This window comes from Podarcis tiliguerta, assembly GCF_965153285.1.
Source record: "Podarcis tiliguerta genome assembly, chromosome: 5".
Taxonomy (NCBI): Eukaryota; Metazoa; Chordata; class Lepidosauria; order Squamata; family Lacertidae; genus Podarcis; species Podarcis tiliguerta.
The window spans coordinates 721,407-862,117 of NC_139538.1; the positions used below are offsets into that span (position 1 = coordinate 721,407).

General features: G+C 50.5%; 5 protein-coding genes across 9 annotated transcripts in view; 2 read left to right on the forward strand and 3 right to left on the reverse strand.

The window, feature by feature from the left end:
• Positions 1-2,007, forward strand: part of LOC310678260 (putative cation-transporting ATPase 13A4) — a 52,175-nt gene extending 50,168 nt beyond the window's left edge. For both annotated transcript variants that reach the window (XM_083441947.1, XM_083441948.1), the window contains exon 30: positions 1,243-2,007. In XM_083441947.1, the coding sequence (XP_083298073.1) occupies positions 1,243-1,479 (237 nt within the window). In that variant the 3' untranslated portion in view covers positions 1,480-2,007. The remainder of the gene's footprint in view (positions 1-1,242) is intronic.
• A 10,039-nt stretch (positions 2,008-12,046) lies between these two features.
• LOC310678257 (putative cation-transporting ATPase 13A5) lies at positions 12,047-64,627 on the forward strand. Of its 4 annotated transcripts, none has more exons than XM_083441940.1 (31): positions 12,047-12,304; positions 22,504-22,677; positions 24,659-24,802; positions 30,156-30,226; positions 30,321-30,401; positions 32,238-32,307; positions 33,603-33,737; positions 34,623-34,695; positions 36,500-36,631; positions 38,393-38,563; positions 42,242-42,399; positions 42,715-42,903; positions 43,992-44,053; positions 45,643-45,793; positions 47,941-48,015; positions 51,262-51,351; positions 51,912-52,068; positions 52,642-52,759; positions 53,817-53,941; positions 55,228-55,388; positions 55,535-55,654; positions 56,781-56,860; positions 57,291-57,333; positions 57,522-57,631; positions 58,721-58,817; positions 59,849-59,921; positions 60,428-60,602; positions 61,814-62,001; positions 63,106-63,194; positions 63,439-63,519; positions 64,059-64,627. In XM_083441940.1, the coding sequence occupies exons 1-31, from the start codon at positions 12,242-12,244 to the stop codon at positions 64,353-64,355; spliced, it is 3,753 nt and encodes a 1,250-aa protein (XP_083298066.1). In that variant the 5' UTR covers positions 12,047-12,241; the 3' UTR covers positions 64,356-64,627. The 4 variants fall into 4 exon arrangements, with proteins under 4 accessions (XP_083298066.1, XP_083298067.1, XP_083298068.1 ...); XM_083441942.1 differs by lacking the exon at positions 12,047-12,304 and adding an exon at positions 18,570-18,858; XM_083441941.1 differs by lacking the exon at positions 51,262-51,351 and having other exon boundaries at positions 12,049-12,304.
• Positions 64,628-66,944: 2,317 nt separating this feature from the next.
• LOC310678418 (MAM and LDL-receptor class A domain-containing protein 1-like) lies at positions 66,945-72,824 on the reverse strand. Its single transcript, XM_083442372.1, has 9 exons — positions 72,749-72,824; positions 72,578-72,662; positions 71,657-71,806; positions 70,707-70,966; positions 70,541-70,625; positions 69,576-69,725; positions 68,690-68,949; positions 68,505-68,589; positions 66,945-67,409 (listed from the first exon to the last, which is right to left on the reverse strand). The coding sequence occupies exons 1-9, from the start codon at positions 72,770-72,772 to the stop codon at positions 67,360-67,362; spliced, it is 1,149 nt and encodes a 382-aa protein (XP_083298498.1). The 5' UTR covers positions 72,773-72,824; the 3' UTR covers positions 66,945-67,359.
• An 827-nt stretch (positions 72,825-73,651) lies between these two features.
• Positions 73,652-75,535, reverse strand: LOC310677856 (MAM domain-containing protein 2-like; the record flags this gene model as incomplete). Its single annotated transcript, XM_083441038.1, has 5 exons — positions 73,652-73,686; positions 74,045-74,116; positions 74,591-74,675; positions 74,762-75,021; positions 75,322-75,535. The coding sequence occupies 5 exons, from the start codon at positions 75,533-75,535 to the stop codon at positions 73,652-73,654; spliced, it is 666 nt and encodes a 221-aa protein (XP_083297164.1).
• Positions 75,536-76,224: 689 nt separating this feature from the next.
• LOC310679134 (MAM and LDL-receptor class A domain-containing protein 1-like) lies at positions 76,225-120,520 on the reverse strand (the record flags this gene model as incomplete). Its single annotated transcript, XM_083443921.1, has 30 exons — positions 120,405-120,520; positions 116,959-117,147; positions 114,960-115,015; positions 114,047-114,196; positions 111,805-112,067; positions 110,083-110,164; positions 101,073-101,117; positions 98,382-98,432; positions 97,779-97,928; positions 96,275-96,534; positions 96,090-96,174; positions 95,088-95,147; positions 93,728-93,799; positions 93,010-93,159; positions 92,451-92,710; positions 92,280-92,364; positions 91,757-91,828; positions 91,021-91,170; positions 90,462-90,721; positions 90,291-90,375; positions 87,592-87,753; positions 82,399-82,470; positions 81,103-81,362; positions 80,932-81,016; positions 78,324-78,395; positions 77,588-77,737; positions 77,036-77,295; positions 76,865-76,949; positions 76,319-76,390; positions 76,225-76,235 (listed from the first exon to the last, which is right to left on the reverse strand). The coding sequence occupies exons 2-30, from the start codon at positions 117,024-117,026 to the stop codon at positions 76,225-76,227; spliced, it is 3,633 nt and encodes a 1,210-aa protein (XP_083300047.1). The 5' UTR covers positions 117,027-117,147; positions 120,405-120,520.
• Positions 120,521-140,711: the final 20,191 nt, after the last annotated feature.

Genomic DNA, 140,711 nt, shown 5'->3' on the forward strand with positions numbered 1-140,711 from the left:
AAGCATCCCCTTGCACGTCCACTCTAGGAATGTTGTACTTCACTGCTACCTGTGTTTCGCATCCCACAATACAGGGCTTGTCCCGGCTGCACCCCAAGAATGGCAAGGAGGTTCTTCCCAACTGCAGTTATCGTGGCTGCCTGTGTTTTGAATGGATCGCTTTGAAATCCATACAGTGGTACCTTGGTTCTAGAACTTAATCCATTCTGTGAGTCCGTTCGACTCACGAAACCGTTCGGAAACCAAGGCACGGCTTCCGATTGGCTTCAGGAGCTTCCGGCACTCAATCAGAAGCCACGTCAGCCGTGCCGGACATTTGGCTTCTGAAAAACGTTTGCAAACCGGAACACTTACTTCCGGGTTTGCGGCGCTCAGGAGCCAATTTGTTTGGGAGCCAAGTCATTTGAGTACTAAGGTACCACTGTATTTTAATTCTGGTCGTGTTCAGTTACATTTTCATGATCATCTCAGTTTTTGGCACTTTCTGTTTTATCTGCAGAAGCTGCCCTTGATTCCTGGGCTGGGGAAAAAGCAGGCTATGGATAAATATTATCTATCTATCTATCTATCTATCTATCTATCTATCTATCTATCTATCATCTATCTATCTACAGTGGTGCCTCGCAAGAAGAATCCATTCCGCAAGTCTCTTCGTCTAGTGGTTTTTTTGTCTTGCGAAGCAAGCCCATTAGCGGATTAGCGCTATTAGCGGTTTAGCGGCTATTAAAGGCTTAAGGGATTAGCGGATTAGCTGCTAAAAGGCTATTAGCAGCTTAGTGCCTTAGAAAAAGGGGGTGGGGAGCGAAAAAAACCCCCCAGGAATCGCAAGACATTTTCGTCTTGCGAAGCAAGGCCATAGGAAGCGAAGCACCTCCAAAATGGAAAACCCTTTCGTCTAGCGGGTTTTCCGTCTTGCGAGGCATTCGTCTTGCGGGGCACCACTGTATCTATCTATATCATCTATCTATCTATATCAGCTTTATGCCAACAGCCATTCGTCCGAAGGACACAGGATAAAAATGCAAGATGAAAACACAAAACACATGACTCAATAACAAAAGCAATCACTCCATTCCCACACACAAATTATTATTATTATTGTTACTACTACTACTACTACTACTACTATTATTATTATTATTATTATTATTATTATATGAATATGGGGCCTCCTGAGGCTTCAGTTCTGCTTGCTCTGCCTTTTCCCCACGCAAGGGCCTGATCCTCCCTTCTCTCTTGCAGGAGGCCGTCATTGAGAACAGAGCCCTGTGGGCGCTTCTGAAGAGAGCCTCTGGGTACCAGTCCGGGAGCCGATACAAGAAGCTGCGGAGGGCCCTGGAGAGGGACCCCTCTTGGCCACCCCTCAACCGAACGGACTCCGCAAGCCCCGACGCGGTTCACGTGGCTGGCTTTGGAGCGGCTTACGGCAACCCGGCGTTTGTGAGCCACGAAGAGCCCATCTGCGGACCGAGCGTCTGAAGCGAGGTTGCCGTGTCTGCTCCTCCTTGCTCCCTGGTCAAAAGTGGGTGCCATTAGCAGCGGCAAGGGACAGCCCTGAGGGCAGGATTCCTCCGCCGACAGAGAGGCACAGGCCATGGCTGTTTGGACAAAGCTTGGGAGGCCAGAGCTGGCTCTGCCACTAGATGCCATTAGAAGCCCTCAAGATGGCAGCCCTGTGCGTGGCCAGCTGGCCAGCCTGCCACCTCCACCACCAGCACAGAAGCGGTGCCAGAATCGAGTCTGAAACGGCACGAGATCCTGCGGAGCCTGTGGGTTCTCTCGCGATCTTGCCCCAAATGACCACTGATGCCAGCTCTGCTTCTCTGCCCGTGGTGGAGGTGGCAAAGCAGGCAGAGTAGCAGGTTCTGCATGCGAGGAGTTTATCCTACGTCACTTCACGCTGTTACCCTGCCCTGCTCCAGAGCAATCTCCTGTCACCCCTAAGAAACCTTGATTTTTCTAAAAAATAAAAAAGTGAGTTTGTTGCAGAAGCACACCAGATGCAGTTTATTGGCACAGCCTGAAGTTCTTCCTTTTCGGCTCCATCTCACTCTCGATATGACGACTGTCTGGAAGCAGCCTTGGAATCAGACCATAGTTTGTGGCAGTGGGGCGGGGGGGGGGGGAGAGGGGCAAGGAGAGCCGTGGGGACTCATGGACAAGTCTCTGAATAAAGCTTCTTCCTGGGACCTGCAGGTGGGGAGATCTGCTTGCAAGTCCCTTTGGGGCTCCTGGTTGTCTACGGAGAGAAGAGGTTGCTGGACCACCTGAGCCATGGACCTGATCCAGTGGAACTCTGTGTACAGAGATAGACCGAGACAGCAGAACCTCTGTGGCAGGAGCAGCCTACCTCTGAATCCCTGTTGCTGCAAGGACAGGATCCTGCACCGGATGGGATCCCCGCTTGGGCCTGGCCCAGCTGCTGCAAAGCTCTCTGAAATAAACTCGGAGTCGAGAGTGGATTTCATGCTCTTTGTTCAGCTCATAGTGGTGAGGAGGAATGGAAGGTCCCCCACAATATCTGCTTTATATACATTATTTACACAATGGGCTGCACGTGATTGGCTAATTCTGGGATTCTCCTGTAGGCCAATCAGGTTGTGGATTCACTTCCACCTGGAGCTGGATTGGGTGGCTCCTGCGGAGCAATCATACTGCTGCATTGTTCTAGGACCAATCAGACTGCTGCCTTTTGGATCCTATTCATCTCAGTACATAACACTCTCCTTTGGGCCTCACGAAGTGAAGGGGGTGCTAGTAAGGGGGTGCAGAGCCCACAAGAGGCAGGAAAGCCTCTTGCAGCAATGCAGGGAAGCCACTCAGCCTGAGCAAGAACCACCTTCCTTTTATTATATATAATATAACAAAAATAACAGAAAGAAAAGACAAACAACAACAAACGTAACAACTACAGCAAACAATCCTATGACTTCTCTCCACCCCGGTTCCTTTATTTTTTCTCTCAACTGCATATCATTTCCAGGAACCGCCTTCCTGAGCCAGGAACACCCGGCTGCTCTGTCTCTGCTGTGTCTACTCGAGAGCAACCAGGAGGGCTGCTGGAGGCCAAACGGGTGGAATTTTCCTTGCTCTGTGCTGCTATATAGCCTAGGCCTGAAGAGGGTTCGGATGCCTGATGATCGTCTTCCAAAGCAACTACTCTGTTCCAGACTTAAAAATGGAAAGTGTAATGCTGGTGGTCAACAAAGGAGGTTTAAAGACTCTCTCAAGGCAAATCTTTAAAAAAGTAGTATAAACACCAGCAATTGGGAAACACTGGCCTGCGAGCGCTCCAGTTGGAGAACAGCCTTTACTAAAGGTGTCCTGGGCTTTGAAGACACTCAAACTCAGGACGCAAGGGAGAAATGTGCTAAGAGGAAGGCACGCTTGGCAAATCCACATCGTGATCAACTCCTGCCCAGGAACCAATGTCCCCACTGTGGAAGACGTGTGGATCCAGAATTGGCCTCTACAGTCACTTATGGACTCACTGTTAAAACCGTGTTCATGGAAGACAGTATTACTCGGCTACGAGGAATCGCCAAAGAAGAAGAAGAAGACTCCCTGTTTTTAGAAGCACAAGGGGCTGCAGCAGAGGTAGGGGGCAGAGGGGGTGGGCGGGGGGAGAGAACCTAGAGGAGCAACGCGCAGGTGTCTCACTTCTGCTCAGTTGCCCAAGAAGGAGAGGAAGAAGGAGCAGCTCCTCTCTGCCGGCTTTGAGGTTGAGATCCAAAGCTATGGGAAAGTGCAGCTGGAAAACACAACCCTGGTAATTAGGCCAGTTAATCGGCTTGTGCATTTCACATCCTGATTGGCAGGCAAGCGTGGAGGAAAAGAGAGGATTTGCATAGAGGAAATCAACTGGGCACGGGACGCCCTTTTCTTCCCTTGAAGAGCCGGGGAGAGAAAGCAAAGGGCTCTTGCCAGGCGGCAGGCCGTTCAAGGCAATCTCCACCAGCCCAACCAGTTTGACCAATCTGGCATAGTCCCTCCTACACTCAAGCGCCTCAGGGCAGGGAGGGAGCAGGTCATCCTCTCAAGCCCCTAATCCTATCAGGGGCAGCAAGCGGAATATTCCTGCCAGGGATGGACTCCAGCTTTCCCTCTGCCGGCTGGCAGGAAAGAGGCGCACGGCTACCCAGAGGGCAAACAGGGTTGCCAGTCCCTGATTCACACACCTGTGCAAAGCAGGCAGTTGCTTGCCAGCCTGGGAGTCACCTGGGCTGTCGGTGGAGGGGCGGGTGTGACCTCACGCGATGACAAAGAGCCGGATCAGGAAAGAGGAGACCGGGACAGGGGCTGCCCCAGCTTCTCCTTTGGGTCCCATCTTGCCACACAGGGGCTTGTAGGGCTCAGAGGATCTGAATGTATATGAACCTGCTTCCTTCCATGACGGGATGCAGCACAAGTCATGAGTTCACAGCAGGAGGAAGAAGGAGTGCCATGCAAACTCTTCCCCAAAGCCACCCCCTTTCTTGCGCTGGCGGGCAGGACTCGAACCCGTGACTTCAAGGTACAAGAAAGGAGATTCCAACTGAACATCGGGAAGAACTTTCTGACAGTAAGAGCTGTTTGGCAGTGGAACAGACACCCACAAGAAGTGGTGGACTCCCCTTCCTTTGAGATTTTAAGCAGATTTTAAGCGGGCCTCCTGCCAGGAATTCTGTAGCTACCGTATTTTCTCGAGTGTAATATACACCTTTTTTGGCCAAATTATGTCGCAAACATTAGGGTGCAGGTTAGATTTGATGGTGCATATACATTCCTCAGCAGATTCTTCCTTGGTCTCAAGGTTTAGAAAATAGAGGTGCACATTCGATTCAATGGTGCATTCAATTAGTGTAAATGCGGTATGTTTCTTGCAGAGCAGGGGGGTGGACTAGATGACCCTGGGGTCCCTTCCAACACTTCTATGATTCCTCACAGGGGAGTCACTCCGCCCCCAGAGCCAGCTTCCTCAGATATACCATTGTTCCATGAGCAACTGGGCCACACCTCAGGGAATGTCTTCTTCAGCAAAACTGCGTTCAGCAGGCACAGGGAAATCCCCATTTACGCAGGAGTTCTGTTCCTGGCGCCGCCCGTGTCACCGGGAGCATGTGAGCGGGGATTCCCAAGCTCTGTGCCCCACCTGCCCTGCCCCCACCTGCTTCCAGCGCTGAAAACAGCGGTCAGAGGACTGAATTTTCATGGCGGCACGAGGACCCTTGTCCCATTTCTTTTTTTAAAAAAAATATTTTGTATTAAATTTTCCAACATACATTTATAATATCTAATCTAAATTTGTCACGTATTTTCCCTTTTTGACTTCCTTCAACCTCTCTAACAATCATCCATTATTCAAATTTTTTAAAATGCATTTCCTAATTTTATATTGCATTTTATAAACCTTCACCTCTAGGTTTTCATCAATACAATAACGTTCACAGAGCTTCTTGATTCTATGATATCCCGCTAGCGTTATTTGCTCATCACATACACATTTCAGATAATCTGTAAATTTTCCCCAGTCTTCGATGAACTTTTGATATTGTATATATCTGATCTTTCCTGTTAGTTTATCCAGTTCTGCATAATCCATCAATTTCATTCTCCATTCTTCGAGCGTCGGCAATTGTTCCTGTTTCCATTTTTGGGCCAGTAGTATTCTCGCTGCTGTTACTGCATATTGAAAAAGTTTACAATCCTTTCTATTTATTTCATTTCCTAGTATACCTAAAAGAAGAGCCTCTGGTTTCTTAACAAACGTATATTTCAACATCTTTTTCATCTCATTGTATATCATTTCCCAGAAGCCCTTGTCCCATTTCGGCTGGTGATTGAATCCAGAGGGCTTGAACTGCAGCACTAAAAGCCCAGTCACAAGCTAAGACTGTAGTAGTAATTTGCTTTTCCTGGTAATCACTATATTTCTTCCAATCTTTTTGAAATGTTTGTTTGCTATAACCTCTGATCGCATCTGTCCATCTTGCCAATTCAACATAACTAAATAATCTATCTTGCCATTCTTGTTTTGTTGGAATTCCCCCCCCCCCCAATTTTTCGCTTTGTCATTTCGGGCAAATGTCAAATGGCCCCCTGAGGAACACCACCTGGGAGAACCTAGGGGGCCAAAACGATTCCCCACGTGAGCTGTCGCTCGCTGACACTTCTGTTAAATCACAGAATCAGGCTTCTTGCTTTACAAAAGCAATGTATGCAAGTTAATACATTAGCAGGGTTTTTTTGGGGGGGGGGGGAAACACTTGTAATGTGATAGACAATGTTTAAATTTGGAGGGAATTAGAGATAAAGATTCTATAGACATGTATGAATGAAGTTAATACAATGGAACCAAGGGAAGGAATAGAGGGAAGTTGGGGGGTTCAAGAAACCCCACAATGTTAATATTGATTGAGTATACAGTTGCTATGTTTTATTTTGTGTTTTTATTTTTCCTTTAATGTAAGGATTTTGTGTGTGTGTGTGTGGAAACTAATAAAAATATGTTAAAATAAAAAATAAATAAACATGGAACCATGGAATTGGAGTTGGGAGAGACCCCAGGGGCCGTGCAGTCCACCCCCCCCCCCGCCGTGCAAGATTCCCGGCTAGTGGATCCCTAGCTGGGACAGCCAGGAGTGGCTCTCAGCCGCAAGGACAGAGCCAGTCACACATCTCCCAAGCGCCTTGCCTGGCTTGGCTCCTCGAAGCTCAGGTGAACTTCCTTTCGGACAGGAATACTCACCTAACCTGTCTAGAAACAAAACTACATCCAGCAGCACCTGTGGAAAGCATGGCAGACAGAGGTTGGACTCTGGCGGCACAAGTTTAAGAGAGATGTAATTCTTGTTTATCAGTGTACGTTTGTGTAAATATTTTTTTCTTTTTTCTTTTTAAATAATCTTTATTAATTTAAATTACACACATATACAAAGAATTTACAATCTCATACTACAAAAAGGAAATTACAATGAAGAAGAAAGAAAAGAAGAAAATACAGAAAAAAGAAAGAAGGAAAAGCAGATTTACGTGCATATAAACTTAATTAATACTTAAATAAACACTTAAATAAAAAAGACTTCTGACAAAACGAGTCTTCCAAACATTCTCATTGTACTGCTTATACTGTCGTTTTTTCGCACAGTTTTATATTCTTTAATATTATTCCCGTCTACTCCACAAAGTAAGTAAAATGTTTTTTCCTCCAAGGAGTGGGGGGAGAAATGCACAATTTAAAAGGCTACAGCCCACATAGACTCATAGAACCAGACAGCTGGAAGGGAACCCAAAGGTCCTCTAGCCCACCCCTCGGCCGTGCGGAAATAGCAGCTACAGCAGCTGACGGATTGGCCGTGCCCAGAAGGTGGGCTGCCCTGGTCCCGGCTGCTGCCTTGCACAGCTGCTTTGGGATACAGATTCTGGCACAGCGTGGGCAGGATCCAGCCCAAGACCTCTTTCTCAGGAAGAGCCTGCGCTGCTGCTTTGGGAGTCTGTCTGTGTCAGCAGCGCTGCCCGGTTCCTGGGAAGGGAAGCAGCGCTGAGTCAGACCAATAAATCTTCTGCGAAATGCACAACAACATTTGAAGAGGCTGATGGCACCAGCCCCTGCGGCCCCATCCAGGCCAGGAGCCTTTGCTCACAGGGGGCCCCCGGGGAACCCTGCAAGCAGGATTGGGCCTCTCCTGTGGATTCCAGCCACTGGCATTCCGGAGCAGGGCTTCCTTCGGCTATGGAGGCAGAGCGCGGCCTTCCCGGCTAGGAGCCACCCAGGAATTGGTCCAGTCTTCTTTGAAGGCCATCTAGGGTAGTGGTCATCTCTGCCACCGGTGGGAGGGAGTTCCACAGCTGAACTCTGCGCTGAGTTAAGAAGCCCTTCCTTTCGTCTGTCCTGAACCTTCCAGCGCTCAGCAATGGAGGAAGCAGCTCTGGGCTTGATAAAGCAATGCCCTTACTAGCCTTAAAAGGTAAAGGGACCCCGGCCGACTCCGGGATTGCGGCCCTCATCTCACTTTATTGGCCGAGGAAGCCGGCGTACAGCTTCTGGGTCATGTGGCCAGCATGACTAAGGCGCTTCTGGCGAACCAGAGCAGCACACGGAAACGCCGTTTACCTTCCCGCCAGAGCGGTACCTATTTATCTACTTGCACTTTTACGTGCTTTCGAACTGCTAGGTTGACAGGAGCAGGGACCGAGCAACGGGAGCTCACCCCGTCGCGGGGATTCGAACCGCCAACCTTCTGATCAGCAAGTCCTAGGCTCTGTGGTTTAACCCACAGCGTCACCCACGTCCCTTATTAATTAATTAACTACAGTCATACCTCGGGTCGCGAACGTGATCCATGTGGGGGGCACATTCGCAACCCGCAGCACTGCGTCTGTGCACACGTGTGACACGATTAGGCACTTCTGCGCATGCACATGACGTCATTTTGCACTTCTGTGCATGCATGAGCGCTGAAAGTCTTGGAGCCTCAGCTTCAGGATCTGTCCTTCCAGTGAGCACTCAGGGCTGATTTCCTTCCGAATGGAGAGGTTTGATCTTCTTGCAGTCCAAGGGACTCTCAAGAGTCTCCTCCAGCACCAGAATTCAAAAGCATCAATTCTTCGGCGATCAGCCTTCTTTATGGTCCAGCTCTTTATGGTCCAGCTCTCACTTCCGTACATCACTACAGGGAAAACCAGAGCTTTAACTATTCGGACCTTTGTTGGCAAGGTGATGTCTCTGCTTTTTAAGATGCTGTCTAGGTTTGCCATCGCCTTTCTCCCAAGGAGCAGGCGTCTTTTAATTTTGTGACTGCTGTCACCATCTGCAGTGATCATGGAGCCCAAGAAAGTAAAATCTCTCACTGCCTCCATTTCTTCCCCTTCTATTTGCCAGGAGGTGATGGGACCAGTGGCCATGATCTTCGTTTTTTTGATGTTGAGCTTCAAACCATATTTTGCGCTCTCCTCTTTTACCCTCATTAAAGGGTTCTTTAATTCCTCCTCACTTTCTGCCATCACGGTTGTGTCATCTGCATAGCTGAGGTTGTTGATATTTCTTCCGGCAATCTTAATTCCGGTTTGGGATTCATCCAGCCCCGCCTTTCGCATGATGAATTCTGCACATAAGTTGAATAAACGGGGAGACAATATACATCCTTGTCGTACTTTATAGCATTACAGGATGGCAAAATCCCAAAGAAGGGTCGTTCACAACTAGAGGATTTCTGTGATTGTAAGTCGTTTCAAACTTCTTGTTTTTGTTGTTGTGTTTTATTGTTGCAACCTGCCCCGAGTGGTTTAGGGTGAATGGTGGGCAATTCATGCTGGCACCAGACCTGTTTTCTCTACCCGCTCAGGTGAGGCCCAGGTGAGTCACAGGGGATGAGTGCCAATTGCCCAATCTGCACTTCGCTCCTAATTCCTCACCCTCAACATTCCCAGGTGTCGACATCTCTCTCCCACAGCCCAGACCTGCTTGGCAGTCCTGCCTTGCCACCCTTGATGATTCCTGGCCCACGACCTTTGCTGGCCCTCGCCGAAAGGAAACCGATCCTCACGGGGGAGATCAGATCCTCACAGGGAGATCAAATCTCAGGTGCTCAAAGGGATTAGCAGCGGCGAGGGCAGCTCCTCCCTTCAGGCTGGCACCACCTTGGCCTCCGTTTTCTTGAGCACACAGATCTTAAAAGGAGACAAGGAGGCAGAGAGTGAGGTGGGCGGGCGGGATGGGCACCCTGGCAGGGAAGGGCAAGGGATGGGAGTCGTGTGGAACTGGGTGCTGGCTCATTTGGCAGAAAGCAGGAAAAGCGTTTGTGTCCAATCCTGGCCACCTCGCCTCAAAAAGGACATTGGGGAGATGGAAGAAGCTTCCTGAAAAGGGCAACAGAAATGCTAAAAGGAAGGGCTTCTCCATGCAGCACATACCGTATTTTTTGCTCCATAAGACGTACCTGACCATAAGACGCACCTAGTTTTTAGAGGAGGAAAACAAGAGAAAAAATATTCTAAATGAAACAGTGGATGTATGATTTTTGTGGTTCATGCTGTGGCCACAGACATGTGATTTGACGGTGAGTTTGGGGTAGCCCCAATGACAAAATCCTGAGGATCCGTGTGGATCTGTGCTTTGTAACCACATTTTTGCACCATTGCGGCCCCAGGAAACAGTGGGTGTGTGATTTTCTTGTAGGCTGTAGCCATGGACATGCTATGTGATGGTGAATTTGGGGTGACTCAATGTAAAAATCCTGAGGATCCATGGGCTTTTACCTCCCCCCTCCCAGGCAGCCTCCTTTATCCCTAGCGTCCCTTATCTCTCTCCCGATCCCACCGATCAGCTGCATCCCTTCAACACCCCCTTCCCTCTTGTTTGCCTTAGTGTCTTCTCCTTAGCTGGAGCAGTTTTTTGCTCCTCCTTTTCTTCTAATTTCTCTCCTCATTGATTTAGTCTTCCTGTCTCCTCTCCTTGCAAGTTCGCTTCTCTTTACCTCCCCCCTCCCAGGCAGCCTCCTTTATCGCTAGCGTCCCTTATCTCCCTCCCCGATCGCTTGCCAATTAGTGGCTTTGTTTCAACACCCCTCTTTCAAAAAAAAAGAAAAAAGGATGTTCTGCTTTTTGCCCCAGGGACACGCATTCGCTCCATAAGACACACAGACAATTCCCCTTTCTTTTTAGGAAGGAAAAAGTGTGTCTTATGGAGCGAAAAATACAGTAGTTAAACTATGGAACTCCCTGCTGCAGGAGGAAGTGACAGCCACCGACTTGGATGGCTTGAAAAGAAGATGAGACAAATTCATGATGGCTCTGCTCTGAATCCCAGTTGCTAGAGACCACAGGAGTTGGTCCTGGGCCCGAATCCTGCTTGCAGGTTTCCCTGTGAGAGCAGCAGACTGGACTAGGTGGTCCCCTGGCCTGATCCTGCAGGGCTCTCTGGATGTTCTTTGTCCCTCCTATGGAGTCCTGGAAGAGCCCCCACTCCAAGGGAGGTCCTTGAGGAAGGCTGCCTCCAAGTCACCTGAGCCAAAGGCTGAGGGCAGGGAATCTCGGCCTGGAATTTCTCCCAACCTTTCACCACTTCCCTGACTATTAGCCAAGCTGGAGGAGAGCTTTGCAAAGGCAGGAAGGAGCGGGGGGGGGGGGGGGGCTTTGGATGCCAGAGAGTTGAGCATCTTTTCCAGCTCTTTTATCAAATAAAATGGGTGTCTATTATCAGCCAACCCTTTTCTGCGATGTCTTGTCTCTGCAGTTCAGTCTGTCACACCACATCCTGCTTTCCAGGCCGGGATGACCACCTAGAGTTCTTGGGTAACATATTATGGTCTGTCAGGGTCCATAACAGCCTCCCCTTTTTTTGCAAACTCCATGGAACTGGAAATATGAAGCTTCCGTCGATCGCACACCATACATTCAGAGCACATTTTCTCCCTTATTTATTCAATTTATATCCCTCCCAGGGGTTGTGCTTATTGTTATACTGGAAAAATTAATAAAAACATTTACAAAATTATTATTATTATTAAAATTTGTATACCGTTCTTTACTCATAGATGTCAGGGAGGTTCACAACATAAAGATACCAGCTAAAAACACAAAATACGTAATAAAAACAAGAAAAGAACAAACCAATAATCCCCCACAACACGTTTAAAAGGATGTCAAATGTCGATCATAAGCAATATTTAAAATATTATATCCCTCCCTCTCAAAAGACCCTCCCCCCCCAAGAATCCTGTGAAGTGTAGTTTGTTAAGGGTGTTGGGAGTTGTAGCTCTGGTAAACCACCGTTCCCTGAATTTTCTTTTTTTTTTGGGGGGGGGTGCTTCAAATGCACAGCGCCTACACATCTCTCCGCTCTTCTCCTTCCAAGATGGGGCTCTGAGATGCTTCAGCTGGAAGGGCTGAGGGTGAGGCAGCAAAGAGCTGAGCGACAGGAGTCCAGTGAACAGGCTGGAATTTCTGTCTGGGGCAGAGGTGGTGAAGGGTCAAAGGGCACCCGGGCACCTGGACAGGGCATCCCTCCTCAGGTGTCTCCTGCAGGGTCTTGCATAACACCAGAGGGAGAGAGAGAGAGAAAGGCTGGAAGGCTCCAGAGGCTGGAACAGGTTTTTCCCCACTGCAGGTTGGGCTAAAAGAAGGCGTGTGCTCTGAAAGGCAGGCGGCAACACCATGGAGACAGTGACTGCTCTGCCCCGAGTTCAGATCAGCCGGAGCATCGGTTGCTGCTGCCATCCTTGGGGGAGAGGACGCCTGGACTGCTTGACAGCCGCCAAGTTTGATGGGGGAAGACCTTCTGAAGGACCACCGCCACCTCCTCAACCAGGGAAAGGAGGATGAGCTGGTAAGAGGCAGCGGAGAACTGAGCTTTCTGGCTTCCCAAATCAGCTGTGCTTCCAGGAATCTCAGGAATTCTTTCCTGCTCTTGGCTCCAGAAGGCTTGCTCCCTGGGTGCCCCTGGAAAGCGCCCCTGAGCAACAACCGAGGGGCTGGGGCTGGGAGGGGACGGGACGACACTGGACGGCTTGCTTTTTTCTCCCTGTGCATTTCAAGGCTTTGGCAGGAATCCACAGGTGGATGTGTCCCCTTTAAAAAGGGTGGGTTCAGGCCAGGCGAGTCAGCCGAGAATGAAAAGGGGGACTGCAGCAAAAGGTTGCAGCATGCAATGCTTCTGCTTAGGAGACTATCCAGGTGGGCTGAGCAGGAAGCGGGTCCTCAGCTCCAGGGGGTTCTGGATGAAATGCAGGACTGTAAGGTCCATTTTGATCTGGGCCCTGCCTGGGTCACCTTCCTGGGATCTATACCAGGAGGCGTGTGTTGGTTTTCCTAGACCTCTCAGTAGCTTTCATACCATTCATCACAGTGTCCTTCTGGGTATGGAGTGGGGTGTGGGGTGTGGGGAGACTCCGCATTGCAGCGGTCCCACTCCTACCTTGCAGGGAGGGCGTAGAAGGAGGTTCTGGGCGACGCCTCCTCTGCCCTGCGGGTCTTGTCTTGACTTCCTCACTCCATTCTTTAAGAGCCACCACAGAGACTGTGCTGGGGTGCTGGTGACAGGGCACGCTCTGTGTGAGACATCCAGCTCAGGTTGGACGGATGCCTGTCAGGGATGCTTCAGCTGAGATTCCTGCACTGAAGGGGGTTGGACTTGATGACCCCTGGGGTCCCTTCTGATGCTACAGTTCTGTGATTCTTCCTGCCTCGGTAGACAGGAGACCGTCTTGGGCAACTTCTTAACCTCAGTGCTGGACTGGATGAGGGAGAATGAATTTAATCTTGATCCAGAGAAGATGCAGGCGCCTTAGGCAGATTGTTTGGCCGACTTTAATTTTGGACAAATGTTTCCTGGGGGTTTAGGGTAAACGCCTTTGATGGGGTCACATAGAATCACAGAACTGCAGACTTATGGGCCCCCTAGCCTGACTCCCTGCAATGGAGAAATGCCAGCTAAAGAATCCCAGACAGATGGGCACCCAACGTCTGCTTCTAACTCCCCAGTGAAGGACAGCCCCCCTCCTGGCTCCCAATTAAAGAGCAGGCTTGCATTTTGGGAGAGTTCCTGAACCTCTAATTGTTATTTTTGGATGTTTGGGGGGCACGTTGAGGATATCATCTGCGCCCAAGGCTTTTGCCATGGTTGCGCATGCTGTGGCTGCTTCTTGACTAGACTACTGTAATGCCCGTCATGTGGGGCTGCCCTTGGATGCGTTCTGGAAACTTTAGCTGGTCCAGAAAGTGCCAGCACTATTTCTGTCTGGTGCCAGGAGCTGGGGGCAGGCGGGTCTCATCCTTCATGGATTCCACGGTTTGGCACTTTCTGAGCTAAATTCCTGACGCGGCTGCTGATCAAAGCCAGCTGTTACTGCCTGAGCCTGGGGTCCTCTAGGGAGCTCCAGGTCCACAAGGTGACCACCACCAGGTCCACCACTGTGAGTTGAGGGCACCAGAGAAGGTCTTCCTCAGGTGCCTCCAGCCTCTGGGGTGAGACTCTCGCCACCAGAGTGAGGCCTTTTGGATTGCAGAAGACCAGTGAATGTGGTGCATCTTACGGAATGAGATATAAACACCGTAACATCCAAGACGAGTCATCAGCATATTATACAGGAGTGAGTCTTGGGGAAGGGAAAAGCAAGGAACAGGATATGCAAATAGCAGACGATGATCCGACATAACTCTTAGAGGAACGGTATGCAACTTAACTCAGAACTGTACCCCCACAGCCAAAGCCCTTGCCCGCATTTCTGCTTCTTACGGTCTGGATGGAAAAACACGTCTGTCCTCCAGAGATTCAGAGGTGCTCCTGTCAGGAGCCAGAGTTTCCGGGCCAACGTTTTCTTCAGTTCCACAGCTTCTGGGGTGATCAGCCTCACCGTTTTGGCAGTTCCCCCCAGTCCCCCAAACTGAGCTCAGTAACACCCTGTTGAGATGGGAAACGGCCTGTAAGTTTAACTACAGTAGTGAAATCGTAGAATTGGAGGGGGCCCAAGGGCCATCTAGTCCAGCCCCCTGCCATGCTTGAACCATACCTTAAAAAAGACCCTGGCAGATGCCCACCCAACCTCTGCCTCAAAACCTCCGAGGGAGGAGAGTGGACCACTTTCGGAGGGAGTCGGATGGCTCTTGCCGCCAGTGCTGAGTCAGAATCTCGTTTCTTGCAGTTTGAATCCACTGGGTCAGGTGGATTCTGAACCAGCAGAAAACAAGCTTGCTCTATCTTCCCTGTGAGGGACAGAGAGAAGCATATGAACTCTTTCCACCCCCCCTGCCCAGTGGAAGGATGGAGACAGCTTCCCCACACATCCTGGAGGTGGGGAAAGGGCTCCGTCCACACCTTCATTTTTTGGGAGTCATCCGAAGGCCTTGGCTGCTCTCTAATGAAGTTGGAGTTCTTGTTATTAAACATACCAAGAAAAAAGCAGACCAAGAACTCTGGCCAATAGAAGTTTCATTAGTGGGAAAAGCTCAAGACACACGTTGATCTACCACACTTAGTTGTTATCTCTGAGAAACGTTGCAAATAACAGGATATATTTATACGAATTCTTCAACTTACATGACCCCTTAAAAATTAGCTGATGAAGGTGAATACATTGAAACAGGGCCCCGTCCTGGTTTCTGATCCATAACTGACTTCTGCTCAATGATTGAAACTAAGATCTTCACGTCAAATCTGACTATGGACTAACATGAATTTATCTCTACTCATAAACTCTTATCTCTAATACTGTAACAAATTATTGTGTTATACATATCCTTATGAGTCTGTAATCTCTGTTTGAGTTTGTAACCTCTATTTGACTTTGTAATCCTTGTCAGAATACATACTTTTGAATGGATTAGTTTTTGTTACAATTGACTATTGATTTGGGAGTAGGGACCACTCCCACTACTGAAACTTATATTGGCCAGAGTTCTTGGTGTGCTTTTTTCATGGCTGCTCTCTCACCTGGGAGCATCACCCGGTGCCTTGATGGCCGTGCCAGGGCTGTGCCACGCAGGCCGGATGTTCCCCTGGGGCAGCAGCGCCGCTGCTGGCTTCCTCCACCAGGCTTTCCTCCGCCTTGCCTGCATGCTGCATCAGTCGCTTTTTGAAATGGGCTCATTCCCCGCCCCCTTCCAGCTGGAGGAATCTGTCCTGCAGCCCCGGACGGTGGAAGCTAAGTGTGAAGAGCTTACCTACAAAACAATCCCCACCACTTGGCTCTTGGGTGGAATCTACACACATATAAAAAACACTGTGAAAATGCTTTTGAAAAAAAAGTTTTGAAAAACATTGAATTTGACATAGCTCACCATCGCCATCTAGTGTCACATTTGTGTATTGCACTTTGCAACACACTTAAACGTTTTACAGTGGTATCTCGGTTTTCAAACATTTCCGTTGACTAACATTTCGGTTTTTGAACGCCACAAACCCCGAAATAGATGCTTCTGTTTTTGAACGCGTCTCGGAAGTCGAAAATGCCACGCAGCTTCCGCTGAGCACAAGATCCTGAGGCGGTCAGCTATTGAGTTTTCGGTTTCCGAACGTTTCAGAACTCGAATGGTCTTCTGGAACAGATTACGTTCAAAAACCAAGGTACCACTGTATTTGCAGGCGTATAGCTGAGTCCTTACTTTGATTCATCTGGGAGCCCTTTTTGCCGTCTTTAAACTTGTTACAATAAATGTTGCAAATACAAGCCAACCCATTGCTCTTAAACAACTAGCAATGCAGTCGAGTTTTCTTAGGTTCTTACTTGTTGGTCCAGTCCAGAACTATTCTCTGTTTGGTCCCAGCGAGAGAGAGACAGACAGCGGCAAGTCCCTTCCCCAACCTGCTGGTGGCTTCTGAGACAGACCCAGGCACTCAGGGATGAGTTGTCCATTAACCCCAGACTCCATCTTAACAAAGACTCCACCTTCTCCCCACTCCCAGCTTCTGCAGCTGCTCCTGTTCTCTGCAAAAATCACAAGACAGAGCAGCCAGTAGGAGAACACTTCAAACTCCCAGGACATTCAATACAGGATATCAGAGCACCTGTCTTGTTGCAAAAGAATTTCAGAAACTGACTTGAAAGGCAAGTTGTTGCATTACAACTTATCACTAAACTGAAAACTATGGAGATACCTGGTCTGAATAGAGATATTGGATTCTTGTCTCATTACACATGCTAATCTGCATACTAGGTAAAGGGACCCCTGACCATTAGGTCCAGTCAGAACCGACTCTGGGGTTTACTGGCCAAGGGAGCTGGCGAACAGTTTCTGGGTCATGTGGCCAGCATGACTAAGCCGCTTCTGGCGAACCAGAACAGCGCACGGAAACGTCGTTTACCTTCCCGCCAGAGCGGTACCTATTAATCTACTTGCACTTTGACGTCCTTTCGAACTGCTAGGTTGGCAGGAGCAGGGACTGAGCAATGGGAGCTCACCCCGTCGCAGGGATTTGAACCGCCAACCTTCTGATTGGCAAACCTAGGCTCTGTGGTTTAGCCCACAGCGCCACCCGCGTCCCAATCTGCATACTATCCCTTGCTTTTTCCTGTAGTACTAATTGCAGTCCTCTACAGGTTTACCATACCCATTGAGTTAATCACCCATCTTCTACTACCCTCCTCAGAAAAACCCCACCCTCCCACTATATACAGTCACACCTCGATTGCAGATGCTTCAGGTTGCGTTTTTTTGGGTTACACACCAGCCGAAACCCGGAAGTACCGGAACAGGCGACTTCCAGGTTTTGGCAGTTGCGCTTGCGCGGAAGCGCTAAATCACACTTTGCACATGCACAGAAGACCAAATCACGACCCACACGTGCGCAGATGCACTGCTGCGGGTTGTGGACGCTGCAAGTTGCGAACGTGCATCCCACACAGATGACCTTTGCAACCCCAGTGTCCACTGTATATAGGTCTGGTGACTTCTATTTCAGTGTATCTGAAGAAGTGTGCACGAAAGCTTAGACCCAGAACCTTCTTAGTTGGCCTCTAAGTTGCTACGGGACAATTTTTTAATTTAATTTTTTAAATTTATTTCGTCTGCAAACAAAGCCATTCTGCAAATGCAAACCTCCAGACAAGGTTTTGTGCACATTAAGCATAGCTTTTGCAGAGAGGCCTTATCCCCTGAACCATGTGGAACCATTGCTGGAATAAAATAGCCATTTCGTTTTTTGAAGTGGAGAGGGCTGAACCCGCAGGTGCTCCCCGCCAGGGCAGGCGATGGCAAGAGATAAAGATCCTGCCACAGAGCCAGGCGAAAGCTGTCAGCAAAATGCAACCATACCAGCCTAGCTTGCTCCTGGCATTTAACGGGAGCTTGGTATGCAGGAACCAGGAAGGGATTAATTTATTTTAGCAGCTCGAGGTAAGCATTTAATCACCTGCTGATATCTGAAGGCAGAGGAATGTAAACAGAATCTGCTCCTTTTCCCTTATGGGGTATCCAAGAGTGGGGACCCTGTTGCAACAGTTTAATAAAGATCAGACTTACCAGCCGCTTTACTTCTCAATATTTTCTGGTTGGCCTCTGTTATTTTCTCCTACCCATAGGGAACCCACTTAAGGACTCTAGACGGGCTCTTGGGTACCCCATAAGGCAGGGGTGGGCAGCCTAAGGTCTGTGGGCCGGATGCGGCCCAAACGCCTTCTAAATCCGTCCCGCGGACGGTCCGGGAATCAGCGTGTTTTTACATGAGTAGAATGTGTCCTTTTATTTAAAATACATCTCTGGGTTATTTGTGCGGCATAGGAATTCGTTCATCCCCCCCCCCCAAAAAAATATAGTCCGGCCCCCCACAAGGTCTGAGGGACAGTGGACCGGCCCCCAGCTGAAAAAGGTTACTGACCCCTGCCATAGGGAACCCACTTCAGGACTCTATATGGCTCTTGGATACCCCATAAGGCAGGGGTAGGCAACCTTCGGCCAGTGGGCCGGATCCGGCCCAATCACCTTCTCCGTCCGGCCTGTGGGCGGTCCAGGAATTACGCTGCGCGTCAGAATCAGCGTGTTTTCACATGAGTAGAATCTCCCCTTTTATTTCTTTATTTGTGGGGCCTGCCTTAAGGGATAAAGGAGCAGTGCCGATATAAGAAGCCCAAGTCGTCATGGCGATGGGGATGCGGGCGATGGAGACGGATGGGCCGGTCCTCGCTCTGAGCATCCTTCCCTGGGCCCCCCGGCCTCCCTGCCTGGCTCGGATTCTGCCCTGGCGGCTCCTCCTGGCTGTGGGGCCCGGCCGCTGGCACCGTGGAGCCCAGGCCAAGGGGGCTCCGCTGGTTGCTGCCCTGGCCCTGGGGGGCCAAACGGTCGCCGTCGGTGGCCACCGCCTGCTCCCGGGGCCGCCTCTTCAGCATCAGCTTCATCAACAGCGGAGCGGCCCCCTCGACCCCCGAGAGACTGCCCAGATGCCCCCAAGTGCGTGCCAGCATGGGGGGGGGCAGGGGGGACCCCCCAGGGGACAGGGAGACACGGGGGGCAGAGGCTGGGATTGAGGAGCCAACAGGCCTGGGAAGCAGGAGGGGGCCGGGGGGGGGGCTTTGGCAGTGGCTGCATGGGGTGGGCAGGAAATAATAATAATAATAATAATAATAATAATAATAATAATAATAATAATGTCATTTATTTGCCGCCCATCTGACTGGGTTGCTGCGGCCGGCAAGCACATGGCTTCGCGCCTCCAGTTATTTTTAAATCAGTTTTTTAAATTGGATTCATCCAGAGCCCTAAACCCAGAGGTCCCAGGGCGGTTCACAGAATAAAATCAAAATAGAAAACCACAAAACACACAATCAAAATAGAAAACAATCTCCCAGTAGCAACCCCTCCTCCCAAAAACCCCACACATTTTAAAAGGGCTCTCTGATTTCTTTTTCTTTCTTCCCTGTTTTTAATGTTTGAAGTTTTCTTCTGTTTAATATTCTGTTGGGAGCTGCCCAGAGTAGCTGGGGAAACCCAGCCTGATGGGTGGCTATAAATATATTATTATTATTATTATTATTATTATTACAGTATTATTACTACAGTATTATTATTATTACAGTATCATCATCATCATTATTCCCCCCCTTTTTTGCAGAAGGGGGATTTTTGGTGCCTCTGTAAACGCAAAGACAGCATGAAATATAGAAAGCATAACTGGAAACAAATTCAAAATCAGCCAAATGCTGGCTAGTCAGACAGAATTTCTTGCCTATACGTGGAACCCTCTTCAGATCTGAACTGGGCACATTATCCTACACTGGTTTTCCTATGATTGCAGCTAATTGTTGTGCCAGTTATTGTCTTTAATTTCGAATTTCCACTCCTGGTGGGTCGCTGACTCGTTTTATTTGTCTCTGTTTTGAGTTTGGGGAGCGCCAGGAATACAAATGCAGGCATCTCTGCAGCGGTTTCTCTGTTTTAATATTCTCAACACCCCCCCCTCCATTTTTACACCCCTTTAAGACTTCTGTCAGTGTAAGCGGGAGAGAAATATTAGCAAATAAATAAATGCTGTGTTGGGGACACTCAGAAGCGGCCAAAGGAATCCCTTCTGACATTTACAAGACATCTGTATTGGGAGGTTTTTAATGACTGATGTTTTTATTTTTTTTAATCTTTTGTTGTAAGTCGCCCAGAGTGGGATAGAAATACATGGGCGGGGTAGAAACAACAACAACAACAACAACAACAACAACAACTTATCATCATCACATTGGTACCTTGGTTTGCATACGTTTTGGATTACAGACACGTCAAACCCAGAAGTGCGTGTCCCGGTTTGCAACCTTTTTTTGGATTACAACCCCCCCTTTTTTTTGGATTACGAACAAATTTTTTTTGGAAGCCCCATTGGTGAAAGCGCGCCTTGAGTTACAACCTGTTTTGGTTTACGAATGGACCTCCGGGACAGATTCTGGTAGTAAACCAAGGCACCACTGTATAATTATCCCAGGGGCAGCCGGAGGAGGTGGTTCCTCAGGTTGGGGCGTATTTCCCTTGAACGCTCCCACCCTGAATGACCTGCCGTGTGTGATCTTCTGATGAAGGGAGGCATACAAGTTTAATAAATAATAATAATGATAGGAATAAGTGCATTTTCTTTGAAATCCTATTGTTTTGATGGATGTGATTTTCAAGGAAGCCTGTTAAGACGGACACCTTATTTTAAATTTCCCCGGTTTGGGATTCAGTTACAATTTGCGTGTGAATAATGTCTTTCCTTTGTGTTGCCAAAAGGGCCCAGAAATTCAGAAGGGAGAAGGAAGGAAGGGGGGGGGGAAACCTTTGTAAAGGATTGTAAAGGAGTGTCTTTCTCCACATAAACTGTTGTAGGAATAGGACAACGTTTGAAAGTGTGATTAAACACTCATATATTTGTGTGTGTGTGTGTGTGTGTGTGTGTGTGTGTGTAAATATATATGGAGCCATTCCCTCCATAACACGCACAGACATTTCCCCTTACTTTTTAGGAGGGAAAAAGTGAGTGTTATGGTGCAAAAAATACAGTATATATAAATATATATTTGTGTGTAAGGGAATTGCTTTCAGTGGAGTGACACATCAACTCCCTCCCCACCAAAAAAAAAAAAAAAAACCATTCTCAGAAAGAAGACCATTATCATTATTATTATTTATTAAATGTGTATGGCGCCCTTCGTGTGTAGCTCTCAGGGCAGTCCGCAGCATAAAAATACAGGATGAAAACACAAAATGCAAATAAAAACCAATTTGCCTAACAGCTTCATGTGCTCATTGGCATGCCCTGATAGATGCACATTTAGAAATAGTTTCTGCAATTGGAACGGAATAGAGAGAGGCTTTGACGAAAGCAGAGGCCAGGTGACCGGTGTGCCTGCTCTCGAGGTGCAAAGGGTGGATCAGGGCCCTTCCAGTCCTGAGAGAGAGAGAGAACAAGTGTGCTACTCTCTTTTCTCTGTGGTTGGCGCTTCTCCTCACTCCTGCTTGCTTTGCGCCAAAGCGCATGGCTCCCAGCACTTTCCCGCTTGTCCTGTGCTTTCAAGACACGTGTCTGAGCGGGTTCCCTCACCCCCCCCCAAATATAATTTTTAAGAAGTTTCCAAAACTCCTCAAATTAGCTTCAAATTAGATAGCAACTTTGTTTCCCAGACTGACTTCCCGCAGAGTTTTTATTCAAACCCTTACCTATTACAAAAACCCATTATTTTATCACCTTTTCTTCCGGTGAGCAGTTTTGCCTTTGGCCCACCGCTTTGCCCCAGAAAGCTCACTCTTTAGCAATAAATCGGAAGGGGCTCGACTAGTATTATGCACAGGGCCGGATTGAGGTTTGATGTGGCCCTCAGCTCCTGAAGCTAATGGGGCCCTTTCTATGTTCAGCTGTCCTTTGTCCACAACAAATGGTCGCTGTTTTTTGTGCTGAATATATCCTATATGGTAATTGATGGACCTGATAGGTATCTCAAGCCATTTGCACATGTTGCCCTGCAACCAGGCCATGCAGAATGTAGGCACCCTATACATAGAAAGGAGCAAACCAGGGATATTTGAGGGAGCAGGCGGGGGCCATTACTTACATCAGGGGCGGCCAACTCCCTAGAGACTGCGATCTACTCACAGAGTTAAAAACTGGCAGTGATCTACCCCCTTTTTGGGGGTTCAGGTCCAAGTTGTTGAGTTTTTTCAGGGAGGAGGTAAATGTTGAGCTTTTTTTAGGGGAGCCACGGTTGTTCAGCTCCTTTTGGGGGAGCCAATGATCTAACAGTGATTTACCCCAGACGTCCAGTGATCTACCGGTAGATCACGATCCACCTGTTGGACATGCCTGACTTACATCATAGGAGCCTACGCAACACAAAACACGGTTGCTGCGTGTAGGTTTTATTGTATTTGTTTTTTATCTTCTATTTTGGAAATGTCCATCCATTTTGGGGGCCCCCAAAGAGAGTGGGGCCCTGAACTATACCTTGTTTAGCTCATATGTATATCTGGCACTGATTATGCAAGAGGAAGAAAGACTCCTCTCTGTCTTTTTCCTCCACCTGCAGCTCTGATGATGCAGGGACTTTGATACTGATATACACCGATCTTTCCCCCCAGGATATATTTGGCTACAAGACTAAAGGGTGCCGGAGGGCCCTGTGCCTTGCTGGATGCGTCCTGTCCTGCGGAGTCCTCCTCCTCCTCTTCTACTGGAAGCCCGAGTGGGACGTGTGGGCCAACTGCGTGCCCTGTGACTTGGAAGAGGCCGACGTCGTGCTCTTGCGGACAACGGTGGGCGCCTTTTGCATCTCCCAGGCAGCTTCCCCAAGTTCTCATCCCCAGAGGTTGCAGCCAGGCGGGGAATCGCGGAGCTTCCTGCAGGCCGAGTCTCCCACATCTCACTGGGCAGTAACCCGGGAATTGGTGAACCTGCGGAACTCACTCCCACAGGAGGCAGTGATGCCACCAATTCAGAGGGCTTTAAAAGAGGATAAACTTAGGGAGGTTTTCTTTCTTTCTTTGTCAATCCCTCGAAGCCGAGTAAGAGTGTCTTCCATAAACACGGTTTTAAAATGAGTCCGTAAGTGACTGTGGAAGCCAATTCTGGATCCACACGTCCTTCCACACAGTGGCGTAGCGTGGGGGATGCAGGGGGGGCCAACCGCACCGGGCGCAACATCTGGGGGTTAGGGTTAGGGGGTGCAAATCCACAGGTTAGGGGGCGCAAATCCATGGGTTAGGGGGCGCAAATTACCTGCCTTGCCCCGGGTGCTGACAACCCACGCTACGCCACTGCTTCCACAGTGGGGACATTGGTTTCAGGGTGGGAGCTATTCACGGTGTGGATTTGCCAAGCGTGCCTTCCTCTAAGCACATTTCTCCCCTGCGTCCTGAGTTCGAGCGTCTTCAAAACCCAGGACACCTTTGGTAAAGGCTGTTCTCCAACTAGAGCATTCGCAGGCCAGTGTTTCCCAATTGCTGGTGTTTATACTACATTTTTAAAGATTTGCCTTGAGAGAGTCTTTAAACCTCTTTTGTTGACCACCAGCATTACACTTTCCATTTTAAAGTTGGGAATAGAGTAGTTACTTTGGAAGACAATAATCAGACATCTGCACAACATGACCAGTCCAACGAAGATGATGTTGAAGAACCCTTATATTTATTAACTTGTTGCAACAGTTTCCTCACTCATCACACGCAGGAGGCAGGAGGAACCCAGAACAAAGGTGTGCAAGGCCTTATATAGACTTTTGAAATTGCCCACCCTGTAGCTCAAGGCAAAGGGACCCCTGACCGTTAGGTCCAATCGCAGACGACTCTGGGGTTGTGGCACTCATCTCGCTTTACAGGCTGAGGGAGCTGGCATTTGTCCGCAGACAGCTTCTTGGTCATGTGGCCAGCATGACTAAGCCACTTCTGGCGAAACCAGAGCAGCGCATGGAAACACCATTTATCTTCCCGCCAGAGTGGTACCTATTTACCTACTTCACTTGACATTCTTTTGAACTACTGGGTGGGGAGGAGCAGGGACCGAGCAACGGGAGCTCACCCCGTTGCGGGGATTCGAACTGCTGACCTTCTGATCGGCAAGCCCTAGGCTCTGTGGTTTAACCCACAGCGCCACCTGCATCCCTCTGTAGCTCAGGACCACCCCCAAAAAACATCATACATACATCACAGAAGGGGCAGTCTACAGCAGAATCCTGTCTGGCAGGAACCTGTTGATGGCTTTACCTGGAGAGCCTGGCCATTCTTAATTCTTAATTAATTACTTAATTCCTGAGTCCAGGTCACAGGCTCACCCTATTCATATACCTGGAGAAGCTTCCAGTTTGGAAGAATCGTGGAATTTTAGAGTAGGAAAGAAACCCCCTGGGGTCATCTAGTCCAGCCACCTGCCATTCAGGATCAAAAAGCTCGCGGTGTAGTTTTTTAGGCCATCATCATTACGTCTGAAATTCATGGAAGTGGACAGTCCGGTACAGTCTGCAATTTAAAGTTCTGTGTCCAAGCAGCAGCTCTTTAAAGCTCAATCAGAGCAAACATTAAGCTGAGGAAAACTCGAATGGACATTTGAATCCGATTCAGCTTTGAAGCCTCCATGCCTGGACACAGAATGCTAAAGTGCGGCCCTCAGCCTGGAAGAGCAGGGCAGAAGTTGAGTGTGGGAAAGCAACGGGAGGCTTGTATGAATAGCTGCATGATTTGTCCTGCTTTAACCGGATTGTGAATTGCCAACGGGATTCACACTGTGCTTTCCCTCCCCTAGGATGAGTTTCAGAAATACACCAGGAAGAAGGTGAACCACCTTGATTTGCAGAGTGTCTTGGACAGTGAAAAGCTGGACCACCTCCTTTTCGGGGCTGACCAGGATTCCGTCATCAGCAGGGCCATCATGAAGCCTGGAATGACGGTGAGCTTTCCTTGGCACAAGCTGGCAAATGAGTGATGGGCACCAAAAAGAGGCTTCTTTCGATCCTTTCTAGATCAGAGGAATTTGTTTTCTTCTTCTTTGGTGATCCCTCGTAGCCCAGTAAGACGGTTTTAACAGTGAGTTTTAACAGTGAGTTTAAACACGGTTTTAACAGTGAGTCCGTAAGTGACTGTGGAGGCCAATTCTGGATCCACATGTCCTTCTACAGTGTGGACATTGGTTGGTGGGAGTTGATCATGGTGTGGGTTTGCCAAGCATGCCTTCCTCTTAGCACGTTTCTCCCTTGCGTCCTGAGTTTGAGTGTCTTCAAAGCCCATGACACCTTTGGTCAAGGCTGTGCTACCGACTTCCTTTCGTCCGCCCTGAATCTTCCAGCAAAAACCTTCCCTTTGCCTCCGTCCCAAAGAAGCCCAGGGTAGCAGATGCGGAAATGAAGCTACAAGGCTCCTTTGCCCCAGAAGCTCTTTCGCTGAGCGGATGCTGTGATGCCAGCCGCCCCCTGCCTTGCTTGCTCCCCCAGGATGCTCCGCCAGGGCGGGGGCCGCTCAGGGGCAGGTGCAGCACTTACCTGGGCGGCGTTGCTGTCTGGCTTGACAATGGTGAGGCTGCCTTTGCTCCCGTCCGAGCTGGACTCCTCCATTTTCTGTAAGAAGGAAGGAGGAGAACACACATTGAGAGTGGGAGAGTCTCAAGGAACAGATTAGAGGGTGGAAGCCAAGTCCTAAGAGGAGTCCTTGAGGGGGCTGGAGATGTTTAGCCTGGCCACCTGTCTTGACACGCTTTGGCTGAGATTCCTGCCTTGCACGGGGTTAGACTAGAGGACCTCTGGGGGTCCCTTCCAACTCTACAATTCTCTGAGTCTTTGAGAAGAGAAGACTGAGAGGAGGTCCGTGTTTGTGGAAGACAATCTTACTCGGCCACGAGTGATCACCGAAGAAGAAGAAGAAGAAGAAGAAGAAGAAGAAGAAAGAGGATGAGTCCTGCTAGATGAGGCCAATGGGGGCCTATCAAGGGCAGTATCCAGTTCTCACCGCGGCCAACCAGATGCCTGGAGGAAATCTGCCATCAGGATTCGAACCCGAGATCCATGTTGTTGGGATCTGAACAAGCCCCTGGGGCCTGGGAGAGGGGCCGGCCTCTCTCTCCCGAGGGGGCTAGTTTTCCAACACATGTTCTCCCCTCTTGTGGCTTCCAGAAGCATCGCTGCCTCTCCACCCCCTCCCCAAATCCTGCCGGCCCTTGTGGGGAACAGGGGGAGGCAACTGTCCTCTGCCCACAATCTTGGGCTGCCACTCTTTCCGCGTTGCCCCGCTGTGGGCTCCCTCCAGGGCGTTTGCCATGCAGCAGCGGAAGGACGGACACACCGGTGGCACGAGATGCAAAAGCAGGTTCAGCTGATACTGGAGCAGATTGACAGATTGTGTTGCAAACAGACAGGAAAAACCATGTCCTGGAGCGAAGCCAGGGGGCCCGAGTTTTGCTCTGCCTGTTAGCAGAGGGATGGAGCCGAGGGGAGGGGACCTCTGGGCAACGTTCCCACGCTCCTCCCTGCTGGAGGTGGCATGAGGACTAGGCCTTCAGCCCCGTGAACGTGCCGCGGAGCGGGTCCCCGGTGCCAGCCACGTGACCGCAAGGGTCAAGAGCCGGGAGGGGGAGCCTCCAAAATCAAGGCAGAGGGTGACACAATGTTTATGCCAGATTTCCTCCGACAATGGAGCAGCCGCTGTGTCCCTGTGCATTCAGGCAACGGCAGAGGAGCTTTGGCATGCCCCAGACTCCTTTCTGAGGAAGCCCCGGGCTTTGCACTGCAAACCACAATGGCTCTGCTCAGTGGAGTGTCTTTGCAAACCACTTGTGTCCCCAGGGCCTCCCTCCATCGCTCAGTCACACCGTCCCAGGGTCCTGGCAGGCCCCCCAGTGAGGGTGGCCTTGAATTTCGCGAAGCATGGAAGCAGGAAGTGGGCCAGGAGGGGCAGCCAAACACAGGGCGGCTTTCCCCACACTTTGCTAGGCTGGCAAACAGGAGACCCTGGGAGAAACCCAGGATGAACAAGGGCTGCAGATTCTTGGATGTTTCCGGTCACTGCAGTCAACTCTTCCTCCTGGAAGCTGTCCCTCCCGGGTGACCGTCGGAGGATAAGAGCCAAAGGCCCCCCTGAGCCATCATCCTGTATCCCAGTGGCCATTCAGATGCCTCTGCAAGCTTCCTCTTCTTCTGCGATCCCTCTTAGCCGAGTAAGATTGTCTTCCATAAACACGGTTTTAACAATGAGTCTGTAAGTGACTGTGGAGGCCAATTCTGGATCCACACTTCCTTCCACAGTGGGGACAGAGGTTTCCGGGCGGGAGTTGATCATGGTGAGGGTTTGCCAAGCGTGCCTTCCTCTTAGCGCGTTTCTCCCTTGCGTCCTGAGTTCGAGTGTCTTCAAACTGTTACCGGAAAAATCCGAGGGCTCCCTTGGACAAAACAAAGACACCAACCAGGATAACTTGGAGCAAAACAGCAGCCTGTAGGCTTGGCCTTTATTGTACTGTTGCAGCAGGGTGTTCCCCTCACTCGCAGGAGAGAGGAAAAACACAGAAAAATGGTGTGCAAGACCTTATAAAAACTTTTGAAATTCCCATCCTCTAGGTCATAGGTCAAGCCCACCCTCAGAAACATCATGCATACATTACAGAAAGGAGGGGTTGAGGGAGGAGTTGTGGTGGTAACCTGAGTGTCCTGTCACCTGGCTGGTTCCCTTCTACCCCTCCCCATGAGTCATTTTCTGAAGACAAAAGGTAGTCGCAGTTTCCTGCCCCGAGGGAAGATCTGATCATTGTCCTTTGTTCCAGTCTGTGCTGAATCCACTCCCATATGCAAGTTCTTTGTGATCTTGATTGACTTCTGTCTGGGATCATCAGGGTTGGCATAGCAACTGGGCAGGGCTCCTGTGGATGTGCTGGTATGCTCAAGGGATTATGGCGCCCTGTATCAAACCTTCCCCATTTTGTAGTCTTTCCTTCATGGAGTAAAATAAAAGTGGAACAGTGCAAATCCGATGTATGGTTGATTTTCTATGAATTTATAACAGAAGTGTAGCGTATGTAGTGTGTGAGTGAGAGTGTGTGTGAAGTTTGTACAAACTGAATGATGGGGGGGGGGGGGTTCCTGCTACAAAACCCATGATACCTTTGGTCAAGGCTGTTCTCCAATTGGAGCACTCGCAGGCCAGTGTTTCCCAATTATCAGTGTTTATACTACATTTTTTTAGTTTTTCCTTGAGACTGTCTTTAAACCTCTTTTGTTGACCACCAACATTATGCTTTCCATTTTTAATTTGGGAATAGAGTAATTGCTTTGGAAGACGATAATCAGGCCTCCAAAAAACATGACCAGTCCAACGAAGTTGATGTTGAAGAATCATTGCTTCAACACTGGTGATCTTTGCTTCTTCCGGTACACTGTCATTCGTTCGCCTGTCTTCCCAAGTGATGTGTAAAATTGTATACTGTGTCTCGCAGAGGCTAGAGATGCCAACTGGTCCTCTGGACCCCAAAAGGATTTTCTGAAAATTCTTCCCTGGGGCAAATTTCCTGACTTCTAGTCTCCCAGCCCTTGTCATGCCAACGTCACTGTCAGAGCACACCGGACTTTGACAAAGATGACAAGCTTGCGTAGCGGGGCAAAGGCACCATCCTTGCCCCCTGCTGACACGGCAGAGTTATCTGGGGCAGAGCAGAGAGCTCCATATCTGCTTATGGGCTGGGATGCTTCAGTGGGCAAGCAGGACTGTAATGGCTTGGCTCTCCCGCAGAAGCGAGACACCGGCAGTAATTATCTCATGTTTATTGCTCAAACACATAAATCACTCCGGAGCTCCTTCACTCCGTGTCTGACTCCAAGTTTGCAGTTGCCGAGTCTAAACTCTGCCCCTTCCTCTTCTTCCAACAGGGGAATAAACCCCTTCGCTTCCACTCTTTCCCCCTCCTCTCCCTGACCTTTTCGCGCCTTCGAGTTTTGGGGACAGAGCTATCTGCTGCTTGCTCTCTGACGTTTTCTGAAGCCATGCCACTCGGCTTCCCCGCCTCCCTCTCACATTCCAGTTCACATTCCAGTGTCCTTGTCTCCCTCGGCTTGCTTAGATTCCCAGCCTCTGTCAGCTCCGGAACAAGGGCACATTCAGAGCCATTGAGCATCGTGGGAGCTGCTTGGAAACTCCACGGGAGGATCAGGGATCCCTTCCCCCCCAAAAAACCACCTCCCTGTTTACATGGGGAAGGTGGGGGAACAAATAATAATAATAATAATAATAATAATAATAATAATAATTTATTTGTACCCCACCCATCTGGCTGGGTTTCCTCAGCCACTCTGGGCAGCTTCCAACAAGGATTAAAAATACATCAAAATGTCACACATTAAAAATTTCCCTGAACAGGGCTGCCTTCAGATGTCTTTCACGTTTGTGTACATAAGCATGGGGTTTCAAATGTTCCTGCTTCTTTTTTACTTAATTACAATGGTAACTAAGGAAATGCTGTTCCTCCTGATCTAACCAACCCTCCTTCACAGCTACCACCCCCTCTCACTCTTCACTCCATCCTCCATCAGTCTCTCCTGAAGAGGCCAAAAACCATCTTGGTTGCGAGTCCTGGGAGACCGGCTCCCTTTTCCCACCTACCCTGGGAGAGGAGGGCCCAGTGAGATGGATGGAAGGAGAGACTCCAGCTACAAAAGCTGAGGCTGCTGAACAGACTCTTTGGCTTAGGATAATTTTTTTTAGGGAGGAGGGTGTTATTGTAAGGTTTTGTATATTTATTTTAGATCTTGTGATTTATGTGGTTATTCTTCTTCAATTTGGATGTGTATTCTACTCTTTTATTGTTTATGACTGCTTTGCTATTTATTACATTTGTGGGATGACTTTCGCCAAAGATCTCAAAGGCTGGGTGGCCATCTGTTAGGAATTCTTTCACTGAATATCCTGCAGGAGGTTGGAGAAGATGACTCCCACCATCCAGTCCAATGCAAAAATTCAAGCATTGAAGCTACAGCTTTTTAATTTTTAATTTTGGATTCAGTAAAGTAAACCAAAGAAATATTCATAAAGGCAGCAAAGGGCAGCACATTATCATGAAACTTATCATTCCGAAACATGATGAAAAATACCCCAAATTTCCTAAGAAATCTGATGATTTATATGATTTATATGTATTTGTACATATTAATTTATAGGTATTTATAGGTATCATTTCACAATAAGTTAATTTAATCATTGTTCCCATCCACTCATTTTATAGATGCTTCTAGATAAATAACCGTAACCGTAACCATGCATTGTTCTAACAGGTGAGATACATCCATGTACAAAAAATCCGTTATGTCTGGGACCTCACGGAAAAGCAGTTCCTGAGAGTCGGGTGAGTTTTTAACCTGACGGCTGGAGACTCTGAGGGGTTGGGGGGGGGCCCTGGCTGAAATCCCCTCTCACTTTTCTGCCTTGTCTCCTCCTAGGTCGCTGGAGGACTCCAACACTTGCTACGAAATCCATCACAAGTTTGGAGACGGGCTGACAAGGAATGAGAGGGCGCTCAGGTGTGGTCATAGAATCATAGAATCATAGAATCAACGAGTTGGAATAGACCACAAGGGCCATCGAGTCCAACCCCCTGCCAAGCAGGAAACACCATCAGAGCACTCCTGACATATGGTTGTCAAGCCTCTGCTTAAAGACCTCCAAAGAAGGAGACTCCACCACACTCCTTGGCAGCAAATTCCACTGTCGAACAGCTCTTACTGGTCCACGGGGCAGAGCTGCTCCTCATCAATTTAATCCCTCTTTCTTTTTGTAATACATTTTTATTCCATTTTACAATTTAATAGTCAACACGTTTATCATATGAAAGAAAACAGAACAAAACAAAACTCTCCCCACTCTGCGACTTCCCTCAACTTCCCCTTCTGGTTCTTTAACTTCTGCTTAATTTTTTCCTTATTTTCCCTCTTTTAGCCGAATGCTCTTACATTCTTATTATTTTCATACCAAATTTTCTTCCAGTTACTGCTTACATTTAATTAATTTCCGTATTGTTGTTTCTTGACCTTTACTCTTGCTTTCTTAATTGTCAGTGTTTTACTCAAACCCTGCTAGTGAGTCCATTTCTTTACAATATTTCTGTAAATACAGCATGAACGATTCCCCGTCTTCTTTAAAATCTCTGTTGTCTTTGTCTCTGACTCTTCCTGTCAGTTTCGCCATTTCTGCATATTCCATAATTTAAACTTGCCATTCTTCTTTCATTGGTATCTTGTCTTATCTTGTCTTTCCTTTCCTTTTTCCTTTCTTTTTTCCTTCCCCTTCTCCTTTTTCCTTTCCTTTCCTTTCCTTTCCTTTCCTTTCCTTTCCCTTCCCTTCCCTTCCTTTCCTTTCCTTTCCCTTTCCCTTTCCCTTTCCCTTTCCCTTTCCCTTTCCCTTTCCCTTTCCCCTTTCCTTTTCACCGTTCCCTTTCCCTTTCCCCTTTTTCCTTTCCTTTCCCTTTCCCTCCCCCTTTCCCTTTTCCCCTTTCCCTTTCCTTTCTATCGCTTCTTAAATACCATATTTTCGCCCCATAGGACGCACTTTTCCCCCTCCAAAAATGAAGGGGAAATGTGTGTGCATCCTATGGGGCGAATGCAGGCTTTCGCTGAAGCCTGGAGAGTGAGAGGGGTCAGTGCGCACCGACCCCTCTCGCTCTCCAGGCTTCGTGCAGCTCTCCGCAAGCTGTGGGAGCCTGCGCTGGGCTCCCACGCCTTGCGGAGAGTTGCCTGTTCTGGGGGCTGGGGGCGGGGGAAGCTCGGGCTTCCCCTGCCCCAGCCCTGCGCCTAGGGGGGGAAAATAATTTCCCACCCCTTTATTCCCCCCCCCCCAAAAAAACCTAGGTGCGCCTTATGGGACGGTGCGTCCTATACGGCGAAAAATACGGTATGTCTCCACGCCTCTGGCACTATCCAGCGGGGAAGGAGCTTAGGAGATAATTTTCTGTGGGGGAACAACAACTTGGATGGCTGTAAAAGAGGATTAGACGAATTCATGAAGAGAGGACTCTGGATGGGCTCCCAGCCAGGACGGCTCTGCTCTGCCTCCACAGACAGAGGCAGCAATGTTCCTGAATCCCAGTTGCTGGAAACCTCAGGAGGGGAGAGAGTTGCTCTTGGGCTCGGATCCTGCTTTGGCTGGTTTCCCTTTGGTGCATCTGGTCAGCCCCTGTGAGAACAGGATGCTGGACTAGATGGGCCCCTGGCCTGATCCAGCAGAGTTCTTCTTATGTTCCTGAGATTGGACAGAAGGAGCAACACACATGCCCTGCCAAATCCCTGCCTTGCCCTGGAGGTCTGGGCTGCTTGTTCCTCAGGTCTTAAGGGGGGTCTCCTCATCTCTCCTCTCTTTCTCAGGAAGTTGGTTTGCGGCCCCAATGCCATTGAAATCGAAGTCCGCCCCATCTGGAAATTGCTCTTTAAAGAGGTAACGGGGGTCCCTTTATTTTGGTTATTTGTTAAAGTTACCTTATTTTTTGCTCCATAGGGCGCACCAGCCCCAAAGAGCAGCATACAGGCTGTGCACAACCTCTCCCTTCCGGAGGGGTTGCGCGCGACTATGGCACAAGCCAATAAAGCCAGTGGGATGGATCCCGCTCGCTCTTTTGGCTTCCTCTTTATGCCCGCGCAACCTCTCCCTGCCGGGAGAGGCTGCGTGAGGCTAAAGGGGAAGCCATAGCCATGTGCAGCCTCTCCCTGCCGGAGGGGCTGTGCACGGCTACCCTGAAGCCTGGAGAGCGAGAGGGGTCGGTGCGCACCGACGCCTCTCGCTCTCCAGGCTCCAGCGAAAGAAACACGAAGCCTTTGGAGCGCGGAGGGAGCACTCCCTCTACGCTTCGGAGGCTTAGCATTGCTAGCGCTGAAGCCGAGGAACCTGCATTTGCTCCATAGGACGCACACACATTTCCCATCAATTTTTGGAGGGGGAAAAGTGTGTCCTATAGAGCAAAAAATATATACCACTCTTCCTCCGAAGATTGCAGGGAAAGAGGCAGCAGCCATCGCAGTGGCAGGGTGGGTGGGTGGGAAGGTTGTGCTAAGGCTCCTGGAAAGACCTATTTATTTGTTGCACCTTTTCCTCTGAGGAGCTCATGGTGGTGCGCATGGCTCTTGGGCCCCCACAACAACCCCGTGAGGTAGGCTAGGCTTAGAGAAGGCAGCGACTGGTCCCCAAGGTCACGCCCAGGGAGGAGCATCATCATTTATTATTTCTACCCTGCCCGTTTGGCTGGGTTTCCCCAGCCACTCTGGGCGGCTTCCAACAAAAGATTAAAATTACATTAAAACATCAGGCATTAAAAACCTCCCTAAACAGGGCTGCCTTCAGATGTCGTCTAAAAGTCAGAGAGTTGCTTATTTCCTTGACATCTGGTGGAAGGGCATTCCACAGGGAGGGTGCCACCACCGAGAAGGCCCTCTGCCTGGTTCCCTGTAACTTGGCTTCTCGCAGCAAGGGAACCGCCAGAAGGCCCTCGGAGCTGGACCTCAGTGTCCGGGCAGAACGATGGGGGGGGGGGAGACGCTCCTTCAGGTATACTGGGCCAAGGCCGTTTAGCGGGGATTCGAACCCTGGTCTCTCCTAGGTCCTAGTCCAGCAGTCTAACCCCTGCGCCACACTGCCTCTCTAGTTGGCAAGAGGCCCAGCATGGAGTCCTGGGATGCTCGTCGGTCAGAGACAGGCAGACAGGCAGACTGATGTTCTCTGCCCCATGTTCTCTGCAGATCCTCAACCCTTTTTACATCTTCCAAACCTTCACGCTGACCCTCTGGCTGGTCCAGGGATACATCGAGTACTCCATTGCCATCATCATCCTGTCCGTCATCTCTATCGCCCTCACGGTGTACGACCTCCGACAGGTGAGTCTGCCACTCCTTTTGCCCTGGTCAGGGCTTCTCCTAACGTAGCTTTCCTCCACTCTTTCCTGGCACGGTTAAAGCTTCATGTCCAAATGCTCTTTTTGTGCTTGGTTGTGTTTTTTTTGCTCTGGAGATTTCCCAGCAAAAAGCTGCTCTTTAAAGCCAAATTGGAGCAAACAGCAGTCTGCGGAAAACCCCAATGGCCATTTGTTGAGCTTCAGTTTTAAAGAGTGAGTTTTCGCAGGGAAAGCTCTGGGGCCAAAAGGGGGGGGGGGCACTCAGACACAGAACCTGAAAGCCTGGAACTGCTGCCTTTAATCCGTCCGATTTGTATAGAGCTTTAATTCTAAGCAAAGGATGGGAGTGCCTTAAGCCTCCTGCAAGACCTCGCCCTCTCTCACGCCACAGGGCACCACCCTCTCAGAGGCACCTCTTCCACTCAGCCTTTGGTTTATTTGACCAGCTTTTCTGCCTGGCTTTTCCCATCCCGCTGACCCCCTTAGCCATATTGTGCCAGGGCTGATGGAAGTTGCATGAGAGAAAGTGGAAAGAGAAAAGTTTTCCTCCCTCTCTCCTAACACTAGAATGCATGGGGATGTTGGAAGACATGTTTCTAAAAAAAATAATAAAAAAATTCTGCTTCACACAGCATATGGTTAAACTGTGGAACTCCCTGCCATAAGGTTTCCCACAGTCACCTGGTTGGCCCCTGTGAGAACAAGATGCTGGACTAGATGGGCCCCCTTTAGCCTGGTCCAGCAGGCTCTCCTTTTGCATGTGATTGGATTTTACTCCCTAGAGAGGAGCCGACTGGAAGCCCCCCCCCCCCCAGACCAGCCTTCCCTGCTCAGACATGCTCAGTGCCTAAGTCTCTTCTTTCCGCAGCAATCAATCAAGTTGCACAACCTGGTTAAGGAGCACAACAAGGTGGAAGTCCTGGCCTGGACCAAGAATGAAGGTGTGTGGGTGGGTGTTTGTATTGGGGTCCTGAGACAGCTGCCTTCTTCTCCTGCCCCACAGCTTCCCCTCCCTCTCCCAGCACCATCCTGCTTCCCCATCTCCCCATACGGGGAGCCTCAAGGCCTTTAAAGGAAGGAGTATAGCATCTAGATCAAGGGAAGTTATAGTGCCACTGTATTCTGCTCTGGTCAGACCTCACCTGGAGTACTGTGTCCAGTTCTGGGCACCACAGTTCAAGAAGGACACTGACAAACTGGAACGTGTCCAGAGGAGGGCAACCAAAATGGTCAAAGGCCTGGAAACGATGCCTTATGAGGAACGGCTAAGGGAGCTGGGCATGTTTAGCCTGGAGAAGAGGAGGTTAAGGGGTGATATGATAGCCATGTTCAAATATATAAAAGGATGTCACATAGAGGAGGGAGAAAGGTTGTTTTCTGCTGCTCCAGAGAAGCGGACACGGAGCAATGGATCCAAACTACAAGAAAGAAGATTCCACCTAAACTTGAGGAAGAACTTCCTGACAGTAAGAGCTGTTTGACAGTGGAATTTGCTGCTAAGGAGTGTGGTGGAGTCTCCTTCTTTGGAGGTCTTTAAGCAGAGGCCATATATCAGGAGTGCTCTGATGGTGTTTCCTGCTTGGCAGGGGGTTGGACTCGATGGCCCTTGTGGTCTCTTCCAACTCTATGATTCTATGATGGGTTCCCAAACTCTTCTGGGCCACCCGGGGCCGGATTTACGTATAAACTAAACAAGCTGTGGCTTAGGGCCCCACTCTCTTGGGCCCCCCAAAAAATTTAAAGGGGGAAAAAACTGGATGTACAGTTCCAAAATAAAAGATAAAAAGCAAATACAGTGGTACCTGTATTGTTCCGGAGGCCCGTTTGCAACATGAAAAGAGTGCAACCTGAAGTGCTGTATCTGCGCAGCTGCACAGAGCAATTTAGCGCTTGTGTGCATGCGCGAGTGGCGAAACCTGGAAGTAACCCTTTCCAGTACTTTCGGGTCGCCGTGGGATGTAACCTGTAAGAATATAATATGAAGCAAACGTAACATTGAGGTATGACTGTACAGTGGTCCCTCGGTATATGAACTTAATCTGTTCCGGAAGTCTGTTCTTAAATCAAAACCGTTCTTAAACCGAGGCACTCTTTCCCGAATGAGGCCTCCCGCCGCCAGTGCCCTTCTACCATTCAGATTCCGTTCTTAAACCAAGGTAAAGTTTGCAAACCAGGACACTACTTCCAGTTTTGCTGAGTTTGTAAACCGAATCGTTCGTAAACAGGACTTTTCTTAAACCAAAGTACCACAGTAAAATAAAGCCTACATACAGCAACAGTGTTTTGTGTTGTGTAGGCTCCTATTTATTATGTGCAAATGGCTTTAGATACCTATTAGGTCCATAAATTAATATATAGCACATATTCAACATAAAAAACAGCGGCAATTTGTTGTTGACAAAGGACAGCTGGACATAGAAATGGCCCCATTACCTTCAGTAGCTCAGGACCTTATTAAACCTAAATCCGGCCCTGGGGCCACCCCCCCTTGGTTCCATTAAATCCAAAAACAGATTGGAAAACTGGGCCCAAACCAGGAAATAATAATAATAATAATAATAATAATAATAATAATAATAATAATGACACCCTGTCTTTTCCCCTGAAATGAATTTCAATAGGGACAAGCATAAGGTTCTATCCAGACTTTTAGGCCCAGCTCTGCGCCTGAGCAGTTGCTGTTGTTGTTTGTTCCGGCACTTTTCCTGGGAAGCCTGCGCTTTAACAGAGCCCCTTTTCCTGCAGGGAGCTGCAAGGTGGAATCCTGCCAGCTGGTCCCAGGAGATGTCGTTCTCTTGGAAAGCCAGAAGTTTTCTCTGCCCTGCGATGCCATCCTTATCGAAGGGAGCTGCGTGGTCAACGAGGGGATGCTCACAGGTACACAGAACTGTCCTGGCCGCCCTTTGCCCCTCGCCCACGCCCTCCTTCTGCCCACTCTCCTTTCTTTCTCACGCAGATGATTTGGAGGGAGGCAGCCTGAAAGGTGAATTTAAAAGGGGGCAGGTAAATTAGCCTGTGGCACTCTCTCCAGCAGGAGACAGTGATTTGGCCGCCAAATGGAACGGCTTTAGAAGAGGATGGTGCAAACTCATGGCGGGGGAGAGGGCTGTCAGTGGTTCTACTCTGCCCCCACAGTCAGAGGCAGCGATGCTTCTGGATTTCAGTTGCCAGAGGAAAGAGGGTGATTGTGCTCAGATCCCGCTTGCCCGTTTCCCATTGGGGCATTTGAGACCTTCGGGTGTAGGGCAGTGTAGAAATAAAAAATATATATAAGCATTTGGGTGGCCCCTGTGAAAACAGGAGGCTGAACTGGGTGGGGATATTTTCACCCCCTCCCATTGCAAGAATCTCCTGATGTTTTCAGAAAGGAGGGGGCGGAAACTGCTTTTCGCTTCTTCCACTCCTGCCTGACTCTGTGGGAGCCTCTGTGTTATCTATGTAGAGATGAGACAGTTGTGGGTCCAGGGCACTTAGACCTGCTTTCCAGGAGTGGAAGGTCTCTGGAAGTGCTCCAGGTCGCCTAGTCCAGTTGGGGCAGATCCAGATATGGAGCCAAGTCATTGGCATCGGCTCAAAGGCGGACTGACACTTCTTGCCTTCTTATGTGCCATATTTTTTGCTCTATAGGACGCACCCGACCATAGGACGCACCTTGTTTTAGAGGGGGGGAACAAGAAAAAAAATTCTCCCGCTCTCTGCACAGCGCCCCTTCAGCGAAGCGGCAGGAGAAACGGAGCCCCTTCCATTTCTCCTCCTGCTTAGCTGAAGGGGCGCTGCGCAGCTCTCCCTCTCCCACATTGCCTTCTCCTTCAGCGAAGGCAACCCGAAGCCTCCAGAGCGCAGCGGGAGTTCCATTGGGTTCCTTTCACTATCTTTGAAGCCTGGACCCCTCTCGCTCTCCAGGCTTCAGCAAAAGCAACGCGAAGCCTCCGGAGCGCGGCAGGAGCGCTCCCTCTGCGCTTCGGAGGCTTTGCGTTGCTATCGCTGAAGCCAAGGAGCCTGCATTTGCTCCATAAGACGCACACACATTCCCCCTTAATTTTTGGAGGGGAAAACGTGCGTCTTATAGAGCGAAAAATACGGTACAGCCTTTTCGGCCGAGGGGAACACAACATTCATGGGCACCATCCCCTTGGCAGCTCCTTCCGCTCTCTGCAGTGCCACCTCAGTGCGTGCCATTGCAATGAAGACAACGCTCTTCCCTTGCCTGGCCCCACCTTGCTTTTCTTCCCCTTGTATCTCATTGCCATTTGTAAGCTCCTTGGGGCAGGGCCTCCTTTGAAGCGCTGTGCATGTTGATGGTTCTGTGCAAAGTAATCACCATCATTAGTAATAATCCATGCATACTGATTCAAGCTGCAAGAAAGGCAGTTTTGCGTAGACATTAGGAAGAACCTATTCTGGTTCTTCAAGATCCTGTTTGATGGCAGAATGGTCTCCTTCGGGAGGTGGTGGACTCTCCTTCCTTGGAGGTTTCTAAGCAGAGGTTGGGTGGCCATCTGTCTTGGATGTTCTAGCCAAGATTTCAGCCTTGCCGGGGGTTGGACTGGATGACTCTGGGGGTCCCTTCCAACTCCACGATGCCGTGATTCTGTGGTGATGTCCACTGAGCGGGTGGGATTTGGGCTGCGTTTGCAGGTGAAAGCGTTCCCGTGATGAAGACCCCCTTGCCCCAGACGGACAACACCAAGCCCTGGAAAGTTCACAGCGTGGAAGACTACCGCCGACACGTTCTCTTCTGCGGCACAGAGGTCATCCAGACCAAGCGAGCCGGAAAAGGCCCCGTCAGGGCCGTCGTGCTGCAGACAGGTGAGTCAAGCAGCTGTTGTGTGAAAAAAACTGCCCCCTTTCCCTTATGGGGTACCCAAAAGCCCATATAGAGTCCTTTGTAGTTTCTGTATCGATAGGAGAAAATAAGAGGCCAACCAGAAAATATTGAGAAGCAAAGCAGCTAGTAAGCCTGATCATTTTTTAACTGTTGCAACAGTTTCCCCACTCACCCCACGCAGGAGGGAGGAGGAACCCAGAACATTGGTGTGCAAGCCCTTATATAGACTTTTGAAATTGACCACCATGGAGCCCAAGACCACCCCCCAAAACATCATACATGCCTCACAGAAAGAGATGGTCTCCAGCAGAAACTGGCGTGTGCTGCTTCTCTCCTGTCTGCCAGGATACCTGATCCTGCCTCATCTGATTGCCTTTTCTGGGTAGCCTGGCCATTCCTTGGAGGTGGTAAATCCTTAGTTTCTGAATCTCTTACGCATATTGAGAGTGTGCTCAGCTTCACAGATACTTGCCAGACTGTATTTACAGGGAGGTGAAGGCAGCCCCTACAATAGGAAAGCTTTCCCCATTTCCTTCTTCCTTGCAAACCCTGTTTGTACTGTTTCAGGCACTATACTTATGCATGTGTGTTTGCCTTGTACATTTATGTATTTTTATATATACTGTATTTTTTGCTCTATAAGACGCACCCGACCCCAAGACGCACTTAGTTTTTAGAGGAGGAAAACAAGAAAGAAAAGATTCTGAATCAAATGTTGTTGAAGAGGCTTTGTGCGGCTATCGCTGAAGCCAGAACAGCAAGAGGGATTGCTGCGCAGCAATCCCTCTTGCTGTTCTGGCTTCAGCAATAGCTGCGCAGCCTGCATTCGCTCCATAAGACGCATACGCATTTCCACTTACTTTTTAGGAGGGAAAAAGAGCGTCTTATAGAGCAAAAAATACGGTGTGTGTGTGTATTTGTGTATATGACTTTAGAATTCCTATAACACAGCTTTGTGATTTACACCTCTTTAAGGTAGGGAGATGGGTGACCCTGAGTGCGGGGGAGGGGGGGAGAGGAGAGAAAAATCAAAGCGATTTTTGCAATTAGGACTCTTGCCTGTTGGTCCCTGGGAAGGTCATGGCCTCCCTTTTCCCTTCTTTCATGCCCTTCTCCCCCCCCCCCCCGGTTTCTTTCTCATGCAGATGAAGGAATTTGGAGGGAGGCAGTTTTGCAGGTGACAGGGGTGTGGTGGGTGGTGGGGGTGGAAAGTTAAACTATGGAACTCTTCCTGAAGTGAAGCGTGACTCTCCTTTCTTAAAAGTTGACGGCGCATGTGATGAATGCATGCAAAATCCTAAATTGAGCTTGACTCACCTGGTGCCAAAAGGAAGCGCTTTGCTTTTGAATACTAACAAGAGCGTCCAGGGAGGCAGGAGAATGTGGACCTGCAGGTTGTGCCAAAGAGCCTCTTCTCCAGGCCTGATTCTGGTGCCCCAAAAAGGGTAACCATGTCTTGGGCAGCTCAGTGATAAGCGAAACCTTTATCAGGAGTATTCAATCCACTGTGTGGAGCAGGAAGGGGGAAGGAGAGATGGGGAATGAGAAAGGAATCCAAGGGCCTTCTGGCGGTTCCTTCAGTGCGAGAAGTGAGCTTACAGGGAACCAGGCAGAGGGCCTTCTCAGTGGTGGCACCCGCTCTGTTTTAACCCTCCCATCAGATGTCAAGGAAATAAACAACTATCTAACTTTTAGAAGACATCTGAAGGCAGCCCTGTTTAGAGAAGTTTTTAATGTTTGATGTTTTTATTGTTTTTAGATATGCTGTTTGTTGCCCAGGGTGGTTGGGGAAACCCAGCCAGGTGGGCGGGGTATAAATAAATTATTATTATTATTATTATTATTATTATTATTATTATGGCAGGAGATGCATGTCTGCCCCCCACAGCCCACTCTGTGGGCTCTCCCTACCTGCCTCCCTGTGACTGGTTATCACGCAAGAGGATTAGCACTCTCTTCCAATATCTGGAGAGGGACGCGGGTGGAGCTGTGGGTTAAATCACAGAGCCTAGGACTTGCCGATCAGAAGGTCGGCGGTTCAAATCCCCACGACGGGGTGAGCGCCCATTGCTCGGTCCCTGCTCCTGCCAACCTAGCAGTTCGAAAGCACGTCAAAGTGCTTCTCAGATTCATATCCTGCCCAGAGACGTTGTGTGCCAGGAGGACTGAAACTGACCCACCTTCTCACCAAGTCAGTTCTCAGATGCAAAGAGATGCCTTTCAAAGTGACTTCTCTCCCGGCCTCCTTCTCTTGACGCAGCCTGGGGTTAGCTCTGCCTCGTCCTGCTTCTCTTTGAGGTTTCCTAAGCAATGTTCTAGGGACGCGGGTGGCGCTGTGGTCTAAACCACAGTGCCTAGGGCTTGCCGATCAGAAGGTCGGTGGTTCGAATCCCTGCGATGGGATGAGCTCCCGTTGCTCGGTCCCTGCTCCTGCCCACCTAGCAGGTCAAAAGCACACCAACACAAGTAGATAAATAGGTACCACTTTGGCGGGAAGGTAAACGGCGTTTCCGTGCGCTGCTCTGGTTCGCCAGAAGCGGCTTAGTCCTGCTGGCCACATGACCCGGAAGCTGTACGCCGGCTCCCTTAGCCAATAAAGCGAGATGAGCACTGAAACCTTAGAGTCAGCCATGACTGGACCTATTGGTCAGCGGTCCCTTTACCTTTTGTTGTTGTTCAGTCATTTAGTCGTGTCCGCCTCTTTGTGACCCCCTGGACCAGAGCACGCCAGACACTCCTGTCTTCCACTGCCTCCCGCAGTTTGGTCAAACTCATGCTGGTACCTTCCAGAACACTGTCCCACCATCTCGTCCTCTGCCGTCCCCTTCTCCTTGTGCCCTCCATCTTTCCCAACATCAGGGTCTTTTCCAGGGAGTCTTCTCTTCTCCTGAGGTGGCCAAAGTCTTGGAGCCTCAGCTTCACGATCTGTCCTTCCAGTGAGCCCCTTTACCTTACCAATATCTGGAAGGAGGAGCAAACCTTCTTTCTGCTGCTCCAGAGAATAGAAGCTGAACCAAAGGATTTAGGCTGCAAGAAAGGGGCTCCTGGCTCAACCACAGAAAGAACTTTTGGAGGGTGAGAGCTGTTCCACAGTGGAAGGGTCTCCCTTGGAAGGTGGGGGACTCTCCTTCCCTGGAGGGTTTGAAGCAGAGCTTGGATGGCCGTCTCTCAGGGATGCTTTAGCCGAGATTCCTGCATTGCAGGGGGCTGGACTGGATGACCCTTGGGGTCCCCTCCACCTCTATGATTCTATTGCTGGGAAAGTGCGCCTGCCCTCTGGGTTCCTTCCAAGTCATTGTTCTTAGAGCTAGTTTCATAGGAGGCTGTTTCTGGGACCGCAGGCGCATGCCGTCTTACACACTCCAAAGCCATAAGAAATCCAGTCATAGACACCTTCATTAGAATCACTGAACTGCAGAGGGTCGTCTGGTCCTAGCCCCTGACAGACGGCCGGCTGCATTTGGGCTCCATGGAGCTTCCTCCCAAGTAAGCACGCAGAGGATCGCAGCCTGAATCCGAGCGCAAGAAGGATGGAATGTGGGGCTCTTACCTTGAATGCCAAGTTCTCTGGGAAGCCAAAGGACAAGGCGTGGGGATAACTCCTTGGGCCGAGTCTGTGTCCTGCGTTTGAGTGTCGCCCATGCCACGTTTTGCTGCAGGTTTCAACACCGCCAAGGGAGACCTGGTGAGGTCCATCCTTTACCCGAAGCCCCTGAACTTCCGCCTCTACCGAGAAGCCTTCCGCTTCATCGTGGGCCTGGCTCTGATCGGCATCCTGGGGCTGGTCTACACCATCGGGGTGTACGTGAGCCGCAAGGTGAGTCTCGGAGAGACAGCACGGTCTAGTGGTTAGAGTTCTGGGCTAGGACCCAAATCCCCATTGGGCCGTGACACCCACTGGGGTTGGGACCTTTTCTCTGCCCCTCCTACTTCACAGGGCTGTTGTGGGGATGGAAAGGGGAGGCGGAGGGTCACGAGGGGCTCCTTGAGTAGCCTGGAGGAAAAGGTGGGTTTGAATGCAATGAATTAATAGATGGGGCTGGGCGGGGGGCTTGGATCGAGCCCCTTAAGGCAGAAGTGCATGGCCGACCCGCTGACCACATCTGTCCGGTGTGTGTTTGTGTCCTCCCAGCAACCCGTCTCGGACACGGTGACCATGGCGCTCCTCCTCATGACGGTCGCGGTCCCTCCGGCCATTCCGGCCGCCTTGACCACCGGCATCGTCTACGCCCAGAGGAGGCTGAAGAAGAAGAAGATCTTCTGCATCAGCCCTCAGAGGATCAACATCTGTGGGCAGATCAACCTGGTCTGCTTCGACAAGGTGCCGTCTCTGGAGAATTCGCTTGGGGTTTCAAAGTCCAAATCGGCCAGACTTTGTCATAAAACGGGAGGGTTGGAAGGGATCCTAAGCGCCATCTGCCGCAATCCCTGATGGAGGGACACCCCAAGTCTGCTTGAAACCCCCCAAGGAAGGAGAGACTTGGAATCTCTTTTCTTGTAGTTTGAATCCTTTGGTTCTGGTAATGCGGTAATTTGGGTTTCAGGCACTGAACTTTCGCCAATGAATTGCAGGGTAGAGCCCAGAGAGTACACTTTGCCCTAGGACACAAACTTTATAGGAAAAATATACATCATTTTGGCTCTTTCATCCTCTTCCCAACCGCTGTCTGCCACCCCATCATCTCTCATCCAACCAGTTCTTGGAAACACTTTCTCAATCCCGTTTTTTAAAAAATGTACATGCAGAGCCACTCCCAGTCAACTAATCCAGTCTAGCCGCTGCATTCTGGATTAGTTGTAGTTTCCGGGTCACCTTCAAAGGTAGCCCCACGTAGAGCGCATAGCAGTAGTCCAAGCGGGAGATAACCAGAGCATGCACCACTCTGGCAAGACAGTCTGCGGGCAGGGAGGGTCTCATCCTGCGTACCAGATGGAGCTGATAGACAGCTGCCCTGGACACAGAATTGGCCTGCACCTCCATGGACAACGGTGAGTCCAAAATGACTCCCAGGCTGCGCACCTGGTTCTTCCGGGGCACAGTTGCCCCATTCAGGGGTAACTGCCTTGAAGCCTTTGGAAACCCCCAGAGGCACCCTGTGGGTGCCAAGGATGCTTCACGCCTCCAGCGCTTTCATTCCTGGGAGGTTTCTAGTCCTCAGGAGTTCTTTCCTCAAGGCTCAGCGGCACCCAGGGGCTGGGCTTCCACTGGGCAAGGGAGAAGGAAGCTTGCGCCCCACGGAGAGCTTCCCGGTTCCCCCAGGGGCCTTCCCGTCTCTCTCTGCCCCCCTCCCTCGCCTTCACCCACCCACAAGGAGATCTGTGCCTGAGCTGCCCTGCGGCACTTGAGCTGAGCACTGGGGCCTCTGCCTTCTGACCAGGGATGCCCTGTGTCTGTTTCCCCCCACCTAGACTGGCACGCTGACAGAGGATGGCCTGGATCTGTGGGGCGCCGTCCCCTGTGAAAAGAGGAGGTAAGCCCCCTAGAATGGTAGCATTGGAAGGGAAGTTGTGGTTGTGGTATCCCAGTGATCATCTGGTCCAACTCCCCAGGGTGGCCAGAAAATTCCTTTTAAGTAAACCTGAATACGGAGAGATTAATGAAGAAGCGCTGCCCAGCCAAGGGGGCTGCAAAGCCTCAGCCACAAGGTGCAGCCTCTGCTTGGCTCCAGCCCCAGAAGGAGAGGGAGGGGGGGTTGCTGCTATCCAGCTTCCTGCTGCCATGGAGAGGCTTCGGGGAAACCTAGCAAGCCAGCCCTGCTCCTTTGCAGATTCCGGCAGCAGAGAACAGAGGAAGGTTTAGTCCTCTTGGCAGCGCCTGCTTTGGGGACGGCAGCAGATTCATTTCAGAAGTCTTTCACTTCTTAAATACAAAAGGTTAAGGTGCCAACGGCCCATCTAGTCCAGCAGCACAATAATCTTCCTTCCTTCCTTCCTTCCTTCCTTCCTTCCTTCCTTCCTTCCTTCCTTCCTTCCTTCCTTCCTTCCTTCCTCCCTCCCTCCCTCCCTCCCTCCCTCCCTCCGTCCCTCCGTCCCTCCTCTTCCTTCCTCTCCTTCCTCCTCCTTCTTCCTCCTCCTCCTCCTCCTCCTCCTTCTACACCCCTTTGGCTCAGCGCCCTGTTCAAGGGAAGCCCTAAATCTTGTTCTGAAGGAGCCACTGTGTGTTTAGCCTCTGGAACGAAAGGATTAAGGAGGTTATGTTGACAGTTTCCAACAAGGGCCGATTGTTTGTGGAGTAAAGAGGGGTGTGGAGGGGGTGAGCAGTGACTGGAAGGCGGATTTAGGCGCTCCAAGAGCCTTCCTCCTGACTTACCTCCCCCTAACTTGGACCTCCTTCCTGGGAGACCAGCGAGAAAGAGAGAGATGGAAAGGTTTCTGGTGGGGTAGCACAGCTGGAGGGGAAGGGACTCCTGGGTTGGACTAGATGATCCATGAAAACAAGAAAACCAAGAAAAAATTACAATACTTCAAAACATTGCAAAACGTTAAAATGCTGAAAGAACAAGCAACAAGCACCTCAGCATTTCTGAGCCTCTGATTCAGGGAAATCTCTCCACCGGGGAAAGCAGACATTTTGCATCCTTCCTTGGCCTGTGGGCGGACTAAACTTCATCTTTACTGCTCCCTTTTCCTCGCCCCTGACCTCCAGTCTTATCTTTTCATAGACCACTCTGAGGCTTTGCTGTTCTTGGTTTTTCTGCAATAAAACAATGCACAAATTTTATGAAACAAATCAATTAACAAATGGATTGGATTATCCCCAGATTGGGCAGCCTGCATTTTCAAGGGGGGAGACCAGCGGAAGGGCAGACAAGGCCAATGAAATAGGCTTTCAAAGATCTGCAGCTGCGCAGTCACCTCTGCTGTGGGGCAGCCCTTCGCCTTAGACCCAAAGACGGGCTTCTTCTTTCATCCCTGGCAGCCTTGCTGCTCCAGACAACCCTTTGAGGCTCCTCTTGTCCACTTGGGCTGCAGATCCTGGAGCCCAAGCAACATCTGCTGTGTTTGAGGAAAGAGTTGGGAAAGAGGGACCCTGGGGCTCATGCTCTGCTTTCCCTCCCAGCTTCCAGGCTGTGCACAGCTTCTCCAGCGGCTGCCCGCTGCCGTGGGGGCCCATCTGCAGAGCCATGGCCACCTGCCACTCGCTGCTGGTCTTGGACGGGAAGATCCAAGGGGATCCCCTGGACGTCAAGATGTTTGAGGGCACCAACTGGGTGAGTCGACTTTCGCACTCAGGGCTGCCAAGGAGGAAAGAGCTGGGAAGCCAGGGCATACTACTACTACTACTACTACTACTACTAATAATAATAATAATTTTTGTTTAGTCATGTCCGCCTCTTCGTGACCCCCTGGACCAGAGAATGCCAGGCACTTCTGTCTTCCACTGCCACCCGCAGTTTGGTCAGATTCATGTTTGTAGCTTCGAGAACACTGTCTAACCATCTTGTCCTCTGTTGTCCCCTTCTCCTTGCGCCCTCCATCTTTCCCAACATCAGGGTCTTTTCCAGTGAGTCTTCTCTTCTCATGAGGGGGCCAAAGTATTGGAGTCTCAGCTTCAGGATCTGTCCTTCCAGTAAGCACTCAAGCGAGAGACGTGCTTGGCAAATCCTCACCGTGATCAACTCCTGCCCAGAAACGTATGTCCCCACTGTGGAAGGACGTGTGGATCCAGAATTGGCCTCCACAGTCACTTACAGACTCACTGTTAAAACCGTGTTTATGGGAGACAATCTTACTCGGCTATGAGAGACCGCAGAAGAAGAGGAATCTTGCAGAGGCATCTGAAGGGCCACTGGGATACAGGATGATGGCTCAGGGGGGGCCTTTGGCTCTTATCCTCTGACGGTCACCCGGGAGGGACAGCTTCCAAGAGGAAGAGTTGACTGCAGTGACCGGAAACATCCAAGAATCTGCAGCCCTTGTTCATCCTGGGTCTCCTGTTTGCCAGCCTAGCAAAGTGTGGGGACAGTCGCCCTATGTTTGGCTGCTCCTCCTGGCCCACTTCCTGCTTCCACGCCTCGCGAAATTCAAGGCCACCCTCACCGGGGGCCTGCCAGGACCCTGGGACGGTGTGGCTGAGCGATGGAGGGAGGCCCTGGGGACACAAGTGGTTTGCAAAGACACTCCGCTGAGCAGAGCGCTTGTGGTTTGCAGTGCAAAGCCCGGGGCTTCCTCAGAAAGGAGTCTGGGGCATGCCAAAGCTCCTCTGCCGTTGCCTGAATGCACAGGGACACAGCGGCTGCTCCATTGTCAGAGGAAATCTGGCATAAACATTGTGTCACCCTCCGCCTTGATTTTGGAGGCTCCCCTTCCCGGCTCCTGACCCTTGCGGTCACGCGGCTGGCACCGGGGACCCGCTCCTTGGCACGTTCACGGGGCTGAAAGCCTTGTCCTCATGCCACCTCCAGCAGGGAGGAGCGTGGGAACGTTGCCCCACAGGTCCCCTCCCCTCGGCTCCATCCCTCTGCTAACAGGCAGAGCAAAACTCGGGCCCTCTGGCTTCGCTCCAGGACGCGGTTTTTCCTGTCTGTTTGCAACACAATCTGTCAATCTGCTCCAGTATCAGCTGAACCTGCTTTTGCATCTCGTGCCGCTGGTGTGTCCCTCCTTCCGCTGCTGCGTGGCAAATGCCCCCGGAGGGAGCCCACAGCGGGGCAACACGGAAAGAGTTGCAGCCCAAGATTGTGGGCAGAGGACCGTTGCCTTCCCCTGTTCCCCACAAGGGCCGGCAGATTTGGGGAGGGGGCGGGGAGGCAGCGATGCTTCTGGAAGCCACAAGAGGGGAGAAGATGTGTTGGAAAACTAGCCCCCTCGGGAGAGAGAGGCTGGCCCCTCTCCCAGGCTCCAGGGGCTTGCTCATATCCCAACAACATGGATCTCGGGTTCGAATCCTGATGGCAGATTTCCTCCAGGCATCTGGTTGGCCACGGTGAGAACTGGATACTGCCCTTGATAGGCCCCCATTGGCCTCATCCAGCAGGACTCGTCCTCTTTCTTCTTCTTCTTCTTCTTCTTCTTCTTCTTCTTCTTCTTCTTCTTCGGTGATCACTCGTGGCCGAGTAAGATTGTCTTCCACAAACACGGACCTCCTCTCAGTCTCCTCTTCTCAAAGACTCAGAGAATTGTAGAGTTGGAAGGGACCCCCAGAGGTCCTCTAGTCTAACCCCGTGCAAGGCAGGAATCTCAGCCAAAGCTGAGCCAAAGCGTGTCAAGACAGGTGGCCAGGCTAAACATCTCCAGGTCTCTCAAGGACTCCTCCTAAGACTTGGCTTCCAGACCCTTCACCATCTTTGCCACCCGCTAATCTGGTCCTTGAGACTCTCCCACTCTCAGTGTGTGTTCTCCTCCTTCCTTCTTACAGAAAATGGAGGAGTCCAGCTCGGACGGGAGCAAAGGCAGCCTCACCATTGTCAAGCCAGACAGCAACGCCGCCCAGGTAAGTGCTGCACCTGCCCCTGAGCGGCCCCCGCCCTGGCGGAGCATCCTGGGGGAGCAAGCAAGGCAGGGGGCGGCTGGCATCACAGCATCCGCTCAGCGAAAGAGCTTCTGGGGCAAAGGAGCCTTGTAGCTTCATTTGGGCATCTGCTACCCCGGGCTTCTTTGGGATGGAGGCAAAGGGAAGGTTTTTGCTGGAAGATTCAGGGCAGACGAAAGGAAGTAGTAGCACATAGTTAAACGATGGGACTCCCTCCCACAGGAGGCAGTGATGGCTGCCAGAAGATAGGACCGATTTATGGAGGAGGAGGAGGAAGAGAGGGCTAGCGATTCTGCTGTGCCTCCACAATTGGAATCAGTGATGCTTCTGAATCCCCATTGCTGGGAACCACAGAAGGGGAGATTTGCTCTTGTATTTGAATCCTGATTTCTGGTTTCCCATTGGGGCATCTGGTCGACCCCTGTGAGAACAGGATTCTGGGATCAATGGGCCATTGGCTCTTCCTATGCTCTTAAGAAATACATGAAAGCCAGCAGGGATCTTCTGTTGCCATTCTGACCTGGGAGGCATGGAAGGAGGCAGTTTAGAAACAGGACCAAGCCAGAAAGAACTTTCTGTGGGTAGTTTTGAACAAGGAAAAGTCAAACGCACGACTGCAGGGGGAACAGTGGACCGCCAGCAGCTGCTGGCGGTTGTTCTCTTTTAGGGCAGACTGAGAGCCACACGCCTTCGCATCCTGGCCCCGCAGGGCTCAGGCAGTTGTCCCAAAGCCTGAAAGGCAGACATGAGAGCATCTCTCTCTCCCAAGACTGTGTTCCCAGCTATTGGTGTTCAGAGGCAGGTGATGGTGAGGATTGAATTGATTGCCTGTCCTTCAAGGGAAGGTCCCAGGACTGGACTGCAACCTTTTAAAATTCAGTATGAAAACAAATTACAGGCAGAGGAAGAGGGTGGGTCCTGGCAAAAAACAGAGAAGGTGTCAGGTGCACCTCTGGGGGGGGGAGTTCCACATTTGGGGGGCTGCTGCAGAGAAGGCCCCCTTCCAGGTTTTCAGCACCCCAAACTTCGGTGGTGGCAGGACTAACCAAGAGGGTCCCCTCTGCCAGTCTTCACACCCAAGGGGGTCTCTAGGGAAGGAGGTGGTCTCTTGTGCTACTTCTGGGTTTCGCCGCTCACGCATGCGCAGATGGTCAAAATGACGTCACACACAGATGCGCGGAGGCAGGTTGCGTTCGCTTCTGGATGCGAACGGGGCTCCGTAATGGATCCCGTTCACATCCAGAGGTACTGCTGTACCTCCGTGAATGTGTGCCTTGTCTAGCGTCCATTCCGGCGAATGTCCGTGGGAAACCCAGAAGTACCAAAACTGGTTACTTCTGGGTTTGCCACTCGCACATGCGCAGAAGCGCAGAAGTGCTTTGCCCTGCATCCGTTTCGGCTATCATGACAGATCCTGGTCACAAAACAAGGCACGACTGTATGCGGCTGTTTTAAAACGGGGCTTGTGTGAGTTCTAAAGGCAAATATGAGCGCTGCGTTTTGAGTCGGTTGATGTTTCCAAGCCATCTTCAAAGGCAGCCCTAGTTAGGGCACATTGCCCTAATCTAATCTGCTCCTTCCTGGACTGGAGAACTCGGGACACACAAGACTTCTGTCTTTTCAGGATTCACTTTCAGTTTGTTGGCCCAAACCCAGCCCATCGCTGCCTCTCTGGCATCTCAGCTCCTTCTCCCAATTCAGACAGGTCAGAGAGACAGGGCGGGGTGTCGTCTGCGTATCGACAACTCCTTCTTCCCAACCTCCCAGCAGCTCCATAAAGAGGTTCAAGAGTGGGGACCGAGAACGGGGGGGGGGGGGGGGGCTAGATGGATCCTTACAGGGCACCACAGGACAACTCCCGTGGGACCAGCCATGGACAGGGCTCTAGAGGCAGAAGCAAAACTGCTGATGTACAGTCTGCCCAGCCCTCCTGAGATGCTCTAGAAGGATGCGGTGGTCCATGGGGCTGAATGTCAGGAGCTCGGCCTACACTTGAGTAGGACCCTGGCAGAGACACATGCCCGACTGTCATGTTCCCTCCCTCCTGGTCGATCATTCGGGAGCTTCAAAAGCTTTCTTCTGCCTGAACATCACAGCGTCCGATGCCAACAGACACCGGCAGAGTTTGTGCATTTTGCGTAACAGACCTCAGCAACTCAGCATTTTGGCTAATCTACTTTATTTACATAAACACACATGGAGCACTGCAACGTGGCTCCCTCTCTCTCTAGCATCAGACAGCAAAGAGAGAAAGAACAAAGGACAAGAGTCCCCCTTCATGGAACACAGTAACACAAACATCCTGTCTCCGTCACTTCCCACTCTATGGAGTCAAAACATACACCGTCATGTGATAGACAACAATCCCATGACTGCAATCATGGAGCAGGAATTCTAACACTGAAAGCCACTGCAAGATCAATAAAAATGCACCCACCCATCTCTCTCCCGACAAATGCCCTCAGCCAGGGCGACCAAGGCAGCCTCAGTGTCCTGGCTGGGCCAGAAGCCTCTAGACTGAACTGGTTCCAAATCTTCAGTCTCCTCCAAGCGCATCTGAAACTCGCCCCCCAAGGGAGATAGTAGCCAATGGGTGAGAATTATCTAATACTTCCGTGTCCAGGGAGAGCGTCTGAAGGAAGGGGCACGTCACCATCTCCTTCAAGGCGGGCAAGACTTCTCCTTCCTCCTTGGACCCTCCCAGCCATGAGGGGCAAGGGGGGCTGGCACTTGGGCACCCTTCTTGAAGCAGCTTCTCCACATCTTTGGGGTGCAGTAATATTTAGTGATTTATTGTTTCATTAGTAAAAATTACAGTGTAGAAAAACCTCAAAGCAGTTAATAAAAAAGATAAAGAAATTACCGTCAAAAAAACTGTACAGGGGTACGGTAATTTAAAGTTAAAGCCACAGGAAAGCAGATTAAAACTCAGGCCAACTTTCTAAGCGTCTGGGTGCAAATCTGAGCAGTTTTGTCCCTAAAGCGCCTGGCAGAGTTTCTGCAACCACCAGGGACTCTGGCGGGGTCAGAGCAAGGCTCTCTTGGCCAGACGACCCAAACCCGTTGACCGGTCGGAAAAGCTCTGCTGGACGGCCGCTTGGGGAGGCGGAGAAGTCCGCTCTTTGCCGCCGCTGCCGCATGTCAGGGTGTGGCCATGCAGCCTCCCACATGTTGCAGCCATCGACCCTCCTGTTTCGTTGCACGCAGGTCATTAGAGAGCCAAGGCAGCCTACGTTCTTCACAGTGACGGCGGGACCGTTCAAGCGCAGGCCATCCAGGCTACCTCTGATCCTGGAGGTAGTATAGAATCATAGAGCTGTAGGATAGTAGAGTCGGAAAGGGCCTCGGGGGGTCATCTAGTCCAACCCCCTGCCATGCAGAAATCTCAACTCAAGCAGATTCAAAACCTCCCTTCCGAGGGAGTCCGTTCCACTGTCAAACGGAGTTTACGGTCAGAACGTTCTTCTGGTGTTTAATCCGATTCTCCTTCCTTGCAATGTGAATCCATTGGTTCGGGTCCTACAGTTTGGACCAGCAGAAAACAAGCTGCCTGCCTCTTCCATGTGGCTGCCCTTAAGATACTGGAAGATAACTCTCATGTCACCTTGCAGTCTCCTGTTTTCGAGGCAAAACATACCCAGCTCCTTCAAGTGTTCCTCCTAAGTCTTGGTTTCCACACCCTTGATCATCCTGGGCGCCCGCCTCTGCACACCATCCAGCTTGTCAAGTTTCTAGCCCTCATCACACCTATTAGTTCAGCCCCTCCGTAGACGCCTTGGGTGTCGTGGTGCTGAATAGAAGCCCCCTGCTTGCGGGGAGACCTCCCACTAAGAGCTTCCTCTTCCCGCCCCTCCCAGGCCCCCTTGGAAGGCATCGCGATCCTCCACCAGTTTCCCTTCTCCTCCTCTCTGCTGAGGATGTCTGTCATCACGCAAGAGATTGGGAAGGACGGCTATGACCTCTACATGAAGGGAGCCCCGGAGACGGTGGCCGGCTTTTGCAAAACCAACACCGGTAAGGCCCCAAGATCCACGTCCCTGTAAGGTAAACAAGGTAAAGGACCCCTGGACGGTTAAGCCCAGTCAAAGGCAACTGTGGGGTTGCGGTGCTCATCTTGCTTTCAGGCCAAGGGAGCTGGCATTTGCCCACAATACGTATCCAAACAAACATCTGGGTCAGACTTCAGGGGGAGCCCTTTTAAATGTCCATCTCCGAGGGCCTTCTGGCGGTTCACTCCCTGTGAGAAGCGAGGTTGCAGGGAACCAGGCAGAGGGCCTTCTCAGTGGTGGCACCTGCCCTGTGGAACGCCCTCCAATCAGATGCCAAGGAAATAAACAACTATCTGACTTTTAGAAGACACCTGAAGGCAGCCCTGTTCAGGGAAGTTTTTAAGGTTTGTTGTTTTATTGTGCTTTTAACATTTTGTCGGAGCCGCCCAGAGTGGCTGGGGAAACCCAGCCAGATGGACGGAGTATAAATAATAAATTATTATTAAATCATTATTATTTTAAACAAGCACATCCTTGGTTAGCTGCCTCTGCTGCTCTTTGACTGGCGCCTCTCTGCTCTCCCCCTCCTCCCCGGCAGTCCCCAAGAACTTCCACAGGGAGCTGAAGTGCTTCACGTCTCAAGGCTTCCGCGTCATTGCGCTGGCTCACAAGGAGCTCCGTCTCAACAGGGGCGTCAACCTGGACAACTTGGAAAGGTAAGGCTGGCTGATGTTGGGCCCCCGGGGCTGACGCTGGCCTGACTCCTCCAGGCATGGGCTCAATTTATATCGTTCATTATCAAGAGCGGAGTCATCTCCCTTCCGTGTCAGGGGTCATCCACACTTACCTTTCTGCCGTGATTTCCAGGCAGGGTCTGCAATTTAAGGCTCAGGGTCTTCACCCCCCCCCCTTGCTTCCTGCTCTGGAGCTTTCCTCACAAAAACCTGCATTTTGAAGGTCAGTTGGCGCAAACAGCAATCTGCAGAAAACACAAATTGACATTTGCACCGACTGGGCTTTATAGAGCCAATTTTTGCAGGGAAAACTCCAGGGGGTGGGGTGGGGGACCCCATCAGCACTCACACACAGAACTTTTAAGCATGGAAAGAGCAGGGCCAAAAGGTAAGTGTTATAGGATTTCTAAGGTCTCATATATATAAATCATATGTTCCTAAATTTACAAGGCAAACACATACAGAAGTATGTAAACCACATGTCTGAAATAGCACAGGAGAGATATCCTGAAGCCATTTTGACTCTTCCAAATGGACCTCAAATGTTTCTCTGCAAGGAGGAAGGAAATGGGAAAGGCTCCCCACTGCCTCTTTGCTCACAAATCCTGTCTTAAGGGCGCCTCTGTGTATGAATAGGATGAGCCTGTGACCTGGACTCAGGAACTGAGCAGGGCCATCTTACCCATAGGCGCTATGGGTGCGGGGCACCCAGGTGCTGTGATCTCGGGGGCACCAGGCTGAGAGTCCGGGGCCCGAGAGTTGGGTCTGAGCCCGCCCGTCGGTTGGAGCGCTGCGGTGGGCTCTTCTGCTGCGGGCGGCTCTGCGCTGCAAGTTTGGGAGCAAGCGAGCCAGCGAGATGCTGAGGCGGTTGGCACTAATAACATGGATGAGCCTCACTGGCAGCCAGCGGCATAGTGGGGGGCGGATTCATAAAGGACTCTCTGTGGGGCCGGCCACCTCAAGGCCGTGCTCCAGAGCAGCCCCCCAGGCCTCTCTGGGCCCCTTCAGAAGCCCCTCACTCTCCCCTCTTGCCTCCCAGAGACAAGCTGGAGTCCGGCCTGACCTTCTTGGGTCTCCTGGTCATGGAGAATCGGCTGAAGATGGAGACCCAGGCTGTCCTGGAAGAACTCAGCTCTGCTCGCATCCGCAGCGTCATGGTCACAGGTAGGTAGGAGCTTGTGGTTGTGTGTTTGTGCGTTTGTGAAGGGTTTGCAAGGGGTTCTCCCTCGCTGGGGTTTCCCAAAGGCTTTAACTGGGGGGGAAAGATCAGGCCTTTATTGATGCAAACATACGTGGGGCTCAGTCTCTCTAAAAACCATAGGCGGGGGTGGAGGCAGGCTGGAACTGCATTGTAGTTGACAGATTTCCCAAGGAGCGAAGCTTTTCTTTTGTGATTGGATACTGGCATTTGCAAACCTTTGGCTAAATGCACGCAGCGTTTGAGCTTTCGAGTCCGATTAAGCCGTTCTGGATGGTGTCAAATAGAAACAAGATGGTGGTCCAAAAGGGGGGGGGGGGGTTGGTTCAAGTGTTTCCGGCCCCCTGCAGACTGCCAGGATTTTGTGGGATGCTGGTGTGCACATTTCAAGCCCAGGAAAGTTCTCTCTTGGCCCAGAGCCACAAAGAAACACACTTTTCTTCCCGTTTGGAAAGTGATCGCGAAACCCATTGAAAAATGTGGGGCGAATGGATGATGAATGGCGAGACGTGTCAACACCCTGTCAGAGAATCAGGATGAGAGAAGTCCCAGCGGCCTTTGGGCCTTCAAGAGGAGACCTTCAGTTAGTTACTGGCAATGGGAGGGAGAGGGTGCTGGTCCCGAGGGTTAACCGTGTGGCGAGGTCCGAGTCCAGTCCAAGGTCGAGGGTGTGGTATGGGGGCTGTCCGTCAAGGCTGAAGCTGGGTCCAAGGCAGGGAGTTGGGTGAGGTCAGAAACTCTGGCTGAAGAGCAGGACAGGGTGCAGGCAGGAACAGGCTATCAACAATGTTGCTCCCGCAACCTGGAACTGGGGCTGGCTGGCTTTTATCTGCCCCGAGGCATAGGGCGGCCCCGGTCCACAGGTGACTTGCCTCTCCTGGCCTGGAGGTGAGCCCTCCTCCTGCGGGAACTCCGTTCCCTCTGCCTCTCTGCCCTGAGCCTTTGCAGCTCAGGAGAGGCTGGAGGGGTACCGGACCCAGAGGCAACCTCAGCTTCCCCTGACGGGGCTGAGAGTGGAGCACCTGCAGGCAATGGGTCCTCCATCACCTCAGGGGCCAGAGCAGACTCAGCTGGTGCCTGCACCTGAGGATCCAGCACAGGTGAGGACCTTTCAGGCTCAAGCCCCAGCCCTGGTTCAGCTGGTTCTGGAGGCGGGGAATCCTGTGCAGGCTGGGATCCCTCAGGTTCAGCATCCGAGTCCAAATCCCGGGCCATCACACCCACAGACTTCCTTCCTTCCCCTCGCTTCCAGGCGACAATCTTCAGACAGCCATCACAGTCGCCAGGAACTGTGGGATGTTCTCCTTTGGCACCAGAGTGATCCTGGTGGAAGGCAGGGAGGCAGAGGGCTCCAAGCGGGCATCCGTTACCTGGCAGCTGATAGAGGCGGTGTTCAATTCAGACGAAAGCATGGTAAGGCAGGAGATCCAGAGCTCTTTGCATAGCTTCAATCTGGGTGGAATGGGTGTGCCCCCAAGCTTCTGACGCCGTCTGGCTGAGATGCTTCCAATTGCGCAAATTCTGAAATAAGTCACCGGGGCGTAATTCCTGACTTCCAGACTCCCGACATCTCCATTGACGTCTCTGACGCTAGTGGGAAAGAGAGCGACTTCCACTTCGTCTTGAACGGGGACACCTATCACGTCCTCATGAAACACTTCGGCAGCCTCCTGCCCAAGGTACGCTGTGGGGAAGGCGGTGGGTGGTCCCTAGGGCTGGTGCCAGGGAGGGAATGAGGAATGGGCCCCCCGTTGAGACCAGGACGCATCCTTAAGGGCGCTTCCTTGGAACCAGCCTGCAATGCAAGACTTTCTTTGGACGGAAGGGGCCTCCAGGTGTGTGTCTTGTGAAGCAATAAACGTCCTGTGCTTTCAGGGTGGGCTTGTACTGGACCGTCTTGATCTTCTGTCCATGGCACAAATGTTCTTTGGCGCTCCCAGATTTCTCGCGCGTCATTGACTCCTCTGTCCGGCCTCCCTGGACTCCTCCGGGACACTGTTTCATAGAATCGTAGCATTCCAAACAGGAGGGATCCCCTCAGCGCCATCTAGTCCAGCCCTCTGCAGTGCTAAAGAATCCCAGATAGATGGCCATCCTGTGGGAATGTTCAGGGATGCGGGAGAGGATATATTGTTTGATTATAGCCTTTCCAACTTGTGTTAACAAGTTCACAATTTAGCAGAGTAACATTACCCTTTTTAAACTCGCAGCGGATGCGTTTGCTCAGGCTCGCTAAAGCCTCTATAATAACTGTTCTGGTATTTCCCCCTGATTCCCTCATAAATGATAAGACACTACACAGTCTTCTATAAAAGTATAAAAGGAGTTTACTCACTCACATTCTGTTCACAATCGGATCCCAGAAGGCAGACTTAGCTTAGAAAAGTAACCTACACCTGGAAACTATCTCATAAGGAGACAGTCCCTTTGTCCTCTCTTTGGCTAAGCAGATGTTGCTTCTTCGATGCATGTAGTCAAAGTGAGAGAGATGGCTTCCCTGCCCTGTGCTTTTGTTGTTACCTGCACAGGTGAGGCCACGCCCACCTCTAGTCACATGCAGAGGAAGTCTGTCCCAGCCCAGAAGGAAACAGGAAGTTGACCTGCTGGCTGGACAAACATTCCTCCCCAGATGTAAACATGTTCACTCTAGGAATGTTGTACTCGACTGCTCTTGTGTCTCACATCCCACAGATCCAACCTCTGTTTAATGAAGGAGACGCTACTAGATGAGGCTTAGGATCCCTTCAAACTCTACAATTCTATAATTCTGTGTTTATTTGGTGGGGTTTTTTTTTCTATCCTCAGATTCTTCTGAACGCAACAGTGTTTGCCAGGATGTCTCCAGCACAGAAGTCCAGCCTTGTGGAAGAATTTCAGAAGCTAGAGTAGGTTCCTTCCTTGCCATCGTGATTCTGGGAGCGGAGCTCAGGGGACAGGGAGAAGGACCTTTTTGCCGTCACAGTAATGTTTAAGATATTCCTTGAATAGAATTCATTCTTGATTTACCTTTTGCATCAAATACCCTCATACCCTCCCTGTCATTTTTGCCATTCGCAGATACTCTCATAGTTTAACTTGCCATTCAGATTTTGTAGGTATAGTTTCATTTTTCCAATACGTTGCAATAAAAATTCTGGCTGCGGATGTTGCATACATAAAGAGAGATCTTACTTCTTTTTTGATTTCGGTTGACATTATCCCTAATAAGAAGGCTTCTGGTCGTTTTGTGAATGGGATTTTTAACATCTTTTTTAAAACAAAACAAAACAAAACAAAAACCTGAACTTTCAAATGATGTTCCCTCCTGTCTCCTAGCTACTACGTGGGAATGTGTGGCGACGGAGCCAACGACTGTGGGGTAGGTAATTAGATTTGTTAAATGATAATAATAATAATAATAATAAAGCTTGTGACCCACCCGGATCCCTTTCCCCATGGATGTGGCGGGTCCTAAGTGGAAACCAAAAGGCGATTCCTGTTCCTACAATTCTCTTGATTCCATCTGAGATTGAATGGGGGTGATGGCTGATGCTGCTCCTCTTTCAGGCCTTGAAGATGGCTCATGCCGGGATCTCCCTCTCGGAGCAAGAGGCTTCCGTCGCGTCTCCCTTCACCTCCCAAATCCCGAACATCGAGTGTGTGCCGGAACTGATCAGGTGGGTTTTGCCTCCTTCGCTTCCGTGGCTTTGTTCCCGCCACGCCAAACCTCTCCGGAGGCACCTTGTGGGACCCAGTGTGGCTTTCCTTCGTTGCCTCCTTCCTCCTGATGTATAATAATAATAATAACGGTCCCCACTCACCCCACGCAGGAGGAACCCAGAACAACGGTGCACAAGCCCTTATATAGACTTTTGAAATTGCCCACCTTGTAGCCCAAGACCCCCCCAAAAAACATCATCCATACATCACAGAAGGAAACGGTCTGCCACACAAATCCTGATAATGGTCACTGATTGCTTTACCTGGGCAGCCTGGCCATTCTTTTGTGATGGTCAATATTTTAGTTTCCTGAATCCTGATCACAAGCTCACCCTATTCATACACAAATACGCCCTTAAGACAGGATTTGTAAGCGAAAAGGCAATGGGATGGCTTTCCCCATTTGCCTCCTTTACTGCAGAGGAATACCGTATTTTTCGCTCTATAAGACACACTTTTTCCCTCCTAAAAAGTAAGTAATGTGTGTGCTTCTTATGGAGCGTATGCAGGCTGTGCAGCTATCCCAGAAGCCAGATGTGCACACCGATCCCTCTTGCTCTTCTGGCTTCAGCGAAAGCAACACAAAGCCTCTTGAGTGCAGCGGGAGCGCTCCTGCCTCTTCGCTCAAGGGGCTTTGTGTTGCTTTCTTGTTTCTTGTTTTCCTCCTCTGAAAACTAGGTGCGTCTTATGGTCGGGTGTATCTTATAGAATGAAAAATACGGTATTTGAAGTCATTGGAAGAATCCAAATGGCTTAAGGATTGCTCTCCCATACTGTTTCAGACACATGGTTCATATGTTTAGATATGTGTGCATTTATGAATTTTTATTCTGTATTTGAGACCTTAAAACTCATATAACGCTCCTTTCTGTCCTGCTGCCACTGTCAGTGGCACATGTTGCAACAGGGACCGCATGGCTAACGTGGTGCCACCCACTGGGACTGGCACACTCCTGGCACTTGCCCTGGCAAGCCTAGCTGCTTGCCGAGTCTTTCAGGCCCCGAGTTATCCTTCTGCACTTGAGCTGCCTCTTTCTCTTCCCCAGGGAAGGTCGTGCGGCCCTCGTGGCCTCCTTCTCGGTGATTAAATACCTGACCCTGTATGGGATGGGCCAGTTCATTGGCACTGCTCTGCTGTATTGGGTACGTACATATGTAAATATTGACAGGTGTAGATGTCAGGAGTTCGTCCTACACTTGAGTAGGACCCTGGCAGAGACAGATGCCCGACTGGCATGTTCCCTCCCTCCTGGTCTATCGTTCAGGAGCTTCAAAAGCTTTCTTCAGCCCGAACATCACAGTGACCGATGCCAACAGACACCGGCACACTTAGGGATCTGCAGAGTCTTCGCAGTTCGCGTGACAGACCTCAGCATTTTGGCTAATCTACTTTATTTACATACAAACACACACGGAGCACTGCAACATGGCTCCCTCTCTCTCTAGCATCAGACAGCAAAGAGAGAAAGAACAAAGGACAATAGTCCCCCTTCACGGAACACAGGAACACAAACATCCTGTCTCCGTCACTTCCCACTCTGTGGAGTCAAAACATACGCCGTCATGGAATAGACAACAGTCCCATGACTGCAATCATGGAGCAGGAATTCTAACAGTAGATTCATCCAAAGGCCAAATGGTGGGTGACTGACAGCATGTGCCCCTAAACTGTAGTTCTAACTTGGAGGTAGACAATGGCTTCAGTTGAAGAGAGTCCTTTCTTTCCTTATTTTTATTACTGTAATTAATTAATATACTAATACTATTAATTACATTCCCTCCAAGGGCTCAAGGTGGTTTCTATCTCCTCCTCCTCACCCACAGTGAGCAGCATTTCTGAGTGAGGGATTTGAACCCTGGTCTCTCCCCAGGTCACAGCCAGATCCTTGATCCCCTGGTTCTCGTCTTTATAAAAAGCCTCCACCTAAAGGAGCAATGGGTTTGTTGCCTGGGATCCTGTAAGGCAGGGAAGTGATTTTGCCGCAATGGAGCGTGGACCTGTGTGTGAATCCAGGCCCAGCAAGACATCTTTGGGTGCCGTTGCAAAGCCCCCTAGACTCTCCCACTCGGTCTGAGTTAATTCCATGACAATCTGGGTGACAATCTGTCCACAAGCGGCAGGACTGAGAGCCCTCCGTGAACTCATTCTCTCTCTCTCTCTGCCCCACTTTTAGCAAATACAGATCTTTGGGAATATCCAGTACCTCCTTCAAGATGTCGGCATCACCCTAGTCGTGTGCCTAACAAGTAAGCAGATCACTGTGCTATGGGGTCGTGTATTTAGCAGGCGAGTTCCCTTGGGGGTTTGGGGCAGCTGCTACAAGGAAGGTGCACAGTCAGATGTGAAACACGCCAATTCCCTCTTGAGCTGAAGGGAGCCTGAATTTGACTTACCCCAACCTGAATGAGCAAGGGACACGGGTGGCGCTGTGGGTTAAACCACTGAGCCTAGGACTTGCTGATCAGAAGGTTGGTGGTTCAAATCCCCGTGACGGGGTGAGCTCCCGTTGCTCAGTCCCCGCTCCTGCCAACCTAGCAGTTCGAAAGCACGTCAAACTGCAAGTAGATAAATAGGTACCACTCCAGCGGGAAGGTAAATGGCATTTCTGTGCGCTGCTCTGGTTCGCCAGAGGCGGCTTAGTCATGCTGGCCACATGACCCGGAAGCTGTACGCCAGCTCCCTCGGCCAATAAAGGGAAGGGCAACCTTTCTAAACTCTTCGCTTTCTCCATGCCATCTCTTCCTCCCCACAGTGAGCCTGACCCACGCCTACCCCAAGCTGGCCCCCTACCGACCCCCCGGGCGGCTCCTCTCCCCGCCGCTCCTGCTCTCCATCATCCTCAACGTCCTCTTCACCCTCACCGTCCAGGTCTTCGCCTTCCTGTATGTGAAGCAGCAGCCCTGGTACTCTGTCCTGCGCAGCCACAGGTGAGGTCCCCATCCAAAGAGGCACCTCCCAGGGAGAGGCTTAGAGGTGGGCTGGGGTGGGGGGCCAGGGGGTGCCATTTCCCTCTTGCTGGTGTCTAAGGGTAGAGGCTCCTCTTATTCCCAGAGGCAGCACTGGGAGGGTGGGGGCGGAATCTGCCTTGGAGCTCACCCAGGCTGCCTCTGCTCACGGAGGATACCCCCGATTTGCTCAAGGGGAAGTCATACGAGATCCTCTCTCGGTGGAGCCTTCCTTCTGATCTGTTTGTGGGGAGCTTAGATGCCTCATCCTTTTGAGCTGCAAAGTATCTCCTTAAAAGAAAGAATTGGGAGGTGGTGCTGGGTGCTGAAGGGGCAACAGGGTTTAGTGAGCAGGAAGAACCTGTGACGGGGGACAGTTCAGACTCTGAGGCTGGAGCAGAGGAGTGGGGTCAAGAGGCTGCTGCAGAATCCAGAGAGGCTGTGAGATGTGATCCATGAGAGGCAGTCAAGTACAACGTTCATTCTAATGCTAGAGAAGACATGCGAGGGAATGTTTGGTCCAGCCAGTTGAAACTTCCTGTTCCTCCTGGCTGGAGCATCCTTCCTTTTGCATGTGACTAAAGGTGGGCTTGACCAAACCTGTCCAGGTAACAAAAGGACGAGTCACGAAGCACACCTCTCTCCTTTTGACTTCCTTCGTCATTTGACCAGCTTCTAGTTAGGACTGCTCTGCTAGCTCTCAGCTAACAGAAGCACTGGGATTATTCCCCCATATGGGGTAGATAGAATCATAGAATCATAGAATAGATCCACATGTACATATTTGTAACTAAGTCTGCCTTCAGGAATCCAACTGTGAACTGATGTGAGTAAACCTCTTTCATTATCTTTGAAAAAGATTGTGGTGTCTTTATTCTTTTAAGAGGGATTCAAGGGAATTTACCAGGAATGTACAATTCAATCTGAGACGGACTGAATTGTATAATCATGCGCAGTTTGAGGCAGCTTGGGAAACATCTGGGAGAGGAGGAGCCTTAGGTGGAAGGCAGGGACCTTCAGCCTGGCTGCTCCATGGGGCCAAGACCTGCTGGGAAGGGTTGCTGAGACCACTAGGCTGAGTTGCCTGCCATTTCCTTGAATGAAGAGTTAACTTGGCCAGCATCTGCCTCTGCCTCTTCATTCTGACCTGCATCTGACCAGGGGTGGGGTGTGTGTGTGTGTCTTCCTTCCAGGGGGTGCCCTACTGCAGACCACCCTGTGTCCCTGGGCAACGGGACGGCCAGCAACGCCACAGCCCCGGAGCACTCCGTCCTGAGCTATGAGGACACCACCCTCTGGCCACTGGTCACCGTCAACTGCATCATCGCAGCCTTTGTCTTCTCCAAGGGGAAACCCTTCCGGAAGCCCATCTACACCAATTGTGAGTTAATGGGGAGGGGGCAGCGGACCCTCACGCCCTTTTCTGTCTTTTCGGTTCATGATGATTTCTGCCCCACCCAGCCCAGCAGAGACCCCAGAACCAGCCTTGCCTGGGGTCTGGTTGTGGGCATGGCCCAGAGAGCTTGCCATGCATTGTCTCTTTGCTCCTTATCACACCCTGTGGAAGGAAGGAAGGGAGGGAGGGAGGGAGGGAGGGAGGGAGGGAGGGAGGGAGGGAGGAAGGAAGGAAGGAAGGAAGGAAGGGAGGGAGGGAGGGAGGGCTCATCAACATTGTCACTTGACCCATATTTTGACTGCATTGTGTACCAATTATTTTCCCCGAGTCCGAGAGCTTTTCTTGTTTTTCCATGGCTGGACCTTGTGAAAATCAGATCTTACCTGTTGAATTGAAGCTCAGGGGAGCAAGATTTCTGCTCAGATTTTCTGTGCACCAGACTAGGTCCAATGATTCAACGGGTTCAGTTCTTGGACTCAGGGGAATTAATCAGTGCAGGATGCGATCAAAATATGGGCCAGGCAAAAGTGGAAGGAAGGAAGGAAGGAAGGAAGGAGCCCATTGTGGGGGCAGCAGGAGCAGCCCCAGTGACCAGTCACCCTTCCTGAGGTCCAGGGACACATGGGAACCTGCTTGGTTATAACAACAACAACAACAACAACAACAACAATAATTTATTTCTTATACCCCGTCCATCTGGCTGGGCTTCCCCAGCCACTCTGGGCGGCTTCCAGCCAAATCTTAAAATACAGTAAAACATCAGTCATTAAGCTGATCAGCTGCCTTCAGATGTCTTCTAAAAGTCAGAGAGTTGTTTCTTTCCTTGACATCTGATGGGAGGGCGTTCCACAGGGCGGGCGCCACCACCGAGAAGGCCCTCTGCCGGGTTCCCTGTAGCCTCACTTCTCTCAGGGAGGGAACCGCCAGAAAGCCCTCAGCGCTGGACCTCAGTGTCCGGGCTGAACGATGGATGTGGAGACACACCTTCAGATACTGTTGTTGCCTCCCATCTCCCATTGCTCTTCCTGACCCTAGAGGCCCCCCGATTCCTGGGCTTCACTGGGGGCTCTTCCTCTTCTTGATTCCCAGATATCTTCTCTGGCCTGCTGTGCATCCAGCTCGGAGTTTGCCTTTTCCTTTTCTTCGCTGACCTGGACCCCGTCTACAGAGGAATGGAGGTGAGTCGGAAGTGCCTAGTGGGAGACTCCAAGGGAGGGTGGGGGTGACCCCGGAGCTCCCCCCAGCAGGAGGATATGGGCAGCTGGCACCAGATTGGAGCGCCATGCTCTCCGCTTGGGGCAAAACGCAGAGCCCTGGGCCGGCTCCAGGGGTGTGGGGTGCGGAAGGAGGGGGCAGGTGCCAGGCAGGCAGACCTGAAGGCGCTGCGGAAGCCTAACCAGCTTGCAACCTCTTTCCTCACAGTTTCTCTGCACCCCGACCATCTGGAGGGTGTATGTGCTGCTGATGCTGCTGGTGGCCTTCTCCGTCTCGTTCTTCGTGGAGGTGAGCAGGCAAGCGTGATTTCAGGAAGCTGCCTTGCGCCAAGTCTGGCTGCTGGCCCATCTAGCCCAACGCAGTCTACACGGACTGGCAGCAGCTGTCCACGGTTTCAGGCAGGGGTCTCTTGGTCCCAGCGGGGATTGAACCTGAGAGCTTCTGCTTGCAAGGCCAACGCTCAGCCTCTGAGCTACAGCTTTTCATTTCCCCAGGAACTGGCTCAGAGTTTTCCCTTCCAGCGGAGCGCTCCCTACTCCCAGGGGTTGTGGGAACCTGCTGCTGGTGGTTCTCATTTTCTGAGACTGTTAATTTGGGGCTTTCATCAGCTGTAGGCCATAATCATCAAAATGATAACAAATAAAGGCTTGACATACCTCGCTTTGCATGTCATGAGTCTATCTCATATATTAGTTTCACCTTTTAAGCTGAATGACTGAAATAAAAGTTCATTTCCGAGTTTCACCTGTATAATACCAGGTAAAAATGCTTCTGCTTTTTTTTAAGAATGGACGGGCCCCTTTCTCATGCTCCCCTGTTCTTTGCAGGACGGCATCCTCCAGAACCACCGCCTCTGGCTTCTGATCAAGGCCCTCTTCCGCTTCCGCTCCTCCAGCCAGTACCGGAAGCTGCAGCGGCAGCTGGGGGAGGACTCAAAGTGGCCGCCCACCAGCCAGAAGGACTTTGCAGAAGAGCCCAAGAGTGGCGCTTACGTCAACCCCGTCTATGATGAGGCGGGAGAGAACCAGCTGGGGAGGCCGCAGGCTGGCCCAGGAGGACTTGCCAAAAGGGACTTTTTGTGTGCAGAGAGACTGATGGAAACCCACGGGAGATCGTGCTCCTAGGAAGCCCCTCTGACGGTGAGCACAGAGCCTGCCTTTGCTCATCCAGCTCAAGGAGGTTTGCCAGGGGGGCATCTTGCTGTTGGCTCTGCCTGAGTGGGGAAATCTAGGGCTTGATCCCTGTGCCCACGCAAGAGATCCCAGCCTCTTCCACGGGGATCCAGGCTGCTCCAGCGGAAGGGACACACGAGGGAACACCGTCCGCCGTGTGGAAAACAAAGACAACTCTGTATTTTTGCTTTCCAAAAGAGAATAAAGTGGGTTTTTTTTTCTTTTGTGATTGTTGCCAGCCATTTATTTGGAGTTCTGCTGCTTGCAAAAATGTGCCGCAGAGTTGGTGCATCTATGGAGCATCTATGGAGGGCAGGACAAGGTTTGGGGAGGAGAGGGCATTAAGATGAACGTCATTGAGTTGTCGGGTGGGAAGGGACCCCAAGGGTCATCTAGTCCAACCCCTGGACAGCAGGAATCGCAGCGACAGAATCCCTGAGAAATGGCCGTCCAACCTCTGCTTAAAAGCTTCCAAGGAAGGAGAGTCCTTCATCTCCCAAGGTCATCCGTTCCGCTGTCAAACAACAATCACTGTCAGGTGCCTATTCCTGATGTTGTATCGGAATCACCCTTTTTGTAACTTGAAGCCCTGGGTTCGGGTCCTGCCTTCTGGGGCAGCAGAAAACCTTCCGTGGGGCAGTCCTTGAGGTGGTTGAAGACACTGGCTCTCATCCTGCCTCTCAGTCTCCTTTTCTCCAGGCTTATCCCCACCCGATTCCCTCGACCATTCCTCATAAGGCTTCGGTCCTAAATTCAGTAATTCTCTCTCAAACAGTCAGAAAGTTGGTGTTTAGCATGCTCATCCTCTGTGTAGAAATTCAAGGGTCTCAAATATAGAATAGGTAAAGGTAAAGGGACCCCTTACCGTTAGGTCCAGTCGTAGCTGATTCTGGGGTTGCGGTGCTCATCTCGCTTTACTGGCCGAGGGAGCCGGCGTACAGCTTCCAGGTCATGTGGCCAGCATGACTAAGCCGCTTCTGGCGAACCAGAGCAGCACACGGAAACGGCGTTTACCTTCCCGCCGGAGTGATACCTATTTATCTACTTGCACTTTGACGTGCTTTCGAACTGCTAGGTTGGCAGGAGCAGGGACCGAGCAACGGGAGCTCACCCCGTCACGGGGATTCAAACCGCCGACCTTCCAATCAGCAAGCCCTAGACTCTGTGGTTTAATCCACAACGCCACCCGCATTGATAATTGCACAAGGCAAACACACATACATAAGTATATAAACCACATGTCTAGAGCAGTGCAGCAGAGAAATCCAAAAGCCATCTTGGCTCTCCAAAAGACCCCACGGAGGCAGAAAGCCATCCAGGGAAGTTCCTGAAGGGATTCCTCTCCTAAATCGAGGGACCTCCTCGGCCTTAATGGTTGTGGTTTGCCCATTGCAAATGTTTTGTGTAAACTGTGGCTGGAACTAGGTGAAACTTGCTTAATCCTCAGGAATATCACCCCTTGGCCTGCCTGAGCCAAAGGAACCTGGTGTGTGATGTGATTTCTGACTCTCCAGGCCAAAATGCCAAAGCCAACTGCTACCAGAAACAAAATAAAAAAATTCCTTCCAGTAGCACCTTAGAAACCAACTAAGTTAGATATTGGTATGAGCTTTCGTGTGCAGGCACACTGATATGCACATGGTATCTGAAGAAGTGTGCATGCACACGAAAGCTCATAAGACAATGGGTCAAGATTGGAAATATGAAATTGGGGAAAAACAAGAGAGGAAAAAGTAGGAACAAGTTAAAAAATATTTCTCCCAACCAGCTAGAGCATGGGAAGTCCCCTCAAAAAAATTAATTTGGAATGTATAATTGTCTTTATTCTTTGTATTATGATGCGGCAAGATTTGATAGGTGATTAATTGGAATGTTATGAATGAAAAATTATTAGTAGTAGTATTTTAAACCACTTTCCACATCACCACGCAACCCTTCCCACAAGGAATTTGGGGGAAGACGCTCTCACAGTTTCCCCTCACAACAACCTCGTGAGGTAGTGGACGTGGAGAAACCATGACTGGCGCAAGGTTGAAGAAGAGGAAGAAGAAGAGGCTTCAAGATCCCCCAGTGAAACAATCCCACTGATTTCAGCGTCTTCCCCTCCCAGCCAAGTGGGTCTAGAACAGAAGGCAAAACAGAGTTGACCTGAATTGCCTTCCTTGGCTTCTTCCACTTGGCTGCGTCTCCAGCGGCAAATGTCGGTCCATTTTGTTGCGCAAAAGCCGATCCATTTTGCAATGCCAGACTGTCCAAGCCAGTGCTGGATTTACATATGTACGTAAAGCTAAACAAACTATAGCTTAGGGCCCCATTTGCTTGGGGGCCATCAAAAAATTTAAAGGAAAAAACCTGGATGTACATTTCCAAAATATAAGATAAAAAAGAAAATAAAACCTACATACAGCAACAGTGTTTTGTTTTGTGTTGTGTAGGCTCCTATTTTGTCCCTCAATTACCATATAGCATATATTCAAAAAACAAAACAAAAAAACAGCGACAATTTGTAGTTGACAAAGGACAGCTGGACATATAAAGGGCCCCATTGTTAAATATGTAAAGAGTTTTGAAATATGTCAGAAGGAAAATAAGAAAAGTTCATCATGCCAGATTTAAAGTGTTCATAAATGAAGTAGCCAAGGAAATAATTTTAAAAAGAAAAAAAATCAAATAATTCAGCTATAACAATTAGTTGTTTAACAATACAATTAGAAAAGTTTGCTCTCTATTTGTGAATTTGGCCCCACAATCTTCTTTTGGATCTTGAAGAGTAAATCAGTTATCAAATTAGTGGTTTCCGTACTTCGTTGAAGGTTCCTTGTCAATAGCCATCAGTGGAAAAGCATGAATTCATCAGAAATACATTAATTCTGGTCATTTTGAAAATCAGCCGATGTTCACTGGCTACAAGATTCATTAGGTAGGAAGAGAGGGGGACCAGCGCTAGCACAGTGGTTTAATCGTTGGTGGTGGTGCTCTTGTGTGCAGATGCTGCTGCAATTCCTCCTATTGTGAGAAATAGCAATGGTTCGTTAATTCAAGGCTACATGCCCTGCTATCTGCAGGCTCAGGGAAGAAAGGTAAAGGTAAGGGTACCCCTGCCCGTACGGGCCAGTCGTGACCGACTCTGGGGTTGCGCGCCCATCTTCGCTTAAGAGGCCGGGGGCCAGCGCTGTCCGAGGACACTTCCGGGTCACGTGGCCAGCGTGACGAAGCTGCTCTGGTGAGCCTGCACCAGCGCAGCACGCGGAAACGCCGTTTACCTTCCCGCTATAAAGCGGTACCTATTTATCTACTTGCACTTAAGGGTGCTTTCGAACTGCTAGGTGGGAATGAGCTGGGACTGAACGACGGGAGCTCACCCCGCCGCGGGGATTCGAACCGTTGACCATACGATCAGCAAGTCCTAGGCACTGTGGTTTTACCCAGAGCACCACCCGCGTCCCTCAGGGAAGAAAGGAGAACGACCCAAGGAGCAACAGAGACATAAGCAGAGCCTTTCAATATGCAAGCCCCAGTTGAACACACTAAAGGCTAAAGGTGCAGCAGACCACCAGGAGAAGCCAATTCCCAAAATTCTTTGTGCACCCTTCATGCTCATCCAGGGCTGTCTTACCCATGGGTGCTAGGGGTGCAGGCACCTGGGCGCCGGGCTCTCAGGGGCGCCAGGCCGAGAGTCCGGGGCCCGAGAGTTAAGTCCGGGGAAGAGCTCGCCCGTTGGTCGGAGCGCTACAGTGCACTCTGCTGCTAAGGGCAGCTCTGCGCCACGAGTTCGGGGGCGACCGAGCCAGCGAGACGCTGAGGCAGCCGGCCGGCTCTGCCCTTCTGCATGCCTGGGCAACCGGGCAGAGGGGGGCGACTGGCAGATCTTTGCACTCCGGCGCCGCATATGCTCAGTCTCACACAGGGCTGGTCATCTTGCATGACCTCAAGGACGTGCTTCACAACCGAGGGTGAGTGCTGAAGCACTGATATGAAACAGCAGGGGTCTTCTTTGTTCCTTTAGCCACCCCAATTGCCAGTCAACCATGCCATTCTAGTATAGCTAAGCCCAGGCCCACCCTGAGGAACCTTACTTGGTGTGTGGTGAGGGTGGCTTACCTGGGCAAAATCCCTCTTCTAAGGAAAGGTCGTCCACAGCTATGTCACTGTGGACGTCTTCGCCCCGCATACCTTCGAGGATTATCTAGGGAGAAGCAGCATCTTCAGTCAGGATCCTAGCCAGGCGAGGCTCCCGTGCTGCTGGTTACACCTGCAGATGCATCACCTGACCGTGTCCCCCTTACCTGCATGTTTTCTCCATGAGCCACACTGACTTCACCTCTGTGCCACTGGTCCCCTTTGTTCCCGGTTTGACTCCAGAGCAGCACAGGCGCGGCGCCACCAGAGATGACTAAAATGCGCAGTGCCATTGTTTGAGCTGTCCCATACATGTGATACCAGAAGCGGAGGCAATGGGGCCTGGAGGAGTCACAGATGGGGCTGACCAGGTGTGTGATGTCCCCTGTGTTGGTGGCACTGCCGTCCAGGTAGATAAAATGGCCCTCTGAAAAAGAATTTCACATGTGAAAGAGACAGACCCCTACATGGTCTGATGGCTGGGGAGTCGGCAGCTGCTATGCCACCCATGGGTCTTCCGCAGTGGTGGCACTACAGTGCAGCAGAAAACAGGCCACACAGTGACCTCATCTAAAGGTAAAGGGACCCCTGACCATTAGGTCCAGTCGTGGCTGACTCTGGGGTTGCGGTGCTCATCTCGCTTTATTGGCGGAGGGAGCCGGCGTACAGCTTCTGGGTCATGTGGCCAGCAGGACTAAGCCACTTCTGGCGAACCAGAGCAGTGCACAGAAATGCCGTTTGTCTTCCTGCCGGAGCGGTACCTATTTATCTCCTTGCACTTTGACATGCTTTCGAACTGCTAGGTTGGCAGGAGCAGGGACCAAGCAACGGGAGCTCACCCCGTCGCGGGGATTCAAACCACCAACCTTCTGATTGGCAAGCCCTAGGCTCTAGGTTTTTTTTACCTGCAGTGTCACCTGCGGCCCTCATCTGGTAGGTTGCTATTCTTACAAGGAGAGCAGGATTCCAGCTTCCCCTTTTGCGTCTGGAATGTCTGAGACTGGGAGGCTCATGAGGGCACAAGGGCTTCTTATCGCCCTCATCCCTCCTCACCTCCTGAAGTGTGGTCTCGGGTTGGTCCAGTGTTTAGCGTGGGCGTTGGGCCTTTGTGCCGCGTCCAGTTAAAGGTGTTGGAGGCCAGCTGTTTCCAGGAGCAGAAGTCCGCATCAAAAGAGCAAGAGAAATTGCATCGAATGGAGGAAGCTGGCAGAGCAAGAAGGAGAAAGGTGGATGCGTAGAAGGCGCTCCCCTAAACCTCTTCACGCTCAGGCTGGTGCGCAGCTGGTCTTCCGTCATCTCAGGACCACGCTTCACAACCCAGCGTGAGATTTACAATCATAATAAAGTGCTGACATAAAAAGCCAAGGATGTTTCTCTCCCCTTCCTCCTGCCATCCATGGCCACGAAAACAGCCCACACTAGTCTAATAATAATAAGGTCCATGAATAACCATAGTTTAGAGGTCCCAGGCCCTAAGGAAGTCAGATTATCCTCCACCAGGGCCAGGGCCAGGGTCTTCTCAGCGGTGGCTCCGACCTGGTGGAATGCTCTGCCCCGTGAGACCAGGGCCCTGCTGGGTTTAACTTCCTTCCGCAGGGCCTGTAAGACAGAGCTATTCCGCCTGGCTTTCAATCTGAACTTAGTCTGATCTTTTATTCCCCTTCCTTCCCTCCCCCTCCCCTTTTGATGAAGATTACCCACTCTGGGATCCCACAGCTAATTCTCCCCTGGTCTCCTCGCTGGCCCAAATAGGACTAATTTAGCCAGCTAGACCTGGTGATCATCTGATGTTTAATGGATGGATTTCCCCCTAAACTGATTTTTGAATTCTGAATTTATTGTTATTCACGTTTTATACTGTATTTTATGCTGTTTTTTGTTGCATCAATTAAGTGTTTTAAATTTGTTGTTATCTGCCCTGAGCCTGGTTTTCTGAACCGGTAATAAATTTATTTATTTAATTTATTTACATTATTTCATAAGGTACAGCCAAACTGGAACAGACTGGGGAGTCTCACCTGCGCAACCTTCCGCTTCTATCGAGAGGTCATCCACAGCCACGACACTCTGGGAGTTTCCCCCCCACACCCCTTCCAGGAGTATCTAGGAAGAAGAAGCACCTCTAGTCAGTTTCAGGGGTGGACAAGACTCAGGTGCTGCTGGTCACACCTGTGGTTGCATTACCTGCAAACCTCTTCCCTGAGGTACACTGACTTCAGCTCTTTGCCACTGGTTGCCTTTGTTCCCAGTCTGAGACCAGATCAACTTAGGTGTTCCAATTTCAGGGACCACATAAACGCGCAGCGCCATTTTTGGGGATGTGCCATACATGTGATACCAGAAGAAGAGGCATTGTGGTTTGGTGGGGCTGCACGTTGAGCTGACCAGGTGTGCCACCTCTTGCAGGTCGGTTTGGTTACCTTTCAGGTAGATGTAGTAGCCCTCTGAGAAAGAGAAGCACATGGGAATGCGATGAATCCTTACATCACCTGATCCCTGGTGAGCTGGTAGTTGCCATGCCTTAGGACTTCTGAAGTGATGGCACTGAATCGCCGCAGAAAACAGGCAATAGTAAAGGTAAAGGTAAAGGACCCCTGGACGGTTAAGTCCAGTCAAAGGAGACTATGGGGTTGCTGCACTCATCTCGCTTTCAGGCTGAGGGAGTCGGCGTTTGTCCACAGACAACTTTCTGGGTCATGTGGCCAGCAGGACTAAACCACTTCTGGCATAACGGGACACTGTGACGGAAACCAGAGCGCATGGAAATGCTGTTTACCTTCCCGCCACAGCGGTACCTATTTATCTACTTGCGCTGGTGTGCTTTCGAAGTGCTAGGTTGGCAGGAGCTGGGACAGAGCAACGGGAGCTCACTCTGTTGTGCAGATTTGAACTGCCAACCTTCTGATCGGCAAACCCAAGAAGCTCAGTGGTTTGGACTACAGCGCCACCCGTGTCCCAGGCAATTGTGCCTCATCTGGCAGGTTACCACCAGTGATTGGAGGAGAAAGTTTGAGCTTCCACTGCTGCATCTGCAATCCTTGGTGGAAGGCTCTGGGGGGCCTGAGGCTGGGGGGGCCCTGGATTTCATGGAGAGTGTGAGCGTCTCCTACTTGCCCTATTGATCGGTCCCTCACCTCCAGAGGTGTGGTCAGAAGATGGGCCTGTGCCGGATGAGGCTGTTGGGCCTTTGTGCCGCACCCAGTCAAAGCTGTCGGAAATTGATTGTGTCCAGGAGCAGAGGCCCTCATCAAAGGAGCAGGGGAACTTGCACTGAACAGGAAACTCTGGAAAAAACAAGAGGAGAAGGTTGATGGGCCTCCCTGGAAATGTCAGTCCAGCAGGACCGAGTGTGCGTGCGTCCAGCTTATGTATGGGGATGGCCATACTAGAAGTCACCCTTCTTGGAACTGAATGGGCACTACCAATCCCTTGGTTTGTTGTGGGCCACAGAAGCCAAAGTACACATAAGAGGAGCAAGAGAAACCAGAGTGAGAATGGGAAAGGTGGACATGCGTCCTTGGAAGGCCCATTCCAGAAGCCCCGCAAGGGACAAGAGCTGCGTGCAGTGGGCCCCATGCAGTCTCCGTGTTGCTCTTCCTGAAGCTGGATGGCCACTGCAGATCCATTCTTACAAGTGGACCACAGGGAGCCCAGAACGTGAGGAGGGAAGGGCAGTCTGGTCCCTGCGTCATCAACCATGCGTTTGGAGAAGAACGTCCAAGGATGAGTGAGAGCTTTTCATGTGATGGGCTTATCTTAACAGATGTTTCAGCATCTCGCCAATCTTCAGTGAAGAGAAATACTGAAAAGGATGTGTTAAGATGGACCAACCATGTTCCAGTGGTACCTCTGGATACAGACGCTTCAGGTTACAGACTCCGCTAACCCAGAAATAGTACCTCAGATTAAGAACTTTGCTTTAGGATGAGAACAGCTTGGATGTTTCTCTCTCATGCACACAGAGCACAGCATTGCCAAAAAAACAAGCTATACCAGGAATATTCAGAGCTCTGCTGATGCTCTGCTCTTCCATCTAGACGCAGCACGGATCTTACCTGGGCAATCTCCCTCTTCCATGGAGAAGTCATCCACAGCCACGTCACTGCGGACGTCTTCCCCCGGCTGGCCTTCCACGATTATCTAGGGAGAAAAGGCATCTCCCATCACCTTCATGGCCAGACAAGGCCACACCTGCAAGGGGCATCCCCTGCTGGGGTCTCCGTTACCTGTGCTTTCTTCCCTTGAGGCATGCGGACTTCGCCTCTGTGCCACTGGTCCCCTTTGTTCCCAGACTGTGACCAGGTCAGCTCACGGGATCCGTCCTCAAAGGCCAAATAGACTCGCAGGGCATTTCTTTGGGCCGCACCACGCATTCGGTATGAGAAAGAGAAGCAGCGGGGCCTGGTGAAGGTGTAGAAAGGACTGGCCAGCCGGGTTGCGTCCCCTTCTTTGGCCACATGGCCTTGCAGGTAGATGAAATAGCCCTCTGGGGGGGGGAAGAAGCACACGTGTAAGATAGGGGGCCCTGCTTCAAGAGGGGGTCCCTGGGGAGCTGCTGGCCCCCTACTGCACTGAGGGAGATTCTGTGCAGAAGGGGCAGCACCTTCTATTGGCAGTTTGCCACCAGGGCATGTAGAAGGAGGTGCCAGGTGCAGGACTCCTTGATAGAAGGCCTTTGGAGGAATGGCTGGCTGCCCCCATCTCATTGAGAACTCCAGGTGCCAGTCCAGGCCAAAGTGGTCTCCTGGAAGGCTTTTGGGCATGGCGATAGTTCGATCTTCCTCACCTCCTGTGTTGTGGTTGGAGGACGGTCCAGTATCTGCTGTGTGTGTCGGACCTTTGTGCCGCGTCCAGTTAAAACCGTTGGAGGCCATTTGTCTCCAGGAGCAGAAGTCCATGTCAAAGGAACAAGACAAGTCAGGCTGAAGGGAAGGCTCTGGCAAAGCAAGGAGAAAGGTTGGGGTGGGTGTTTCGAGGGGCGGGTTGTCCAGCATGGCCATTTGGGTCAGGAGGACTCCATGGTCAGTGGGCTGCAGTTCGTTACCAGAAATACACAATGGGTTTCCTTCTCCCCCCGTCCCCATCCCCCAGACCACAGCTGAGGAACACGAGCCAACTGTATGCCAGTGCTAGTGCTGTCCTGCCTGGGCTTCCAGAGTAACACCTGCCAAAGTGCAGAGTTCAGATTAATGGCCTGCCTTTCCAACAATTCATCAGTACAGTTTGCACTTTACCAAAACCTCAGATGAGACGGAAGGATTTCTTAAGGTGGTCCACCATGTTATAAATAAAAGCTCTTGCTGATTCCGGCATTGTTAAGGAAAAGCCAATCTCTTAATGTTTCCTTCCAGGGGGATTTGGGAATCGGAAGGTCAGTGAAACTGCAATTTAAGACCAGGAATGCACAATATGGTTCCCAATCTAATATTCAGAGGAATCCTTAGAAAATGAAGCAGAGAACCAAAATGCCAGCAAAAGCCACATGGGAAAATCAAGGGGATTTGTATGCCAGGGAAGCTCACCTGTGGTTGGAGGGGCTGTGCTACTGCTGGTGGTGGAGATGGGGAGAGGTGTGAGAGCTGCTGGTGTCGGTCCTATGTGGAGAATTGGAAATGGGAAATGTGTCAAACCAAAATGGTTAGTTTCCAAAGGTGCTGAGGCCAGTTATGCAGGAGACTCCAGAAGCCTGAAGCCTCGTTCTGGGTTCCAGACATGCAGCCTTCTGCCTGGCTGATCTTCCCAGACCAGGGGGTCCTTGCTGGGACTGAAGAGGAGGCATGTTTGGCCGATTGAGCCTGTCACACAACCCAAGGTGGGCTCTAAAGAACTGACAATTCACATCACGAGCAGAATTTCTTAATGTATCTATCGTTGAACGTCAAAGGAGCCTACTGTGAAAAACCAACTAGACAAATATTAGCATATAAACATGAAACATGTATTCTAACTTAGATGTTTCTCTCTCATGCACACAGAGCACAGCATTGCCAAACAAACAAGCTATACCGGGAATATTCAGAGCTCTGCTGATGCTCTGCTCTTCCATCTAGACGCAGCACTGATCTTACCTGGGCAATCTCCCTCTTCCATGGAGAAGTCATCCACAGCCACGTCACTGCGGACGTCTTCCCCCGGCTGGCCTTCCACGATTATCTAGGGAGAAAAGGCATCTCCCATCACCTTCATGGCCAGACAAGGCCACACCTGCAAGGCGCATCCCCTGCTGGGGTCTCCGTTACCTGTGCTTTCTTCCCTTGAGGCATGCTGACTTCGCCTCTGTGCCACTGGTCCCCTTTGTTCCCAGACTGTGACCAGATCAGCTCACGGGATCCGTCCTCAAAGGCCAAATAGACTCGCAGGGCATTTCTTTGGGCCGCACCACGCATTCGGTACGAGAAAGAGAAGCAGCGGGGCCTGGTGAAGGTGTAGAAAGGACTGGCCAGCCGGGCTGCGTCCCCTTCTTTGGCCACATGGCCTTGCAGGTAGATGAAATAGCCCTCTGGGGGGGGGAAGAAGCACACGTGTAAGATAGGGGGCCCTGCTTCAAGAGGGGGTCCCTGGGGAGCTGCTGGCCCCCTACTGCACTGAGGGAGATTCTGTGCAGAAGGGGCAGCACCTTCTATTGGCAGTTTGCCACCAGGGCATGTAGAAGGAGGTGCCAGGTGCAGGACTCCTTGATAGAAGGCCTTTGGAGGAATGGCTGGCTGCCCCCATCTCATTGAGAGCTCCAGGTGCCAGTCCAGGCCAAAGTGGTCTCCTGGAAGGCTTTTGGGCATGGCGATAGTTCGATCTTCCTCACCTCCTGTGTTGTGGTTGGAGGACGGTCCAGTATCTGCTGTGTGTGTCGGACCTTTGTGCCGCGTCCAGTTAAAACCGTTGGAGGCCATTTGTCTCCAGGAGCAGAAGTCCATGTCAAAGGAACAAGACAAGTCAGGCTGAAGGGAAGGCTCTGGCAAAGCAAGGAGAAAGGTTGGGGTGGGTGTTTCGAGGGGCGGGTTGTCCAGCATGGCCATTTGGGTCAGGAGGACTCCATGGTCAGTGGGCTGCAGTTCGTTACCAGAAATACACAATGGGTTTCCTTCTCCCCCCGTCCCCATCCCCCAGACCACAGCTGAGGAACACGAGCCAACTGTATGCCAGTGCTAGTGCTGTCCTGCCTGGGCTTCCAGAGTAACACCTGCCAAAGCGCAGAGTTCAGATTAATGGCCTGCCTTTCCAACAATTCATCAGTACAGTTTGCACTTTACCAAAACCTCAGATGAGACGGAAGGATTTCGTAAGGTGGTCCACCATGTTATACCGTATTTTTTGCTCTATAGGACTCACTTTTTCCCTCCTAAAAAGTAAGGGGAAATGTGTGTGCGTCTTATGGAGCAAATGCAGGCTGCACAGCTATTCCAGAAGCCAGAACAGCAAGAGGGATTGCTGCTTTCACTGTGCAGCGATCCCTCTTGCTGTTCTGGCTTCCGAGATTCAGAATATTTTTTTTCTTGTTTTCCTCCTCCAAAAACTAGGTGCGTCTTGTGGTCTGGTGCGTCTTATAGAGCGAAAAATATGGTAAATAAAAGCTCTTGCTGATTCCTGCATTGTTAAGGAAAAGCCAATCTCTTAATGTTTCCTTCCAGGGGGATTTGGGAATCGGAAGGTCAGTGAAACTGCAATTTAAGACCAGGAATGCACAATATGGTTCCCAATCTAATATTCAGAGGAATCCTTAGAAAATGAAGCAGAGAACAGAAATGCCAGCAAAAGCCACATGGGAAAATCAAGGGGATTTGTATGCCAGGGAAGCTCACCTGTGGTTGGAGGGGCTGTGCTACTGCTGGTGGTGGAGATGGGGAGAGGTGTGAGAGCTGCTGGTGTCAGTCCTATGTGGAGAATTGGAAATGGAAAATGTGTCAAACCAAAATGGTTAGTTTCCAAAGGTGCTGAGGCCAGTTATGCAGGAGACTCCAGAAGCCTGAAGCCTCGTTCTGGGTTCCAGACATGCAGCCTTCTGCCTGGCTGATCTTCCCAGACCAGGGGGTCCTTGCTGGGACTGAAGAGGAGGCATGTTTGGCCGATTGAGCCTGTCACACAACCCAAGGTGGGCTCTAAAGAACTGACAATTCACATCACGAGCAGAATTTCTTAATGTATCTATCGTTGAACGTCAAAGGAGCCTACTGTGAAAAACCAACTAGACAAATATTAGCATATAAACATGAAACATGTATTCTAACTTAGATGTTTCTCTCTCATGCACACAGAGCACAGCATTGCCAAACAAACAAGCTATACCGGGAATATTCAGAGCTCTGCTGATGCTCTGCTCTTCCATCTAGACGCAGCACTGATCTTACCTGGGCAATCTCCCTCTTCCATGGAGAAGTCATCCACAGCCACGTCACTGCGGACGTCTTCCCCCGGCTGGCCTTCCACGATTATCTAGGGAGAAAAGGCATCTCCCATCACCTTCATGGCCAGACAAGGCCACACCTGCAAGGCGCATCCCCTGCTGGGGTCTCCGTTACCTGTGCTTTCTTCCCTTGAGGCATGCTGACTTCGCCTCTGTGCCACTGGTCCCCTTTGTTCCCAGACTGTGACCAGATCAGCTCACGGGATCCGTCCTCAAAGGCCAAATAGACTCGCAGGGCATTTCTTTGGGCCGCACCACGCATTCGGTACGAGAAAGAGAAGCAGCGGGGCCTGGTGAAGGTGTAGAAAGGACTGGCCAGCCGGGCTGCGTCCCCTTCTTTGGCCACATGGCCTTGCAGGTAGATGAAATAGCCCTCTGGGGGGGGGGAGAAGCACACGTGTAAGATAGGGGGCCCTGCTTCAAGAGGGGGTCCCTGGGGAGCTGCTGGCCCCCTACTGCACTGAGGGAGATTCTGTGCAGAAGGAGCAGCACCTTCTATTGGCAGTTTGCCACCAGGGCATGTAGAAGGAGGTGCCAGGTGCAGGACTCCTTGATAGAAGGCCTTTGGAGGAATGGCTGCTGCCCCCATCTCATTGAGAGCTCCAGGTGCCAGTCCAGGCCAAAGTGGTCTCCTGGAAGGACATGGCGATAGCTTGATCTTCCTCACCTCCTGTGTTGTGGTTGGAGGACGGTCCAGTATCTGCTGTGTGTGTCGGACCTTTGTGCCGCGTCCAGTTAAAACCGTTGGAGGCCATTTGTCTCCAGGAGCAGAAGTCCATGTCAAAGGAACAAGACAAGTCAGGCTGAAGGGAAGGCTCTGGCAAAGCAAGGAGAAAGGTTGGGGTGGGTGTTTCGAGGGGCGGGTTGTCCAGCATGGCCATTTGGGTCAGGAGGACTCCATGGTCAGTGGGCTGCAGTTCGTTACCAGAAATACACAATGGGTTTCCTTCTCCCCCCGTCCCCATCCCCCAGACCACAGCTGAGGAACACGAGCCAACTGTATGCCAGTGCTAGTGCTGTCCTGCCTGGGCTTCCAGAGTAACACCTGCCAAAGTGCAGAGTTCAGATTAATGGCCTGCCTTTCCAACAATTCATCAGTACAGTTTGCACTTTACCAAAACCTCAGATGAGACGGAAGGATTTCTTAAGGTGGTCCACCATGTTATAAATAAAAGCTCTTGCTGATTCCGGCATTGTTAAGGAAAAGCCAATCTCTTAATGTTTCCTTCCAGGGGGATTTGGGAATCGGAAGGTCAGTGAAACTGCAATTTAAGACCAGGAATGCACAATATGGTTCCCAATCTAATATTCAGAGGAATCCTTAGAAAATGAAGCAGAGAACCAAAATGCCAGCAAAAGCCACATGGGAAAATCAAGGGGATTTGTATGCCAGGGAAGCTCACCTGTGGTTGGAGGGGCTGTGCTACTGCTGGTGGTGGAGATGGGGAGAGGTGTGAGAGCTGCTGGTGTCGGTCCTATGTGGAGAATTGGAAATGGGAAATGTGTCAAACCAAAATGGTTAGTTTCCAAAGGTGCTGAGGCCAGTTATGCAGGAGACTCCAGAAGCCTGAAGCCTCGTTCTGGGTTCCAGACATGCAGCCTTCTGCCTGGCTGATCTTCCCAGACCAGGGGGTCCTTGCTGGGACTGAAGAGGAGGCATGTTTGGCCGATTGAGCCTGTCACACAACCCAAGGTGGGCTCTAAAGAACTTACAATTCACATCACGAGCAGGATTTGATAATGTATCTATTGTTGATACATTATTATTATTAATATACTAATTATTAATATAATAATAATATACATTATTATTGTTGATACTATCTATTGTTGATCGAAACATTATACAGGAGGCAGCAACGAAAACCATCCCAATGAAAAGGAAATGCAAGAAAGCAAAGTGGCTGTCCAATGAGGCCTTACAAATAGCGGGGGGGAGAAGGCAAGCAAAATGCGAGGGAGATAGAGAAAGATACAGAAAATTGAATGCAGAATTCCAATAAATAGCAAGGAGAGACAAGAAGGCCTTCTTAAATGAGCAATGCAAAGAAATAGAGGAAAACAACAGAATGGAAAGAACCAGAGATCTGTTCAAGAAAATTGGAGATATGAAAGGAACATTTCGTTCAAAGATTACCATAATAAAGGACAAAAGTGGTAAGGACCTAACAGAAGCAGAAGACATCAAGAAGAGGTGGCAAGAATACACAGAGGAATTATACCAGAAAGATATGGATGTCTCGTACACCCCAGGTAGTGTGGTTGCTGACCTTGAGCCAGACATCCTGGAGAGTGAAGTCAAATGGGCCTTAGAAAGCATTGCAAATAACAAGGCCAGTGGAAGTGATGGTATTCCAGCTGAACTTTTTAAAATTTTAAAAGATGATGCTGTTAAGGTGCTACACTCAATATGCCAGCAAGTTTGGAAAACTCAGCAGTGGCCAGAGGATTGGAGAAGGTCAGTCTACATCCCAATCCCAAAGAAGGGCAGTGCTAAAGAATGCTCCAACTACCGCAGAATTGCACTCATTTCACAGGCTAGCAAGGTTATGCTTAAAATTCTTCAAGGAAGGCTCAAGCAGTATGTGGACCGAGAACTCCCAGAAGTGCAAGCTGGATTTAGAAGAGGCAGGGGAACCAGAGACCAAATTGCAAACATGCGCTGGATTATGGAGAAAGCTAGAGAGTTCCAGAAAGACATCTACTTCTGCTTCATTGACTATGCAAAAGCCTTTGACTGTGTCGATCACAGCAAACTATGGCAAGTTCTTAAAGAAATGGGAGTGCCTGATCACCTCATCTGTCTCCTGAGAAATCTCTATGTGGGACAAGAAGCTACAGTTAGAACTGGATATGGAACAACTGATTGGTTCAAAATTGGGAAAGGAGTACGACAAGGCTGTATTTTGTCTCCCTGCTTATTTAGCTTATATGCAGAATTCATCATGAGAAAGGCTGGGCTGGATGAATCCCTAGTCGGAATTAAGATTGCTGGAAGAAATATCAACAACCTCAGATATTCAGATGACACAACCTTGATGGCAGAAAGTGAGGAGGAATTAAAGAACCTTTTATTGAGGGTGAAAGAAGAGAGCGCAAAATATGGTCTGAAGCTCAACATCAAAAAAACGAAGATCATGGCCACTGGTCCCATCACCTCCTGGCAAATAGAAGGGGAGGAAATGGAGGCAGTGAGAGATTTTACTTTCTTGGGCTCCATGATCACTGCAGATGGTGACAGCAGCCACGAAATTAAGAGACGCCTGCTTCTTGGGAGGAAAGCAATGGCAAACCTAGATAGCATTTTAAAAAGTAGAGACATCACCTTGCCAACAAAGGTCCGTATAGTAAAAGCTATGGTTTTCCCAGTAGTGATGTATGGAAGTGAGAGCTGGACCATAAAGAAGGCTGATCGCCGAAGAATTGACACTTTTGAATTATGGTGCTGGAGGAGACTCTTGAGAGTCCCATGGACTGCAAGAAGATCCAACCTCTCCATTCTGAAGGAAATCAGCCCTGAGTGCTCACTGGAAGGACAGATCGTGAAGCTGAGGCTCCAATACTTTGGCCACCTCATGAGAAGAGAAGACTCACTGGAAAAGACCCTGATGTTGGGAAAGATGGAGGGCACAAGGAGAAGAGGATGACAGAGGACGAGATGGTTAGACAGTGTTCTCAAAGCTACAAACAGAGTCTGACCAAACTGCGGGATGCAGTGGAAGACAGGAGTGCCTGGCGTGCTCTAGTCCAGGGGGTCACGAAGAGTCGGACACGACTGAACGACTAAACAACAACAACAACAATCTATTGTTGAATGTCAAAGTAACCTACTGTTAAAAACCAATTAGACAAATATTAGCATATAAACATGAAGCATGTATTCTAACTTAGATTTTTCTCTCTCATGCACACAGAGCACAGCATTGCCAAAAAAAAAAACAAGCTATACCGGGAATATTCAGAGCTCTGCTGATGCTCTGCTCTTCCATCTAGACGCAGCACTGATCTTACCTGGGCAATCTCCCTCTTCCATGGAGAAGTCATCCACAGCCACGTCACTGCGGACGTCTTCCCCCGGCTGGCCTTCCACGATTACCTAGGGAGAAAAGGCATCTCCCATCACCTTCATGGCCAGACAAGGCCACACCTGCAAGGCGCATCCCCTGCTGGGGTCTCCGTTACCTGTGCTTTCTTCCCTTGAGGCATGCGGACTTCGCCTCTGTGCCACTGGTCCCCTTTGTTCCCAGACTGTGACCAGGTCAGCTCACGGGATCCGTCCTCAAAGGCCAAATAGACTCGCAGGGCATTTCTTTGGGCCGCACCACGCATTCGGTACGAGAAAGAGAAGCAGCGGGGCCTGGTGAAGGTGTAGAAAGGACTGGCCAGCCGGGCTGCGTCCCCTTCTTTGGCCACATGGCCTTGCAGGTAGATGAAATAGCCCTCTGGGGGGGGGGGAGAAGCACACGTGTAAGATAGGGGGCCCTGCTTCAAGAGGGGGTCCCTGGGGAGCTGCTGGCCCCCTACTGCACTGAGGGAGATTCTGTGCAGAAGGGGCAGCACCTTCTATTGGCAGTTTGCCACCAGGGCATGTAGAAGGAGGTGCCAGGTGCAGGACTCCTTGATAGAAGGCCTTTGGAGGAATGGCTGCTGCCCCCATCTCATTGAGAGCTCCAGGTGCCAGTCCAGGCCAAAGTGGTCTCCTGGAAGGCTTTTGGGCATGGCGATAGTTCGATCTTCCTCACCTCCTGTGTTGTGGTTGGAGGACGGTCCAGTATCTGCTGTGTGTGTCGGACCTTTGTGCCGCGTCCAGTTAAAACCGTTGGAGGCCATTTGTCTCCAGGAGCAGAAGTCCATGTCAAAGGAACAAGACAAGTCAGGCTGAAGGGAAGGCTCTGGCAAAGCAAGGAGAAAGGTTGGGGTGGGTGTTTCGAGGGGCGGGTTGTCCAGCATGGCCATTTGGGTCAGGAGGACTCCATGGTCAGTGGGCTGCAGTTCGTTACCAGAAATACACAATGGGTTTCCTTCTCCCCCCGTCCCCATCCCCCAGACCACAGCTGAGGAACACGAGCCAACTGTATGCCAGTGCTAGTGCTGTCCTGCCTGGGCTTCCAGAGTAACACCTGCCAAAGTGCAGAGTTCAGATTAATGGCCTGCCTTTCCAACAATTCATCAGTACAGTTTGCACTTTACCAAAACCTCAGATGAGACGGAAGGATTTCTTAAGGTGGTCCACCATGTTATAAATAAAAGCTCTTGCTGATTCCGGCATTGTTAAGGAAAAGCCAATCTCTTAATGTTTCCTTCCAGGGGGATTTGGGAATCGGAAGGTCAGTGAAACTGCAATTTAAGACCAGGAATGCACAATATGGTTCCCAATCTAATATTCAGAGGAATCCTTAGAAAATGAAGCAGAGAACCAAAATGCCAGCAAAAGCCACATGGGAAAATCAAGGGGATTTGTATGCCAGGGAAGCTCACCTGTGGTTGGAGGGGCTGTGCTACTGCTGGTGGTGGAGATGGGGAGAGGTGTGAGAGCTGCTGGTGTCGGTCCTATGTGGAGAATTGGAAATGGGAAATGTGTCAAACCAAAATGGTTAGTTTCCAAAGGTGCTGAGGCCAGTTATGCAGGAGACTCCAGAAGCCGGTGCCTGAAGCCTCGTTCTGGGTTCCAGACATGCAGCCTTCTGCCTGGCTGATCTTCCCAGACCAGGGGGTCCTTGCTGGGACTGAAGAGGAGGCATGTTTGGCCGATTGAGCCTGTCACACAACCCAAGGTGGGCTCTAAAGAACTTACAATTCACATCACGAGCAGGATTTGATAATGTATCTATTGTTGATACATTATTATTATTAATATACTAATTATTAATATAATAATAATATACATTATTATTGTTGATACTATCTATTGTTGATCGAAACATTATACAGGAGGCAGCAACGAAAACCATCCCAATGAAAAGGAAATGCAAGAAAGCAAAGTGGCTGTCCAGTGAGGCCTTACAAACAGCGGAGGAGAGAAGGCAAGCAAAATGCGAGGGAGATAGGGAAAGATACAGAAAATTGAATGCAGAATTCCAAAAAATAGCAAGGAGAGACAAGAAGGCCTTCTTAAATGAGCAATGCAAAGAAATAGAGGAAAACAACAGAATGGGAAGAACCAGAGATCTGTTCAAGAAAATTGGAGATATGAAAGGAACATTTCGTTCAAAGATTACCATAATAAAGGACAAAAGTGGTAAGGACCTAACAGAAGCAGAAGACATCAAGAAGAGGTGGCAAGAATACACAGAGGAATTATACCAGAAAGATATGGATGTCTCGTACACCCCAGGTAGTGTGGTTGCTGACCTTGAGCCAGACATCCTGGAGAGTGAAGTCAAATGGGCCTTAGAAAGCATTGCAAATAACAAGGCCAGTGGAAGTGATGGTATTCCAGCTGAACTTTTTAAAATTTTAAAAGATGATGCTGTTAAGGTGCTACACTCAATATGCCAGCAAGTTTGGAAAACTCAGCAGTGGCCAGAGGATTGGAGAAGGTCAGTCTACATCCCAATCCCAAAGAAGGGCAGTGCTAAAGAATGCTCCAACTACCGCAGAATTGCACTCATTTCACAGGCTAGCAAGGTTATGCTTAAAATTCTTCAAGGAAGGCTCAAGCAGTATGTGGACCGAGAACTCCCAGAAGTGCAAGCTGGATTTAGAAGAGGCAGGGGAACCAGAGACCAAATTGCAAACATGCGCTGGATTATGGAGAAAGCTAGAGAGTTCCAGAAAGACATCTACTTCTGCTTCATTGACTATGCAAAAGCCTTTGACTGTGTCGATCACAGCAAACTATGGCAAGTTCTTAAAGAAATGGGAGTGCCTGATCACCTCATCTGTCTCCTGAGAAATCTCTATGTGGGACAAGAAGCTACAGTTAGAACTGGATATGGAACAACTGATTGGTTCAAAATTGGGAAAGGAGTACGACAAGGCTGTATTTTGTCTCCCTGCTTATTTTACTTATATGCAGAATTCATCATGCGAAAGGCTGGGCTGGATGAATCCCTAGCCGGAATTAAGATTGCTGGAAGAAATATCAACAACCTCAGATATGCAGATGACACAACCTTGATGGCAGAAAGTGAGGAGGAATTAAAGAACCTTTTATTGAGGGTGAAAGAAGAGAGCGCAAAATATGGTCTGAAGCTCAACATCAAAAAAACGAAGATCATGGCCACTGGTCCCATCACCTCCTGGCAAATAGAAGGGGAGGAAATGGAGGCAGTGAGAGATTTTACTTTCTTGGGCTCCATGATCACTGCAGATGGTGACAGCAGCCACGAAATTAAGAGACGCCTGCTTCTTGGGAGGAAAGCAATGACAAACCTAGATAGCATTTTAAAAAGTAGAGACATCACCTTGCCAACAAAGGTCCTGTCAGGGAACTGCAGGCAGCAAGGGAGGAGAGAATCAGGGGGTACAGAGAGAGGTCTCCACTAATCAGCAGTGAGTCCTCAGAGGACAGAGAAGAGAGCAGTGAGTCTGCGGAGGAAGGGGTGCTTCAGAGAGAGGGGGGTCCACGTCACAGGGAAAGACGGAAGGGGCTGGGCCGTTGGCTCTGTTGGTCTCGCGGGAGAGGGAAAAGAGAAAGTAGTTAGAGCAATGCCTCGTGAGAGACGGGTCGCTTTGTTTATTCTGCATGCAATCTTGTCGGAAAGTAATAAAGAAAGGAATTTATGGCGGCTGGCCTCGAGAGTGTCTCTGCTAAGTGCAGCAACGGAGGGAGGAGGCACGCATCACAGATTGCTCTAACTCAATAAAACCCAGCTAATGAGCACTCGAGAGGAGAGTGTCGGCAAGGGGAAAAGCAGGATGGAGGCTCGCCTTGCACAGCTGGAAAAAGAGAGGAATGGTTTATTGGCTACATCGCAGGAATTAAGAGTTCGCTTGGAAGAAGCCAGGGCCAGATCAGCAGCAGCTTCTGGAGGGGCCTCACTGAACCGGACTTTGATGCTGGTAAGCAAATTCAATGGGGACCCCAGATTATACACTGGCTTCAAACTTGACATGCAGTATGCCCTGGAACTGCAAGGAGCTGCTTTTGCTGGGGATGGTGACAAAGTGGGATTCCTTATAGGCCATTTGACGGGGGCAGCTCGAGATTGGGTACGCCCACTGCTTGCTAGCCACAATGCTGCGCTCAGCGATCTCAAGCAGTTCTGGGAAGCCATGGACATTATGTTTTCATCTGGCTCTGAGGAGGATGTGACTCAGCGGCAGCTATTGGATCTCCGGCAGTGGAACTCAACTGTGAGGGAGTACTGGTCTCAATTTGCTATGCTGATTCATAAACTTGGGTGGACCTTAGATTCTCAACCTGTGCAAGCTTTGTTCAAGGCGGGACTGAGTTCTCAGGTGAAAGATGAGCTTGCCAGGGGCCCCCGACACCAGGACTTGAATTCCCTCGTTAAGGCTGCTCTGGCTGTGGGCAGCAGGCAGGAGCTGAGGCAGCTAGAGAAGGCTGAGAGCAAAGGCCAGCGTTCCCATGGTGATCACATTCCTGGCATACCAAGTGAGGGAGTGCAAGGTCACTCTCACTCGGAGCCGATGGAAATTGACTCTGCCCGCGCGCGGGAAGATTTAAAGGCTCAATGGCCGGTTCACAAGGCGGCAGAAAACAGGCAGGCTGCCAAGAAATGCTTTATCTGCCAGAAACCAGGGCACTTTGCCAGAGTGTGTCCTGAACGTCGCAACTGGCAGGGAATGGTGGGGGCTTCCTCCCAGATGGAAGAGGGGGGTGTCCAAAAGCAGGGAAACGCCAGTGCCTGGCTGGGAATGGGGCGGAGCCGCAGCCAGGCAGGAAAGGAACTGAACCAGAGCCCCGACCAGGACGTCCCCAACCAGGCATAATTGTGAGGGTGTTGCTGGATCTCCCCAATGGACAGGCTATGGAGGTCTATGCCCTGTTGGACTCAGGAGCGAGTGCCAATTTCTTCAGCAGGGAGTTCGCTGCGCAGCACCAATTGCACTTGCTGCCTTTGGATTTTCCACTACAAGTGACCACCATTGATGGGAGGGAACTTTTGGGAGGGGAAGTGACCCATCAACCCCCCCCCATGAGAATGAGGATTTCGACGCATTCTGAAACGATTGCTTTCCATGTGGCCACGCTGGCAGGCCCACCCATCATTTTGGGCATGAGTTGGTTGGCCATGCACGATCCGGTGGTCTCCTGGCATCAGTGTAACCTGACGTTTGGATCGGCGCATTGCTTGGAGAACTGTTTGGGGGTAAAGGAGCCGCAAGTTGCTAGTGCCAGAGTGGTGGCTACGGGTGCAGGAGAGAAAGGCAGCATTCCTCCAGAATATATGGACTTGGCAGAGGTTTTCAGCGAAAGAGAGGCAGACAGGCTGCCGCCGCACAGGCCTTACGATTGCCAGATCAACTTGATCCCGGGGGCCAAGTTGCCGTCAGGAAAACTGTACTCTATGTCCGATCAGGAGATGGAGGACTTAAGAGCTTTTATAGACAAGAACCTAAGGAGAGGTTTCATTAGGGAATCTAGGGCAGTAGGCGGAAGCCCAGTGTTCTTTGTGGACAAAAAGGGGACGCGAGATAAACGTCTCATCGTGGATTTCAGGCGAATCAACGCCCAGACACTCCCCATGGCCTTCCCAATGCCAAAAATTGATGACGTATTGGTGAGGGTGCGAAAGGGGAAAATTTTCACCAAACTGGATTTGAGAGGAGCCTACAATCTCATCAGGGTGCGAGAGGGGGATGAGTGGAAGACAACCATGTTCACACCACTAGGGGCATTTGAATATCTTGTTATGCCTTTCGGTTTACAGTGTGGTAGTCCATGCTTCCAAGCCTTCATGCACCACGTGTTGGGACCTTTGCTCTACAAAAACTGCGCTGCATTTTTGGATGACATACTTATTTACTCTCCAGATGAAGAACAGCACGTTAAGGACGTGCGGGAAGTTCTAGCTAGGCTCAAGGAGCATAGCCTATGGGTGAAGCTGGAGAAGTGTCAGTTTCACATGAGAGAGGTCGAGTTCCTGGGCTATAGGCTGTCGGACAGGGGACTGGCAATGGACCCGGAGAAGGTCAAAGCGGTGCTGGAGTGGAAAAGCCCCAAAACGAGGAAGGATGTTCAGCGGTTCCTGGGCTTCAGTAACTTCTACCGGAAGTTCATCAAGGACTTCGCACGGCTGGCGACCCCCATAACAGACTGCCTCAGTGGCAAGAAGAAGTTTGAATGGACGGATGGGGCACAGAGGGCCTTTGAGAGTCTAAAGAGAGTCTTCGCCTCCGAGGAACAACTGCTGCATGTCAACCCTGAACTACCACTGCGCGTGGAGACAGATGCATCTGATTGAGCAATTGGAGCGGTTCTCATGCAGCAAGATGGGGAGGGGGAGTGGCGTCCGTGTGCCTTCTTTTCCCGGAAGCTCAATAAATCGGAAGTGAACTATAGTATCTATGATAAGGAATTGCTTGCTATTGTGTCTGCGTTCAAGCAATGGTAGCATTTTTTGATTGGAGCGAAGCATCAGATACTGGTGTGCATGGATCATAAGAATTTGGAGTACTGGCGGACGGCGAGAGTGATGTGCCAGAGGCAAATACGCTGGGCACAGTTCTTTGCCAATTTCCACTTCAAGATTCAGTACGTACCAGGTGAGCAGAACGTGAGGGCGGACGCTTTATCCCGTAAACCCGAGTATCTGGCAGAGAAAGGACAGCCAAGAGCCCGGTTCATGTTCCCCGAGCAGAGGTGGGCTTGCGGAGCAACATTGGTGAAGGACGATGAACTACTACGCTTGATGCGGGACGATGCTTTTGCCAGAGGAAAGTTGGATGAACTTGGGCAAGGGAGAGGGGCTGAGGGAGGTTTCGAGGAAAAAGGGGGGCTAGTGTTTTATTGAGGGGCTTTGTATGTACCAGGGGAAGCTCTCCGGGCCAGAATCCTCCGACAACTGCATGACAGCTCCGGCAGGGTTATTAGAGCCTCTGCCAACACCAGGGAGGCCATGGGAGGTGGTATCAGTGGACTTCATCACTGACCTGCCCCGGTCCAAGGGGAAAACAGCGGTGTTGGTGGATCTACTCACCAAAATGTGCCATTTTGTGGCGTGTTCTCATGCGGTAACTGCTGAGGAGACAGCCAAATTGTTTGTGGAGCACGTGTTCAAGTTGCATGGGGTCCCTTCGAGGGTCATTTCGGATAGGGGGACACAATTTACCTCCAGGTTCTGGCGCAAACTCATGAGTTTGTTGCAAGTTGAGGTAAGTTTCACCACCGCCAGACATCCCGAAAGCAATGGGCAGGCGGAGAGGGTCAATGCAGTATTACAGCAGTACCTGCGTTGTTATGTGGGGGAGAGGCAGAACGATTGGGTGGACAAATTAGCGCTGGCGGAGTTTGCATACAATAACTCAGAGAATGTGTCCACAGGGATGACTCCGTTCTTTGCAAATCACGGGTGCCATCCTAGGGCTTTCCCGGGGAGGGGGGAGGAATCGTGGAGTGTGCCAGCCGCTGAACAGTTCGCGGAGGAAATGGAAGCAATTCAGCAGCAACTGAAGTTGAACTTGGAGAGGGCCAAGGAGGTATACAAGAAGCAAGCAGACAAGCATCGGAGGGAAGGGGAGACCCTCCGGGTGGGGGATAAGGTGTGGTTATCCACGCAAGGCTTGCCCTGGAAAGGGGGTTGTAAGAAACTCAAACCCAGGAGGGTAGGTCCCTTTGAAATCATACAGCAAGTCAACCCAGTAGCCTTTAAGTTGAGGCTGCCCGAGAGCATGAAAATTCATCCCGTGTTCCACCGGTCGCTATTGTCGGCTTACCAGCCGGGCAGAAGGGAAGGGGAGGTGCCACCGCCAGAAGTCGAGGAAAGGGAGCGGGGACGCCAGATTGAGGAAATATTGGACTCGCGTTGGAAGGGTAATCAGCTGGAATATCTTGTAGCTTGGGAGGGGGCTACCAGTTCAGATAACACATGGGTACCGTCAGATTGGGTCACGGAGGAGGGTTTAGTGGAGGACTTCCACGAGCTATTTCCACATAAGCCACAACCCGCAGGGAGGTTCGCTGAGAGGGCGTTTGGGCCGACGGATGATGAAGAGGATTTTGAGGGGTTCTCAGCCTCGGACCAAGAGGAAACGCAGGGGGGAGGAGGAGTGAGTGAAGAGCGTCTGGGTCCATCAGGTGTTAAAGGGTGGGGTAACGTTTTTGATGATACCGAAGAGGAGGAGGAGGAGATTTTCCTAGGATTCACACCCGAGAAGCATGAGGAGAATGCATCGGGGGAGGCTTCTTTTCAGGAAAGGGAGGAGAGGGGGGCCCTTGAGGAGGGGGTGGATGTCAGGGAACTGCAGGCAGCAAGGGAGGAGAGAATCAGGGGGTACAGAGAGGGGTCTCCACTAATCAGCAGTGAGTCCTCAGAGGACAGAGAAGAGAGCAGTGAGTCTGGGGAGGAAGGGGTGCTTCAGAGAGAGGGGGATCCACGTCACAGGGAAAGACGGAAGGGGCTGGGCCGTTGGCTCTGTTGGTCTCGCGGGAGAGGGAAAAGAGAAAGTAATTAGAGCAACGCCTCGTGAGAGACGGGTCGCTTTGTTTATTTTGCATGTAATCTTGTTGGAAAGCAATAAAGAAAGGAATTTATGGCGGCTGGCCTCGAGAGTGTCTCTGCTAAGTGCAGCAACGGAGGGAGGAGGCACGCATCACAGGTCCGTATAGTAAAAGCTATGGTTTTCCCAGTAGTGATGTATGGAAGTGAGAGCTGGACCATAAAGAAGGCTGATCGCCGAAGAATTGATACTTTTGAATTGTGGTGCTGGAGGAGACTCTTGAGAGTCCCATGGACTGCAAGAAGATCAAACGCATCCATTCTTAAGGAAATCAGCCCTGAGTGCTCACTGGAAGGACAGATCGTGAAGCTGAGGCTCCAATACTTTGGCCACCTCATGAGAAGAGAAGACTCACTGGAAAAGACCCTGATGTTGGGAAAGATGGAGGGCACAAGGAGAAGGGGACGACAGAGGATGAGATGGTGGGACAGTGTTCTCGAAGCTACAAACATGAATATGACCAAACTGCGGGTGGCAGTGGAAGACAGAAGTGCCTGGCGTGCTCTGGTCCATGGGGTCACGAAGAGTCGGACACGACTGAACGACTAAACAACAACAACAACAATCTATTGTTGAACGTCAAAGTAACCTACTGTGAAAAACCAATTAGACAAATATTAGCATATAAACATGAAACATGTATTCTAACTTAGATTTTTCTCTCTCATGCACACAGAGCACAGCATTGCCAAAAAAACAAGCTGATGCTCTGCTCTTCCATCTAGACGCAGCACTGATCTTACCTGGGCAATCTCCCTCTTCCATGGAGAAGTCATCCACAGCCACGTCACTGCGGACGTCTTCCCCCGGCTGGCCTTCCACGATTACCTAGGGAGAAAAGGCATCTCCCATCACCTTCATGGCCAGACAAGGCCACACCTGCAAGGGGCATCCCCTGCCGGGGTCTCCGTTACCTGTGCTTTCTTCCCTTGAGGCATGCTGACTTCGCCTCTGTGCCACTGGTCCCCTTTGTTCCCAGACTGTGACCAGATCAGCTCACGGGATCCGTCCTCAAAGGCCAAATAGACTCGCAGGGCATTTCTTTGGGCCGCACCACGCATTCGGTACGAGAAAGAGAAGCAGCGGGGCCTGGTGAAGGTGTAGAAAGGACTGGCCAGCCGGGCTGCGTCCCCTTCTTTGGCCACATGGCCTTGCAGGTAGATGAAATAGCTCTCTGGGGGGGAAAGAACCACACGTGTAAGATAGGGGGCCCTGCTTCAAGAGGGGGTCCCTGGGGAGCTGCTGGCCCCCTACTGCACTGAGGGAGATTCTGTGCAGAAGGAGCAGCACCTTCTATTGGCAGTTTGCCACCAGGGCATGTAGAAGGAGGTGCCAGGTGCAGGACTCCTTGATAGAAGGCCTTTGGAGGAATGGCTGGCTGCCCCCATCTCATTGAGAACTCCAGGTGCCAGTCCAGGCCAAAGTGGTCTCCTGGAAGGCTTTTGGGCATGGCGATAGTTCGATCTTCCTCACCTCCTGTGTTGTGGTTGGAGGACGGTCCAGTATCTGCTGTGTGTGTCGGACCTTTGTGCCGCGTCCAGTTAAAATCGTTGGAGGCCATTTGTCTCCAGGAGCAGAAGTCCATGTCAAAGGAACAAGACAAGTCAGGCTGAAGGGAAGGCTCTGGCAAAGCAAGGAGAAAGGTTGGGGTGGGTGTTTCGAGGGGCGGGTTGTCCAGCATGGCCATTTGGGTCAGGAGGACTCCATGGTCAGTGGGCTGCAGTTCGTTACCAGAAATACACAATGGGTTTCCTTCTCCCCCCGTCCCCATCCCCCAGACCACAGCTGAGGAACACGAGCCAACTGTATGCCAGTGCTAGTGCTGTCCTGCCTGGGCTTCCAGAGTAACACCTGCCAAAGTGCAGAGTTCAGATTAATGGCCTGCCTTTCCAACAATTCATCAGTACAGTTTGCACTTTACCAAAACCTCAGATGAGACGGAAGGATTTCTTAAGGTGGTCCACCATGTTATAAATAAAAGCTCTTGCTGATTCCGGCATTGTTAAGGAAAAGCCAATCTCTTAATGTTTCCTTCCAGGGGGATTTGGGAATCGGAAGGTCAGTGAAACTGCAATTTAAGACCAGGAATGCACAATATGGTTCCCAATCTAATATTCTGAGGAATCCTTAGAAAATGAAGCAGAGAACCAAAATGCCAGCAAAAGCCACATGGGAAAATCAAGGGGATTTGTATGCCAGGGAAGCTCACCTGTGGTTGGAGGGGCTGTGCTACTGCTGGTGGTGGAGATGGGGAGAGGTGTGAGAGCTGCTGGTGTCGGTCCTATGTGGAGAATTGGAAATGGGAAATGTGTCAAACCAAAATGGTTAGTTTCCAAAGGTGCTGAGGCCAGTTATGCAGGAGACTCCAGAAGCCTGAAGCCTCGTTCTGGGTTCCAGACATGCAGCCTTCTGCCTGGCTGATCTTCCCAGACCAGGGGGTCCTTGCTGGGACTGAAGAGGAGGCATGTTTGGCCGATTGAGCCTGTCACACAACCCAAGGAGGGCTCTAAAGAACTGACAATTCACATCACGAGCAGGATTTGATAATGTATCTATCGTTGAACGTCAAAGGAGCCTACTGTGAAAAACCAATTAGACAAATATTAGCATATAAACATGACGCATGTATTAAAACAGCTTGGGTGTTTCTCTCTCATGCACACAGAGCACAGCATTGCCAAAAAAACAAGCTGATGCTCTGCTCTTCCATCTGGACGCAGCACTGATCTTACCTGGGCAATCTCCCTCTTCCATGGAGAAGTCATCCACAGCCACGTCACTGCGGACGTCTTCCCCCGGCTGGCCTTCCACGATTACCTAGGGAGAAAAGGCATCTCCCATCACCTTCATGGCCAGACAAGGGCACACCTGCAAGGCGCATCCCCTGCTGGGGTCTCCGTTACCTGTGCTTTCTTCCCTTGAGGCATGCTGACTTCGCCTCTGTGCCACTGGTCCCCTTTGTTCCCAGACTGTGACCAGATCAGCTCACGGGATCCGTCCTCAAAGGCCAAATAGACTCGCAGGGCATTTCTTTGGGCCGCACCACGCATTCGGTACCAGAAACAGAAGCAGCGGGGCCTGGTGAAGGTGTAGAAAGGACTCGCCAGCCGGGTTGCATCCCCTTCTTTGGCCACATGGCCTTGCAGGTAGATGAAATAGCCCTCTGGGGGGGAAAGAACCACACGTGTAAGATAGGGGGCCCTGCTTCAAGAGGGGGTCCCTGGGGAGCTGCTGGCCCCCTACTGCACTGAGGGAGATTCTGTGCAGAAGGAGCAGCACCTTCTATTGGCAGTTTGCCACCAGGGCATGTAGAAGGAGGTGCCAGGTGCAGGACTCCTTGATAGAAGGCCTTTGGAGGAATGGCTGGCTGCCCCCATCTCATTGAGAACTCCAGGTGCCAGTCCAGGCCAAAGTGGTCTCCTGGAAGGCTTTTGGACATGGCGATATGTTGATCTTCCTCACCTCCTGTGTTGTGGTTGGAGGACGGTCCAGTATCTGCTGTGTGTGTCGGACCTTTGTGCCGCGTCCAGTTAAAACCGTTGGAGGCCATTTGTCTCCAGGAGCAGAGGTCCATGTCAAAGGAACAAGACAAGTCAGGCTGAAGGGAAGGCTCTGGCAAAGCAAGGAGAAAGGTTGGGGTGGGTGTTTGGAGGGGCGGGTTGTCCAGCATGGCAATTTGGGTCAAAAGGACTCCGTGGTCAGTGGGCTGCAGTTCGTTACCAGAAATACACAATGGGTTTCCTTCTCCCCCTGTCCCCATCCCCAGACCACAGCTGAGGAACACGAGCCAACTGTATGCCAGTGCTAATGCTGTCCTGCCTGGGCTTCCAGAGTATCACCTGCCAAAGCGCAGAGTTCAGATTAATGGCCTGCCTTTCCAACAATTAATCAGTACAGTTTGCACTTTAACAAAACCTCAGATGAGACGGAAGGATTTCTTAAGGTGGTCCACCATGTTATAAATAAAAGCTCTTGCTGATTCCGGCATTGTTAAGGAAAAGCCAATCTCTTAATGTTTCCTTCCAGGGGGATTTGGGAATCGGAAGGTCAGTGAAACTGCCATTTAAGACCAGGAATGCACAATATGGTTCCCAATCTAATATTCAGAGGAATCCTTAGAAAATGAAGCAGAGAACCAAAATGCCAGCGACACTGGGCATCTCGACTCATGAAAACTTACGTGTGGTAGGAGGGGCTGGTCTGATTGTGGTGCTGGCGGAGGAGCTGCGATGTGAGGTTGGTGCCGATGTTTCTGCAATAAAGAGAGCTGGAACTAATCGCTTCATCTTAGCTTGCGTCCCATGCTTTCTGGGGCAGGAGGTGTGTGGACCGAAAGCAGCCAGACATAAAGAATGCTTTTGTACACAGAAAGCAGCTCAAGGTACTGAGACTGGAATTCAGTGTTTTGGGTCCACTTTTGTTGCTCACCAGTCCCCTGTGAATTTTTTGCCAATCTAATATCCAGATGGAAACTCAGAAAAGGAAGCAGAAAACTGAAATGTCAGCAACATTCTTGACCCTGGAGAACTGACTTGTGGTTGGAGGCGCTGAGCTGATCATGGTGGCAGTTTTTGCTATGATGGGAAAGGGAATGGGTTCTCTAAGCTTACATGCAATGCTATCTGGTGGCAGCAGAAAGTCTAAAGACAAAAATCAGTCACAAATAAATGAATTGTTAAGACCAGCTAACAGTGCTGACGCTCCAGAGCAAGACCTGTTGAAATGCAGAGCGCTGGAGCAGAAGAATTCAGTGCGGAAGACCAGCTCCAATTTACTTCCGATGCTCAACAGTCCCCCAATTGCATTCCTCATAACTTGAATCCATGTGAATCCATCTACTATTCAGAGGAAATCTCAAAAATGAAGCAGCAAACTGAAATGGCAGCAAGAATCTCACAGCAAATTCATTGGGATGCTGATTCAAGAATACTCACGTGTCGTAGGAGGGGCTGATCTGATCGTGGTGCTGCTGGTGGTGGAGCTGCGAAGTGAGGTTGTTGTTGATGTTTCTGCAGTGATGAGAAATGAATAGATTCTTTAAGCTTCCATCTGGGGGCAGAAGGTTTACAGACCAAAAGCAGCCAGACATAAAGAATGCTTTTGTATACACAAACTAGCTCAAGGTACTAGATTCAGGTAGGTAGCTGTGTTGGTCTGACTCAGTCAAATATATATATTTATAAATTGTCCAGTAGCACCTTAGAAACCAACTAAGTTTGTTTTTGGTATAAGCTTTTGTGTGCATGCACACTTCTTCAGATACCCTGAAACAGAAGTCGCCAGACCCTTATATATATAGTGGGAGGGTGGGGTGGGGTTTTAGGAGATGGGTAATTGACTCAATGGGTATGGTCAACCTATTGATGACTGTTAATGACTGCAATTAGTCCTACAGGAAAAAGCAAGGGATAGTATGCAGATGATTAGCTTATGTAATGAGACAGGAATCCAATATCTCTATTAAGACCAGGTCTCTCCATCACCCATCAATCACCCATCTCCCATCAATCACCCATCTCCATAACCCTCTTTATTCTCACCTGTGGTCAGCGTGGCTGGTCTGCTGGTGGTGGCCGGGGTGGGTGTTGCTGCTGTATGTCCTACAATGAGAAATTGCATTTGTTCCTTAAGAATAAATCTCAGGTTAGTCTGGGGTTCAGGGGAGAATGTCCTTACTAAAAGTGCCCAAAGAGAGACACACATTGCACATAGGCAGACACAAAACACTGAGTTTCCAAATGTGTAGGGGCTCAGGACCCTCTGGGAGCAGCCCGTGACCAAAGCCTGGCGGGTCTTTCATCATCTGGGGACCTTGAAGGGACCAAGGAGGAGATGGGGAGGGCAGCAACTTGGGGAGATAGACCAGGGTGGGCTCTGGTGAAATGACATCAGCAGCAGCATTTATTATGATCTGTATTTTTTATTGCCAGCATAGCCTCCTAAGCAGTTGACAAATATAAAAAATCTGCTCCAGAAACATTAAAAAGGTAAAGGACCCCTAACAGTTAAGTCCAGTCGCAGATGACTCTGGGGTTGCGGCACTCATCTCGCTCTATAGGTCGAGGGAGCCAGTGTTTGTCCACAGACAGTTTTATCCGGTTCATGTGGCCATCATGACTAAGCCGCTTCTGGCGAACCAGAGCAGCGCACGGAAACGCTGTTTGCCTTCCCGCCGGAGCGGTACCTATTTATCTACTTGCACTTTGACATGCTTTCGAACTGCTAGGTTGGCAGGAGAAGGGACCGAGTAACGGGAGCTCACCCTGTTGCAGGGATTCGAACCTCCGACCTTCTGATCGGCAAGCCCAAGAGGCTCTGTGGTTTAGATCACAGCGCCACCCGCCTCCCCTCTATAAACATTAAACACCCCAAATTTAAAAGCCAAGTTTGTTTCTCTCTCACACACACACAAATACTGCAGGGTTGTTAAAAACAAAAAAAAACCTTCAGCGAAACTGAATGTTCCTTTGATGCTCTCCTCCCTCCCATACAGAAGCAGCCCCACTGAGAAGCTTTGGTTGTGGGGTGGGGTGGGATCTTACCTGGACAATACCCCTCTTCCATGGAGATGTCATCCACAGCCACATCACTGCGGAAGTCTTCCCCTCGACTGCCTTCCAGGACTATCTAGGAAGAAAAGGAATCTCTGGTCAGTTTCATGGCCAGCCAAGGCTCAGGTGTTGCTGGCCACACCTGCAGATGCCTCACCTGTGAGGGTTTCTGTTACCTGCATTTCTTCCCTGGGAGCCACGCTGACTTCCCCTCTGTGCCAGTGGTTGCCTTTGTTCCCAGTTCGGGTCCAGATCAGCCGAGGTGACGCACCTTTAAACACCACATAAACTCGCAGAGCCATTGCTTGTGCCGCGCCATACATGTGGTACCAGAAGGAGAAACAGTGAGGGCGGCGGGAAGCACAGGTGGGGCTGGCCAGGTGGGTTGCGTCTCCTGGGCTGACAGCATTTCCTTGCAGGTAAATGAAATAGCCCCCTGAAAAAGAGAGCCACGCCTGAAATGGACAGATCCCAATATTGTCTGGTCACCGGAGAGCTGGTGACTGCAATGCCACCTCTGGGCAAATTTTGGTCAAGAATGGCTGGCTCATGGTTTTAAAAGACCTTTGGGCCACTGGCAGGAATGATGCTCTAGTCATAGAATCATAGAATCATAGAATCATAGAATCATAGAATCATAGAATCATAGAATCATAGAATCATAGAATCATAGAATCATAGAATCATAGAATCATAGAATCATAGAATCCTAGAGCTGGAAGAGACCACAAGGGCCATCGAGTCCAACCCCCTGCCAAGCAGGAAACACCATCAGAGCACTCCTGACATAGTCTAGGGGTGGCACACTCCCAAGAGACTGTGATCTACTTGCAGAATTAAAAACTGCCAGTGATGGGTTCAGGGCAAAGTTGTTGAGGAGCTTTTTTTTAGGGAGAAGTAAAGCCCCGTTTTTAGGGTGCCGGGCAAAGTTTTTGTTATGTACTAAGCAGGTAGGATCCTAGAATGCAAAACTGATTGGCCTGCATGAGCAGCCCAATCAGGTTCCAGGGGGGAACTGGCAGAATCAGCCAGTCAGATTTACACTCATTATGTAAATAATGCATATAAAAGCCTGAGGTTTGGGGGGAAATGCAACCACTGTTTTACAAGCCCCGTTTGGGGGGGATTTTGGGGGAGAAAGAGGAACAGCCACTCACCAGCAGATTGCTGGGGAAACAAGCAGCCTCACTGAATAAACTCCACCTTCCGTTCTGCAGATCGTGAAACAATGGCGGGCAGGGCAAGATTCTATTTTGCAAAGGCTAAGGAAAGGGACCCAGCGATCGACCGCAATCTACCAAAACCTCCCAGGGATCTACCAGTAGATCATGATCAACCTGTTGGACATTCCTGCTTTAGTGCATCAGGGAATTGCACCCTCATCTGGCAGTTTGCCGTCACTGTATGTTGAAGAAGGTGCCCAGATTCCAGGGCTGCCGCTGCTGCAAACTAAGAAGTCTAAGTAGTAATAATAATAATATTGATACTCTGCCCATCTGCCTCCGTTGTCCCAGCCTCTCTGGGTGGCTTCCAACATAGTAATAACAACACAGCAAACTTCAAGCATCGAAAACGTTCTGCCTCCAGCTGTCTTTGAGGGCCTCTCCCATTTCTTTGAGAGTGTCAGGAGACAGTGGCCCTCCGGAAGGCTTCCTGCAGTGGTCATGGTCTGCCCCTCACCTCTTGAAGTGTGGTCATAGGGCGGCCCAGTGCCCGCTGAGGAGGTGGGGCCTTTGTGCCGCTTCCAGTCAAATGCGTCTGAGGGCAGCTGTCTCCAGGAGCAGAAGTCCACGTCAAAGGAGCAGGAGAAATCGCAGTGAACCCAGGGATCTGGCAAGAAAGAGAAGGGTCGTGTGCATCCATGGAAGGCCCAGTCTCATGGGACTGGGGAAGGGTGGCATTGCTGGGTTTATGTGGTCCTCTTCCTGCAGCTAGATGGTCACTTCTGTTCCACTGGATGCTGGTGGGTTCCCTGATGGAAACTCTGGAGGGAAGCCCACTTCATTCTGCGCACCTGCCCCCTTCTCTCTCCCCTCCAGCTGAGGGTTCCTTGTCCCCCTCCCTGTGACCCCAGGCTGCATGGACCCAGCTGGGAGGAGGTAGCTGCTCCCTGTTCTAGCCCGCCAGGCAGGGAAGATTGCCATCTTCTAAGGGACCAGGTGGTCCATCCCTGAGGAAGACAAGTAGGGAAGATGTGGGGTTTCTACCAGGGCAGAGCGCTGCTTCCCTCTTAATGCTCCCCGCCATGGGCTCAGTCTCTAGGTTCCCATCGTGTCCGCATACCTGGTGCAGGAGTTGGCATGGTTGTCCACAGTGGGGTGGTGAAGAGAGGAGCTGAAGAATGAAGGACAGGGTCAACTTAGGGTTGTGTCTTTGAGCTCACCAGTCACCCGCCTTCCTACTGATTAATTGATCGCTTCAATTGGTGCATTTCCAAAACCTCAACTGATGTGTGATACTGAATGGCCGTCGCTCAGTGGCAGAGCGCTGAGTGCAGTAGATCTCAGCATCAGTTCCCAGCATCTCTCAGCATCTGACTGACCGGACCCAAAGGGTGCTCATCAATGGTTCCTCTTCATCCTGGAGAAGAGTGACTAGTGGGGTGCCACAGGGTTCTGTCTTGGGCCCGGTCTTATTCAACATCTTTATCAACGACTTGGATGATGGACTCAAGGGCATCCTGATCAAATTTGCAGATGACACCAAACTGGGAGGGGTGGCTAACACCCCAGAAGACAGGATCACACTTCAAAACGACCTTGACAGATTAGAGAACTGGGCCAAAACAAACAAGATGAATTTTAACAGGGAGAAATGTAAAGTATTGCACTTGGGCAAAAAAAATGAGAGGCACAAATACAAGATGGGTGACACCTGGCTTGAGAGCAGTACATGTGAAAAGGATCTAGGAGTCTTGGTTGACCACAAACTTAACATGAGCCAACAGTGTGACGCGGCAGCTAAAAAAGCCAATGCAATTCTGGGCTGCATCAATAGGAGTATAGCATCTAGATCAAGGGAAGTTATAGTGCCACTGTATTCTGCTCTGGTCAGACCTCACCTGGAGTACTGTGTCCAGTTCTGGGCACCACAGTTCAAGAAGGACACTGACAAACTAGAACGTGTACAGAGGAGGGCAACCAAAATGGTCAAAGGCCTGGAAACAATGCCTTATGAGGATCGGCTAAGGGAGCTGGGCATGTTTACCCTGGAGAAGAGGAGGTTAAGGGGGGATATGATAGCCATGTTCAAATATATAAAAGGATGTCACATAGAGGAGGGAGGAAGGTTGTTTTCTGCTGCTCCAGAGAAGCGGACACGGAGCAATGGATACAAACTACAAGAAAGAAGATTCCACCTAAACATTAGGAAGAACTTCCTGACAGTAAGAGCTGTTCGACAGTGGAATTTGCTGCCAAGGAGTGTGGTGGAGTCTCCTTCTTTGGAGGTCTTTAAGCAGAGGCTTGACAACCATATGTCAGGAGTGCTCTGATGGTGTTTCCTGCTTGGCAGGGGGTTGGACTCGATGACCCTTGTGGTCTCTTCCAACTCTATGATTCTATGATTCTATGATTCTATCTCCAGGTAGGGTTGGATGAGTCCCCTGCCTGCAATTCTGGAGAGCTGCTGTCAGTCAGTGCAGACAATAATGGGGTAGATGGACAAAGGGTCTGACTCAGTAGGATTCAGGGGGAAACTGGGATGCCATCTTCCAAGTCACATGACCCACGTGAGATCACACTCCCGGAAAGTGCTTTTCTAAAGGCACGGTGCCCCAAAACATGTGTTTTGGGGTGCTGCATAAGACCACAGCTCCAGAAAAGTCCTTTGGGGGGGCAAGAATGCAGCCCCAAATCACACGAGAGCACAGCACCCCAAATGGCCGCCGTGCTCTGCCATGAAAACATGGGATGTCCCCAACTGGGACAGATGAGGGGTATGTGGGCACCAGGTGACAAGCTTGCTACCTGCTGTAGGTCTCTTAACTTATTGTTAATGGAAAGGCCACAGCAACGTAACAGGAGGAATCTCACTGAACAGAAGGATCTGACAAACTGGGAAGCAAGCAAAAGGCCCCTGTTGTTGCATTGTTCTCTTAACTCATGGGTAGGCAACCTAAGGCACGGGGACCGGATGCGGCCCAATCGCCTTCTCAATCCGGCCCGCGGACGGTCTGGGAATCAGCGTGTTATTACATGAGTAGAGTGTGTGCTTTTATTTAAAATGCATCTCTGGTTTATTTGTGGGGCATAGGAATCTGTTCATTTCCTCCCCTTCAAAATATAGTCCAGCCCCCCACAGGGTCTGAGGGACAGTGGAGCGGCCCCCTGCTGGAAAAGTTTGCTGACCCCTGATCTAAGTTTTAACTTTCTGTAAAGGTTTTTTTTTTAAGTAGTTCCTATGGGTAAAGACATGGGTAGGCAAACTAAGGCCCGGGGGCCAGATCTGGCCCAATCGCCTTCTCAATCTGGCCTGCAGACGGTCCAGGAATCAGCGTGTTTTTATATGAGTAGAATGTGTCCTTTTATTTAAAATGCATCTCTGGGTTATTTGTGGGGCAAAGGAATTCGTTCATTCCCCCCCCCATATAGTCCGGCCCCCCACAAGCTCTGAGGGACAGTGGACAGGACAGGCCACCCTGCTGAAAAAGTTTGCTGACCCCTGTCTTAACTCATCCCCTGTTGTACTAGCACCCAGTTCCTCGGTCTCTGGCACTCCAGATCTTTGTTTCATTTCCGTTGTTTTGTCCGGGTTTCTTCAACCCTCCCTTCATCCCATCCTCCAAGCAGGTTAGGTTCAAAGTGAAGCATGGTGGTCACAGGACCATCGAATCAGCTTCATAGCTGAGTAGATATTCCAACCCAGGTCTTGGCCATTAGCTGGTTAATCTAGGATTCCAGCCTGTTCCCTCTGACCGTCTTTGAATTAATAATTGTGCACGTTCCCCCCCCCAAAAAATTTTTTTGGGCTCACTTGTTTCTGGGATTGTTGTAGGAGGAGTCGTTGAACTGGAGACATCTGCAGGAATAAAGAAAATTATGAATGTACTGAGAGTTGAAGAAACTAACCAGGTCAAGATGATTTGCCAGTTATTAGGTCCATCCTCTTATTTCGCAGAGTCCCAGGCTATGACCCAGTAGTTACAAACTGATTTATTGAATGATTTTATGTTACAAAAAACAATACAGCCGTACTACCACTAAATATAATTAATAAATAAAATTTACATACATTGATATTTAGTTTGTTATTTGCTATTTACCGTCTTATTTCCTCCCAAACATTGCATACAACAACACACATATGTGCAGACACCCACACACCCACACCCACACCCACACCCACACACAAAATGATAATAATGAAAGTAAATATTTTTTCCCCTTTTATCTTCCAAAATCTTTTCTTCAACTTTGACTTCCTGTCAAGTCCCTTTGCATATATTTTATCTTGCATTTGAATGTACACAAAGCAATAAACCTTTCTATATAATTTTTCTAATACCTTCTGAAAACATAATAAATCCTTAATTGTTGTCCACCTCCTTTTAGTACCTTTATCACTCAAATGCTAGCACGGAGTCAAAACTATTATTGTATTTTTGAACATATCTTCTATAACCATCCCATTTTTCCACAAATTTTTGCTTTGAGTTTCCTAGTCAGTTGAGCCGTCTCCACCAATTCCTGTAATTCGATTTGCCAATCTGTTATTTTTGGAGCCTCGTGATCTTTCCATCCCTTGGCCACAAGTATACGAGCCGCTGCGTTTGCATACAAGAATACCTCTCTTAGATTTCTGGGGATCTCTTTATCTAAAATACTTAATAGAAATGCCTCCGGTTTTTTAGTAAAAGTTATCCCCATCATCTTTTTTAATTCATCGTATATTCCCCCCCCAAAAAAAATCTTAATCTTGTAATTTAAGCAGTTACAAACTGACTTAAGGCCCATGTGAAAATTGTTCAAAAGAGATGTGGGTATTTGGGTATCTTGTTGCAAAGTCACAGGTGAGCTGAGGTGGCAGATTTTGGAGAATTCTCTTGGAAATGGAAATGCCAGCGGAAATTTCTGCGCTTTGCATGATCACCCAAGGTCAGGAACAAAAATCACCCAAGTGGATACAAGTAGTATTTGCTATGGTTGTTTTTTCAGTTGGCAGACATTATGCAAATAATCACATGATTTTCCATGTTGCTTCTGATATTCCCATTCCCTTGAAATGTAAACAATGTAATCAATAACATAAATCATGCGATTGATTACATAAATAATTACATATGTGTCAGGGGTTCAGGAGCAGAGGCACAGGATAAGGAGGAAATGGAGAGTGAAGGGGAGGAGTCCGAAGGAAATGTCAGCGATGACAGCGATCCGAGGTCTCTGAGTCTTTCCAGTGAATCGGACGATTCACAGAAAGGAGCTCCCATGGTCAGGGCAAGGGGAGTGCCCAGGGGAACACCTCGGGAAGAAGGGGGCAGAGGGGACTCAGAGAGTAGCAGTTGGAAATCAGGACCAGCGTCCCCCCCAGAGTGCAGTAGGGGGGAGGAGTCCCAGGCATCGGGATCAGGTGGCGCGCTGCCAGTGGGAGAACATGAGGCAGGATTGACCACACCTCCGTCGGGGAGTGAGGAAACGGTCATCAGGAAGGTTAAACGCGCGCGCGCGCCAAGTTCAAATGTACAGGAGGGAGGCACAGTTGGCAGCCCGGGAAGAGAGCCAGGTCCTAAAGCCCGCCGAAGAGAGCGGGAGGAGTCAGGGGGGTCATCGTCAGCCTCAGAAGAATCCAGGGAGACAGGGGCCCCGGAGGGCAGCAGGACCCAGAGGAGAAAGAAGAGGTGGAGTAAAGCTAGAGTCTTAAACTGGTGCACAGGGGGCGGAGACTCAGCTGGAGCTTCGCCGGTCTAAAGCCTAGACGTAGAGCTGGAGCGCTGCGGCGGGAAATGGAAACTGTACTTCAATAAAGACTTTTGTACATAAATACCAGCCAGCGTTGGTCCTCTGTGAGCTGGGACCAGGAGCCAGCCCTGACAGTAAGCTCCATCCCACGAAAGATTTTCCACCAAGAACCCCGCAACGTGAGTCTACGTAGCGAGGGGAGAGAAGTGGTGCTTTGCGAGCTCACAAGAATCAGACAAGATGACTACAGAACAGGAATGGACAGACCTGCGAAATGCTGTGGTTCAACTCAACGCAGAGGTGCGTGCCTCCAAAAAAAGGGAAGAGGAAATGGATACAGTCTGCAAGGATCTCCAAGCCAGGTTGGACATGCTTTCTAGACAAGGGCAACCGGGACCCAAACCAGAGGGCATAGGGCTGGGGAAAAGGGGAGGCAGCCTGGTATCCCATTTCGACGGGAGTTTACCACAGTACCCTAATTTCCGAGCAGACTTGCTCTTTGCGCTGAATCTGCTGGAAAAGGACTTTAGAGATGAAAGAGAAAAAGTGGGGTTTATCCTATCCCATTTGCATGGGGAAGCCAAAGCGTGGCTGAGAAATTTATGGAGAGATAATGATCCGGCGCTCCAAGATGCGGATGCGTTCATTAAAGCAATGGATTCATGTTTTTTATCAAAGATAGACATCGATATTGCCAGAAGAGACATACATGGTCTCAAACAAGGCAGAGCCAGTGTAAGGCAGTATCATGCCCGCTTTTTTGCATTAGTCCACGCGCTGGGGTGGGAGAAGAATTCTGCTCCAGTCAGAGACCTTTTCTGGGAAGGATTGAATGCAAATGTGAAAGATGAGATTGCAAGGGGAGAGAGACCTAAGACCACTCAACAAGTGGTTCAAAGAGCGCTGGAAATCGGGGTGCGTTTGGAAGAACGTCCATGGAACAGAGACGAAGGGCGTTGGGGACGTACACCAGCGAAAGCACCTCCCCTTTTTCCCAAAGATGCAGCGTGTGCGCAATCCACACCCCCCCAAGGAGGGGGGGAAGAACCGATGGAGATTGGAGGTGCCAGGGCTCAGTCAGCTACCAGAGCCTTACCACCGGGAGCAGCCAAAACGAAGCTTCCTAGAGGGAACAGGAAGTGCTACATCTGTGACAGTGCTCAGCACATGGCGAAAGAGTGTCCCCAGAGGCTCCATAAGCACACTGCAGCCTCTGCTACAGTATCAAACACAGCTTACCAGGGAGAACCACTGCAGGGAAACGGCAGAGTCTGGCTGGAGGAAGAAGCACTGGGGTCCAGCCAGACAAGTCAGTGAAGCAATCCCCAGAGATTTTGCAGCCCACAGACCCCCTCCCACCCAAACCAGTGGTGCAGCTTACAGCGTTGCTTCAACTGCCCAATGGACTCACTATGGAAGTGCCAATTACCATTGACTCTGGGAGTAACGCGGACTTTATAGGACTGGATTTCATTCAAAAGCACAAAGTAGCACTACTGCCGGCCACGCTGCCTTTGCAGGTGGTCACGGTGGATGGCAGGGAATTGCTGGGGGGGCAAGTGGTGCACCAAACGCCTCCCATGGTGATGCAAATTGGCAATCACCGAGAAGTCATCAGCTTCAATGTCACCCACCTGTCAGACACGCCTGTAGTATTGGGCATGAGTTGGCTGCACAGACACAGTCCAGCGCTGGCGTGGTACCAGCGCCAACTGACCTTCGGCTCCTCCTACTGTGCGGAAAACTGCATTCTGCCTGACCAGGAAGGGGGAGACGATGACCCGCAGCTACAATTAGGAACGCTGCAAGCAGTGCCACGCAAGTATGCAGCGTTTTTGGAGGTTTTCTGCGAGAAAGAAGCGGACAAGCTGCCTCCCCACCGGCCCTATGACTGCAAGATTGACCTCCTGCCGGGGGCGACGCTGCCAACAGGGAAACTGTATTCCATGTCTGAAGACGAGATGCAGGAACTCAGGGAGTTCATAGACCTCAACTTGAAGCGCGGTTTCATCCGGGAGTCGAAGGCAGTGGGGGGCAGTCCTGTATTCTTTGTGAAGAAGAAGGACACGCCCCCAAAAAGACTTGTGGTAGACTTCAGAATTTTAAATTCCAGAACCAAGCCCACGGCCTTTCCCATGCCCAAAATAGACGACCTGCTGGCAACGGTGAGGAAAGGACGCGTTTTCACAAAGTTGGATCTGCGAGGGGCATACAACTTGATCCGCATACGGGAGGGCGACGAGTGGAAGACTGCCATGTTCACGCCCCTGGGCACCTATGAATACAGAGTTATGCCCTTTGGATTACAAAATGGCTCTCACTGTTTTCAAGCCTTCATGCATCACGTACTGGCGGGTCTCCTCTACAAGAAATGCGTCTGCTTCCTGGACGACATCCTGATATTCTCAGAATCGGAGGAGACCCACGAGGGAGACGTCAAGGAAGTTCTGCAGCGACTGCAGGAGCATAGGCTGTACGCCAAGCTGGAGAAGTGCCAGTTCGACAGGAAGGAGGTAGATTTCCTGGGCTACAAGTTGTCGGACAAGGGGCTAGCCATGGACAGCGCCAAGGTTCGAGCAGTGTTGGACTGGAAGAGCCCGCGCAACCGGAAGGAGGTCCAGCGGTTTGTGGGTTTACCAACTTTTACCGCAAGTTCATCAAGGGGTTCGCGATGCAGACAGCGGCCATTACAGACACGCTCAGCTCCAAGAAGAAGAAATTCATCTGGACGGAGCAAGCGGAGCAGTCCTTTCAGAACCTCAAGCGTCTCTTCTCCTCCGAAGAGCAGCTACTGCACGTGAATCCCAGCAGACCGATGAGGGTTGAAACGGACGCCTCGGACAGAGCCGTGGGAGCTGTACTGTTGCAGCAGGACCCGCAGGGGAACTGGAGACCGTGCGCCTTCTACTCTCGAAAGCTCAGCAAGTCAGAGCAAAACTACACCATCTGGGACAGGGAGTTGCTGGCCATTCATGCAGCATTCAAGGCGTGGCGGCACTTCCTCATCGGAGCCAAACACACAGTGCAGGTTCGCACGGACCATAAGAACCTGGAGTACTGGCGCACGGCAAGGTTCCTGAACCAGCGGCACATACGGTGGGCGGAGTTCTTTGCAGATTTCGACTTCCGGATAGAGTACATCCCAGGCGACAACAACATCATGGCAGATGCACTGTCCAGGAAGCTGCAATACCTTGAAGAGGCGGCACCAGCAGCGGCCAAGCACATTTTTGCACCGGAAGCGTGGGCGTGCGCTTCAGCAACCGTGGACCTGGAAGCTGTACGTCGAGCGCTGCAGGAAGACCCCTTTGCACAAGCCAAGATGGAGGAGGTGCACAAGGGCACGGCGAAGGACGATGAGTTCCAGATACGCGACGGATTGCTCATCCGCAGAGGGGCCCTCTACGTACCGGGAGACGACCTCCGCGCGAAAGTACTGCAGCAGTTGCACGACGCACCCACCGCTGGGCACTTTGGCAAGGAGAAGACGGCAGAATTAGTTGCCAGAGATTTTTGGTGGCCCAAGATGAGGGTGGAAGTCGCGGAGTACGTCGCGAGGTGCGACACCTGCCAAAGGGCCAAGTCAGTGCACAAACCTCCGGCGGGGCTGCTTGAACCGCTGCAAACCCCGAGTGCACCGTGGGAGAGGGTGGCCCTGGACTTTGTCACGGATTTACCCAGCTCGAGGGGCAAGACGGCAGTGCTAGTGGTGGTGGTCATGTTCACCAAAATGGCCCACTTCATTCCGTGCGCGAAGGTGGCCACGGCGGAACAGACCGCCAAACTGTTCATAGACCACGTCTTCCGGGTGCACGGTCTGCCACGGTCTATCTTGTCCGACAGGGGGCGGCAGTTCATCTCGAACTTCTGGCAGAAGCTGATGGGTTTCCTAAACGTCAAGATCAACCTAGCGTCGGCGAGACACCCGCAGACCAACGGACAAGCGGAGCGAGTCAACGCCATCATGCAGCAGTACCTGAGATGCTATGCAAATCAGCAGCCGGCAACATGGGTGGACTACCTGCCGCTCGCTGAGTTCGCCTACAACAACACGAAGCACGTGTCCACGGGCGTGACACCGTTCTTCGCCAACAACGGGAGGCATCCCAGAACCTTCCCGGGATTAGAGAGACTGGGGGAGGGGGAGCCACAGGCAGCGGAAGTCTTAGCGTCAGAATTGCAGGAGGTTCATGAACAGCTTCGGAGGCAGTTAGAATTAGCAAAGCACGCATACAAACTGCAGGCTGACAAGCACAGAAGGGTTGGGGAGGACATACAGGTGGGAGACTGGGTTTGGTTAGCAGCCCAGGCAGTGCCGACCAGATCGTTAGCGAAGAAGAAGCTCGGACATAAACAGCTAGGACCTTACCAAGTCGAGGCACAGATCAATCCAGTGGCCTTCCGGTTGACACTTCCGGAGGGGTCCAGAATGCACCCAGTGTTCCATAGGTCGGTGCTCACGCCCTACAAAGCACCTCACAGATTTCAGGAGCAGGGCACGGCACCAGACCAGTATAGGGAGACGCCCACAAGGAGGGGGTCGCCACGAGGGGAACCCATCAACGAGGTCACAGAGATTTTAGACTCGAGATGGGGGGAAGAGGGAGTAGAATATTTCCTCGCCAAAGAAGGTACCCCGGCCAGCGCCAACAGTTGGGTGCCGGACTATGCCTTGGACGAGCCTCTTCTCAAGGAAGAGTTTCATGCCTTGTTCCCGCACAGACCCATGCCAGCCGAGTATTTCGACGACTGGCTTTTCACACCCACGCTTTCAGCCAGCACGTTCCAGGGGTTCACCTCGGACGACGAACTGGCACTGGACACACGCTCCCCGGAGGGATCGCCCTCAGGGTCTGCCTCGGGCCAATCTTTGTGGTGGGACGATCGACCAGAGGAGCGGTGGAGCAGGAGGTGGATGGGGGGTCCCTGGCAGGCAACGGCCCCAGAGGTGAACGGGGGAGAGATGGACATGGACGTGCTGGGGGAGGACCTTGGGTTCGAGCACGGCGGCACAGAGATGAAAGCAGAGGAAATCGAGGTCGGCGAGAGCACGGAGGACGAGCTGGACTTATCCGGTTGGATGCACGCCAAGGGGGACGAACTGTATCCGCCAGCCACCCCCACAACGACGGAGCACCCGGCACCCGCGCCTGAAGGAGGGGAGGGGGGAAGGGGGGGCTTCGAGGGGGGGATGGATGTCAGGGGTTCAGGAGCAGAGGCACAGGATAAGGAGGAAATGGAGAGTGAAGGGGAGGAGTCCGAAGGAGATGTCAGCGATGACAGCGATCCGAGGTCTCTGAGTCTTTCCAGTGAATCGGACGATTCACAGAAAGGAGCTCCCATGGTCAGGGCAAGGGGAGTGCCCAGGGGAACACCTCGGGAAGAAGGGGGCAGAGGGGACTCAGAGAGTAGCAGTTGGAAATCCGGGCCCACGTCCCCCCCAGAGTGCAGTAGGGGGGAGGAGTCCCAGGCATCGGGATCAGGTGGCGCGCTGCCAGTGGGAGAACATGAGGCAGGATTGACCACACCTCCGTCGGGGAGTGAGGAAACGGTCATCAGGAAGGTTAAACGCGCGCGCGCGCCAAGTTCAAATGTACAGGAGGGAGGCACAGTTGGCAGCCCGGGAAGAGAGCCAGGTCCTAAAGCCTGCCGAAGAGAGCGGGAGGAGTCAGGGGGGTCATCGTCAGCCTCAGAAGAATCCAGGGAGACAGGGGCCCCGGAGGGCAGCAGGACCCAGAGGAGAAAGAAGAGGTGGAGTAAAGCTAGAGTCTTAAACTGGTGCACAGGGGGCGGAGACTCAGCTGGAGCTTCGCCGGTCTAAAGCCTAGACGTAGAGCTGGAGCGCTGCGGCGGGAAATGGAAACTGTACTTCAATAAAGACTTTTGTACATAAATACCAGCCAGCGTTGGTCCTCTGTGAGCTGGGACCAGGAGCCAGCCCTGACAATATGTTTCTACCATAGCGGAGAGTGACAGGAACAAGCTAAACTGTGGCGGAATAGAAACAGTGACCATCACAATAAACCCAGAATGGGATGGAATTTGCTGCCTTCTTACATCCCTAGTTGAGATAGACTTCAGTTTCCTCAAATACCTTTACAAATACATTTGGAATGCAGTGGTACCTTGGTTCTCAAACACTGAAAACCTGGAGGTAAGTGTTCCGGTTTTCCAGCGTCTTTCGGAATCCAAACGTCTGATGTGGCTGTCGGCTATTGTTTCCGGGGCGCCTGCACTAATCAGAAGCTGCGTCCTGGTTTTTGAACATTTTGGAAGCCAAACGGACTTCCGGAACGGATTAAGTTTGGCGTTTTTGTTTTTGCTATTTATTTTGCATTTTTGTTTTGCATTTTTGCACAAATTGTTTTTGTGACTGTGTGGAACCCAGTTCAGCTACTGATTGATTGAGTGACTGCAGAAATGGATAAAAGCCCCCCGTCCAAACAATGCAGTGCAAGTAAGAAAAAAATAATAATTTTAATTTTTATCATCTACAATACTGTCTTATTTATTTTATAGTACAGTACATTGACTTTATTTTAGGGATCAATAGTCTCATTAGATAGTAAAATTCATGTTTAATTGCTGTTTTAGGGGTTGTTTTTAAAAAATCTTCATCCGTTTTGCATTCCTTTCTATGGGAAAGCAGTGTGCCTTGGTTTTGGAACACTTTGGTTTTGGAACTGACTTCCGGAACGGATTAAGTCTGAGAACCAAGGTATCACTGTACCGAGCTTTAACTTCCACTAAATTTAAGTGCTGGTGGTGCCAAAGGGCTGGTTACTCATTTCCTCCAACTCCCCCTTCATCCTGCTACAGTTGATCCTCAAAGGTGTAGACGGAGGAACCCTGCGTTCTCCTGAAAGGGATTTATTTTTCATGAGCACCTGGGGTAACTTCCAGGAATGTCCTGATACAATCAGGGCACTTTGATCTCCTGCTCCTGTTTTGCAAAAACAGGGCCCTGGCCTTTCTGTGGGCATCACAAGCCCCCCGCTGAGCACCAACTCCTTGCTGTGAGGCAAACGTCACAAAAGTATTCCTGTTCCAGTTAGGATTGAAACCCGGAGGGAAAGCTTGCTTACCGCAAGGCCCACTCCTGACAGCCACGTTGTCCAGCGCTGTGTCGCCGTCTTCTGTCAACCCTCGGATCGCCACAAAGGCCACCTAGTGAAGGAGAGTTAAAGCAACTCAGCCCAGTCCCCAGTCAGACAAAGCAGCCTTGCCCAGAGAGTCTGAAGAAATGAACCTATGCGGCCAATTCTCGTAGTAAAGGTAAAGGTAAAGGGACCCCTGACCATTAGGTCCAGTCGTGACCGACTCTGAGGTTGCAGCGCTCATCTCGCTTTACTGGCCGAGGGAGCTGGCATACAGCTTCCGGGTCATGTGGCCAGCATGACTAAGCCGCCTCTGGCGAACCAGAGCAGCACACGGAAATGCTGTTTACCTTCCCACTGGAGCGGTACCTATTTATCTACTTGCACTTTTGACGTGCTTTCGAACTGCTAGGTTGGCAGAAGCTGGGACTGAGCAACGGGAGCTGACCCTGTCAGGGGGATTCAAACCACTGACCTTCTGATCATCAAGTCCTAGGCTCTGTGGTTTAACCCACAGCGCCACCCGCGTCCCAGTTCTCGTAGTAGACCAGTATAAAGTAAGCAGCACATAAGCGGCACACAGAACGCTATCAAACCATTCTACGTTCTAAATCTTATATTAATAATCCAAAAATTGAGAGAGAGCTTCATGGGCAAAAAGGTGACAAACGGCGGCACCCTGTCTAACTCTTGTGCATAACATCACCGACACTTCGTTTGATCAAACTCACCTTTGTTGATATCTACAGGAGACTGGCTAAAGGAACTTTAAAGACTGAATCTTCTTTTTGGACACAATTTGAATGAGTTTTCTGTTTGTGGCTTCTGTAGTAGATCTTGTACATAGCTCTCTCAGTTTTTGGATTATTAATATAAGATTTAGAATGCAGAATGGTTTGATAGCGTTCTGTGTGCCGCTTACGTGCTGCTTACTTTTTATTTCCTGATTTTTATTTTGTTTGGGGGATTACTGTTCTTGCAACTTTGTACCTGATTTTTCTAGCAGTGTGTAAATTGATGTTTTGCAGAATGTGGGAACTCTCTGGGATTTATATTATTTGCTGTTTATCTAGGATACATTGAAAACTTACACTCTTGTGAGCAACACATCATATGGGGACTTCCAGCGAGGCAAAATGGCGGGTGTCACAGCAGCGAGCAGCTCCTGAAGCCAGCCAGAGCCAACTGCGCTACCAGCCTGGCTCTGGGCTGCTGAGACTGCCACTGCCACATTTCCCGGGGACAGATTTGCAAATCTGGGGACATTCCGGGGACAGAATTTGTCCGGGGACAGATTTGCCAATTTGGGGACTGTCCGCGGAAACTGGGGATGTCCGGTAACCCTAAATTAATGTACCGTATTTTTCGCTCTTTAAGACGCACCAGACCACAAGACACACCTAGTTTTTGGAGGAGGAAAACAAGAAGAAAAAAAAATCTGAATCTCAGAAGCCAGAACAGCAAGAGGGATCGCTGTGCAGTGAAAGCAGCAATCCTTCTTGCTGTTCTGGCTTCTGGGATAGCTGCGCAGCCTGCATTCGCTCCATAAGACGCACACACATTTCCCCTTACTTTTGAGGAGGGAAAAAGTGAGTCTTATAGAGCAAAAAATATGGTAGTTGATGAACATGCAAGCACCATTCTGCTTTCTTCCTACTCTTCACGCTCCCCAGTCATGTCTACAGCACAGAGTGCTTTCATATGCCTTACCTTGATGTCTCTCTCTCTCAAGAAAAGCACGGATATGGACCCATGCAGCCAGTCTGTGCTCTGAGCCCCCTTTTGATGCCACAACATGAATTCGTCCTCATCGGTCAAGATGAAAACTTTCAGCTCATTTGAATCCTCTGAGCCGGACATGTGATACCAGAAATCGATGCATATTTCCCCGGAGACCACAAGCTCCTGGCTCTCGAGGGTGGTGGTGTCAAAGGGAAGGAGGTTGCTGGCTTCTTGGTAGATGAAATAGTCCTCTGGAACGAGAAGTGAAAGACACAGAAAGGTTGTAAACTCTCCTTTGGGGCCTCTGCTTGGAAGCAGAGAGCAAGCGCTTTAGGATGGAATGCAAGAGCTACAGGCAGAGGGGTCCTGACAACAGGAATAATAATAATAATAATAATAATAATAATAATAATAATAATAATAATAATAATATATTTATACCCCGCCCATCTGGCTGGGCTTCCCCAGCCACTCTGGGCAGCTTCCAACAGAATATTAAAATACAGTAATGCATCAAACATGAAAAACTACCCTAAACAGGGCTGCCTTCAGATGTCTTCTAAAAGTCCGGTAGTTGTCTATCTCTTTGACATCTGGTGGGAGGGTGTTCCACAGGGAGGGCGCCACCACCGAGAAGGCCCTCTGCCTGGTTCCCTGTAACTTGGCTTCTCGTAGTGAGGGAACTGCCATAAGGCCCTCGGCGCTGGACCTCAGTGTCCGGGTAGAACGATGGGGGTGGAGATGCTCCTTCAGGTATACTGGACCAAGGCTGCTTAGGGCTTTAAAGGTCAGCACCAACACTTTGAATTGTGCTTGGAAATGTACTGGAAGCCAATCTAGGTCTTTCAAGTGGTGTTATGTGGTCTCTGCAGCTGCCCCCAGTCACCAGTCTAGCTGCTGCATTCTGGATTAGTTGTAGTTTCTGGGTCACCTTCAAAGGTAGCCCCACGTAGAGAGCATGGCAGTAGTCCAAGCAAGAGATAACTAGAGCATGCACCTCTCTGGCCAGACAGTCCGCAGGCAGGGAGGGTCTCATCCTGCGTACCAGGTGAGCTGGGAGACAGCTGCCCTGGACACAGAAGCCTTGCCGGCAAAACTTACCCTTTCCCAAACTCCATTCAGGAGACTCTGGGAGGGGCTGCTGCCAGCTGAGCACCCACACAACACAGCTGGTGGCCTGGCAACATGTGCAAATGGCTTTCTGTTGAGTCTGTCAGCTGTTGAGTCCTGAGCACCCACACAACACAGAGGTGATATTTGGAGTTTTTGTTTTTGCTATTTTTTTATTTTAAAAATTGCATTTTTGTTTGTGTGGCTTTCAAAATTTTTTTTTACTGTGACTTGTTCTTTGTTTTATGGGACTGACTTGCGACTGCGGCTTGTGACTTCGTTTTTGTGACTGTGTGGAACCCAGTTCAACTAGTGGTTGATTGTGTGACTGCAGAAATAGATAAAAGCTCCCTCATCCAAACAATGACTATCATCAGCGCACGTAAGAAAAAATAATAATTTTAATTTTTATCATCTACAATACCGTCTTATTCGTTTTATAGTACAGTACATTGATTATTGCCTTCATTTTATGGATCAATGGTCTTGCTAGAGAGTAAAATTCATGTTAAATTGTTGTTTTAGGGGTTGTTTTTAAGAGTCTGAAACAGATTAAATCATTTTGCATTACTTTCTATGGGAAAGCACACCTTGGTTTAAGGACACTTTGGTTTAAGAATGGACTTCTGGAACGGATTAAGTTCTTAAACCAAGGTACCACTGTATAGGAAGTAGAGGCCTCACAACTTATTGTTCAAACTTATTTCCACGACTGGCAGGTGTCCCCCATCTTACATTTGTGCAACTGCATTCTTCCTAAGTGCAGAAACTTACATGAGCCTCTATTGAAATTCATCGTGTTATCTTGCGCCCAGTTCTCCAGTCTGTTTGGGTCATCTTGAATCCCAATTCTGTCTTCTGTGGCATTATCTACCCCTGCCAGTTTGGTGTCATCTGCAGATTGGATGAGCACCTCCTTCCTTCCTTCCTTCCTTCCTTCCTTCCTTCCTTCCTTCCTTCCTCCCTCCCTCCCTCCCTCCCTTCCTTCCTTCCTTCCTTCCTCCCTCCCTCCCTCCCTTCCTTCCTCCAGGTCATCTGCCCATATATTCTCCCTCCCTCCCTCCCCCATCCCCCCCCTTTGGTGGATCTTTGGCTGCGTTGCCACAAAACCAACACCTACCTCCATCAGGACAATCCCCCTCTGGGCCTGTTCCGAGGGTCGGCGTTCCACCTCTACTCCGGATCCAGCTTCCAAGGCTACTGCTGCAGGACTCTTTCCAGTCGCAAAAGGGATTGAGGTTGTCATTGAAGTTGCAGCTGGCTAGGATGTCTGGAACACAGAAGCAGGGTCGTCTTTACCTGGGGGTGCAAGGGGTGCAGGGCACCCGGGGGCCAAATTCTGGGGGGCGCCACTGCTGAAGCCGCCTAAGCTCTTAACTATCTACCTATTATGAGATAATAAATAATTTTGATCAAGCCAGAAAAACAAAACACGTATATACCTAGGTATTACTGAAATGTATACCTACTGTTTCACTAAAGGACTTTCGACTTTGTGCGCACATTTACCAAAGACGCGCCACGCCAGTGGCGGCGCTTGTCATTCACGACGGCGGTGCTTGTCAGACTCAACGGTGCTGTGCACGCGAAATTAACTCTTACATCAAAATATTATGTTCGTATTGTATTGAGCTGCTACGTGGCAGCGCGGTGAGTCAGCGGCACCTTTGACACGACTGATGTTTCTCCTAAGCAGGTGCCTAAACAATACTTATAAGTTTAAGTGTGATGGTGTTGCATACCTAAGTATAAGTGTATTGTAAAGAAATGAGCAAACAAAAAAGTTTATTTCTTTTCCCTCCCTTCTTTCGTAAACAAGGCGTCAGCATGGTGTCTGACATAAGCATAATAAAAGTTAACTCGGGGGCTAAACTACATTTGGGGGTGCTGGCTGGATCTTTGCACCCCTGTTGGGTGCATATGCTAAAGAGAGCCGTGCACAGAAGCATTGTGAGGCGTGGGGCTCCATGGGCCGCTGGGCAGGAGCGACGGGAGCCGTTACACAAAGGAGAGGTGCCAAGAGAGGTGCCTACCTGTGTCATAAGCCCAGGCATCCCTAGTAAGGGTTGGAACTCTGTCTTCTGCCCTGCTAGGAGAGATGTAAGCAGACTAGGTCAGGTGTAGGCAGACTTGCAGGAATCGCTTTGCTTTTTTAATTAGAACCCAGAGATCTAACAACCAGAGTCAGGTATAAATGACACACTCAGAGAATGAAGAAAGCTTCAGGCTAGGAATGTGGGCTTGTTTTGACTACCAGGACAGAAAGCAACTCACAGTATCTCCACTCAAAGCCCCGACAGTTCTTCATTTCAGCTATATACCACATTTTTCGCTCTATAAGACGCACCTAGTTTTTGGAGGAGGAAAACAAGAAAAAAATATTCTGAATCCCAGAAGCCAGAACATCAAGAGGGATAGCCTCTTGCTGTTCTGGCTTCTGGGATAGCCACGTGAAGCCTCTCCCAGGCAGCGGGATGAAGGCCCCCCCTGCCCAGAAGAGGCTGCGCGTGGCTACACTGCCCTCTGTCCCTTCGCCCACCTCCCACAAAAGCCGGCCAAGAGCTGTGCGCTCTTTAAAGGGAGCATGGCTCTTTCGGGCTTTTCTACAAGGTGGGAGAAGGACAGCCCGTCAGTGATGAAGTCTCCCCACTGCCCTGCGGAGGCTTTGCACGGCCAAGCCAGAAACTAGAACAGTGATCTCTCGCGCTGTTCTGTCTTCTGGGATAGCTGCGCAGCCTGCATTCGCTCCATAAGACGCATACACATTCCCCCTTACTTTTTAGGAGGGAAAAGGTGCGACTTATAGAGCGAAAAATACGGTAATTTCGGGCAGGAGGAATTTTGGATTGAAGGAGGGGAGTGTAAACGTGGCACTTTGATACCAGGGGCTTTGAATGGATGTATGGACAACCCCCCCCCCCAAGGAATGCCTGCCTGGGCTCTCCCTCTGTCTTTGCTACATTTCTCCAATCTTAAAACAGCTGCAGAAAATCTTCTTTCTTTTCTCCATCATCAGGTCTAGGCAAATCCCACTCGTGGCATTGGAGGAAAACCATGTGCAGCTGGCCCCGGACTGAAGCTGTTAATGGTGACAGTGCTTAAAAACAATAGGGGAGGGAAGGGGGGGGTGGAGGGAAGCAGCTCCCTCCCCCAACCTCATGCCTTAGCAGAGAAAAATTGTTTGGGGAGGGGGCAATTTGTGGCAAAGAAACTGTAAGCATGGGAAGGGTAAATCACTGCCCCTCTCCCCTTCCTCTACTTTAAAGCCCCTCCCCTGCAAAAGAGCTTTTTTTTACTGCTTTTTTACAAAAAGGTGTAAACAACTATTTATATTTATACCCCACCTTATGTGACTGTGCAGTTTGCCTCCAAGGATTTAACGAGGGGTTGTTCATACCACTCTGTCACACCTTATGACATCATACGTTTGTCTTCAAGATGCCGCAAGAGACCATGTTAAATGTGAGGAGAGCTGAATCTCTTTCACGGTGGGGACCGTTAGCCATCAATACTTGCTCTCTGAAACTGTATGCAGACTGCTAACTAGTGGAATGCAAAGTGTACATTGCCAGCTATCTGTATAAAAGCATCTGTGGTTATTTATTTATTAACAATATTGACATAGCCATCCAACTTGATCGACTCCAAGGAAGGATACAATGCACAACAGAAGCAGAACATGCAATGCCATAAAAAAGAGAGAAAGAAACACAACTCTTTTGTGCCCAGGAGTCTAAAGCTGCCTATTCAAGCAAGAAGAGGCAGCAGGGTTTGACATAATGGGCAACTTGGCTGTTGACTCGGCGGAAGGGATGGAGATGCCCTCTTTCCAAAGCACATCCAGGGTCCGCCTTGGACTTCAGCACTGGCTTCTCTTCTTCCCCCAGAGAAGTGGGGAGAAGAGGAAGATTTGCACACCAGCCCTCGCTGGAATAGGATAATTCCCGCTCCTTGACATGGACAGTGGATAAATGCATTTTATGTTTGGCAGGGGGATAGTGAACTCAGGACGTAGGAGACAGAATAACTTACCCTTTGATATCCACCACCAAGAGGCAGAGGAGAAACCCGATAATCTGGAGAGGCCGCAGGGTTCCCATGATGCATTGGATGAACAAAAAAACTCTTTCTGGTGCCCTCAACAAAATCTTAATCCATCGCCTTTGCAAGCCAGGAGCAGAGTGAGAACGTCACCTGTCACAGCAACAGTATCAGAGTCACCTGTCCGTAAGAGGAGCTGGGCTGAGCGGAGGTGGCCTTAAAAACCCGTCTGGGCAGGTGTGAGCAAGCGGAAAAGGGAAAGGTGGCTGTCAGCTTTCACTCAGGAAGACCCCTTCTTTCTACCTACCCTCTCAGGACCAGGGTCCCAATGCAGTGCAACGTTTTAAGTTGGGCTTGGTGGCCAAATCTAGAAGGATGACTAAGAACCCAAAACCCCACTCCACCTGTGCAAATCTCCCAGGAAGCTACTGTTCCCACGGGATTTGCACCTGTTCGACCGAGTCTCATGAAAGTTCAAGTACATACAGATCCTTCAAGTCGTGGGTGTCGGAGAAGCACAACGTGGTAAATTACAGATTTATAGATTTTTTTTGACACACAGCCAAATCACACACACACACAAGCTCATTTACATGGGTTCCAACAGAGAGATTGGTCTTGTGGTCTGACCCTGCCATCAATGGCGTTGAAAGGCTCACTGTTTCCCCTGAACGGCAGCATCCCTCCAGACAGGATCTCAAAAGGGGGAGATGGTCTCTCTCAGGCCAACGTTGCCCAACTGGAGGCCCTCCAGTTGTATTGGACTACAACTTTGTTCAGCCCTGGGCAGCCAAAATATCTGGAGGGCAGCAGGTTGGGGAGAGGTGCCTCAGGCCAACGGCTAGCTGGGTCACAAGTTTTCAGAACATGCAAGTTGCCTCCAGGCAGAAATGAGCAGGACTCTCTTTGATCCAGAGCTGCTTTGCTAGCCCTAGGGATGTGGGCACACGGGGCTCCTCCTGTTTATTGATCATTCATCCTGAATTGCTTCCGGCGGTATATTTGCATGTCTTCCCGTCGGTCATTTAAAAGGGATGCGGGTGGCGCTATGGGTTAAACCACAGAGCCAAGGACTTGACGATCAGATGGTCGGAGGTTCGAATCCCCGTGAAGGGGTGAACTCCCGTTGCTCGGTCCCTGCTCCTGCCAACCTACCAGTTTGAAAGCACATCAAAGTGCAAGTAGATAAATAGGTACCGCTCTGGCAGGATGGTAAACGGCATTTCCATGCGCTGCTCTGGTTCGCCAGAAGCGGCTTAGTCATGCTGGCCACATGACCCGGAAGCTGTACGCCGGCTCCCTCAGCCAATAAAGCGAGATGAGCACCGCAACCCCAGAGTCGGCCACCACTGGACCTAATGGTCAGGGGTCCTTTTACCTTTACCGTCGGTCGTTTATTCACCTCATGAAATAAAAATAATGCCCGACTCGTAAGCTGGGTGGCTGCTGTTCCTCTTGGTTATGTAAGATGGAGAAAAGCATCTTCTTGTCCTCAGTTTTGTTGGAGATGTCTTCAAAATTTTCCAGTGGGACTACCTGTCAGATAAAGGAACAGGAGACGTGGGGGGAGTACGCTCTGTGCTCAGTGACTGTGCAGCCCTTTCCTGCAGCTCAGGTGCTTTTCCTTTCATCATGGTCCTGGGCAGGTGGGGGATGGAAGAGACAGATCAGCCTCGCTCGCCGCTGGGGCTCTGCCTCTTCACTTCCCAGAGTTTTCTCTTTTGAACTACGGCACATGGAAGCCTCTGCCAACCTGCTGCCCTCCAGGTATCCCCGGACCAAAACACCCGTCAGCCCTTGCCAGAACCCACAGGGACCGTCCTACGGCAAGGCTCACTTTGATTTTGTTTGCAATCTCTGCTCTCTCTCTTTAAAGTGTTTTTTAAATTAAATTCTATTCATAGAGCACAAATAACAAAACAGAACTTTATGAGAGAAACACATACAAACTGAACCGAACCAAGGCTGGCATGAGAAGTTACATGTTACATATAATAATAATAATAATAATAATAATAATTATTATTATTATTATACCCCAACCATCTGGCTGGGCTTCCCCAGCCACTCTGGGCAGCTTCCAACAAAATATTAAAATACAGTAATGCATCAAACATTAGAAGCTTCCCTAAACAGGGCTGCCTTCAGAAAAAATGATGACTCTAATGATCCAGATCTCTGCAATAGGATACAGACAGGTAAGAGGAAAGTACCATCATGAGAAATGAGAGAACAGCAGGTGTGGCCAACTCTGGGATGAATAACATCTGAATATGTCTGCAAATGTGACAGAAGGCTGGCAACACCAATTCCCACCATGTGGGAATCAGACAACCGCAGTGCTTGGAAATAGGCAGTCAGGTTGTGCATCCATAGCAGTGACCAGAGGAGGAGGAATGACCGCTGGAAGGAGCATAGAGAGAAGAAACGCCGTGGGGCATCTGCAGCAGCACAACCACACACCTTCATCTGCCCCAGATGCAACAAAACATGTCTATCCCATATCGTTCTCTGCAGTCACAGCAGCTGCTGCAACCTTAAAATAAAAATTAAAAAAATCCTTCCAGTAGCACCTTAGAGTCCGACTAAGTTTGTTATTGGTATGAGCTTCCGTGTGCATGCACACTTCTTCAGATACCATGTGCATGTCAGTGTGCATGCACACGAAAGCCAATAACCAATAACAATAACAAACTTAGTTGGTCTCTAAGGTGCTTAATCGTGTCCGACTCTCCATGACCCCCTGGACCAGAGCACGCCAGGCCCTCCTGTCTTCCACTGCCTCCCGCAGTTTGGTCAAACTCCTGCTGGTCGCTTTGAGAACACTTCCCACCATCTCATCCTCTGTCGTCCCCTTCTCCTTGTGCCCTCCATCTTTCCCAACATCAGGGTCTTTTCCAGGGAGTCTTCTCTTCTCATGAGGGGGCCAAAGTATTGGAGCCTCAGCTTCAGGATCTGTCCTTCCAGTGAGCACTCTGGACTGATTTCCTTCAGAATGGAGAGGTTTGATCTTCTTGCCGTCCATGGGACTCTCAAGAGTCTCCTCCAGCGCCAGAATTCAAAAGCATCCATTCTTCGGCGATCAGCCTTCTTTATGGTCCAGCTTTCACTTCCATACATCACTACTGGGAAAACCATAGCTTTTACTATACGGACCTTTATTGGCAAGGTGATGTCTCTACTTTTTAGGTGCTACTGGAAGGAATTTTGTTGTTGTTGTTGTTTCGACTATGGCAGACCAACACGGCTACCTACCTGTGACTAGAACCTTCAAACAGTTTGACCTCAGCCCCAAAAGCGCACTCCTCCATTTTCTCCCAAGACAGACAGATGCCAACAATCCCAAATTAATTGAGAGACTTGTGAAAGAGACAAATGTGACCTCTTTTTTTTATGCATTCAATAAAACCCCACCAAACTGAGACAAAAGATGTTACCTTTGCTATTCCTTTCAAAAACCGGGAGTACCAGGTCAGTTTTTCATGTCGTGCAATTTCCCATCTATTGCTCCACCACAATCTCTGCTGCTGAAAGCGCTCTTGAGACTGACAAGGTAGCGTCCAAAAAGGAATGGAAAGCAAGAGGCCAGTTCTGTGCTGCCACCTGCTGGCTCGAAAACAGCAGAACCTCCTCATTTGAACAACAACAGCAAAAAAGACCCCTAAAAGATTGAGACGACACAAGAAATGCGATGAGGACACTTGTACATCGGCAAGTGGAGCTGGAGAAGTTGCTTCCTCTTGGGTTTCGGTCTCAAGATCATGTCACCCTGAAGACACCACAGGGTTCCCAGGCTTTACAGATCATAGAATCATAGAATCATAGAGTTGGAAGAGACCACAAGGGCCATCGAGTCCAACCCCCTGCCAAGCAGGAAACACCATCAGAGCACTCCTGACATATGGTTGTCAAGCCTCTGCTTAAAGACCTCCAAAGAAGGAGACTCCACCACACTCCTTGGCAGCAAATTCCACTGTCGAACAGCTCTTACTGTCAGGAAGTTCTTCCTAATGTTTAGGTGGAATCTTCTTTCTTGTAGTTTGGATCCATTGCTCCGTGTCCGCTTCTCTGGAGCAGCAGAAAACAACCTTTCTCCCTCCTCTATGTGACATCCTTTTATATATTTGAACATGGCATGGAAAGGTTTGCCAACCCTGGAACACGATGTGGGTCCATCGCCTTAGGATGCCAGCAGCAGAATGAGAGCAGCACAGGGGACACACCGGATGGTAAGTGTAACACAGAAGAGCAGAGGCAGGCATGAACCTCTCCCCCTGGCCAGTGGTGAATAAACAGGACATTGTCAACCTGGAGACAGTTTTCTTATCTGCTTCCCTTGCAGTAGACATGCAGCAAAGGTCCAAGTCCAGAATCATAATAGTGGTTTTTTAAAACAACAACAACAACCCAGAAACAACTATTTTATTGTAATTGTGGACAAGATGCATCACCATCAAATCTGTGATGGCCTGGGACTGGGGCTCAGACTCGGAACCAGAGGAGTCTCAGTCCGCACCGGATCCTTTGCCTCAGGCAGCATCTGAACCAAGTCTGGGGCCTGATCCTGAAGAGTCCCAGTCTGCACAGGTTCCCCTGCAACAAGCACCAGCTGGGCCGAGTCAGGGGCCTGATCCTGCCCTGGCTCCAGATGCGGGGATGACCTCGTTGCCTCCAGCAGGGCCATCACTTACAGGTGCTCCATCACCGGTTGGGTCAGGGGAGGCTGAGGCGGCCTCTGGGTCTAGTCACCCACCGACGTCTCCCGAGCTGCAGAGACTGAGGTCTGAGAGAAGGAGAGACCTGAGTGCTTGCAGGAGGAGTGCTCGCCTTTGGGTGAAGCAGGGAGGTGAGTTGCCAGGGGATCAGGACCGGCTGTTACCCCAACAAAGATAAAAGGCTGTCAGACCCCGCCCCAGGTTGTGGGAGCAACATTGCTGTATGCCAGATCCTGCCTGAGATCCTGTACCTGTCCTTGCCTGGTTTCCTGCCTTGTGTCTTGGCCCTGTCGGACTGACTCCTAGCAGAACCTTTGGATTCTGGTCCGGTCCTGGACCACGTTTCACAGGTTACCCCCGGGCCCAGCACAAAATCCATCTATTACTGTCAATACAATAGACAGTCAACACAAACCATGCCTTGACTAAATGCCCTCTAGTCCAACCCCCTGCAATGCAGGGATCTCAACGAAAGCATCCCTGGCAGAGGGCCACCCGACCTCTCCTTTAAAATCTCCAAGGAAGGGGAGCCCACCAGGTCCCGAGGGAGTCTGGAACACGCTTTAAATTGTGCTTTGTTTTTCATTTGCATTTTTCTTACTGCTGGAAGCTGTACTGGGACTCTTGATGAAAAGTGATCTTAGAAAAACCAAAAACATTTTGAAAGCAAATAAATAAATAAATAAATAAATAAATAATTTTATTTGTATCCCGCCCTCCCCAGCCAAAGCCGGGCTCAGAGCTGCTAACATCATATAAATGAGACGATTTGCATAATACACGCGACCAATCAATTAAGATACATCCCACAATTAATTCAAACAATTAAAATTAAAACTGGACAAGCGGCAATCTTCAGGTTTAAATTGAAAGCAGTTAATACTCGCCAAAACCAACTGTTTCCACTGATATTATATAAATAAGGATGGTGCGCCCTTAAGGATTTGAGCTCCTTTGCTGTGAGTCAGATTGCATTGCGTAGGACCAGGGCAGAGGTTCTTGTGAGCTTGCATCTCCAGCTGCGAGGCTTTGCTAGGCAAGGCAAGAACACATGGCTCTCACCTCCGGAAATGTGTGCGATCTCTGATGTTCATCGATGTGTCCTTGAGATTAAAAGCTTCGAAAATGACTTGTTCCTCATTATGTTAACCTTCCATGGACAAGAAACCATGTTCCAGGAGGCATCTGCCCGCCTCCGTGTTCCCATTAGGGCTGGCACAAAACAGGAGGATTCTGAGATAAGAGACAAACTTTGTTCTGTCTGGAGTAGCAGAGAGGGGTGTGGGTCTCTGGTGTGAACTCTAATGGTCCCGCAACGGCACGGGTATTGGAATGAGAAATGGCCCATGCTCAATTGCGCAGGAAACATGTGCTCTGAGCACATAGGAAACAGTTGGAGTTTCTAAAGGATGGGGAGGAAAACAAAAGCCTCTTGCAAGGTTTGAAAACCTCAGCTACTTCTCCGTGAGACATGAGATCACTGGAGCAGCTCACAAGATAATGAAGGGGGGAAATGGTGGTTTTCTGATTGGGAACTGCAATACACCTCCGTTCAATGATACAGTAACGGGATGAAATGTGAGAAATTTTTTTTTGGCAGAGAACGGAAATACAGATTAATTAATCTAAGGGTCATATCTTTTCTGATGGTTCTCCTGATGCACTGAGAAAGAACAGAAATTGTAAACTTCTGTTTTTAAAGTTTGATTTTTTTTAAAAAAAAGATTATAGATGGGCAATTTTTTTCTGTTCAAGGGCCATATTCCCTCGTGAGCAACCTTCTGAGGGCCACATTCCTGTGGTGGGAGGGGCCAGAGACAAGAGTGGGCGGAGCAATGGAGGCAACTCTTGCCTCTGGTTTTTTTTAATAATGTATTTTTATTAAAGATTTTCTTGGTTTACAAAGGTATGTGCAATGTCTCTCTCTCGTATTTTTTCCCCACATAACGATTTTTTTTTATTATTTTTTACAAGTCAGTTTCATTTGTTGAGACATTAGGAAGAAAAGGGGGAAGGAGGTGGAGGGAGGAAAGATGGGTGGGGTTGGGGTCGGGTGGCGATGTTTCTATTTTACTTGATATATGTGGGGTTTGGTGTCAGCGCTGCTTGTGCAGGTTCTTTGCTGTTCACTTGTGTTCCTTTGGGGGTGAGAGAGGTTGGGGTTGGCCCAGGGTGTGGCTGTTCATTTGTGGTTGGCTGTGGTGGTCTTTGTTTCCATGTGTGAGTGGGGTGGGTGGGTGTTTTGGATCAGGTTAGCCATACTGATTCGTACGCTGTTGGTGGATTTTTGTCATTGTCTTGTTGGGCTGTGTATGTGTTATGAACTGAGTTGAATAGGATCCAAAATGGAGCGGTCTGATTGCTCCTGGAACAATAAAGCAGTCTGATTGGTCTGCAGGAGCCACCCAATCCAGCTCCAGGTGGAAGGGAATCCGCAACCTGATTGGCCTACAGGAGAATCCCTGAATTAGCCGATCACGTGCGGCCCACTGTGTAAATAATGTATATAAAGCAGATATTTTGGGGGAACTTTCATTCCTCCTCACCACTATGAGCTGAATAAAGAGCATGAAATCCACTGTCGACTCTGAGTATGTTTCACTATGTGATAAAAGGGAGCCACACCGGGGTGAAGGCGTCTTCTTCTATTTGTACCCATGTCAGTTTCAGTTTATTGGTTAATTTTTCTAATAAGGCTGTTTCCCATACTATTTGGTACCATTGGTCCATGCTTACTCCTGACAGGTCTCTCCAGTGCCTGGTTATGGTGTTTCTGGCTGCTGAGAGCAGGTGGGTTATGAGTTCTTTGTGGTGTAAGGGGGCATTGTTGTCTTGGAAGATGTTTAGTAGGGCCAACCCTTGCCTCTGTAATGCAGGCCTGCATTCCAGCCACACAAAAGCCAGAGGTTTCTGCCGCCACAACCCACCTAGGGACTTTCCCACCTCCTTCCAGGCAAGCAGGAGACATTATCACAATTCAGGGGCACACTCCAGGCACACAAAAGCACTCAAGGAGGTCCACAGCAGGGCGAGTGATGGGTACAGGGAGATGGTTGTGGCCAAGGAATGGTCCTGGAGGCCAATTCGTCTTGGAGCTGAGTCTACAAACTGACCTCCTGGCTACAACAGCCTCATTTTCATCCTGGCTGCTCACTGCCTGGTTTTGTGTGACAACTCGCCTGATGAAGAGTTCTACAGAACTTGAAAGCTTGCACCACTTTTGAGGCCTTTAGGTTAAACTAAGAAAATGATGTATAGAAGTGAGAGCTGGACCGTAAAGAAGGCTGATCGCCGAAAAATTGATGCTTTTGAATTCTGGTGCTGGAGGAGACTCTGGAGAGTCCCATGGACTGCAAGAAGATCCAACCTCTCCATTCTGAAGGAAATCAGCCCTGAGTGCTCACTGGAAGGACAGATCCTGAAGCTGAGGCTCCAAGACTTTGGCCACCTCATGAGAAGAGAAGACTCCCTGGAAAAGACCCTGATGTTGAGAAAGATGGAGGGCACAAGGAGAAGGGGACGACAGAGGACGAGATGGTGGGACAGTGTTCTGGAAGCTACTAGCATGAGTTTGACCAAACTGCGGGAGGCAGTGGAAGACAGGGGTGCCTGGCGTGCTCGGGTCCAGGGGGTCACGAAGAGTCGGACACGACTAAACGACTAAACAGCAACAACAAGAAACTGGCGCCGTGGTCTAAACCACTGAGCCTCTTGGGTTGCCGATTATAAGGTCGGCGGTTTGAATCCCCGCAACAGGGTGAGCTCCCGCTTTCCGGTCGCTGCTCCTGCCAACCTAGCAGTTCGAAAGCACGTCAAAGTGCAAGTAGATAAATAGGTACTGCTCTGGCGGGAAGGTAAGCAGTGTTTCCATGCACTGCTCTGGTTCGCTAGAAGCAGCTTAGTCCTGCTGGCCACATGACCCAGAAGCTGTACGCCGGCTCCCTCGGCCAATAGAGCGAGATGAGCGCTGCAACCCCAGAGTCGTCTGCAACTGGACTTAACTCTCAGGAGTCATTTACCTTTACCTTTAAGAAAGGTATTGCCCACCTGTGGATTTTAGGAGTGTGTGTGTTTTATTATGGACTGATGCAGCTAACCCTGGTTTTCCTTGACCTGATGTGCCTCCTAGCCACAGATCCCTTCCTTTCTCAGTTGCTACCAGCTGAGACCTCAGCAGTGTGTGGTCAAGCAAGGATGGTTTGCCTTGATCTAGTGAGCCACATTTGCCACTGGATTTCTGCAGTTTGGATGGATCCTTTTGGAGCCCCTTCTACAGTCGCCTTCTGTTTTTACCACTCTGAATAGTGGTCGCTCTTGCCTTTTCAAAGGCTGGGATCCTGCGACCGACATGCTTCTCTGCCCTTCTCTCTCCCCCATGAAAGAAAGAAAGAAAGAAAGCCACCTCTGGACTCCAGCCAGGCTGAAGGCGACATGCATAATTCATCCAGCAGCAAGTGGCCGTTTTGCTCCTGGGGCTTTTCCAAGACCCTCCAAACGGGAGGCACCAGGCGCCAGTTTCTGCACTTTGGCTGAGATGCATGAGGCCTGCAAAGTGGGTTTTGCCAGCAAGGTTTCTGGGCAGATCCTCCTTGCTTCTGGCATGAGGTGGACTCACGGCTGAATTAATTGCCTGGAGCAAACGGCTGTATGACATCAGTCACTCATTTCTCCGTGTTGCTGGAGCTCAAGCTGTGCCAGGAAACTCTGCATCCTTTAATGCCAGAGGTAGGAAGAGAAGGTAAACAAGGAGAGAGAGAGAGAGAGAGAGAGAGAGAGAGAGAGAGAGAGAGAGGAGCAGGCGGACAATGAGAGACGTGGATGAAAAAGAATGAATATGAATTCAAGGAAGGGCCCTAGCCAGTCTTTCTCAACCTGTGGGTCCCCAGATGTTGTTGGACTACAACTCCTATCACCCCTAGCTAGCAAGGCCAGAACTCGGGGATGATGGGAGTTGTAGTCCAGCAACCTCTGGGGACCCAGACCCATCAAAATTCGTTTACAAACTTGCACAAGAACTCAATAACAGGTCTGATTTCTGAAGAGCTTTGCTGACCTTGTGAAAATGACCTAGCATACGGATTTATATCTCTAAGATTCTGCAGATTTCGGCTGTGAACTAGGGCCCCACAAAAAAAATTCCAAGTTGGGCCCTAGAGTTTCAAATTGGGGCCCACTGGCTGGCCCCGAGTCTCATAGTTGCTGGGCTCAAGTTGCCCTGCCCTGGCATGAAGTCTTGGGTTTGCAATTTGGAGAGAGGGGAGACTGCCCACTGGGGGGCAGGCAGACTGGGGAGGCCCCCTAGATTTAGAGGCCATAGGCTTCAGCCTACTTAGCCTATGCAGAAATCCGACACTTCCGGGGGCACTGCCTTTACCCTTTGCAGAGATGTTCACACCTTGGCTAGAGATGAATTAGGAAAAGGTGGAGATATAAGCTTTAAAGTCACCTCTTAAAAGAGGAAGACAGAAACAGAAGAGCACATCTAGCAGAGTTCCCAAAAGCTGTGGGGGGGGATGGGGGGAGGGAAAAGGAGAGGGCAGTAAGTTAAGAGGTTTGCTGGGGAGGAACTAAAAGGACTGCTGCAACTTGTCTTCCATCTGCTTTGCCAGCTAGCGATGGAATGGGGACCATCAGGGGCTACCTGCTGGACTACATCTGGACTACCTACCTACAACTAATCCAGAATGCGGCAGCTAGACTGGGGACTGGGAGTGGCCGCTGAGACCATATAACACCAGTCTTGAAAGAGCTACATTGGCTCCCAATACGTTTCCGAGCACAATTCAAAGTGTTGGTGCTTTAAAGCCCTAAATAGCCTTTGTCCAGTATACATGAAGGAGCATCTCCACCCCATCATTCAGCCCGGACACTGAGATCCAGCGCTGAGGGCCTTCTGGCGGTTCCCTCACTGCGAGAGGCCAAGTTACAGGGAACCAGGCAGAGGGCCTTCTCGGTGATGGCACCCGCCCTGTGGAACGCCCTCCCATCAGATGTCAAAGCGATAAACAACTACCTGACATTCAGAAGACATCTTAAGGCAGCCCTGTTCAGGGAATGTGTGATAATGTGTGATATTTTAGTGTATTTTTGGTTTCTGTGGAAGCCGCCCAGAGTGGCTGGGGAAACCAGTACAAATTATTATTATTATTATTATTATTATTATTATTATTAATTATCATCATTCCAGAAATGTAAAAGCAAGCCCCCCTCAATGCATTTGTTTTCTGCATTATTATGTCAGATATTTCTCTCAGTTTTATCATTAAGATAGTTGTCCAGGCTTCCCCATAGCCAATCAGTTACGGTAGGGGGACCTTTATTTGGTGCAATGCACTGTTTTGCTGTTGGTTGCATTGTAGTAATCGGCTGTAAATCAGTATTAATGACCTTGGGAAAGAGAGCATTCTTATTCAGATCTCTGCTCCATCAATGAGCCAGGAGGAGGAGGAGCAGGGAGGGGAAGTGGGTGGGGAGGGGGAGGCTCAGGGGGAAAGGGGGCGAGGATGAAAAGAGGCTGAATGGAACCCAGCCAGGTTCTCATTGTGCCAATTGAGAGCAGGACAAAGGAGCCGCTGACCAGCCAGATCTGCCTGGTCAGCCGAGGGAGGCCTAAATCCACCTTCTGTGTAGAGTTCCTTTCAATGGACTGAAGGAGGCGGCTTGCAACTGACTTGGAATGGGATATGCAGCCTGGGCTGGGCTGCAGGTTCCGCTGCCAGCGCCAAGCGTGTGGATGGACCCAAGTGCGCAGAGAAGAAAGCAGCCCCACCACCTTGGACGATAAGGTGGCCGGCTTGGCAAGGGTGCCATCTGAACACGTGCCTGGCTCTCCCAGTTGCAGCTTGGATCCTGTCCACAAGGCTGCAAGCTAAACATCTCCAGGTCTCTTCCCCGTTCCTCGCAAGGCCTTGTTTCCAGGCCCTTGGTCGCTGTAATAATAAAATTTCAGGTCTTAGATATATAATAAATGTTCATAAATGTACCAACCAAGCACAGGAAGTCCAACCTGAAACCATTTTGACTCCCCAACTGACCAAATGTTTTCTCTGCAAGGAGAGAGGAGGTGAAAAAGCCTCCCCTGTTACAGGAATTAAGTAATCGCCATTTCAAAGGGTGACAGGCTACCAGGTAAGGCAATCAGATAAGGCATTATCAGATAACCTGGCAGGCAGGAAAAACAACATTCAAATTTCTGTTGTAGACCACCTTTTCTGTGATGTAGCTATGATGTTTGTGGGTGCTGGTCTTGGGTTACACACCTTCTGTGATGTATGTATGATGTATGGAGGGGTGGTCTTGAGCTCCAGGGCAGGGAATTTAAAATGTCTATGTAAGGGCGGACACACCTTGGTTCTGGGTCCTCCTCCTTTCCTGCGTGTGAGGGGAGCACCCTGTTGCAACAGATCAATAAAGATCAGGCTTACTAGCCGCTTTGCTTCTCAATATTCTCTGCTTGGCCTCTGTTATTTTCTCCTACCAATAGGGAACCCACTTAAGGACTCTATACGGGCTCTTGGGTACCCCATAAGGGAAAAAGGGCAGATTTTGTTTACAACAGTCGCCTTCCTCACCTTCCAGCCTGTCAACATCCTTCTTAAATTGAGGTGCCCAGAACTGGACCCAGTATTCCAGGTGTGGACTGACCAAGGCAGGAGAGCAGTTCTCATACTTCCCTTGATCAGGACGCTAGACTTACGTCGATGCAGCCTGGAATTGCATGGGCTTTCCTTTTTTTTTTTTAATAAATATTTTTTATTAGATTTTCCATAAAAAAAAACATTTTTACAAAATTATACATCCATTTTTAACTTAAACCCTTTTTTCCAGAACTTCCCTCAGCTTGTCTGATAATTTTCCGTTTATTTTTTTATCCTCGTCTCACATTTCCCAATATTATATTGCACTCAAATACTCTTAATCACATCATATTTTTTAAACAATATTTCTAACAGTAATTTCACAGAGCTTCTTGAAAGCCAACGAACCTTATTTGCTCATCACAGAAATTTTTGATATACTCTGTAAATTTCTTCCAGTCCTCGGAGAATCTCTGGTCACGTTGGTTCCTAATTCTCCCCGTCAATCTGTCCATTTCTGCGTATTCCATCAGTTTCATCCTCCATTCTTCTTTCGTGGGCATTTCTTCCTGTTTCCATTTCTGTGCCAGCAAAATTCTGGCTGCTGTTACTGCATACAAAACTAATTTCACATCTTTTTTTTACTAATTTCATTATCCAGTATTCCCAACAAGAGAGCTTCTGGTTTTTTAACAAAAGTATATTTCAACATTTTCTTTAACTCATTATAGATCATCTCCCAGAAGCTTTTTACCTTCTTACATTCCCACCACATATGGTAAAATGTTCCTTCTGTCTCCTTACACTTCCAACATTTATTACACACTTTATACATTTTACCCAGTTTTACTGGTGTTATATACCATCGAATTGCATGGGCTTTCTGGCTGCTGTGTCACGCTGTGGACACGCTTGCTGTGGCATCCTTCCCCCCCCCCCCAAGGCTGGCCCACCCATAAGGCAGTGTGAAGCAGCTGCCTCCGTGGGCAGAAGCGCAAGAGGTCTCATCCCTGCCCCACCGCTGCCACAGAGCAACCCAGGAAAGGGAGGGTGCGGCAGGGGAAGAGCGCCACCACTTTTTGCCAGCCAGCTTTGATGCCAGTCTTCCCCAACCCCAGGAATGCTTTCCATCTTCCCAAGTCAGTGAGAGGAGAGGCCTCCCTGCGCTCAGCTCTGCTGCCAAGTGGGAAGGGAGATTCGGCACAGGTGTGTTACGGAAATGATGGGGGGGGGGCACCCACATCTTTAAAGTTGTTACAATGTTACAAATATTATGCCTCTGTGTATCCTTTCGACTTGACAGCTCAGGGAAGATACCCAGCTTTGCAAATTTGTAGAAAATCCATATTTTAACCGACTCTCCTCATTCCAGTGCCATTTTAACCCTTGCAGAAAGGTGAATTTGGGCTCCACCTCCCTCCAGGAACCAAGAAGTGGAAGTCACACAGGCAGCAGGAACAGGGCATCCCGCCATAATTCCCCAAGCATGAGAGCACAGACATGCCCCCCACCCAGGGAGCGACCAGGGGGCAACACTAGACATCCCCAGAGGCAGCTGAGCAAGTCCGGTGTTCTGAAAGCCCATCTCCAGACAAGTCCTGAGGGCAAGGATAGGTAAAGAGTTTTATTGTTCTTTTGGTGGTGGGCGACTTAAGAGGTGTTGGGAAAGGGCTCTGAGAAAGTGACCTCATGTTGGACTTGTGTAACCCTTGTAGACCCCTCCCCACTTGTGACATGCCAGTGATGTAGTGATGATGTATCAGCGATGCCTCTCGAAGTGTATTTCTGGGGGAAAGAGGGAAGTTTTAAGAGAGGATGTCGCCCCATGCTTGGGGTTCTCACTCCTGGGGGGACCTGTTGTGCAACAATAAATATCATGTTCTATTGACCACAGTTTAGCTCCAGATTACTTGGCTGGAGCTTCCTTCTTTTACTGACCGCATGGACCCACGGGGGACTTGCACCCCAATGAGCTGGGCACTTGAGTAGTCTCTCACCCTGGAATTGCTTTCCTTAACGGGGGTCTCCTTAAAAAGCCCGGTGGGGTGGCAAGGCTTTCCAATGGATTTTCCTTGAGAAGAAGCCTTTCCAGAGCCTCATGCCCTCGGCCAGCCTGGAGGCGGCAGGGGGATGATTTGCCTCAGACACTGAAATGTCATGGGCCACCCCTGATCACACTGCTGGCTCACTTGTGGGAAACGTGAAGCGTGGCTCAAGCACAGCTGCCCAGGGCTGGTTTGTTGTTGTTCTTAGAATAATAGAATCATAGAGTTGGAAGAGACTACAAGGGCGATCGAGTCCAACCCCCTGCCAAGCAGGAAACACCATCAGAGCACTCCTGACATATGGTTGTCAAGCCTCTGCTTAAAGACCTCCAAAGAAGGAGACTCCACCACACTCCTTGGCAGCAAATTCCACTGTCGAACAGCTCTTACTGTCAGGATGTTCTTCCTAATGTTTAGGTGGAATCTTCTTTCTTGTAGTTTGGATCCATTGCTCCGTGTCCACTTCTCTGGAGCAGCAGAAAACAACCTTTCTCCCTCCTCTATGTGACATCCTTTTATATATTTGAACATGGCTACCATATCACCCCTTAACCTCCTCTTCTCCAGGCTAAACATGCCCAGCTCCCTTAGCCGTTCCTCATAAGGCATCGTTTCCAGGCCTTTGACCATTTTGGTTGCCCTCCTCTGGACACGTTCCAGTTTGTCAGTGTCCTTCTTGAACTGTGGTGCCCAGAACTGGACACAGTACTCCAGTACTCAACTTCTTGTTGTTGTTCAGTCATTTAGTCATGTCCGACTCTTCGTGACCCCCTGGACCAGAGCACACCAGGCACTCCTGTGGTAGCTTCAAATTCAAAACCATCAATTCTTCGGCGATCAGCCTTCTTTATGGTCCAGCTTTATGTTCCAGGGCTAGTTTGCAACCCTGTGATTTTCAGCCTGTGTAGTTCTGCTTCTGCCACCAGGCAGGACTCCCTGGAGTAGGAGAGGGCCCAGCAGAGCAGGATGCCCCTCAAACCTCCACCGACAGTGTAGTTACCAAATCGAAGTGCCTAGCCTGGCTTGATAGTACTTTAAATCTGCATCCCCAGTCATTGCTGGAAAAACCTGCCCTGAGTTTATGGGTCCTTGTCGAGGCAGCCAACTGGGTGTGGGGGTTATGAATGCCCCTTCTCAGCCTGTCTGACTGTCATATCAGTCTTTGCCACCAACAGCAAATCTCAGAGTGTGGAATATTGTGATCTCATTATGAGACATTGCCCAACAGCACAAATGCTTCCTTTTTTCCAGAGGATTTTCAGGCAGCAGAGCTGGCTGTGTCCCTGGTGCCTGATAGATAGGCTGAGGCTCGATTGATGCAGAAAAGTGATGACTGATCCCCCCAAAGCTCAGGAAACAGAAATCTGTCACAGGAGGTGTTTCTCAAAGTGATGAATTAGAGAGCCCTGGTGGACCTGTGGGCTGCATGCTCATCCAAGAAGGTAGGAACTACCTTGATGAATTAGACGCAGAGTCCGGCCGCCTGATCTAGGATTCCATATCCTCCAACATTTCTCTGATTAAAAGAGGGACGTCCTATTGAATAACCATAAAGAAGGCTGATCGCTGAAGAATTGATGCTTTTGACTTATGGTGCTGAAGGAGACTCTTGAGAGTCCCATGGACTGCAAGAAGATCAAACCTCTCCATTCTGAAGGAAATCAGCCCTGAGTGCTCACTGGAAGGACAGATCCTGAAGCTGAGGCTCCAAGACTTTGGCCACCTCAGGAGAAGAGAAGACTCCCTGGAAAAGACCCTGATGTTGGGAAAGATGGAGGGCACAAGGAGAAGGGGACGACAGAGGACGAGATGGTGGGACAGTGTTCTCGAAGCTACCAACATGAGTTTGACCAAACTGCGGGAGGCAGCGGAAGACAGGAGTGCCTGGCGTGCTCTGGTCCAGGGGGTCACAAAGAGGCGGACACAACTAAACAACAACATTGAATAACAACAACAACATTTATACCTCACCCATCGGTCTGGGTTGCCCCAGCCACTCTGAGTGACTTCTAACATAATATTAAACATTAAAAAGACTTTCCTATACAGGACTGCCTTCAGATGTCTTCTAAATGTTGTATAGCTAGTTCTCTCCTTGGCTCAGGGATTGCATAACTCCTTCCCCTCCAACATTTCTCCAATGAAAATATTGTTGTTGTTGTTTAGTTGTGTCTGACTCTTTGTGACCCCCTGGACCAGAGCACGCCAGGCCCTCCTGTCTTCCACTGCCTCCCGCAGTTTGGTCAAACTCATGCTGGTAGCTTCCTAAGGAAAAACGGGACATTCCAGGATCCAACCAGAAACAGGGATGGCTTCTGTAAATCCAGGAGTGTCCCTGGAAAATAGGGATACTTGGAGGGTCTGGTATTCCATCTTCAGATACCTAAAAGGTTGCCACATGGAACGTGAAGCAAGATGGGGAAGGGTTATTAAAAGGATTCCAATTCCCACTTCAGAAATCTGAAGCAATGGGACTAATCTCCTTCTTTCAGCCTTGAAACAGCTCCAGTTTCATCAAGACACAGTGTAGAAGTGGAGAGTTTTTAAAAAAAGAAAAGAAAGAAATTCAGAAACACCTGGAGGGTCACAGGTGCCCCATTGCTGGCGAAAGGGTTGGCCAGGTCGGATCAGGAGAGGAAGCAGAGATTTATTTCTTCCCTTTATACATCACAGTTCCTCTCAGAGGATGCTTAAAGGCAGTGAAGGTTGTATTACAGATTTTAAATGCATATTGGTTAACGGGGCAAGGCGCCAGCTTTGTGGAACAGTCTTCTTTTGGGCTCTGAATGTTGAACAAAGGAAAATGGAGAGCAAAGAGAAATTGTGCCCGTGTCTCGGCTCCATCAGTACCTCGTAAAAGGAGGCTCAGAGCAGCTGATAGCGCGAAGAAGGAATCACATGTCTTGATCTCGCCAGCATCAACAAAGCAAGGCATTCATGACTGAAGAACACTTGGCTTATTGGGAAGGGCAGAACACCAGCTCTGTTGCCTTCCCTAGTCTCTAAAATCACCCGTTAAAACACACAAAAAGCAAAAACTTGTTTTGCACTGTCAGGGGTTCAGGAGCAGAGGCACAGAATAAGGAGGAAATGGAGAGTGAAGGGGAGGAGTCCGAAGGAAATGTCAGCGATGACAGCGATCCGAGGTCTCTGAGTCTTTCCAGTGAATCGGACGATTCACAGAAAGGAGCTCCCATGGTCAGGGCAAGGGGAGTGCCCAGGGGGACACCTCGGGAAGAAGGGGGCAGAGGGGACTCAGAGAGTAGCAGTTGGAAATCAGGGCCCACGTCCCCCCCAGAGTGCAGTAGGGGGGAGGAGTCCCAGGCATCGGGATCAGGTGGAGGGCTGCCAGCGGGAGAACGTGAGGCAGGATTGACCACACCTCCGTCGGGGAGTGAGGAAACGGTCATCAGGAAAGTTAAACGCGCGCGCGCGCCAAGTTCAAATGTACAGGAGGGAGGCACAGTGGGCAGCCCGGGAAGAGAGCCAGGTCCTAAAGCACGCCGAAGAGAGAGGGAGGAGTCAGGGGGGTCATCGTCAGCCTCAGAGGAATCCAGGGAGACAGGGGCCCCGGAGGGCAGCAGGACCCAGAGGAGAAAGAGGAGGTGGAGTAAAGCCAGGGTCTTAAACTGGTGCACAGGGGGCGGGGACTCAGATGGAGCTTCGCCGGTCTAAAGTCTAGACGTAGAGCTGGAGCGCTGCGGCGTGGAAATGGATACTGTACTTCAATAAAGACTTTTGTACATAAATACCACCCAGCGTTGGTCCTCTGTGAGCTGGGACCAGGAGCCAGCTCTGACAGTAAGCTCCATCTCAGAAAGATTTTCCACCAAGAACCTCGCAACGTGAGTCTACGTAGCGAGGGGAGAGAAGTGGTGCTTTGCGAGCTCACAAGAATCAGACAGGATGACTACAGAACAGGAATGGACAGACCTGCGAAATGCTGTGGTTCAACTCAACGCAGAGGTGCGTGCCTCCAGAAAAAGGGAAGAGGAAATGGATACAGTCTGCAAGGATCTCCAAGCCAGGTTGGACATGCTCACTAGACAAGGGCAACCGGGACCCAAACCAGAGGGCATAGGGCTGGGGAAAAGGGGAGGCAGTCTGGTATCCCATTTTGACGGGAGTTTACCACAGTACCCTAATTTCCGAGCAGACTTGCTCTTTGCGCTGAATCTGCTGGAAAAGGACTTTAGAGATGAAAGAGAAAAAGTGGGGTTTATCCTATCCCATTTGCATGGGGAAGCCAAAGCGTGGCTGAGAAATTTATGGAGAGATAATGATCCGGCGCTCCAAGATGCGGATGCGTTCATTAAAGCGATGGATTCATGTTTTTTATCGAAGATAGACGTCGATCTTGCCAGAAGAGACATACATGGTCTCAAACAAGGCAAAGCCAGTGTAAGGCAGTATCATGCCCGCTTTTTTGCATTAGTCCACGCGCTGGGGTGGGAGAAGAATTCTGCTCCAGTCAGAGACCTTTTCTGGGAAGGATTGAATGCAAAGGTGAAAGATGAGATTGCAAGGGGAGAGAGACCTCAGACCACTCAACAAGTGGTGCAGAGGGCGCTGGAAATCGGCGTGCGTTTGGAAGAACGTCCATGGAACAGAGACGAAGGGCGTTGGGGACGTACACCAGCGAAAGCACCTCCCCTTTTTCCCAAAGATGCAGCGCGTGCGCAATCCACACCCCCCCAAGGAGGGGGGGAAGAACCGATGGAGATTGGAGGTGCCAGGGCTCAGTCAGCTACCAGAGCCTTACCACCGGGAGCAGCCAAAGCGAAGCTTCCTAGAGGGAACAGGAAGTGCTACATCTGTGACAGTGCCCAGCACATGGCGAAAGAGTGTCCCCAGAGGCTCCATAAGCACACTGCAGCCTCTGCAACAGTATCAAACCCAGCTTACCAGGGAGAACCACTGCAGGGAAACGGCAGAGTCTGGCTGGAGGAAGAAGCACTGGGGTCCAGCCAGACAAGTCAATGAAGCAATCCCCAGAGATTTTGCAGCCCACAGACCCCCTCCCACCCAAACCAGTGGTGCAGCTTACAGCGTTGCTTCAACTGCCCAATGGACTCACTATGGAAGTGCCAATTACCATTGACTCTGGGAGTAACGCGGACTTTATAGGACTGGATTTCATTCAAAAGCACAAAGTAGCACTACTGCCGGCCACGCTGCCTTTGCAGGTGGTCACGGTGGATGGCAGGGAATTGCTGGGGGGGGCAAGTGGTGCACCAAACGCCTCCCATGGTGATGCAAATTGGCAATCACCGAGAAGTCATCAGCTTCAATGTCACTCACCTGTCAGACACGCCTGTAGTATTGGGCATGAGTTGGCTGCACAGGCACAGTCCAGCGCTGGCGTGGTACCAGCGCCAACTGACCTTCGGCTCCTCCTACTGTGCGGAAAACTGCATTCTGTCTGACCAGGAAGGGGGAGAAGATGACCCGCAGCTACAATTAGGAACGCTGCAAGCAGTGCCACTCAAGTATGCAGCGTTTTTGGAGGTTTTCTGCGAGAAAGAAGCGGACAAGCTGCCTCCCCACCGGCCCTATGACTGCAAGATTGACCTCCTGCCTGGGGCGACGCTGCCAACAGGGAAACTGTATTCCATGTCTGAAGACGAGATGCAGGAACTCAGGGAGTTCATAGACCTCAACTTGAAGCGCGGTTTCATCCGGGAGTCGAAGGCAGTGGGGGGCAGTCCTGTATTCTTTGTGAAGAAGAAGGACACGCCCCAAAAAAGACTTGTGGTAGACTTCAGAATTTTAAATTCCAGAACCAAGCCCACGGCCTTTCCCATGCCCAAAATAGACGACCTGCTGGCAACGGTGAGGAAAGGACGCGTTTTCACAAAGTTGGATCTGCGAGGGGCGTACAACTTGATCCGCATACGGGAGGGCGACGAGTGGAAGACTGCCATGTTCACGCCCCTGGGCACCTATGAATACAGAGTTATGCCCTTTGGATTACAAAATGGCTCTCACTGTTTTCAAGCCTTCATGCATCACGTACTGGCGGGTCTCCTCTACAAGAAATGCGTCTGCTTCCTGGACGACATCCTGATATTCTCAGAATCGGAGGAGACCCACGAGGGAGACGTCAAGGAAGTTCTGCAGCGACTGCAGGAGCATAGGCTGTACGCCAAGCTGGAGAAGTGCCAGTTCGACAGGAAGGAGGTGGATTTCCTGGGCTACAAGTTGTCGGACAAGGGGCTAGCCATGGACAGCGCCAAGGTTCGAGCAGTGTTGGACTGGAAGAGCCCGCGCAACCGGAAGGAGGTCCAGCGCTTTGTGGGTTTCGCCAACTTTTACCGCAAGTTCATCAAGGGATTCGCGATGCAGACAGCGGCCATTACAGACACGCTCAGCTCCAAGAAGAAAAAATTCATCTGGACGGAGCAAGCGGAGCAGTCCTTTCAGAACCTCAAGCGTCTCTTCTCCTCCGAGGAGCAGCTACTGCACGTGAATCCCAGCAGACCGATGAGGGTTGAAACGGACGCCTCGGACAGAGCCGTGGGAGCTGTACTGTTGCAGCAGGACCCGCAGAGGAACTGGAGACCGTGCGCCTTCTACTCTCGAAAGCTCAGCAAGTCAGAGCAGAACTACACCATCTGGGACAGGGAGTTGCTGGCCATTCATGCAGCATTCAAGGCGTGGCGGCACTTCCTCATCGGAGCCAAACACACAGTGCAGGTTCGCACGGACCATAAGAACCTGGAGTACTGGCGCACGGCAAAGTTCCTGAACCAGCGGCACATACGGTGGGCGGAGTTCTTTGCAGATTTCGACTTCCGGATAGAGTACATCCCAGGCGACAACAACATCATGGCAGATGCACTGTCCAGGAAGCCGCAATACCTCGAGGAGGCGGCACCAGCAGCGGCCAAGCACATTTTCGCACCGGAAGCGTGGGCGTGCGCTTCAGCAACCGTGGACCTGGAAGCTGTACGTCGAGCACTGCAGGTAGACCCCTTTGCACAAGCCAAGATGGAGGAGGTGCACAAGGGCACGGCGAAGGACGATGAGTTCCAGATACGCGACGGGTTGCTCATCCGCAGAGGGGCCCTCTACGTACCGGGAGACGACCTCCGCGCGAAAGTACTGCAGCAGTTGCACGACGCACCCACAGCAGGGCACTTTGGCAAGGAGAAGACAGCAGAATTAGTTGCCAGAGATTTTTGGTGGCCCAAGATGAGGGTGGAAGTCGCGGAGTACGTCGCGAGGTGCGACACCTGCCAAAGGGCCAAGTCAGTGCACAAACCTCCGGCGGGGCTGCTCGAACCGCTGCAAACCCCGAGTGCACCGTGGGAGAGGGTGGCCCTGGACTTTGTCACGGATTTACCCAGCTCGAGGGGCAAAACGGCAGTGCTAGTGGTGGTGGACATGTTCACCAAAATGGCCCACTTCATTCCGTGCGCGAAGGTGGCCACGGCGGAACAGACCGCCAAACTGTTTATAGACCACGTCTTCCGGGTGCACGGTCTGCCATGGTCTATCTTGTCCGACAGGGGGCGGCAGTTCATCTCGAACTTCTGGCAGAAGCTGATGGGTTTCCTAAACGTCAAGATCAACCTAGCGTCGGCGAGACACCCGCAGACCAACGGACAAGCGGAGCGAGTCAACGCCATCATGCAGCAGTACCTGAGATGCTATGCAAATCAGCAGCCGGCAACATGGGTGGACTACCTGCCGCTCGCTGAGTTCGCCTACAACAACACGAAGCACGTGTCCACGGGCGTGACACCGTTCTTCGCCAACAACGGGAGACATCCCAGAACCTTCCCGGGATTAGAGAGACTGGGGGAGGGGGAGCCACAGGCAGCGGAAGTCTTAGCGTCAGAATTGCAGGAGGTGCATGAACAGCTTCGGAGGCAGTTAGAATTAGCAAAGCACGCATACAAACTGCAGGCTGATAAGCACAGACGGGTTGGAGAGGACATACAAGTGGGAGACTGGGTTTGGTTAGCAGCCCAGGCAGTGCCGACCAGATCGTTAGCGAAGAAGAAGCTCGGGCATAAGCAGCTAGGACCTTACCAGGTCGAGGCACAGATCAATCCAGTGGCCTTCCGGTTGACACTTCCGGAGGGGTCCAGAATGCACCCAGTGTTCCATAGGTCAGTGCTCACGCCCTACAAAGCACCTCACAGATTTCAGGCGCAGGGCACGGCACCAGACCAGTATAGGGAGACGCACACAAGGAGGGGGTCGCCACGGGGGGAACCCATCAACCAGGTCACAGAGATTTTAGACTCGAGATGGGGGGAAGAGGGAGTAGAATATTTCCTCGCCAAAGAAGGTACCCCGGCCAGCGCCAACAGTTGGGTGCCGGACTATGCCTTGGACGAGCCTCTTCTCAAGGAAGAGTTTCATGCCTTGTTCCCGCACAGACCCATGCCAGCCGAGTATTTCGACGACTGGCTTTTCACACCCACGCTTTCAGCCAGCACGTTCCAGGGGTTCACCTCGGACGACGAACCGGCACTGGACACACGCTCCCCGGAGGGATCGCCCTCAGGGTCTGCCTCAGGCCAATCTTTGTGGTGGGACGATCGACCAGAGGAGCGGTGGAGCAGGAGGTGGATGGGGGGTCCCTGGCAGGCAACGGCCCCAGAGGTCAACGGGGGAGAGATGGACACGGACGTGCTGGGGGAGGACCTTGGGTTCGAGCACGGCGGCACAGAGATGGAAGCAGAGGAAATCGAGGTCGGCGAGAGCACGGAGGACGAGCTGGACTTATCCGGTTGGATGCACGCCAAGGGGGACGAACTGTATCCGCCAACCACCCCCACAACGACGGAGCACCCGGCACCCGCGCCTGAAGGAGGGGAGGGGGGAAGGGGGGGCTTCGAGGGGGGGATGGATGTCAGGGGTTCAGGAGCAGAGGCACAGAATAAGGAGGAAATGGAGAGTGAAGGGGAGGAGTCCGAAGGAAATGTCAGCGATGACAGCGATCCGAGGTCTCTGAGTCTTTCCAGTGAATCGGACGATTCACAGAAAGGAGCTCCCATGGTCAGGGCAAGGGGAGTGCCCAGGGGGACACCTCGGGAAGAAGGGGGCAGAGGGGACTCAGAGAGTAGCAGTTGGAAATCAGGGCCCACGTCCCCCCCAGAGTGCAGTAGGGGGGAGGAGTCCCAGGCATCGGGATCAGGTGGAGGGCTGCCAGCGGGAGAACGTGAGGCAGGATTGACCACACCTCCGTCGGGGAGTGAGGAAACGGTCATCAGGAAAGTTAAACGCGCGCGCGCGCCAAGTTCAAATGTACAGGAGGGAGGCACAGTGGGCAGCCCGGGAAGAGAGCCAGGTCCTAAAGCACGCCGAAGAGAGAGGGAGGAGTCAGGGGGGTCATCGTCAGCCTCAGAGGAATCCAGGGAGACAGGGGCCCCGGAGGGCAGCAGGACCCAGAG

What these genes read in the sequence shown, in the direction of transcription:
- LOC310678257 (XM_083441940.1), top strand. Translation starts at nt 12,242, where the DNA reads ATGGGGGAAGACCTTCTGAAGGACCACCGCCACCTCCTCAACCAGGGA. An exon ending in CGGTGTACGACCTCCGACAG is followed by an intron (nt 33,738 to 34,622) that starts GTGAGTCTGCCA and finishes TTCTTTCCGCAG; the next exon opens with CAATCAATCAAGTTGCACAA. An exon ending in GAAGCCCATCTACACCAATT is followed by an intron (nt 62,002 to 63,105) that starts GTGAGTTAATGG and finishes CTTGATTCCCAG; the next exon opens with ATATCTTCTCTGGCCTGCTG.
- LOC310678418 (XM_083442372.1), bottom strand. Translation starts at nt 72,772, where the DNA reads ATGCCTCAAGGGAAGAAAGCACAG. An exon ending in CTCAAGGGAAGAAAGCACAG is followed by an intron (nt 72,663 to 72,748) that starts GTAACGGAGACC and finishes TTTTCTCCCTAG; the next exon opens with ATAATCGTGGAAGGCCAGCC. An exon ending in GGAAGAGGGAGATTGCCCAG is followed by an intron (nt 71,807 to 72,577) that starts GTAAGATCCGTG and finishes TGTTTTTTCCAG; the next exon opens with AGTTTCCTGTTCAGTGCAAG.